This window comes from Pygocentrus nattereri, chromosome 5, assembly GCF_015220715.1.
Source record: "Pygocentrus nattereri isolate fPygNat1 chromosome 5, fPygNat1.pri, whole genome shotgun sequence".
Taxonomy (NCBI): Eukaryota; Metazoa; Chordata; class Actinopteri; order Characiformes; family Serrasalmidae; genus Pygocentrus; species Pygocentrus nattereri.
Genome location: NC_051215.1, coordinates 37,509,468 through 37,629,148, shown reverse-complemented (window position 1 = coordinate 37,629,148; position 119,681 = coordinate 37,509,468). Strand labels below are relative to the sequence as shown.

Genomic DNA, 119,681 nt, shown 5'->3' with positions numbered 1-119,681 from the left:
TGTAGGGCAGTCTGATTACATTACAACTGTCGCGGGGCTCTGCGCTGGAGGACTAGCCATGCTTTTAAGCTGAGATTTCATCATTAATCATCTACATAGTCTGTGTTTGGTCTGATACTAATTTTACATTGATTTTGTTGTGGTAATGCCAATCAGTAAAAGAACATGAATCTGCAGGCTTGAGAAAGATGGCAATGGGTAATTGCATTTCATTACTACTGTGACATGGGTCTAGCCACTGATGCAAGTGCCCACCCCCTTCCCTCCCTTTCTGTCTATCGCTGCAGCTTTTAGAGGAAATGCAGTTTAGCCGCTTATCACAGAGCGTACATATCAAGGGATTTGAGGAAATACTCACACATTGTTCAGCCATATCTCTGTTTGCTGTATCTGCAGCATATGGTCAATTACATTGGACAAAAATTTGTATGTTTCTAGTAAAAGAACAGCAAACCTGTTGACTTGAAACAGTTCTGCTTAAAACATAATGAAAGTCAATGGGGATGTGCTGAAACACCTTCCCATTGGCTACTGATTTAAAGGGAAATTCTGGCAATTTTGAAAAACTTAAGAATAATTCAGTCCTTTAGAGGTAAACAGTTATTCAGAGTGGTTTGATGTGAAATGGTTCATCGCTGAGGAACTTGCAAATTCTGATTTGTTTACAGTGTTGATGGGAGCCAGAGATTGTGATGTCTACAACTAAGACAGTTATTTTGTTTACTAACCAAAACCACCAATGTTCTACGTTTGTTCTGAGTTTTTGTATATGAGGTACTGATAATAGTAAAAAGAGTCTTCTTGGTGACTATTTTGCCTTACAACACCCTCTGTACCCCTCAGCACGAATGGATTCAAATGCATTTTAAGCTTACGATGAGGGGGCTTCAGGGGTGGACGGCTGGTTCTTATCACCACCACTGTGAACAATTCTGACTTGGCAAGCTCTAAAAGTGAGCATTTCACGACTCACTATTTTTACCTCTGTTATTATCGTTTTTTGAAAACCAGTTGGAGTTCTCCTTTAAGTCTGTTTGAGTTCACATGTTTTCTGGATAGTTTAGGTCCTAAAATCTGATTGACTGTGTTCTAAGCCATTGGTAAGTACTCCGACACCTACGATCACTTCAGCACTGACTTCAGTTTTAGCACCAGGTCAGTAATGACTATCGTGCTGTGAATGGACTATAATGCTGCTCATATGGACCGCTGAGTGTATTTTTTTTACCTGACAATTGATATTCTTATTTAAGTGAAAAGACAGCAGGTTAAGCAGGCTAAGCCTCTCATCCAGTAATAAGTGTTAGGCTTGGAAGGGAGGTAAGTTATTGAAAGAGTCACAGTAAAACTTCAATAGAGAAAATAATGTAATTATGTCTTTATTATGAGTTTTTGGTTCGTGTTGTTTTCAGTAATATTAAATCCAATTTTTCCAATTAAATAAATAAATAAACATGGCGCCATTAGCACAAACCTCGCAAACTAGCTAGCTTGATGCTAATACAACACGTTGGCGTTAGGAGACGTTAGCGGAAATTAGCATTATCGCTGCAGTAGTCATTTGGCAGCTAACTTAAGCAAACACTGCTTAGAAACTGAATATTTCTGCATGAAATACTGCTATAACTACTATGATATTTTCAGAGTTATATGAAAAAAACATACAATGATGTGCAGCTGAAAGTTCTTGTCCTTTCACAGTCTGCAGTTGCTTAGCGAGAACAGCATATGCAAAATGAACTGCATTTCATGGTGGAATAATTATTTATTGTGACTATTATTAATTGACATCACATTTTGTATTGTTGTTTTATAAAGGCAATAAACCACTTGAGGGCATGTGTAACAGTGATTTGCCATGGTATTTTAGGCTGCTGCGTGCCATTGCTAATAACATCAGTTATCAGTAATGCATGGCCTCTCATGGTTTATATCTGTTAAAGATAAGAAAACTGTATGTGAGAATCGATCGTATGATGCATATATGGCAGATAGAGATTAGTTTAGGTTAAAGGTTTTAAATTTTCTTTGGTTTTTTTTTTTTGTTTTTTTTTTTATTAAATGTCTTGAAGGACCAGGCTTACCCATTTTGACCCCTGTATTGACTACACTGTGCTCACAGCAGTAATAAGATGAAAACTGAAGTGGTTGAAGATCTTGTTTGAGGAAGTATTACCCTATGACTGCAAGAAATCTATCTTCCTATCAGCTGACAGGCTCTCTCGCTTTAGCAATGAATCACTGCTCTGGAGGCCTAACATCTGCCGCATCTCCTGCACCTCTGGCGTGTTCAGTCGCACGGTGTCCATTAGTGGATGAAATGATAATTCAGCTTAATTGTCTGTGAAAAGTTCTTCATAATTTGCTCTTCATATGGGTTATACAGTTAGCCTGCAAATTGGCTGTGTTCGTGGGATCAGCTACTCCCGTCTTCATTCCAGAATATATATGAAAATATTATAGTTAAAAAATTTTAGAAAACTACAGAAATTTCATTGAATTTTTCCCTTATTTCAGTCTTTACTGTCGACCAGTGTGCCATTATTTATAGTAGAAGATCTCCCACTTTGCATGTGGCATCAGTTAATTCAGTGTGACAAGATACAGTATCTGCCAGAAAAAAAAATCAAAAAATGTTTTTAAATATATCTGAATGTATAATTTCTTAACAGCTGAACTCAAACACAGAATGTTACACAGAATGTTAACACTGTAGACAAGATGAAATGCTTTGGTATACTGATCCTGACATTTTAAAATTTGGAATACATCCTAGTACAGCCCATGAATTCCTGTAGTTTTTCATTTTTATTTATTTTCTCCAAGTCTCAATTATCTCAAGATGGTTATCCCATTATCTTGGGAAAACAACATTTGTTGTGATAATGACATAAACGAATTCTCCTGAGATATGAGGGCATCACATTTAAACATGGAAGCTTTGACTGCGGTCAACCCATATGACAGTTGTTGTTCTTCTATTTTCTGTGGTCTTGTCATGACTATTATAGAAAGTAATAGCAAGGTTTGTAATGATGATGTTGTGATAGTGCTATAAATACAAGATCCCAAGACAATGAACAAGATTGGAATCATGGGAAAATTGTTATGGATTCACATTCACATAAGGGAATGCATAACTATTTGGGCATTCTGTAACATTGAGCCGTTGGCAAAGAATAACTTGAATGCATATCTATTCATAAATGTTGTCATTGTTTCATATTTGTTGTGGTCCTTTCAGGGAGCTCTGAGGGCTTTGGAATCTGCTGCTTGTCTAGGTTGTGATAAACAAAATAATTGAATTGCCAAAAGAATTTTAAGCTGAAAAGTGACAAATTGTAAGTGAATATTGCAAAGTTCACTGTGTTTGTGAGTGTATGTGTGTGCTCACCTTTGTATGCCATTGGATATTTATCACGTGACCACCATCTGATGTAAATCCACAAAATGAATGATAACCAGAGGAAACTTCAACTTTAAAAGCAAGCTGTTTTCACTTCTCTATTGCCAGTCATCACTTCCTGATGTCCAGCTGAATGTAGCAAGCACAGTTTGGCCTAATGTGTTGGACGTCACATTCTCATATTTCACTGTTGTCAGCCCTGTGAAGCTTTTTTCCTCATGCTGATGGAAACTTGTATATCAGGACATACTTCTTGAAAGCGACTTGATTTGACATGGTAGGTAGTGTGAAGGTTAAACATATGGTTGCATTCTGACCTTTGTGTTTATCAGGCTCATGATTGTGGAATCTGCTTCTCACTGCTGTTCTTGTTGTGGTTTGGTGAAATGTTCACATTCTTTTGTATGCTGCAGCTTACTCTAATTGTTTTTCACATTGAAAGCTGATTCACTGAATGCCTCTTATTCAATGTCTTTCTGGGCAGAAGGAGAAGGAATATTCTACGTAGCTGTGATTTCTCTCCAAGTGCCTACATGGAGACACTAGGAAGCACTTTCAGTGTGTGTTGAATGAACATGACGATGAACCAGTTCCAGTTATGAGCAACTCAAAATTTCTGTGGCTGGAGAGACAAAAAAGGCTTTTAGGTAAAAACCATTTTTTCCCCGTATCGTAGGACCTTAGCTCAATGTCTGTCTGTTGATTGTCTAAATTAGCAACAGTCTGTTATGTCATTATGATCCATTCTAAATGAGTTATGTATATGTATGATACATGAGTGTGATGACATTGTCAGTTTGCAGTGAGGTGCATTAGTCTGAATTCATGCTTTAAAAGGACAATGTAGGTCCCATATTCTCCATCAGGTAATAGCTTGTATACTGCACTGCTTTTGGTTTGTCTTACATGTCAGTAGAGTCCAGAGACTTTGACCTCTGACTGCTTGATCTATGGCACACACTGAACAGTTTTACTATATGTGACAGCTCCTGCTACAGGATTCCAATTCAGGTCAGATGAAATAGAGTAGGACTAATGGTTGGATGAATGATGTCACTGCTATTAGTTTTTTTTTTTTTGGTTTATTTTTTATTATTATTGTTTTTTTTTGTTTGTTATTTTTCACCATTTCTAACGCAATTATCGTTTATCGTTCTTTCTCAAAACCTTTCACACAGTTAGCACAGCAACACCGGACCAAACCCTGAATAGTTTGGTTTCCAGTTTTTAGCATACATGTCTCGGTCAGTTTCAGACTTTAGCAGAATTGCGGTGATTCTACAGCTCATGCAGATGCTTGAATACATCATTACAAAACTGTTACATTAAAATCTAAAGCATGAAAATAAAGTGAACATTAATTGGCCAAGTCACAAATGTCATACAGCACAACAGTAAACACCTAATAAATGTCGTAGCTACAGAGACAAACTGCTAATTAAATGTACAGTCTTTTGTATGAAATTTGACTCTAGTTGTTTTTTTAAGCGAAAAATAACAAACAGACACATTTTATTGCAGTTTTTCTGAATTTGACAAAGAAATATATTGTGTGCATAAATTATGGCAAATTCACATTTTACCCTTTTTTCAATATGTTGAACTCAGCAAATAAAGAGAAATTGTGCAATTAAAATGCCATATTTATTTTTTCCTATTAGAATATTATTTTCACAGAATAAATAAAAAAGCTAGATTTTTAATTTACCATTACTTCATTTGTATGTTTCTATACAGTAGAGATATATCATTCTGTTTTATAATGTTTTTCTCTAGTAATGTTTTTTTTATTTTTTGTTACTGTAAATTAATTACAATATGAAACAAAACTACAGAGCAAATAATTATTTACCTGTTGAGAGATTTACACAGAATAGTGAACCTTAATAACCGTTTTTAGTTTTTCTGTGGTGATTGGGCTGTGATTGGCAAAGTATTCCTTCTGGAAGAACAGTAGTGTTGGAGTTTGTTTTGAGTTTATTATGTGTTGTATGCAGTATTTTGGTCTCTGTAGAGCATATTTAGCATAAAGGGAACTGGTGTTTCAAACTGCATTAATCTGCAGAGAGATTTGTGTGTTCTGAAAAGGTGAAATTGGCACTGAAAAATGCTTCTTAGTGATTTTTAAAAAGCTGTAATATTTTTAACATGAAGTTAAGTTAAGTGACCCTTATTAATCCCACAATTGGGAAATTTCACCTCCACATTTAACCCATCCGTGAAGTGAAACACCACATACACACACTAGTGGTCACAGGGCCAGTTCTCTAACCTTCAGCCCATGACTACTCCAGATTTAGAAGATTTATATTCCGAAATGCAGTAAATCCATTTGGAGTAATTTTGGATATAAAGAGATTTTGAAAAACATGAAAGCTCATGTATAATGGAAAACACATTCTTACATCTCAAATGAAGGTGGGTATTAATCATAAAACAGCAGTGATATTTCTTATATATGCAAAAAACCCACTCTTAACAATATATATCATGAACGAATGAAAACCTCTTGAAAGTGGTCTATGATGCATTTCGCAGCGAAACTCTTCATTTGCGGAAAGCATGTGTGGTAAAATGGATTTGATCCCCAAAACTTAGTAATGCTCAAAAAAAATTATGGTCATTAACAGACCTGCGAATCTTTACACACTTTGTGTAGCGGGCAATCAGTGGGCATCAAAGTGAGCTAATACGCTTTGTCACTCTAAACTATGCAAAAAGCTTGTTCAGTTGAGTATTTGCAGTACTCAAATCTAACATCGAGGCAACAGCGTCTAGCCTTCCAGAAACAAAAGAAGAAAAGTGCGACTAATCATAGTACTGCATTCGGTACCTGCAGTTATCCAGAGACTGCAAATCGATAGCAACACACAGTGTTATTTATTTATTTATCTATTTATTTACTTATTTATATATTTACTTATTTATTATGCCTCTCGTTCCCCCTCCTCACTTGTCTGGTTAGTTCCACAAGGGAGGACGATGCTTTTACATCCTTTTCAAAGGTTAACAGACTGGAGTGGACATGGAAAGTTAACATTGTGCGTTGAGTTAATGCAGACCTGCCAACCTTGGGAAAATATGTAACATTAGTAACGTTAGTGAAAAGTTACATTATTTGCAAGCTAGCTTACTTGTTCGCCAGGCAGTGAATTTCGCAGATTAACATTTTATTGTCATATTGTTATAAAGTTAAATTGTTCTTGTGTTAAACATTGTTAAATGTGACTTTTCATGGTACTGTATTTATAATTGTTATTGCAGCCAAACCCATTATTGTAATAAGCAGATCATGCCAGGACGAAATAAGGCAGGTGCACATGCTGCAGAAATGTTCTAAGCAAAGTGTTTTTTATTTATTTTATTTTTTTTATTAGCGTTATACTATTTTGCTACACAAGATATATTTTTAGGTTGGCAGGTCTGCATTAGAGGTGGGCAACATATTTTGTTGTGATAAATTTTATTATCACTGTACACGATATTGTTGTTATTATCCATACTTAAAGAGAGCATAATTAATCCATTAAGTGGTTTCTGGTAGTTTTTAACTATGCCGCTACTAGTGCAGTGTGTCTGTGTTTCATCATACATATCATCTTTCTAATCGTGATATGATATTTTTACCTAATAATCATGCAGTTTTAGCAAGTGACATTTTCAGTTGGAAGTGCTGAGTTACTCAGATAGGTTACAAGCAGAATGAAAAAGGAGTAAGAGAAAGAGGGAAGTTGAATGGATATTCACATGGATTCACGCCCACATCCAGCTCAGCAGACGCATACACCAGCAAACATAGACCACAGAGCCAATTTAGAGGAAGGAAGGAGAGAGGAAAATGGCAGAGACCCTTCTGTTTCTGCTTCACTGAATTATTGACAGTAATCATCCAGGCCTTTAATGGCTGGGCCAGGGTGGAATTCATTTGGGTGGTAGGGGGGGGATAAATAATGCATCATGGGTAAGGGAGGATCTCTGTGTGTGTGTGTGTGCGTGTGTGTGCGCGTGTGCATGAGGTCCCTCTCCTCCAGTTGCCTCTGCATAATGAAAGTGGGCGGGGCTTGGAAAATGAGTGGCTCAGAGCAGTGGGCTAGTGGGACATGAGTGAGAGAGGGAGGGAGAGACACTAAGGAGGGGAGGGAGAGACACTAAGGAGGGGAGGGAGAGACACTAAGGAGGCAGGGAGTGGGGGGGGATGCTGCCCAAAGCTGAAAGATAAGGTGCAACAGGGCGAGGCAGTGGACGAGGCAGTGGTTTAGTGGAGATCCAAACATGTGGATGGACAGGAGCGCTGTCCAGCGATGAGCACTATGCTGAGCCCCAAGATTAGACAGACGAGGAGAGGTAAGCACTGCATAGCCTCTCTCTCTCTGTCTCTCTCACTCTGCCTTTTTCCATCCACTCCCATCCTCAGCAGCAGCTTCTGCACTCCGTCACTGCACTCCTCTTGCGCTGCTTCTGCTGAAAGTACTGCTTTTTATCTCTTAAAACAGAACACATATGCTGGATACAGTGGTCCTGCATGGCTCAGGCTGGATGGTAATGCTGTGTTGCTTAGTAACGTCTTTTTCAACTTAGTATGGGTATCGGGTATTCATATAAATGATGTCCGGGTATGTGTCACATCTTTCTTTTGCCTCATTGAGGAAGTAGAGATGAGCTGTCCCGATGAGCTGCTGTGCATGTAAAACCTTAATGAGCCTGGTTAGAACAAACTACTTATGACGATGAGCAAAAGCAAGAAATAACCCTTATAAACCGTATAAGTAGTCTTTTTATTAGTAGTCCTCCTGACCCAAACTTAAAGATTGACCATGCTTGCGTATGTATGTGTGTGTGTGTGTGTGTGTGTGTGTGTGTATATATGTATATATATATATATATATATATATATATATATATATATATATATATATATATATATACACACACACATACATACATACATACATACATACATGCATACAAGCATGTTTTGGATGAATTGTGCTTGCAACATCCCTGCACGTACAATAAATCATAACAACTCATAGTCAAAGTTACACTAAGACAGTTAAAAAAAAGCCTGCGAAAAAGTGCACGGACATGAATATGATAAACAGTTGAAGCTTATTAACAATAATAGGATTGGAAATATCAACATAAACCACTGTACAGGGTTTACTGTATAGTAGGTTTAGTCTACATAGAGTGCATGGAGTGTTTCGTTCCTGAATGCAGGTTACAGGCGTGGTTGCTTGTCTGCTTCAGCATTAATGCTTTCTGGCTGTAAAAGGCTATTTGTGGATTGATCCGCTGCCTGCTGTGGGACTTAACACAGGCGAATGGAGCTGAAGCACACTGCTTTGCTGCCTCCCTTTGCCTCCATCACCCTGCACATGGAGCATGTCACCTTTGATGAGTGTTCTGGCTTCACCTGACATGTCAGAGGCTCCACCAAACACATTTTTAGCATGCTGAGCGGAGTGCCCAGGACATGTCTCATTTGTTCTACAGTGATGTATTTCAATTGGAGCTCCCCCACTCGGTAATACAGATCAGCTGTTAGACACTGCTTTTCTTTTTTTCTTACTGACAAAATGTGGGTTTGTGCTGTACTGAAGAGAAGTAATGCATAGGAGTTGTTGTTTTAAGTGTATACATGATTTCCAGTTGAATATCTTTCATCACATTTTTTAGCAATTATTTTGTAGATACATTATAGTCATATGCACATCTGAATCAATGCATCACTTTTTTTCCTGTGGCCATGTTTACAGGAGCTTGTTTGCTAATAATTGAATACATGTTGTGATTAGAATCAGAATCTTTATTATAGTTTGTTTCGCCAAAAGAAGTCTTGTCATGAGTGCACACATGTATGGCATTAACATACAGACTTGCCAATATACAGACTGTTAACAAGTATTTAACTAAGGGAAAATACAACAAATAAAGAATAAAAAGAGCAATATGTACATATGAGATGTGTGAATATCTGTACATGTGCAGATATGTATGCAGGTGTGAGTAAATGTGTACTGTAAAATATACTATAACAACTATTATATGCAGTATATTACATAATGATATGAACATTTGTGGGGGAAAAAAAGCATTATGTATGTTTGTGCAAATAGCAGTGAAGTCATGTTGGAGCTGTCACGCACTGCTAATGCAGTGTGACCCCCCAACCCTGTCTGCCAGCTATGCTCATGACAACAGGATTTGTGGCTCAGTAAGCTAAAGTAATGGGATTACACTTTTTTTTAAGAAATTGACTGAAAAGGCTGAATCTGATCCAATCCTCTTACAAATCTATCATGTAATAGCTCACAATCACATTGTGTGATGTGATGTTAGCTGTGTAGTTTTTCCTGTGGACTGTTTGTGCAATTTGAGCATGATGGCCTACTTTTAGATGCTCATTTTAAGTGAAGTGCTTTAATTATAAATGGCTCATTTTAAAACTTGCTAATTTTTAAAGATAAAATATCAGGTCATTATTGGAAAAGTGCCATCTCTAGCGGGGTCATATTAAGTACAGGTTTGTTTGTCTTTACAACAGCTGTAATACTCTGAGGTCATTCATAGAAGCTTAGATCATTTTATTGATTTCTGTAGAACAACCATGGATCAGTGCCATTACAAATAGAGACAATTCCATGTGTTGATGCACTCGATTGTGGATCTATCTGTGAACACTCACCTGTATTTCTCCCTGTGGCTATTCCTCGGCAGATCATGACATGAACTATCCGCTGCTTTCAGAAGGCAGATAGACATTTATGTACATGCCTGAGATGAGATTTATTACCTGTCATGAAAGCGGGACCACCTTGAGTGTCTTCAGTCTTCAAGTGCTTTGCTGGAAAAAGTGCATGAGTCACGTGCATTTCCCAGCATGGCCATTCCCTTGTCTGGAATCGGAAGGCATTTGATTTGCTTCTGCATTAGACTCGCCCACAGTAAGACCAGTGTGGACCCAGAATGAATATGAAGCTAAGAGCTAATGTGGAATGGCAGGATGCCTTGGCTCCTGGGAAGAAAGAACAACAGCAGAGCTTTGCCCAGAGCCATGCAGTATTCATTATCATGCTGTTCCTCATGCCATCCTCAAGGTGTCCTCATGAAATGATGATGAGCCTTTTTCCAAATTTTTTTCTCCCTCCCTCTTCTGTAATTGCACTCCCTCTGGTGGGCTATTTTAGTTTTACTGCAGGCAGAAATTAATGTTAAAATAAAATATTCATATTGCCGTATTAACGACAGTGACACATGGAACTGAAAGAATGAATGTCCTAAAATGAGCATCAATGAAATATGCAGAGGCCTAGCCAGACATCTCTTATTTTTAGCTCATCGGCCAATGAGCAGACAAGCAGATAAATAGAAGAATATGTGATCCAGCTTCTCCATTGCAACCTGTGAATCCTTCAGCTGACTGACTAGGTGGCTGGCAGGCAGGTTTGGGCCTTAATATGTACTGCTAATGAGGAGAGATAGCACTGGGACTGTCCCTGAAGCTTGGTGTTTTAAGGAGTGAGTGATTTTAGGAGTGCCACCCCACCCCCTCCTCGTTTCCCTTGGGCAGAGAGGAGAACACTAACACTGATGAGGCTTCCATTACCCACAGTGATTAAATGAGATTCTGGCAGTGTCTGCAGTCCTCCTTCAGACAAATGGACACAGGGAAAGGAATGGCCATTATGACCGGAGACCACAAAAAGCAATTGTGACTTTATGAATAAGAGACACAAGAAAAGAGGTACAGAGTCAGAGTGTGGCAGAGTTGGCTGGTGAGAAACGCCTGGAGAAAAGGAAACCTGATAGTGCTCTCAAATGCTGATGTCCTCAGCCTACTGCCCCCAGCTGAAAAAGATGGAATAGATGGGAAAGGGAAGATTGATTTTTTTTTTTTTTTTTTACTCTCCCTCCCTCAAGCCTGCTGCTGCCTCTTACATATGAAATATGGCCCTCAAATGATTGTATTATATCCACATTATGCTAGCCTTTGTGGCTACATACAGCTTTTACTGCAAGTTTACTTATTCATAGAGCAGCCTGTGAATTGTTTGTGATATAAATCTTTTGCTTTGCTGGAAGACCTGGTCAAATACATGTGATGTGTCTTATTTTTGCTAGCAGTGAGAGAAGTGCATACTAATTGGTCTGTTTTACTCTGCAGAAATAGGCACCATTATACAAGCCCATTTCCAAAAAAAATGTGGCGATGTGCAAATCATTTAAACTCTTATTTAACTGAAAATAGTATGTAGACAACATATGTTGAAAAATATATGCCCATTTTGAATTTGATGCCAGCCACGTGTTTCAAAACGTTGGGATAGGGACAACAAAAGACTGATAAAGTTGTGTAATGCTAACACCTGGTGGTGATCTTCGGGCCCTGCATCGGCAGTGCGTTAAACACAGACACGATTATGTTGTGGATATCACTGTATGGGCTCAGGAACTCTTACGAACACCAGTGTCTGTGAACACTGCATCCACAAATGCATGTTAAAACTCTACCATGCAAAAAAGAAACCATCTATAAACTGGAACCAAAAATGCTGCTGCCTTCTCTGGGCCAGGGCTCAAATAAGATGAACTGAGGTAAAGTGGACAATTATCCTGTGGTCCTTCATTTTCTAAGCCGCTTCTCCCTCAGGGTCGTGGGTCCTGTGGTCCAATGAATCAAAATTTAAATTTCTTTTTGGAAATCAGGGATGCTGCATCCTCCAGGCTAAAGACCTCCCAGCTTGTTATCAGTGCACAGTTCAAAAGCCAGCATCCTTGTTGGTATGGGTGTGCATTCGTGTACATGGCGTGGGTGACTTGCACATCTGTGAAGGCACCATTAATACTATTACTAATAATGATATATGGTTTTGGCTAAATGTACTGCCATCCAGATGATGTTTTTTCAAGGGAGGCCTTGCTTATTTCAACAAGACAATGCCAAAAGACATTCTGTACATATTATAACATCATGGCTCTGTAGTAAGAGTTAGGGTGCTAAACTGGCCTGCCTGCAGCCATTTGGCTCATTATGAAACCAAAAATATGACAAAGAAGACCTGAACTGTTGAGCAGTTGAAACCCTATGTCAGGTAAGAATATGAAAACATTTCACTTCCAGAACTGCAGCAGTCGGTCTCCTTAGATTCCAGACACTTACAGAGTGTTGTTCAAGGAAGAGGTGATGCAACACAGGGGTAAGCATGTCCCCGTCCTAACTTTATTGGACGTGTTGCTGGAATCAAATGCAAAATGGACAAATATTTTTCAAAAAATATAGTTTCTCAGTTTGTGTCTGAATTTTTTTGAAAATTTTCTGACTGACTAATCTTTTTGTGTGTATGCACATATGTGTGTTATATGCAGCCAGGTCCAAGAGCATGGTGATGGGGGAGTTGACAAGGGGCTCGAGCCGGCCATCCTCCCCGGGCCTCCAGGAGAGGGCAGTGAAGGCCGGCTGGCTGAAGAAACAGCGCAGTATCATGAAGAACTGGCAGCTGCGCTGGTTTGTGCTGCGCACTGACCAACTTTACTTCTACAAAGATGAAGAGGAAACCAAACCACAGGTAACCGCTAAGGGCTGCAGTTTCAAAGCCTGGCTGTAGCCAGTTTGAGATATTACTGATGTAAACAAAGACCGGATCATTTGAAACATCTCAAGCAATTACATACTGCCTTTCGAATTTTGTTCCAGCAATGCATCTTTACACATGAGAGAAGATAGACAGATGGGAAATAACATTGTGTAATGTTTAATCAAGATTACATGACACATTATGTCTATATTCTTGGAGTGTTCACACAAAGACATAAATTAACAAGAACACAGAATGTCGCTGATGTGAAACACCAGAATGTAATACAACATCAATAATATTTTGTTTTCTTTTTTTTTCTTTCTTTAGTTTTTGCCAGTGGACATAACCCGGCTGTCTTATGTATGCTGGGGTATAATAATGTGAAAAAGTGAAACTCTTCCTAAGTTAAATTTGTTCTTGTAATGTCTGACATTTATTGTGTTTTTAGTGTTTTTTTTATTTTTAATAATGGAGAGAAAATGAGATTCAAAAGGATAACATAGATACAAATAACAAATACTGTCCCACCTTCATCTCCCTCCCTCCCACTCATCTACACTCTGCTGTGTGCATTGAGACAAAACATAAAAGCTATAAACCAAAGATATATGTATATATATGATGTTCAACCTTTATTGATGTTCAACATAGAAATATTTTTATCCAGTAATTAAAATGTTTTTATTGTTCTCTACTGTACTGTTGAAGAAAAAACAACTCTGTCAGATCTTTCTGACTGTGGCTTTCATATGATTAGATGAGCAGAGATGGAAATCTTAGTCATACAAAGAGCATCATGTTCAGAGAGAAAAAAAAAGTGCACCAGCAACGCTGCTATGTCTGATCCACTATGTCTTTTGAAAAGCTGCATGTACATGATGTGCTGTTAAGTGTGTAAGGGCCTTGTCTCCCTCTGCCTCTGTGCTGGCATGGCAGCCACACGCTCTTGGCCTGACAAGCTAATTTGGTAACAACCTGACCTTTGAAGAACAGAGCAAATGGGGGTGAACAAAGTATGCAGAGAAACAGACAGACTGCAGTCTGTAACTGCAGATCTACAAAGTACACCTAAAAGGTAGGTGGAGCTGATAAAATGAGTGTAGATACAAGGACGTACTCAGTGAAGTGGCTGGTCGTACATACAATACATAGTGGTTTACATGTTATATTAAGCTGATGTATTTTATTGTCTCCTCCTTCCCTTCCATCATTTTGCAAAATGTACGTTACATGATGTATGTCATGTAAGTTGCATGAATGCATCCTTGAGCATATTTAGAAGTAGCTTGTCCTCTGCAAAGTGTAAAATGTCACACAAGGGGGAAAATTTCTTACTGTTGGCAACTAAGCTGCCAAAAGTGCAGTATACCTCTAGGAGAAATTTAAGATTTGAGATTAAATGAAGTTCTGTAAATCTCAAAACATACTACTCTCCCCACTCCTCCGCCACCCAATATAATCAAATATTTTAACTAATTTTCTAAATACACAAATATCCATATAAACATATGCTAATTTATTTTGTTACATTATTTCAACATGTCAGCCTTAATCTTAATAGGGTATCCATTGTATGAAAATGTAATGATGAATGGACTAATTAAAATGTTCTAAAATGTTCTAAAATGACTTAAAACTCTCTATTTGCATAAATTAAAAGAATGTTTTTGCCCTTTCCAACTCATTCTGAACACTTAATCCAAAAGTCTATTGAAAAGCTGCATGTACATGATGTGCTGTTAAGTGTGTTAAAGGCCTCGTCTCCTTCTGCCTCTGCGCTGGCGTGGCAGCCACACACTCTTGGCCTGACAAGCTAATTTGGTAACAGCTTGCCCTCCTGTTCGACAGCATCATAAGTCAATGTGTTTAGCTGATGCAGAGCAACTGACCTTTGACCTGCAGAAGAGTAATGCTGCAGGCCAGGGGATGAGACGGCACATCTCCATCCCCACAAACTGACCTGATGCACCACCTCATCAATCTTGAAGTCTCTAAAATGTGTGTAATACTCATGTGAGCCAACTCTCTCTAACCTCTAACCAAATCCAATCTCTGCTACAGAACTTTGTCCAGCGGTTAAATGGATAAATTAGTATTTTAGCCTTCTCAATGCATACCTGCTGAAATTTCATTTAGCTGCAGCTGTATAGCAAATTGGTTTAGTAAGCATATTCTATAGAGCAGCTCTATGGCGGTTGGGGCGGCTATGCAATGGCTTCAATTCTAAGGATGAGTTCAGAGCCGGGGGTGCATAATTTATAATGTGAAAGTGGTTTAGTCTAATTGTGCATGACTCAGCAATGCTGATTACAGCGTAAAATAAAGCATTGCATATAACAGGGCGAGCTGCACTCACACTGCCTTTTATCAGCCGATTATGCCTGACGGGTAGCTCATTTAGTAATTACCACAAAAAATCAATTTTCCATTTACAATGTCTTGATGGAGAACTAATCTTTAATAATCCCTAGAGAATAACTATTAATTCCACAAATAATTAAATAGATAAAACTCCATTTCAAAGGGGGAGGTATGCGCCCCAATGTAGATTCAAACATTTTGTCCTTGAACTGGTACACATGCCCTGTATTTTGTCTTTTTTTCCCCAAGGGCTGTATCCCATTACATGGCTGCCAAGTGAATGAGCTGACCGCCAATCCAGACGAGCCTGGACGGCACCTTTTTGAGATAGTTCCAGGTGAGTGAGAACGAAGCACTTTAGCAACCGCCTGTATCATTTGAAATGCTCACTGATCGCACTCCAGGTCAGCTTTTGTACAAGCAAGGAGGATTTGAGGGGAAACCAGCTCACAGGGCAGTGTGCTGAAAAGAGCCTGTATATTGTAGCAGATGATAGACTATTTCCTCATTGCTGCTGCTATTCACTAGAGGGCACATGGTATCCTCTGGCAAGAGCCAAAAAGCTGTCTGAAGGACGTTTGTGGCTGTGGCAACTTCTAAAGCTTCTCCCTAGTAACACGGACAGTTATTATCCACATAAAAAGTCCAACTAGCAGGCCTGATATGTTCCATCATGATATATAATTCATTAAAGTATGAGGTTTAATGCCCACATTTAGTTTGTTTGGGTGGCTTAACATGGTGAATTATCCACTGTTTTTGTACTAGCCAAACGCTGCAAAGTAAACATCATCCCACGTGGTCTAGCTACAGGTGCACAACAGTACTTTCCCATGGATTCACATTTGCTGAAACACACTGTTTAAGTCCTCTGGGAACCCCCACAAAGTTTGACTCATCTGTTTCACAGGACGGGCACTGAATGAGGCTTTTGAAACCACAAACTGATCATTTATGGTAGTTGGCCATTTTTCTATTGCAGGTTGCTGTAATCAGTCAGTCATTTACAAATAAATAATAAATAGATAAAATAATTAATATATTTCTGTAATTCAGAAATGTCTCAAATCCTCTCAAATGCTCTAAATGAGGGTGTCACGTGGTCTGGTAGTAAATGGCCGCCTGAAACTTCATTCCGCTCCCAAACTTTTTAAAACACTTCTTTTGTGTCTCCGAAAATAGATTTTGTGCGTTTGACGAGGTATCACGGTCTGTCTCTGAAACATGTCAGATTCTCAAAATGACAAAGACTTTCCAATTTTGCATCATCTCGCCCTCAAAGAGGCAAGAAAAAAGATCAGCAGGCGACTAGCGAACTAGCTGCTAAAGCCAACATGGACGCTAATGCAGTTTTGTCTGATTCAGACTTGATCCTCGCAGAGATTAAGTCTGCTGGATCACAGCTGGATAACGTGGATGGGCGACTGAACACAATCGCTTCCTCGCTATGGAAAGTGCCATCATCAGCCTCACTCTGCGGGTTCAACAAACCGAAAGAAGGCTCAATGCAGCCGAAAACAGTATTTCCGTGGGTGAGGACGCTAACAACAAACTAGCTGCGACACTCAAGTCCCTGGCGATGACCGTGGACCAGCTTCAAGCAAAGGCCAGTGACTTACACAGCAGGTAAAAGTGGCCTGAATCTGATTTTCTCACCAAATCCGATTTTTTTTGTTTGGCTGTTCACACTGTCTTTTAAATGCGATCTGTATGCGACGTCAGTCTGAACAGATCTGGCTCCTAAACCGACCCGCATGCGCAAAAGAACAATGCTTCATGAGGCGGAGGTAAACAGTCATGATGACCAGCGAACGCCTTTTGCTCCTGGAGCTTTCGGTTTCGTCTTTGCCAGCATCACAGGATTGATTATGAAGTTCCAGTGGTTGACAGCTGTGCTCATCACCCAGAATGTGTTCGAGTTCACTGTAGAAAGGGAGCGTTATTCATTCACGGCCACTTCTTTGGTTCGTGTCCTCCGATTCTTTAAACGCTGCAGCTTCAGGCTCCTCTGGCTGTGCTCAGCCGTTTCATTCTAAACCTCTTCAAACACGGAGCGGCTGCGATGAGTCTCCTCAGTTTTTTGTGCAGAAACATAAGCCTAAATGTTTGAGTCTCAGCAGCATGAAATAATGATGAATGTCGAGTTGGATTGATGTAAAAGTCGCATGAATTCCAATCTGGCTGTTCAGACTGAGTCGCATTGCCGCAGATCGGATACAAATCAGATTTCAGTTCCACATATGAAAGTGTCTTAAATCAGTATAAAAACTATCAGATTCAATGCATTTTTTGCTGTTCACACAGCCACACAGATGACAAATCTGTGTCACATATGAGGAAAAAGATCGGATTTGGGCCACTTTTACCTGCTGTGTAAACGTAGACTTAGAAAACAGAGGCTGACGGAAGAATCTAAAAATTATTGGCCTACCTGAAAGATCCGAGGGGTCCACGCCACTACCTCAGTTTCTTCAAGAAATGCTTCCTTCATGGGTCGATCTCCCTCGGGATTTTCATCTCCTTTATATAGAGCATGCCCACTGCTCTCTCGCCCCTGCACCAGCCTCAGGGACTCCAGCAAAGAGCCTCCTTGTCCGTTTTCTGCGGTACCCAGAGATTGAGGCCGTTCTGAGAGCTCTGGTGAAGAAACACGAGATATCTTTTCAAGGCTCACGACTTCGCTTTTACACTGACTTGTCATCAAAGGTTTTTCGGAAACGTTGCACCTTTGACGCTGTACTGAAACGCATGGTACAGCGCAACATGTTTCGCGGATTTGCGTACCCTGTCAGGCTGAGCTGCATTCATGAAGGTCAGATCCAGCTATTTGAGGATCCAAAATCTGCTCATGGATCTGAGTGAGTTTGCCGTGATTTTATTTGTTGTGACGACTTAATTTTTTAAGCCTTATTATTTGTATTTTCGGAGAAATCTAAAACCAACAATATCCTTACCCCCAAGACATTTTGTTGAAGTATTTTTGTGTAGTACTGGGTGGCTGACAAATGGACATAAGTGGATTGTATAATTTTGACAGTGGACTAATACCAAACTCTCTTGCTGGTTCATAATGTGTCTGGAGCTTTGCTTGTGTTGTCTTCAGGAGGCCTTGATGGCTTAATTTTGTCGAATGTTTGATTTTGGTGACCAGATTTCATTAAACTGCTCCGTCATTTGGGGACAGGGCTGGGAGGGGAGGATAAGGGGATGTTATTGTTATGGTGTTTTTTGTTTAACTTTGTTGTACTATATAAATTGCTTATCTTCTTGCCACGCAGTATATACCTTTTACGCATCATAATACAAGTCTGAAGTTCAGATTGCACTTATCATGAATGGTGCTTTGAGGTTGGTTACATGGAATGTTAAGGGAATTGGCAGTGTTATAATAAGGAAAAAAATCCTTAAAGAAAGATACTAATATTGATTGGAATGCTTCAAGAAACTCACCTTACTGATATAGAACATGTTAAACTTAAGCATGATTGGGTAGGTCAAGTTTATTTTTTTTCCTTCACCTCCAATAAACGTAGCTATTACTATAATCAAAAATATTCTGTTCACTCTTGACACTGAAATGCGAGATCCTGAAGGCCATTTTATTTTAATTGTTGGCTTCATTTTGGGACAATCTATCACTGTAATGAACGTCTACGCCCCTAATGAAGACTGCCCTCGCTTTATGTCTCACATTATATTATTGTTCAATCAGTATTGTAAAGGATTCAGTCTCTTGGCAGGAGACTTTAATTGTGTTCTTGACGATACACTAGAAAGATCTTCATCTGCTCCATCATCGAATCAGAAATCTTCTAAGATTCTTAAAGAAGTCTGCAGTTATTCTGGCTTAGTTGACATGTGGAGAGAGCGGCACCCCTCGACCCAAGACTATACATTTTAATCCAACCCACATCAAACTTACTCAAGGTTAGATTATATTTTTATGGCTGTTAGTTATATACATACAGTAATGGATTATAAAATCGGCCAAAGACTAAAAACTGGAAATTTAACCTGTCAATGTTGAGCAATGATGCTTTCTGTGAATCAATTTGGGGTTCAATAAAATATTACTGGTCAGAATTTTCCAGTGTCCCCATGCACAATTTGGGTGCTGCTAAGGCAACCATCCATGTCCAAATAATTTGCCAGAGCTCCTTTATTAAAAATAATCACAGGAAGAGAGATGATGTACTCTGGAGAATGAGATTCTTCATTTAGAACAGCAGCATAAACAAACACCTAATCAAATCAATTGGAACAAGTTGGTTAAGGCAAGAGCTCAGTTTAACCTCCATTACACAGATTATATAAAGAAGCTTATTTTCTTAACTAAACAAAAATGATGTGAGTATGGAAACAGGCCGAGTAGATTGTTGGCTTGTCAGCCTTGTCAGACTGAGAAATCCATAAAAACAATCAGAATGAACAACTGTAACGTTACATATGACCCACATTTAATCAATAAAACTTTTAGAGATTTTTATGAAAATCTCTACTCATCACAGCCCGAGAGCAGCATAAATATTGAAGACTATTTGGATCATATTTCTTTACAAGCAGTTACGGACGCCGAAAAAATGGATCTTGGTGCGCCATTCACTGAGGAGGAGGTCTGGGAAGCACTTCAGTCTTTGCCTTCGGTCAAGGCCCCAGGACTGGATGGATATTCTGTGGAGTTTTATAGGAAATTCTGGCCTGAGATATCATTGATTCTTATGCCCGTACTCCACCACATTTACAAACACAATGTTATGCCAGATTCGTGGAGAACTGCCTCCATCTGCTTGCTTCTTAAAGATAAAAACCCACTGGAATGTTCTTCTTATAGACCAATAAATCTACTGAATGTACTAAAGTACTTGTTCGAAGACTTGAGGGTTTATTACCATGGCTGATACATGCAGATCAAACAGGATTTGTGAGATCAAGATATGGATTGGACAATGTGCATTGAGCTCTCAATATCATAGACCATCTTAGCAGAAACACGGATCCTGCATTGATTGTTTACTGAGGCACTGAAAAAGCATTTGACAGGGTCCACTGGAATTTCTTATTCATGCTATTGGAGATAGCCAACATGGGATCAGTTTTTATTAATATGATTAAATCACTTTACTCACACCCAGCTGCCATAGTTGAAACTAACAATTTTCACTCTGAAATGTTACCAGTAGACAGGGGCTGTCGCCAGGGGTGCCCACTCTCTCCTCTTCTTTTTTCTTAGTAATTGAACTCTTAGCCCAGTCAGAGGTAGTACACTCTCTTCTGGCATCATGATTGGTGGAGAAGATCATTGTATTTCTCTTTATGCAGATGATGTCCTCTTATATTTATCTAACCCAGGTGTTTCTGTTAAGGCCATCCTAGATTTGATATCAGACTATAGTTTAGTGTCTGGCTATAAAATTAATCTTAGTAAATCATTGTCCTTTCCCATGAATATCTTGCAGGGTGCTGATATACGACTGTTATCTCCTTTTCGAATCACTGATATGGGATTCCGATATCTTGGCATATTTATTACACCCAAATTGGACGATTTATTCACTGCCAATTACCCACCACTTTGGGGCAAAATTGAACAAGGTCTGTGTGTCTGGACTTCCCTCCCGAATTCGTTTTTGGCCGAATCAATGTCATGAAATGAACATACTACCTCGACTTAATCACTGTTTTCAAACTCTTCCTTGCTGCATATCTTCCAGCATTTTTAAGAATATAAATGCTAGCATAATAGAGCATATATGGAATAGAAAGAAACCTCATATTAAATTCTTTAAACTTACCAAACCCAAAGAACAGGGATGTGCCTCTCTACCTAATTTCCAACTTTATTACTGGTTAGCACAAATTAAACAAATGGCATCTTGGTTTCTAGCCAGGCACAATTCTAGATGGGTTGAAATCAAATCTTCATTTTGCCAGCCGCTTGAGTTAAAGTCTCTCCCGTTTATTAGCTCCGTAGAAAAATGCCACACTGTAAAAGATAAGTACACTGTTTATAATACATTCCTGGCTTGGAAGGACGTTAGACAATACTTGAAAATCCCAAGCTACGTTTCCCTGTACTCTCCAATTATCCTCAACCCAGACTTTCCATCTCAACTAAGAAATATAGGTTTACATAGATGGTTTATGTCTGGAATAATAGATCTGTCCTGTATACATAATCAAGGTTTAATGACATTTGAGCAGATAAGAACTCAGTTTAAGGTCACAAACTCAAATTTCTAAGAGTATCTGCAGTTGCGCCGCTTTGTAGATTCCCTATGTAAGGATAATAAATTCCGCAGGGAGCTGACTGATGTGGAGAAGTTTCTTACCAAACCTAATGGCTTCTTGTGCAAAATCTCTTGTATATACTCTACTCTGTCTAATACCAGTATGTCATGCTATGATTTGTTAAGGTATGTTTGGGAGAGGGACCTTTCTATTACATTTGATGATGATACATGGAACAATATCCATAAGAAAATATTTCCTAGATGCACCTCATAAGATGTTCAAAAGTGTATCTCCTCTATGTCCTAAGAGCAATACTAATCAGGGTACACTTATGCATGTTTTGAGAATGTATAAAAATTCAAACATTTTTTTTTTAGAGATGTTCATCAAGTTGTTATGAAAATATTGGATAAAAGCTTCCATATGTCACCATGTTTGTATCTTTTTGAATTACAGCCCCGATATGGTAATAAATGACAATCAAGCCTATTTGTTGGGAGCATTATCATATCTAGCAAAAAATGCATCTTACTGTTGTGGATATCTCCAGATGTTCCCTCACTCAACATGTGGCTGACACAGGTGTCGAACCTTCTTCCACTGGAGAAACTTACTTTTGAAGTTCACAAAAAACTCCGAAAATTCTGTGAAGTCTTGTCATCAGTCTGGAAAATGCTGGATGATATATAATTGTAATTGTTGTTTCCTTCTTGTATCATATTTGTATTGTTGTATTGCTTTATATTCTATTTTATTTTGCCCTATTGCACTTTCCATTTATTTAAATTCATAGAGTATGTTAACCCTCCTCCGATACTGCTGTGGTGAGAGATTTTCTCAATTTGTTCTGTTACAAACTAATTTCTGTAAAACTCAATAAACATCTAATGTAAAAAAAATGCTCTAAACGCACAAATGTATGCACAAGCTATTTACATAGTACACACTTAAAAAAGATGGTGTCAGAGGTTATTTCATAAAGAAAATGGTTGTATAAAAAAACATGAACACTCCGAGAACCCTTTGCATGATTAAAGGGTTATTTGTATGATAAAAAGGGTCCTTCAGATTAATGAGGAGAGTGGGTTTTTATATGGTTCTACTTAGAATCTTTTTGAAAAGAGTTCTATACAGCACCAAAGAGGGTTCTTCTATTGTTATGATTTCAAGAACACTTTTTGGTGCTATATAGAACCGTTTTCAAAAAGGTTCAAAAAGGCAAAGAACCCTTTAAGTGTTCATGGTTCTGTGTAGAGCCATTTTCCTTACTTAAGGACCCTTAAAGAAGCGAGTAGTGTAATACAGACAATGAAACCAGTACACCAAGCTTTTTAGATATTTTAAAATATGTTGACATTTGAGCAAATTTTATTTTCAGTGTAAAAGCTTATAAACAAGAAGCACATATCTCTATCACCTTTTTTAACATCTTTTTTAGGAGTGACGATACTTGTGGAGGGGGTGGTTTGCTGATAAAGCTGACAAATGTTTTCAAAATGTTGGTGGTCGAGGTTAAATGTTACTCTTCATTCACGGAAGAAGAAAAGCAATGCAGGCAGTTTTGTCTGTGGCAGCCATTCTGTCTGTGATAACCTTTTACACACATAGCTATCTAACTGTAGACACTTTACTGTATATTACTACACTGTATACTGTCATTATTGTGTCATTTTGTCAGGTCTGAACTGGTCATAGTGCATTTATGTAGCTCTGCTGTGCATGCAGATCTACAGCCTCTTGCCACGGTATGTCAAAACATGCAGTGTTTTGCCTGTTTATTGGAATACTTCATTTCTGTGCCTAGCAACATGTGGACTGATGTAAAGCTCTCCCCCTTTTTGTCGTAACCTGCTGATGAGTGAATTCCTTCATTTACACCATGTAAATATCACAAGCTGGTGCTATATCCATCAGCCCGCAGACCTAAAATGCTGCTGCTACTGCTCGCTTGTGGTCACTTTTAGTGATGAGGTTCTGAGCAATAGCCGTAGAGGAGATTTTAACTTCACCTCTCTTCATTGATTATATATAAGCAGGGCTTGATTAGAGGTAAGTGAAAGGGAATGCTGCTTCTCTGGTCAATACAAATGACACTAATCATCCCCTTTGTAAAACTGCCATTCCACTTTCCATCCCCCTGGGTTTGTATTATGTTTTCACCTTGCATGCCTAACACTGATACTTTCATCCCATTTATATTTAAGATTTACATGCTAAGTTGCCGTTGATGTACATGAAGTACCAAATTCCACAAAAATTAATTTAAGATTGCCATAAGCTCTGTATATTCATATTTGGCTGCAGATGGTAGTCCAAAAGGGGGTGTAATGTCATTGTATAAAAGGCCCGATTACTGCTGTCTAGGCAGTCTTATCACAGTATAATGTGAAAAAAAATTCACAGTATAATCTGGAAAAAAAGAAATAAATTTAAAAAAGAGGAATTCTGCTTACAGCTCATAACCACCACTCCATCACCCCCTTGATTTGGTTTGAATTCAACCACTAGACCTATGGCTTCGTACAAAGAAATATAACAGCAAAGGTATGACCGTGTAGAAGCATAATGTCTCACAAATTAAAGCAGCACTAAATAACATTTGGGGACTTGAAGACCTCTCTGGTGAAAATGTGTAGTTACATGCAATTTACGAAAGAGCATTTTGTTTTTATCGGTTGCGCTTCGAACACCCATGCATGGATGAGTCTGATTTTTGCGAGTGCTTTGAAAGAGTATTGAACGAGAACTTGGTAAGGAGAAAACTTGGTGAACGATGTGTCTTCTGGGGATGTAAATGAAGGATCTACTGTTGGCATCATGTCTTTATCAGTATAATGTTGATTTGCATTTGAGACCTAAACATCGAGCTGAAGCTTCTTTTTGACTGTATGTGTAGCATTAATATGCAAAGATATATGATGTGTTCCAAAAAGATCCTTGAGATCTGACCGGCCCCCTATTTTAAATGATTATTTCAGACTTTACAGGGCACCTCACAGCATCGCACCTCACAGCATCTTGTGTGCTGCTTTAACAATCAAATGATAATAATATTGATTGATATGTTATGAAATATTCATACCTTCTATAACAAATATTGGTCCCTTTACTTACCTAAACAGTTAATTTATCTTTATTCTGATAAGTCCTTCATAACAACACGTATAAATGTAAATGTTTATAAACATTTTATAATACATAATACATAGGATTTTGACTTTCCTATTGAAAACAGCAGGCTTGATGATATCAGACAGTAGTTGTAATCAGCCTTCATACATGTAGGCTTATGTATTCTATCAGTGTTCATAACTATAGGCTTATGAAGGGATATGAATTGCTTACATAGGCATCATGTAGTCTTATGAACAGTGCCCTTAACTAAAGTGTTACCAAATAATTAAACCCAGCTACCAATACCAGCCGGACTGTTTTTTCTCAGTGCATGCTGTAATAGTGAAAGCTTTTGTAACTGCCTGTGCATCCAAACACAAAGCAAAGGCTGGTCTGTAAGAGGCAATTATGTTGAGTGTGAAAATCTCTCATAATAGCATGAATTTGCTGAGTCTTACACTTTATCATTATTTAGGGAAGTTTTGTCTTGTTGGAAAATTGCACTCAGGTAGCCAAGTGCTGTGTCATAGCATACAGTGACTAGCGTCTTTAGGTGGACACACTTGGGATCCTGTGCTTCTTGGTGGTCTTTTATCCCGGATTATCTAAGGCCAGATGAGCTCTTGTCTGTGTTCTCCTCCCATAAAGGGCTTTGATGCAGCAAAAGGCAAAGCAAATAGAAAGTCCAGGCAAATATGTCTCCTGAGAACCAAATGCTGGTTTTGGTTGTTGAGAATGAGTATTACTCTCTTTTTCTTTTACAGGTTTTTTTACTAAAATTTTATTACAGCCCAAGAGGAAAATTGTCTTACATGGCTTACTACATGGCTTTTTGCAGTTTTACTTGCAGTTGTATTCCTTGCAATATATGTAATATGTACTATGCAGAAGTCAGGGACCACCCTTTATTTACTTCATTTCCAGGCAAAACAGTGAAGTATTATAGAAGTTGTAGTTTTTAGAGTTAAGAACAAAAGCGGGAAAACATATTTAACTCAAAGTTATACAAAAGCATTAACAACTACATATTAGATTTTTCAGAATTTAGTGTGTCCACACTTTGCCTTTATTAAAGCCTCAGTTCTTTTCTGGTGACTTGCTTTTGGATTTTCAAAGAAAGCTGTAGGGATATTTTTCCACACGTCCAAAGTTCAGTCTTAGAATTTAGTTGCATGTTCTGCTTCTCACCATCCTAAAAATCCCAATTACAAATGACTCATCAGGTCTGTAAAACCTTACGGCAAGTCTCAGCTGTTAAGATTTCATGTTCTAATGCAAATTCTTTTCTTCTTTGTCTATTTCCTTTTCTCCGTAATGGCATCTTGACGGTTATACATCTATTCAGAGAGTTGAGTTTCTCATAGTGGAAGGATGGATAGAAATGCCCTGAGGATTTTTCCAGGTCTGAAGCAAAAGTAGAACTTGATTTTCTCCTCTCTCTCAAAGATGAAAGCTTTAAGTACTGTTTATCCGGTGGTGATAGTTTTGGTGGTCTACCAGGTCCTGCAGGTCTCTATATCTTTTAATCACTTTTTGAACTTCAGTTTTGAAAACTGCTTATTTTACTTTTTTTTTTTTTCCACTTCAACTTTTCCCTTCCTTATGCAAGTGAATTGTTATATCTAACATCCTCAGAAATATCTCCTGAAAGCTCCATAACGTGGTACCTAATGGCAAGGTTTATTCGTGGAAAGAATTTTGCACACTACTGCATACCAAAGAGAACCTGAATGAGCAGTTATATACCACTTCAGATTTAGAAAAAGAGTCCAAGTTATTTCAGCTTAATATTTACATTTACTGCATTTAGCAGATGCTCTTATCCAGAGCGACTTACAAGAAGTGCTTTGTCTATCTAGAGAAAGTATCTTTGCTAGTTACCAATAGCTTAGAGAAAAAGACAGTCCTGAGCTCAAGATACTGCTAGAAACAAAAAGTCACTGTAGATACAGAGAGAAAAAGGAACATAACTCTGTGCCAATCAATGCAATGCAGTACAATACAATAAAATACTATACAATAAACTACAATACACAGTGCCATACAATAAAATATAATAAATATTATATAACATCTGTCTGCCAGATCTATATTGTACTGTCCATGGACAATCATTTTTATGTTTCCCTGTACTTATAAAAGTACAGAATGTATGTTGATTCAAAGCATACTTGTATCAGATGTCAGTGGGCAGTAACATTATGTGTGTTTTAAGTCCACTGTTTTTTTTTTTTGTCCTACTTTTAAGTACAAGGAACCTTACTTGATCATTAATTATTGGTAAAATGAGTAATTAATGGTAAACGACTGTATACTACAAATGAGGCAGATCTACATTAGGTTGAAAATGTTGGACTATTCCTTTAATACAGAACCACTTGCAGTTTTATTATTATTATTGTTTATTTTTTTGGACATCCTAAATAATACTGTAAAACCACAGTGATATAATGAAAAGCTGGAAAACAGCCCTGTTTAGCCCTTTTGTGTACTATTACTTTGTGTTTAAATGTCCATCTCTTTTCACTTGGCATGCACTAGATGTCAGACACTTGAACAATGGCTCTATTTATGCCTGTTCTTGACACAAAGGCAGGAGCGGTGACTGGAGTGGGGCTGCACAGTGGAGGTCTGCACTGAGCATGTGCTTGTGGCTGACAAGTCATTTGAAGAAGGTTCATGTCTGCTCTGTAACGAGTGCTTTACTGTACATTGTGGCCACAGATGCCCCCCCCCCCCCCCCAGTACTGTGCAATAAAAGCATCTGTGTAACACACAATTGCCGTGTGGTCTCCAAAAATGTCTTCAAAGAGGGGTCGAGCGTAATTAATAAGCACTGGAGTTTAATAGGGGGAAAAAGATCCGGGCGACATGCAGAGATACGTGCGTCAGGCTGGTGGAAATGTTAACCCACCCCCATGTAAAGTCACGTTTTCTTCTGCACCATACAAACACACACAGATTGATTAGCTGGGTCTGTTTGTGTTTGGGGGATGTTCGCAGTGTTTAGCAAAGATGAGCTCGGTGGTGGCGTGTCTCATGAGGGTGAGTGAGGGCAAGCCAAATCTCCACTCCCAGTCTGGAGGGGCTGTGTGTGTGTCTGCTGGAGCAGGGGGCAGGGAAAAAGAAAAGGAAGAAGAAAAAAAGAAAAAAAACAACTTTTTTGAATGAATGAATGGATGAAGCAAGTGAAAGACTTGTTTTTTGGGTTTTCTGGCTGTAATGCTACATTTTTGGGGGTTCTTTGGCTCTCTTTCTTTCTTCTTGTTTCTTTCTGTCTTTCTCTGTATATATCTCTCTCCCTTTTTCTCTCTCTCTCTCTCTGTCTCTCTCTCTCTCTCTCTCTCTCTCTCTCTCTCTCTCTCTCTCTCTCTCTCTCTCTCTCTCTCTCTCCCTGTCCCTCTCTCTCTCTTTCTCTCTCCCCCCTCTCTCTCACTATTGAGTGTGTGCCCCTGGCACATACCTGTGTAAAGGATTCACCTTCCGGGCGGGCCATGGGTGGAACTGGCATGGCATTTGTGTAGCCGCCGTGTTCCGACATGGGGCTCAGCTGCTGCAGGCTGCAGGAGCAACACGCTGCTCAGCCCAAGGGTAAGCACACTGCTTTCTTTCCTCCTAGATCTATCCGCTGTCCTGCTCCTTTATCCAGGAAAGAAGAGACTGGTACAGTAGCCAGATCTTCCATTGCGAGAAAACAGCACTTTACTGGGATTTGCAAGACTTTATGGTTAGTTGGAGTTGTTCATTGTATTGGAAGTCCTTCAGTTCTGGAAAGAGCTGCTGGTGGTAAAGGCTGTAACATCTGGAGCGGCAAATGTATGAAAAGAATCCAGGAAGCTGTGGCTTCAATGTGTGAGCCATTTTACATGTATTTTTGGAACACGTTGCAAGAAGCACAAGCGCTGTTGGGGAGACAGTCTTGCATGAATGTGCCCCTGTAATTTGACATGAAGTGTGCTGAAAGGTGTTTCTGTATTTCTGCTGCTCTCTGATCTGGCACTGCCACTTTAACCCTTTTCTTCCCATTCACTTACATGCAGCCAGACAGAACAAAAGCAATGCATTCAATTTACTTTGATTAATTTATTTTGACTTTAAAGGGCAAACGTAACAAGGCTAATGTTGCTAACAAGTAGCGGAAGCTTATGATTCCCAGTCATGCCTAAATTACCACACACACATCAAACTGCAGTTAAGTTGACTTGCATATGTGTTTTTGATACTGTATGGCATACTATTATATTTGAACATAGACAAAACTCAAGCAAACTTTAGATTGCAAACATGTTTTAGCTGATCAATTGCATTTGGAGAAATATGTAAACTTAACCATTTTAATGTATGCATATGACAACACCACAATTATTGCCAAAAATAATTAAACAGAAGAAAAATGTGTTGACATATATTTTGACATATAAAAGAAGTACATGTTGCATCAAGTAATTCATAACATTTTTCAGTGCAGTTATAGCTCCACCTATGAAAATCCCACTGATATTCAGAATATCTATTATTTTGTGATTTGACTCCTTTTGAACCAGAGCTTTAAAACCCCTTAACCCTTAGAGGACCATAATTACATACATTATATTTTAGTTTCTTAGTGGTTCCTAAATAATGTATAATAGATACTAGTCAGTAAGGGGAATTCCACTGATTTTCAAAATATCTGCACAATTCAGTCACTGAAATGTAAACAAAGTCATTTAGACAGATTTGATGTGAGATGGTTCATTGCAGAGAAGCTTACCTTTTTTTCCAGAAATTGGTGTCTACAATGCAAATACAGCCATTTTATTTACTATATATAGCTACCAGTAAACTTCAACTTGTCTTCTGAGTTTTTATATGTAATATTAATAAAGATAAAATAGGGTTAAGTCTGAAAAAAGAAGTTTTCTTTGGGGACTATTTTGCCTTAAAACACCCTGCATGTACCTCTCTACCATTAATTGGTTTTAAAACTTATTATTTTAAAACCATTAATTGGTTTTAAAACTTATTATTATTTAAGTCAGAATCTCATCACAGAACTATCATGTAACGATATCACAGACATTAGACAGAATATTTGTAACTGTTACATGAAATAGCTTTCTGTGATGCAGCTTTTAGGGCACTGAACTCTCCAGATGTGTGGTTCCTATCATCACTGCTGTGAACACTCCTGACTCTGTACATTTCTATAGAATAGAGCTTTTCACGTCAAACCACTTTAATTGACTTTGTTTACATCTTAGCCATTTTATTATGCAGAACGTTTAAGATCTTGGTTAGTTAAGTTAGTTAGTTAACATGGTTGGTTAGTGTAGTGGGTAACCCCTTTGCCTTCTACGCTGTAGACTGGGGTTCAATCCCTGACCAGGGCAAGCACCCTACACTATACCAATAAGAGTCCTTGGGCAAGACTCCTAACACCACCTTGGCCTACCTGTGTAAAATGATCAAATTGTAAGTCGCTCTGGATAAGAGCGTCAGCAAAATGCCATAAAGAATAGGTTAAAAGAATAGGCTGAACATGCTAATATGGCTAACAGAGAATGGAATCTAGTAGTCACCAATTATCATTGTGCTAATTGATGGCTATTCATGTTTATTTACTGTTAGCAACATTAGGTATTTTGTTTGACTTTAGAGTGTAAGTCATGCAGACAGAGCCCTTGCATACATTACTGTCGTCTGAAACGTGCTGCATGTAGACATGCTTACTACAGTCCTAAGCTACTTAATGTCAGTAAGTTCACTGCACATTAAGTACGTAACATCAGTAATGTGTAATGTAAAGACAGGGCCCGAAGCCACTGAGAGTTGGAACCATATTGGAAATAAAGTAAGTAATTGCAGTGTAGGCTATAGAGTTACGACTCTTTCCTGCGGCCTCCCTCTAAATATTATCAGAGCTGTGATAGTGTGACTCGAAGAGCTGCTGAGTTTGCTTTTTTTTTTTTTTTTTTGTCTGGGTATTGGATGATCATATTGAAAGAAGGGAAGCCTATAAAATTAACGATAAGCAAAACAGACACATCACTAATATTGTAAACATAAGAAAGCAAAGGTCAGTGCTGTTTTTTTTCCCCACTTAATAAAGTAGGAACAAAATATAATCAGTCACACACCTTTGGTGTCTAAAGGTTCTTCTTTAATCTTCCACAAGAACTGCAAGGCTGGTGTTCAACACTGTTTCGAAAAAAGTTGGGACGCTATACAAAATGTAAATAAAATTAGAATGCGATGATATGCAAATCATATAAACCCTATATTTAGTGAAAAATAGTACAAAGACCACATATCATATACACAGACACACACGTCATCTAAACTGCTTATCCTCCTGGGTCACTGGGGTGCTGGAACCTATCCCAGCTGTGGGCGGACAGATAGACATGTATACATATTGAATATTGAAACTGAAAAAGTGTATTGGTTTTTGAAAAGTATATGCCAGCAGTATGTTCCAAAAACGATGAGAGAGGGCCACTATCTTGCTTCACCTCTTCTTTAACAACACTCTGAAAGCGTTTGGGAACTGAGGAGACTTGCTGTAGTTTTGAAAGTAAAATGTTTTTCCATTCTTGCTTGATATGGGATTTCAGCTACTCAGCAGTTCAGGGACTCCTTTGTCAGGGACTTCCCTAACTCTTTTAATGTAGAGCCATGCTGTTATAATACATGCAGAATGTGGTTTTACATTGTCGTGCTGAAATAAGTGAGGCCTTCCCTGAAAAAGATGTCATCTGGATGGCAGCCAAAACCAGTGTATGCCATTCAGCCTTTACAGATGTGCAAGTCACCCATACCATGTACACTAATGCACCTCTATACCATCATGCGTGCTTGCTTTTGAACAGTGCTGATAACAAACCGGGTGGTCTTAACCCAAAGGACACAGTGTCTATGATTTTCAAAAAATGTAACTTTTGATTCATCAAACCACACCACACCTCATTCCAACTTCACCTCAGTTCACCTCATCCTAAACGAGCTCGGGCCCAGAGAAGGCAGTGACGTTTCTGGATCTAGTTTACGTATGTGTTCAGAAGTGTTCCTCAGCCCATGTAGTGATCTCTGTATTTAATGCAGTGCCACTGGAGGGCCCGAAGATCACGGCCAGCCAAAACAATTTTTTGGGCTTGTCCCTTACACATAGATATTTCTCTGGATCTTTTACTGGTATTATGTACTGTAGATGATGGAATCTCCAATTCTTTTGCTATGTTGAGAAATAGCTTTTTTTTTATTGTCTTTCACAGAGTGAACCTCTCCCCATTTTACCTCTAAGATACTCTGCCTCTTTGTGATTCTCTTCTTATACCCAATCTTGTTACTGACCTGTTAACAGGCCAGTTAACCAGTTTTTTTTTTTAGCATTCCTCAAATTTACCAGACTTTTGTTTTGAAACTTTCAACTTTTAAAATGTTTTGTTCGTAATGTTTTCAATTAAATATAGAGTTTAAATCATTTACATGTAGTTGCATTCAGTTTTTATTTACATTCTGCATAACTTTTTTGGAAAGAGTGTTGTAGTTAACATGTAACTTATGGCCGCTAGTTAGCATTATGCATGCCTAAATCACCACACACTTGCCTCAGGCTGCTTCACTCATGTTTCACTCAAATTGTTGTGCTAATATTATCATTTGTAATGAAAATCATTGTACTAAATTAGAAAGGAATGCAAAATAGAAACATTTTCACCAGTCTTGGACTTTTGAACCTCACTGCATATAATACACATGAGTAACATTTATGACTCCACACCTTGTAGATTAAAATAAATCTGTATGTGTGATTGTGAAGTAGAGAGCTGGGGGCTGTGCAACACAGGGAACTTCGATGGTAGTCAAATGCAGGAGAGGCAGGGGAGGCCAGCTGATGTAATGCAAGTGGAAGTGGTAAGAACCTGGAAAGAGTGGAAGTAAGAGAAAGAGAGATTTTTGACCACACAGCAGCTTCTATCTGTCTACTTCTGGAGTTGTAAGGATAAAACATCCAACAGTCAGGCCCTGAAGCAAAAGCTCTCCCAGATGAAAAAGATAGAGAAGGTGAGCGGCTGTTCCTTTATATCAGTGAGGAATTAGGGAGTTAAGAAATAGTTTAGAAAAATGAAGGAAATCATGAAGTTGGTGAGAAAGACTTGCCTAAACTTCTCCCTTCTACCTAATTTCCCTCCCGGATCACCTTCTGTTCTCTGTGACAAAATGTTTGCACTGCACCACTTCTTCCTCTCAAACCCTTTTCTCCTCAACTCCTACACAAAACAGAGCTCCAGTCCAAGTTCTTTTGCCCGCTACAGTTTCATATTTTCTTCTCAAACCACTATTAATGAGGTCAAGACATGGACTACACTGATATACTTGGCTTTCTCAGCCCGTTCACTGAAAAAAGTCATACATTGAATTTACTTGATTAAAATCTGCACACTTTCTCCAAATGAATAAAATATGCTTAATCAACACAATTTCATCTTTCACTTTACTTACCTTTGGCATGAATTGTGTTGATGTAATATATTGCAAGCACAGAAGTGGCTCTTTAACAGGTCAGTAGCTCAAGTAGACTGCTTTGTAATTAGAACACCAGACCCCCCTTGTGCAGGTTACATTTACACACTGTCCCTATGCATAGCTTTGAGCTTTTGATTAATTTCATCGTGTTTTGTTCTCTCAAACGGTGCAGGACTTGAGGAAATTAAAATCACTCCCTTTCAAATCACTGGTTTGATCTTGATTCACATTTCTCATGTGGAAGTCTCAGGAGTGTGAGGAGGCAAAGACAGAGTTCCACCTCTTCAAAGCCTGTGTGTCTGTGGTGAGCTGCATCTAAGATAATGCTTTTCATCTTTAAGCCTCAGGCCCAGAGTGCTGGATGTCCTCCCAGTCCACTCTCACCACTGGCCAAGCCACACCCTCCCCCTTAGGTCTCTTTCTGCCTCGCTCTGTGTGAGGGGGGGTGGGGGGTATCTAGGAACTGGTTATTGAATCTTTTTACACCATGTAGTCTTTTACTGTAAGAATATGATATTATTATGGTGTAATGAATTAGTGTACTACAAATGTTATTTTGCAGCAGCATTTTCTTGGTCAGTACAAGCATTGCTATATGTCTACACAGCCATTGAATAAAAAAATGTAGCTATTGCCACTTGCCAGGTGACCGCATTAGAATTGTTTTACATCACAGAAATTTTAAATAGGCTTTTAAAAGTGTGAAAAGTGAATCAGATGTGTGTGAAGAACTTTTTTCCGCATAATATAAACCTTCAGGATCAATTAAAAGTTTTGCCTAGAACAATACGTCTAAGACAGTATGCATTTATGAACGTCAGGCTGATTATACAGTTATTAATAAGACTCATCATCCAGTAGCAACTATAAATTGCTTGGTAACTAATATGAAACAGATATGTAAGTTATGAGAGCGAGGAGCTGAAATGTAGATCAACATACAGGCTATTAGTTTGTAAGGGGTTAACAGTAGGAGCGGGCAAGATGATGGCATGGTATTTTGGGGCAATGATCATCACACTGATACTGCAATGCAAAACTGGCAATTTGCATTATGGAGATATGACAGTGCGTTGTGGACATTCTGTTAAGTATGGTATTTCATGCAACTGCACTACCTGGATAGCATTTTTAAAATGTGACATTACTGTTTACTTTTGTTCCAGTTTACACAGAATTATCCAATTTATCCAGTATTAAACCAAATATCAGATTACCCATCATGTGTAATAAAGATATTTTGTTATATTTTTGCATTATTGTCCATCTTTTTGGACTGGCAACTTGTCATTGGGCTAAAAGGCAGGGTGGATCCTGCCTTTTACCCAATGATCGCTCGTATAGGCTCCAGAACCCAGAAAGATAAGTGGTTTAGAGAGGGTCTGTCTGTCTGTCTGTCTCTCTGTCTGTCTGTCTGTGTGTGTGTGTGCATGTGTGTGCATTTTTAAAAATAATAATAATAACAATGTCCATTAAACTGACAAGTGGCAGTGGCAAAATTTTGGCAAATCAAGTGATACATTTCTTACCACTACAAACATCTCATCTCAGCATTTTCAGGCTGTGTAACATTTTAATGTTTCTAAGAGCAAACTGAATATCTGATCCAGAGAACAAACTCCCATGTACAGATCTGTTTTGTACCCAACAATGCATCATATAATAAATAATGAGCAGAGTCATTGACATTGTTTATTGCTCACCACCCCTGGAATGTTAAAAATGCATATTACAGCTTTGGCCTCCCTCTTATAAACAGTCCACAGCCATGACCTTCCATCACAAGGGAAAAATGCTGGCTGTCATAGTAAAAGCATTGTCCACTGAGGACGCACATGCATGCTTGCTGGGAAATTGGTGGCATTAGCTGTTTTGGCCCAAGGCTGAGCTGTTCTTATGGGAAGGCATGGCTCTCTGAAACAGGGGGAACTCCACACTGGCGCAGATATGGAGCCTATCTGTTCTCTGGTGGAAGTGGAGTGATAAAGCTCAGGGTTGGCTGATCAGTGCCGCTTCAGAGACATGAGGCCAGCGGGTTGTGTGGGCAGCGAAAATGTTGACCCAGATGGGCAGCGTTCATGACCATGCACCAGCACCCACTGTGTATTTCTCAAATGTTAATTGCATTAAGGCACTGCCTTGCTGTCTGTGCTGTAGATGTGCTTTGTTAAATTGAATGTATGGCTCAGGTTCATACATTGTAAACAAGATTAATAATACAAAGGTTTGTGTAAACAGCAGTGACCAAAAGTCACTGACCATCCTTCATTTATTTAGTTTCAAGGGAAAACCACCATTAAGTACAAGGAATTCATTTTTAAGGATATTTCTGATGGTATTAGATATACGGTAATACACTTGCATAAGGAATGGGAAAGTCAAAGAACAAAAAGTGAAAAACAGGAGTTTCCGAAACTGAAGTTTGAAAATGATTAAAAGATATGGAGAAAATAGGACTCCTAACAACCGTGCAAGACCTTGTAGACCCCTAAAAGTGTCCCCAGCACATAAACAGCATTTAAAGCTTTCATCTTTGAGAAAGAGCAGAAAATCAAGCTCCACTCTTGTTTCAGATCTGAAAAAAATGTGCATCTTTCCATCGTGAGACCACAACTCAACACTATGGATCTGAAAGAATGTGTATCAAGAAGCCGTTACTGAATAAAGGAGGCAGGTTTGCAAAAGCTGCTGATGGATTGGACGTATGGAAGAATCTCCCTGCAGATTTCGTTAAAAATTTTAAATCAAGTCTCCTGATAGGGATGGAAGCTGTGATAGAGGCAAAGGGTGGACACGCTAAATACTGAAACATTTGGCTTCTGCGTAGTTTTCTGTTTTTAAATACACATTTCTGCTTTTTTTTTTTTTTTTTTTTTTCATTTTTACTACATTTCACTGAATAACATGCACTTAACCTTTTTGTCTGGAAAATAAAATAAGGGTGGTCTGTAACTGTTGTACAGTACTGTATGTGAAGAAGACACTTCCATTCTTTCATTTTTCATATTTGGTCACACTTTTCGCTTTTGCTCGTCAGACATCAACCTCTGAATACTTCACACAACACAAAAATGCAAGCTAACAAAATAGTACTTTCAAAAATACTTCATAAAATATATGGATTACAAATGTATTTCATGATATATGTTAGCTTTTATGCAGAGAACAAGGGGACGGATAGTTTTTATTTTATTGCCTTTTTTCTGTTGTAATACTTTTTTTTCCTTTTGCCATTTTACTTTCACTTTTTTTTGTATGCACCACTATTACCACTTTTTTACTGCTTTATTTAAATATATTGTGATGCACTTTGAGCTGCATTTTAATGTCTGATAGGTGCTACATGAATGACATTATTGTCTGGAGCAGGAGTAGGAGTAAGACTGTGTCCTACAGAGGTCATGCACACAGGTTTTGTGGAGCCATCCCTCAGGCTCCTGATTACTGGCATTACAAAAAAGAAGAGGGCTGTATGTTGTAGGGCTAAAAAGCTCTGTTACTGCACCTTCCACTCTGTCTACCCCCCTTTAGTCAGCCCCTCAGACAGGGAAGGGCAGGGCAGAGCCAGGCTGCAGCGTCCTCAGGGAGCTGTATGCGCCGAATGTGTGTCATCTCACACAGCCAGATTGCTAGCTGACAATAGCCAGACTATTCAGGGGTTTTTCTTTAATAGATACTAAAGGCACATAAAGCAAGCAGCCATCCACAAAACATGGCCTGAACATACAGTGAATGGAAAGGAGGTGTGAGTTGGGGGTCTCTCGAAACAAATAGGTAAATTCTACTAAATTCAAGAATGTCACAGACTGTATGCACAGATATGGTACTATGTATTCCATCTGACAAATATATTGTCAGTGTCTGAAGCTGACAGTCTCAAACTTTGGTGGTGTTAAAATGTCTTAGGCTACAAAGGACTTCCCCTTTTTCTTGTTACTAAAACTGATATTTCAATTTTAGATGCAAATTCTGCTTCTGTCTGATGTGAATGTCTGAAAATAGGGATGATGTAATTCCTGCAACTTATGGTCCTTTTACTTTGATTCCATCTAGTGTTCAGTAACCACATTACAACCATATTGTTAGGTATCATCCAGGTCGTTTTAGCATATTCTGCAGACCTTAGGTGTAGCTGTGGCAACATTTGTGGAACTTGTGGAATAGGGCAGAGTGTGTTCCTACTGTTGATTGACAGAACCCTGACTCAGTTTCTTGGATAAATGGTCTGTTTTTCATGAGCTCATTATTCATGACAATGTCTCACTTACTGTGCGCTACCAACATACAGTAACAACAATATAGAATTTTATATTTTCTATTTTTATTACAAGTAAAAAAATCATTTGAGTAATTTTAAAGTTTGTCAAATTTTAATTACAATCTGCATTATCTCACAGATAAACAAAATAAAACAACCAGCACCAAGTTAGTCAGCTTTTTGAACTACATTACAGGACATGTAAGTCTATACCCTCAAAAATAAAATGATAAACTGATTCTTTAAAAAAAAAATCCATTAAAAGTTATTCTAGGACATCACTCCAAAGAAACCTTTTTGGCCCTTTTATTTTTACGAGTGTATGAAACAGCTACGTGTTTGTTGTTGTTGTTGTTGTTGTTTTAAAGTAAGAATTGACCTAAGAATATTCTTACGTGTTTAATAATATTAATAGAATATAGAGTTCTTCAGTTTCAGTCCTGAAGGGCTGGCGTCCAGCACAGTTTGGTGATTTCCCTGCTCAAACACACCTGATTCAACTCATCCATTAATTGCCAGGTTTAGTGGGTGTGTTTGAGCGGGGAAATCACCAAGCTGGACACCGGCCCTCCAGGACCAGAAATGAAGAACCCTGGTGAAAGAAAACAATGTTTGAACCAGCCTTAATGAAGCTTAGAGTTATATGTTGGTGAAAATTAGTTGTACACAGTTTTCCCCTCATCCCAACTATAGTTTATCAGCTAGGACAAATTTGGTGCCTGACGTTTACTGCTTTAGTTTTCCACTTGAGCTCTGAGGTTAATGTAGCTAACAGTTAAAGGGAGTCACTAGTTAGCATTGAGCTAATGCATGCCTAACACACAAGCTCACTACTTACTTGCCTCAAATCAACTTGTTACGTAATCTCAAAAAGATTTGCTTATGTGGTTTCTGACACTGTGGCATATTGTTCTATTTAAACATGAATAAGGTGTGTTGTATGAAATTTTGTATGAACTTCAAGACCACTACTACTTCTGTTGTAAGCTGTGCTACAACAGTTACATACAATACTCTGTAGAAGTTTTAGACACCTGCGAAAATGATCTTTTAAAAAGTTATTTATCTGGTCAGGAAGCATCATTGCTCACAAACACTTTGTAATAAATATTAACAATATTCATGCAAAAGGTAGTCATGTCAGTGTGTGTCAGTAGTCATGTCAGTTAACCAAACCTCTTCTTGTGGTAGCCCAGTGTTTTCTGTATGTATGCCTAATTTGGATAATCAGTGCTCTCATACAGTAAATTAAATCAGGTGTGCTGGTGATGGAATGCAAACACTGCATGTGATGGCTGGAGCATTGAGGAGAAATCTGGTACCAAACATCTGTTCTTCTAACTAGCTCACAAGATATCAACTACTTTTGAAAACAGGAAATTCCTGTTACTTTTTACTATATTAATATTTGTTTGTATTTATTCTGGTGATATATTGTGTTTCTACAGAAAAGCACCATAACAGTTTTGGTTGAGATAAACAGTTTCCTTATACTTTTTCACAGTACTCTTTGTCCATTTTCGTAGATAACTATGTTATTCAGTATGTCATAAAGCTTGTATAGAGTTTGTTTAAACAGCACTATAATGGCAACACAACAGCAGTCTGATTTCTAGGTGGATTTATTTCAGTTATTAACTTATTTTCTTTCTATTTGAAGTGTCATGAATGTTGTCTTGTTAAAGTCATTATTTTGATTAATAAGTGACAAATACTTTAGGATTTAGAAATGTTTAAGTAAGTTTGAGTAAGTCTCCACCTCTGTTGCCTGTTTCAGTCATCTGTAAGTCTCTCTCTCTCTCTCTCTCTCTCTCTCTCTCTCTCTCTCTCTCTCTCTCTCTCTCTCTCTCTCTCTCTCTCCCCCCTCTCTGTAGGTGGTACGGGAGAGAAGGACAGATCAGCTCTGAGCCATGAGGCCTTCCTGCTTATGGCAAACTCCCAGAATGACATGGAGGACTGGGTCAAAGCTATCAGGCGTGTCATCTGGGCTCCTTTTGGCGGAGGTAGCACTTTCAGTGGAACTACACACACCACACCTTCACACACACGCAGTCAGAAAGCTCACCCTGCCAATTTCTCCTACCATCCTGCATTGTTGTAGACACCCATCTTTTTTCTGTTTTTGTCCTCCATGTTAATCAGTGGAGCATGTGCCTAGTTTGCTGTTCTTACCCTGGTGAGTGATGGCTGTATCTGGAACTGTCTGCTTGACATGAGATCAGTTGCTGCTTTGCTGATAGAAATGCCTTCACTGATGAGCAAGCACACCAAAATAATGGCCTGTATCACAATGTACAGAGCCAAAACGTCTGTAGTGTTAAGCGTGCTATTATTAACAGTGAGGCTATTTTTGATGAGCCTGTAGATAAATCTGATACAACAATATCGCTAATTAACTACGCTTATCAATGTCTTCCACTATTTAAGCGAATGATTCACCAGAAACTATAATTGAAACAAAATGTAGTCGAGCATCCAAGCCATGCCATGTTTAGTGTCTGTTGTTGGCAGTGGAGCTGCACAGACATAGACGTCTATATGTTCTTAGCTCTATTAGCCTCATAGCTCCAGTGTGAAACTGAAGAAGAAACCTTAGGACAGCAGACGTGTCTTGGTTGATCAACTAAACCTGGAATTTATCAGAGATGCATATTACATGCTAAACAAAGCCGCGTAGAGAGAAGTGCTTATGCTAAAAACAACACCGCTTCTCTCTGCTGTAGAGAGGAGCTATCAACTGTGCCATTATAAGAGCATCCCAATACCATTTAGGATCATTGTTTACAATAGTACAAAACCAATTTATTTGCGGATATATCTATATAATTATTATATTAGGATGACTCTACTCTACAACATCATAGAATTCAACTCAAATTGAAAATTTGTATTAGAAACTAAGAAATCTTAAAATACCCTCTAGTGTGCTTACTAGTGTTTCAACACTGTAGAAGTTGTTACTATAAACTAACAGCTTATAACAATTATTAAAATAACAAGTGATACCAGACTTTTGAAGACGTGTATGTGCTCTATAGAACACTATAATTTAAACATTGACAAACAAGCCTGACTATTTGACATGTATCATCTCTGCTTTGCTGTAAGATAAGCCTTTAAAGCGGAAAGTTTTTGTCAGTCTCTACTCCACACACTCATTTTCTTTTCGAGCTTACACAGTTCACAAGGCTCTCCTTATTGTCACAAATAGCACTGTCACTTATTTAGGGATTGTGTGGCTGACAGACATCCTGACCACAGCTTGTCCCTCTACTGTTTACAGCCCTTTACACTAGCTGGACCAATCGCAGGCAAGATGATACCCGCCTGTCTGAGTGCCTGTGGCTCATTCTCACTCACTCTTCCAGCTTGCATTACAACTCGTATGGAAGAAGGCAGAACAAATACTCCTTTGTGGATTAATTGGACATCCGTAACACATCCATCTGCACACATATGCAGACTGCTGTAGGTTTCTATGTGACCTGGAAGTCTGCCAGCTTGAGACACCCTAAATGGATCTGTAATGTATCTCATGCCTCAAGTTGGGGCTCTGCTGCTGTGTAGCTCCTGTCTGTTCACGCAGTCTGGGCTGTGTGTGCTTCCCCAAAGCAGAGCTATGCACCACAGTCACCACAATGGCAGAGGTAGGATGGCAGAGTCAAAGTTAGCAATGTGCTTAAGATTACTAAGGATATTTTTGGACGCAGGTGCATGATGTGAAGTGTTGTTGCACTCTTAACCCCTTAAGTACTAGACTTATTATTCAGATTTATATCAATCTTAAGGCTTGTTATTTAGTGCTAAACTATAAACTGTTCAGCAACCATGATGAAATATGTATGTAAGTTATCTAGTTCTGTAATACAGAATTGAAATATAGGCCGGCACGCAGGCTCTTAGGAATTTAAAGGGCTAAAGGTATTACCACATTTGTGTGCATTTGCTAGGGATTCACAATGTGTCGTATTTTTATTGTAATTGCAGTGTGAGTTTCAGCAATAAACACATCGTAAAGGGGCTGTGATAACGGAACAGCTGAAATTATAGTCTTAAAGTTGGAAATGGGCCAACAGCACCAGTCAAATTGCATTTATATGTTGTAGCTTTAGACTGATGTATGACCAAAGAAAGGCAAAGAGCTGTAATGTGATCATATGTGAACTGCTGGGCCATAAAACTGAGTACTCCTAGGCAAAGTGCTGAAAAACAATGGAGACTGAGAAAGTAAGTGGAAAAACTACTTTTTGCACACTTATTGCACATCCAGTCAGAGACACATTGAAGTTGTCAGAGTTGCATATTGTCACTGTTAATCTTTAATGTCTAATTTTGATGTTTTTAATCCTATACATTTTTTGATAAATCCAGTTGCTCTTTAGGTCCAATTTTCCTGACAATTGAATCAATAAAAATGGTTTAAAAATACTTGGAATAAAATCTTGTTACATTAACTTAATTGAAAAGTTACATTGAACTTTACCTTCTTCCATAAAAATGGCCATTTTTGAGATGCAAGGTTATGTTCCAACAACGACAATGTGTTAATTGCAGTTTATCACAGCTCTCTTCGCATCTGTTATCATCACAATATCTAACTTTAGCACAATTTTTTTCCATCCATCCATCCATCCATCCATCCATCCATCCATCCATCCATCCATCCATCCATCCATCCATCCATTTTCTAAGCCGCTTCTCCGTCAGGGTCGCGGGGGGTGCTGGAGCCTATCCCATTTTTTTCCATGTAATATAATTCTAGTACTTCTGTTTTTTGAATATGTGATTCCTAGGGATCTTTGGCCAGCATCTGGAGGACACGGTGCAGTATGAGAGGAAGTTTGGACCGCGGCTGGCCCCTCTGCTGGTGGAGCAGTGTGTGGACTTCATACGGGAACAGGGTCTGAAAGAGGAGGGCCTCTTCCGAATGCCAGGACAGGCAAACTTAGTCAAAGAGCTCCAAGATGCTTTTGACTGTGGTGATAAACCTCTGTTTGACAGGTAGGATTAGGTCTTTTACGTATTGTCGAAAACTGATCTGTATCTGAAGGACGTAAAGCCGTAACCCTTTAAACTGCAAAGGTCCATCAACTATGTGGGCCCACATTTCCCTCACTGATCATAACTACAACTACATTATCAGTTCATAGTACGTACTGAATAATTCCCTGTAGTCACTGTATAAGTATTAATATCAATACCTGAAGTATACCTGAATAAGGGTTAAAATCCACATAGAAAGCTGTTCATTCTGAAGCGTGATGGCATCAGAAACATGTTTAACTTTTAATGTAAGTTAATGTAACAAGATTTTATTACAAGTAATTCCTAAAAATCAAAATATAACAAATGTTCTTATCAGTACTTTCTTTACTTGCCATTTAACATCTTAACTTTAATGCTGTGTAGTAAAGCTGAGATTCTTGTGTATTTTATGTAACAAAGATGGAGTTATTAATAGTAGGTAACTGAATTAGTTGTGTGTTAAATTTGAGTGAATTATTTGTTAGAGCTATATAAAGGTTAATGGAAATAATAGGCATACAGCACAGAGTGTTTTCTGAATGTGACCTAAAAAAAGACAGAACACGAAGAAAAGATCTCTCTGTGCGAACCTATTAAAAAGTACACTGTAAAAAAATGAGGTTAGCTCAACTCAGAATGATGTAGTAACTGATTTCATGGCTTTTGGTAAGGAAGCAAGAGTTCACACAGCTCAGACTAAGTTGAGTCAAAAGTTCTCTTTTATGGTTCTGTATCTGTTAAGTAAATAAAATGAATTTTTTATACTCAATCTCCCCACTTACCAATACTCTTTCCATCACACAATGCTACTAGACATCATTTCCTCATGGGGATGCACTTATGGATGTCTGTGGTATTGCTGGGGCTCAAACTTACAACCTCCTGTTGGAGTGACAGCTTAGTCCACTGGACCACATGAAGCAACTCAGATTTTGTGACTACAAATGATTAATACACTGGAGAAAGTATATGTTCTTTTAATCTCAAAGGATGGCATAGTCTCATGTGGTGAAACTATCTAATAATTTGTCCCAGCATCAGGAGATTGTGAGTTTGAATCTCAGCAATAACATAGCTATCTATATCGAAAAGGAAAATATGCCAAATGGGACTGTAATGGAAGGAGTGCCAGCTAGTGGGGAAACACTACTACTAGTATGCAGAAATGTTTGCAGAAACAAATCGTATTTAAGTTTGATCCCTGCAGTAGATCTGCTAACTTATTTTCACATAGAAAATAAAAAATATGGATTTAACTAGGGGTATTTAAGCTTTTACATACCACTGTAGTTGCTCACTAAACAGTTTGGTTTCTCAAAGAACCTGCTAGAGTACAAGCTGACTTTGAGGAACCCCAGAAAAGTCTAGAGTTCTTAAAAATACCCCTTTTAGACCTAAAAGTTCTTCTTGGAACCCCCAAAGGTTCTTGAAGGCACACTCACAAAAAGGGTTCCCCAAGAAACCTACATCTGAACTGCGGTGCTTAATGGAACCCATTGAGGTTAGAGGTTCCCACAAGTGCTTGTAGACTATAAAGGACTCTTATGTTAACTGTTATGTTAACTTATGTTTTTTACTTCTATGAATACCATATTAGATAATCAAGGCATCTTTAGTTTTTACAATGTACATTTCACAGCCGCAAGTATGTGTGCTTTGTAAAGACCTTCAATATGTAGATACTGACAACAACTGTAGGCAAACTTAGGATGCAGACTGTACATTTGCTGTGGGGGTAGTGTGAGGGGTAGGGCAAAAATATTCTAAAACAATAACTCACAGATCAGATTTTGGCGTACACTGAACGGTGTCAAGTCAAGTCATGTCATTCCATCTATGTGCAAGTACACAGTGGAGTGAAATTAAGTTCCTCCAGGAACAACACGGTGCAACAAGGAACAAAAAGTACAAACGTGCAAACATAATGTGCAAACAAAAAAAATTTAAGCTAGAAACAATATAATGAATACGATAAATTAAACAGACATTAGACACAGTAAACAGACAGGACAGTGCAGCACCGACACAACACACATTTCTGGACATGAGGTAGTGAGGATAAGGTGCAGAGATATTTAACATACTGTGTGAAATCTCTTGCAGCAACACTGATGTTCACACCGTGGCATCTCTACTTAAGCTCTATCTCAGGGAGCTGCCTGAGCCAGTCATCCCCTTCAACAAATATGAGGACTTCCTCACCTGCGCCCAGCTGCTGCTCAAAGACGAGGAAGTGGTGAGAAACCATCATGAGTGGTGTTTTCTAACTGCTTTGATCTACCTTCCATTGTTAATTTGTTGACGTGTATATGAGGCTGGACAAAATACAGCATAACGTGCATTAAATCCTAATTTACAGTCTAAACTCAATTCCTGTATCTTTATCTTTCTTAAATTGCTTTTAAAGTCCCTTATATTTGTCTTGTAGGGACTCACTGAGCTTGCAAAGCAAGTTAAAACTCTTCCTCAAGCCAACTACAACCTGCTGAAGTACATTTGCAAGTAAGGCAACATGTGGTAACTTTATGGTTACAATACAATTTCTGTCCATCTCCATCTGTAAATGTATCTAAACATTATAAAAACTTTATAGCTTTATAGTATTTTGCACATTTTGTTTTAGATTCTTGGATGAAGTGCAGTCACACTCAAATGAAAATAAGATGAGCGTTCAGAATCTGGCCACAGTATTTGGACCAAATATCCTTAGACCTAAAATGGAGGACCCTGTTACAATGATGGAGGGTAAGGCTTGTCAATCACCTTTACTCTGAAATATATAGACAGAATTATTCAAAAGTAATACTAAATAAGTAAGCATTACTAATAGACAAATCTGTTGCTATTGTGGAATCAACAGAACCTAAAATACCAGTAACAAAAAAGCTTATTTTATTGCAAGAAATAAAGAGATCGAAAAAGTAAAAAAAATGCATCATAGCTATGAGGGTAATACAAAGCTAATGTCTTGTCAGGAACCTCTCAGGTGCAACACCTCATGACAGTGTTGATCAGCGAGCATGATCGGCTGTATGGCAGCACAGAGTCTGAAGTGTCCTCCGAGCAGAGAGAAGCTCCTCAGCGCTGCATGGTGGGCTGGATCTCAGAAGAAGAGATCCAGCGCTGTCCATCTTCCAGCCAAACCTCAGGCCTTCCTGACCACGTGGGTGACAGCACCACATCTCTGGACATCAACACAGGCACAGCCACTGCCACCAAGCCGGCAACTCAGGGAAAAGCCGTGGTGGCGGTCAGCCCCAGCAAGCAGGCCAAATCCCTCCCTTCGTGGAAGTACTCTTTTAAAGGCAGCGGAGCACGGGGCCAGACACCAAAAATCGGGGGCTCCTCTGTAGACGTGTCCAGCCTGCCCAGTACTGGTAACTGGCTGATGAATGGATTGTCCTCTCTGAGAAGCCATAGACGTACGTCTTCAGGAGAGCGCATGGGAAAAGACTCAGCACTGTCCCATCGTCTGTCCACCTATGACAATGTGACCTCATCCAGTCTGAGCGTGCCCAGCGTGGCCAGCACACCCTGGTCTACTTCCTCATGTGAGATATCAGTAGCAGACTCAGTGGGCAGTGACCCCTCTGGACTGAACTTTGGGAAGGGAGCATGGTCAGAGACGGGCTCAGTCAGGGGGAGGGTCGAAGAGAAAGTGTCGGAGGTCACGCAAAGTAGCGAAGCACTGGAGCTGTGTGTGAGCAGTGCAGGATGCAGTGAGAATGGGAATGTGGAGGATAATGCAGATGTGTCAGAAGACCCTGATGACAACACGCAAGCACTTAACAGCCTGGTGTTAGAACTGAAGGATGAGCTGAAGAAACAGAAGATTGGTTATGAATCCCGGATACGAAAGTAAGTGGGAATTTTTCAGCAAGTGAACAGTGCATAGGTGTGTCTAATTTCATAGGTGAGGTCAAGCTTGGATGACACGGCATAAAATTAGTTACTTTTTTACCAGGATGTGAACTTCAAACTGCCAAATCTGACCAAATTTATTGGTAGGTTGTGGTAATGGAATGTTGCTGATATACTTGTAAGGGCCACAAGGGGCAGCAGCCACCATGGTATGATTTGTAATCTCATGTAATGTGGTCATGCCAGCATCTTGAGGTCAGTCAAGAGTTACAGTCTCTCTGAGGTATTTGACCCATCCAGCTTGTAGCTGGTATAGGATTGCCAGTTTCTCAGTTCAACTCATAGAAGCTAGTCATCTTTGGTAGATCAGGGTGTGCAGTAAAACTAAAGCCTCCTTGAAGATTGAGTGGCACCTGATTCCATTTGTCTGATCAGTTGGCCTCAGTCTTCAAACCTCTGATCATATGTGCTGCTGCTCTTTTGGAATGAAAACCTACAACATTTTATTTAACTGTTTAATGATATTGGTTAATTTGATTAATGTGGGAACATTGAAAGTAATAAAATATACAGTACTGTGCAAAAGTCTTTGGCCAGTCAAGAAGAATATTTGAAACAGTTTATCTTAGTTGTTAATGTCTATTTTTGAATGTAATCTTTATTTATAACACGTTATTTTTCTATAGATACAGCAAACATCTATTTCATAAGAAGTATCAAAATTTCAAAAATGTTTTCAAAAACGTTATTGATGGTTTGTGAGCTGGTTTGAAGAATGCAGATGTGGTTCCTCTTCTCCTTGATGCACCCCAACCATTGCAAGCATATGTTAAATTCACCCACCAGCACACCTAATAGCTTAATGAAGTACACTGGTTCAGCTGATCAGCAGTAATGAAGTATTGATTAGCTGAATCAGGCATTGGATGGTGATATTGGAGAGAGGTTTGGAAACGATTACTCTAACGCACTGACAAACATAAAATCTAGTTTATTGTATTAAGGTTTATTTGTATTTAGTCTAATACTGGTACTTTTTATGAGCAAATAAACACTTATTACATATTTAATTAGTTTTAAGTTTCATTTTCTCAGGCAGCCTAAGATCTCAGTACAGAGCTGTAATATGATCAAATCACGACCTCCAGATGTTCTTGTTTGTGTCACTTCACCTTCATATCTATTTTTATCATCCTTACCTTGTAATGGAAGTTAGGGCAGAATGTATAGCAATCCTACATCTTGTGGACGTGTTCCAGTTATGTCAAACCATCTCTTACTTTTCCTTAACCGACGTGATGTTTTCAAGCAGTGTCAAGAACAGTTTTTAAAGCCAGTTAAGGTCTCTCCAGAAGCCTTTTGCAGACACTGACCACAGAAAATTGCTATTTAGAATATCATAAGACCATGTTACATTACACCATACAGGATACCATAGTGCTTGCTGTCTCTGACAGTATTATATCTTAATATATGCTGGTATTAATGTTTATCTTGCTCTGTTTTACTAAGCTTACATAGATGCTCATCAGAAATGTTGTTTAGTCTGACTCTCATGCCAGCATGTGAGAAAACATTCATGAAAGTCTTTTCCTGTCAATTTCCAGTGCGCTGGCAGAATGTCCCACTAGAGGGCCTACAGAAAGAGCATAAGCTAAGGGCCTGCTATGTTTCATTGTACACACACAGCTCTTCTGAGTTTGACAATCCCAGCCTGTAATGACAAGAACTGTGTTCGTTCTAGGCAAAAACTTTAAAACAATCTTATTGGGTATTAATGTTCATCTTATCATGTTTTTCTAGGTTGGAAGAGACAAGTGTATCGTTGCGTGAGCAGCTAGACAGGCTAGAGGAGGAGGTAGACCAGGAGAGGAAGAAGTACAAAATGTTGGAGATTAAACTGCGCAACTCTGAGCGGGCACGTGAGGACGCAGAAAACAGGAACCGGCTCCTGCAGAGCGAGATGGAGGAGTTCTTCTCCACTTTAGGAGATCTAACACTGGGGACAAGGACAAGCAAAATGTGACACTTAACACAGAAAAGCTGTGTACTTACTGTGGATGGATTTTTAAATCTCTTTACTCATGTATCATGGGTACTATGAGGTAATTTTGTGCTGTTTTGTTACAGCAACTTGAGCTGTTATTCTGTGTAGCAAATCTATTTTCCACCCTTAATCTTCTTCTCTGAAGTTTTAAGATATGTTTAAATTATTATTACCATCACCAGATTCTCAATGGCCTCACTTCCAGTATGCACAGATGATACCAAAGCATGACTTCCCTGATTGTTTGCAGTTGATGTGATTATGGTTGCGTACTTGCGATGCTTTTCATAAGGCTGGTTATTTCCATGACAGTGCCTTTTGCGTTGATGCATGGTATTGAGAAAATACTGCTTAACCACAAATGAGGCATTACTGTTTTCTCATAATGTCAACTATCAGCTCCACAGTTCATAGCTTCTTCACAAGTCTATGTTGTTTAGAGTCTGCGACTTTAAACAGGCTGCAGCCGTCCAGTCTGACACACTCCCACTTTTAAAGAAATGGATGATGGTGAACAGTTACAGGCTTAGTTAATGACTATTACATGCATATACTACACAAACCTCCTTTAGCAAACCCATTTCTATTTAAATGAAAATGCAGTGTGGTAAAAAGGCAATGACAGTTTAAGGACAAGATTAATGGTACTAATTATTTGTATAATTATGAATTTTTTAGGCCGTTGAGGTTGCAGGTTATAGGATTATTTATTGCAATTATTTTACTGTATAACTTATTTCTCAGGTGGTGTTTCTAAAAAAAAAAAAAAAAAAAACACACTGAAAAAACTTGCTGTCTTTCTGGTAGATGGTGGAAATGAATATGAATGATATATACTTGACCGTGAATTGTAGTAGACAGTCTAAGACTATGTGATGAATCCGTGTATGCTTTAAAATATTCTTGTGGTTATTTCCCCCTCATGAAAGTGCCAAAGTAGAGGTCTTATAAAATGGGTACTGCTTTCATATCATGGATCACTTGAAATGAAGTATAACTGCAAAAGGTAAAGTAATAAAGTTCTCCTCATACAGTGTCACAGCATTTCTCAACTTAATTTCATCTCAATCAGAATTCAATAATAAGTACTTTGGTGACAATGTGCTGCATGTATTGATGTCATGATGTGGTGTTACACTGACATTCAACAGTTTTTGCACATCTAATAATTTTAGCTCATGTAATAAACAAGAACAGCTTATACGAAGTATAAACTAGGTCATATTTCATGTGGGATATGGAAACAAATAGAAGTTAAACTTCAATAGAAATGGAGTGATAATGTACTTTAATACTGTTTGCAATTATTCTGAGATGTGATCTTGATTCTAGATTAATTTATTCACTCAATTCACATTCAATAATTATGGGATAATATCTGTTGACATCTATTAATAATCTATTGTTGATTATCTACACTGATCAGACATAACATTATGACCACCTCCTTGTTTCTAAGCTCATTGTCCATTTTATCAGCTCCACTTACTGTATAGGTGCACTTTGTAGTTCTACAATTGCAGACTAGTCCATCTGTTTCTCTGCATACTTTGTTAGCCCCCTTTTACCCTGTTCTTCAGTGGTAAGGACCCTCATAGAGCAGGTACTACTTGGGCGGTGGATCATTCTCAGCACTGCAGTAACACTGATATGGTGGTGATGTGTTATTGTGTGTTGCCCTGGTCTGAGTGGATCAGACACAGCAGTGCTGCTGGAGTTTTTAAAAACCTCAATGTCACTGTTGGACTGAGAATAGTCCACCAACCAAAAATATTCAGGCAACAGCGTCCTGTGGGCAGCCTCCTGTGACCACTGATGAAAGACTAGAGGATGACCAACACAAACTGTGCAGCAGCAATGAGCTATCGTCTCTGACGTTACATCTAAAAGGTGGACTGACAAAATAGGTATGTCTAAAGGAGTGGACAGTGTTTAAAAACTCCCGCAGCACTGCTGTGGCTAACCCACTTGTACCAGCACAACACACACTAACACACCACCACAATATCAGTGTTACTGCAGTGCTGAGAATGATCCACCACCCAAATAGTACTTGCTCTGTGAGGGTCCATGGGGGTCCTGACCACTGAAGAACAGGTAAAAGGGGGCTAACAAAGTATGCAGAGAAACAGATGGACTACAGTCTGCAATTGTACATCTACAAAGTGCACCTATACAGTAAGTAGAGCTGATAAAATGGACAAGGAGCTGGTTATAATGTTTTGCTGGATCAGTGTATGTTCATCATTCTGGACATATTTAAAAGTTTTAGTTTTTCTTGCTAATTATTTGAGACTTGTGACATTGTATAGGACTGGCATAATAGATTTATACATTTATCTACAATTGAATTCATTTTGTATTGAAAATATTGACTTTAAACTTGAATGCCAGTGTACTTTTTTTTTTTTTTCTTCAAAAATGAAAAGAATATCAAATGGAGCTATAAATGGAAATACAAACACATGATGGCACTTACATCATGTGGAACTGAAACAAACAACATCAGGTTGCAAAAGTGAAATTACAACAAACACAAACCAAATTTGACCTTTTTTTATTTTCAGTGGTTACAACACTGTTGAATTGCAGCACTGTGATGGCATGGTGCTCTGTGCTGACATTTACATACAACTGCATCAGTGGAGTGTTATAAAGCCAGCATCTTCACATGATCTTCGCTATTCGTGTAGCACTTTTTCTAAGAATATTTTCAGGTCCAGTACCACTGCTGATGTTACATGATCAGCTAAAGAAGCTACATGTAAGATTCGTATGTTTTACTATGTTAAATGATGACTTCAGGAGCTTTAGTCATCAAATGAACCTGATTAGTCAGTGTCAGTCACAGGTGCTCCTATTCAGTCTGACTCTCGTGACATGTCAGAATCTAAGATAATGTGGTTGTGTTTCCATTTTGAACATTACAAGCATATAAATAAATAGGAAAGTGATATGAAATGGACTGAGCCATCAGTTTGCTTGAGGTTTAGACTGGATTATCAGGAAAGTAAGCAAAAGGCCTGGTGTATGTTTTGTCTTACACACCACTTTAACAAATCTCAGACTGAAATGACAAGAATTGCATTAATTCCAGGCAAAAGCTTTAAAACAATATTGCATACAAACAAAAAGTAACCACCAGGCCAATTAAAACGGAAGTACGTACACACAAAACAAACATACATACACACATTCTTACAGTTCATTCATGTCAGCATATACACATGAAACTAAAACAAAGGCATCATTGTAACAACGATGCTTTTTCAAATAAATAACAAACCAACAACTATCACTGCGATACTGCTCCTAAACTGTGGACTGTAATGTGCATCAAACAAGGAGTTAAGCGTGAGGTAGTTTGAATTCTATTGACGTTGTTCTGTTCTCTTCACTGTGTAATGTAAAACAAGGGTAACAGCTTTTTAGCATACTCAAATTGAATCTAGTTGCAATCACATCAGCTAAGAATTCCCAAAGGGTCAATTAGAATCATAATTACTGTCAATGTTAAGAGCACTTCAAATCAGGAACAAGAAAACTAAAATCTGCTCGAGGGATTTGCTCACATTTCTCACTATTTTGCCAAAAACAGGCCAAACCTTCAGTGACATTCATAACCAATCATCCTTACTTCAACATACAATTTACAATCTCACACTTTAAAACACTGCTCTGAGAAAAAAAGAAAAAAAAAACAAAAAAAACACACCATCTTTGGGATGGGGGGAGGGGGTGGGGGGGGGATTCTAGCCCAAACATTCACCAGTTAATGTACTGTAAATCAGACCTACAGACCTAATACCTCACACGTATTTACAGTACCTGCCATTACAAACTTTCTTACCTGATAAAAATATAAATAAAAACACCTTTAAAAGATATGGAAATAAATTCTTATCAATTCTGTTTCATTTCACAAAAATAAACAATTAGCTGTTGTGAATCAGTGTAGAAACAATTAGCACTTCTCATACAAAACACGCAAATGCATTTGTTCTTGTTTCGAAAAGAGGCCACTCGCCATTCAGGACTTGATTACTCAAAGTTGCACTGAACTACTTTTCATACCATACAAAGTGTGCGGAGTCAGACACATAAATGGACTATGACGAAATTTACTAGTGTTGTACAAGTATGTAACTGTTCTAAAAGACTTTGATTCAAAATAAAGCTGAAATGCATTAGGAACCTAGTGGATGTGACACTAGAATGTACAATATGTGACAAGAGATTTTTGTCACAAATCACCTAAAAATATTTAACAGCAGTAAAAACCAAATGAAACATGCTGCCTAATAAAATAACCAGTGTATATGTATGTGTGTATATATATATATATATATATATATATATATATATATATATATATATATATATATATATATATATATATATATATATATATATAACATCTGTGATGTTATGCGTGATTATTTGCTGTAACAAAACTGTACACATCAGAAATAAAAGTGTTTTGGGCAAGAATCATGGAAAACACCAACCAGAAGAAGCCATCTGGGACAGGGTTTTGCAGGAAAAACAATTAAATAGTCATACTACATTGATATCAATTTATACACTATTTTATATTTTTACATCTGAAGCTTGTTTCTAGGTATATTCACTCAAAAACAAACAACTGGGAAAAAAAAACACATTGAAACAAAAAAATTGAAAAAAATATATTCACAATTTAGTCTTTACAAGTCATCCTTCTACAACAATACGGCAAAATGCTTTATCTGAGCTTATAAAAGAAGAACAAAGTGAGCATACCAAAAATACTCACATTTAGTAGCCAGGGGTTGGTGGAGCTTCTCATCAAAAAAAGCAATAAAAAAAATCTTATTTACGATGTTTTGAGGGGAAGCAAAGAATATCACACCTGGTATTAAAAAAGCTATCTGACTGGCCTAAATCTGATACCATGCCACACACAAAGAGGCTCCAGGGGAGGGCGATAGTCATCTGCAGCAGCTCAGTGGTCCAGCGGAGGCCTCTAGGCTGCTGTCTGTGTCCGAGGCCATGGTGGGCTCTGTAGACATTGAGGACACATCGTTGATGGAGGAAGAGGATGAGGGCTGGGGGGATCCATTCACTATTGCTGCACCTGTGCTATGAGAAACACATGGATCAGTCATAATCACACAAAAGGTACTGCCTCTTTACCATTCACACTGTATGATAACTATAATAATGGGTGCTAATTACTAGGGATGTGCATAACAAGATTTATCTTGATATTTGCATTTGAACGAGTTCATGAACTAAAGACAACTATTACCTACAGGGAAGGAATAAATGTATATATGAAAAAATATTTTCTCACTGCAGTTAAATATTCCTCCAGTTCCTGGTACACACGCTTGTGTTTGACAAAATATAGAGAAATTATATTAATTGAATTTCTGAATGTACAGCAAAAAGCTTTACTGAGTCAACATGCAATATTGTTATAAAGCATTAATAACAGACAAACATGGTAACAGTATTTAGTTATTAAAACATAAAACCAGCATTACGCTGAATTGTTCTGTATTTTCTCCCTGAATTTCTTTGTTAACGGGACATCACCAACATAACTCTACTTTGTTAATGGATACAATTAATGGTAACCTGGAGTTGTTAACAGACTATTCAAGTATTAGCACGTCTGTGTATACATATTTTGGTTTATGTAAAACACACACACACACACACACACACACACACACACCATTTAATTACCTGTTTTTTTTCTATGTGAAAAACTTTTGCACAGGCCACATTTTATTTTTTTCAATATCAAATAAAAATAAATAAATAGTAACTGCATTAAAGTGTGTTCTCTGCAGATGATGTGTCAATTTATTTTTCAAACAACAGCACCTACATTTTTGCATATGACTGTGTGGTCAAATGCATTCTACCACTGTAACAGTACTTACCTTTATCAACTTTACAGACCTTATTTGTAGGAGAAATCAGTTCAACTAACCTAGAGGAGGTGGCTGGCCTCGAATCACACCATTCTTCATCCTTTCCTCCCAGTCCAGCACTTCCTTATAAATCAGTTCTGATGAATAAAGAAAGAGATAGAGCATGAGAGGGAGAGCAAGACAGAGAGAGAGCGCAAGAGAGAGAGAGGTGTCATGGAAGTAGGCAAGGTGCCAGTTGCCATTGCGTACGTTCCCCATGCGAGTCGAAAGAAATATCTATCTTTCTAAATTAAGTAACAAGCATAAGCCATTAAAACATGCCTGAGGGGGTCATTAACACTTTTCAGGTGACCTCATCAGACAAGCTTCTGACTACGTGTGCAGAAGCAAATGATATTCATACTGAACTTTTGGCTCTTTGAACTGCATCAGATTTCACACATGAACACTGATGGTAAAAAGGAATGGAGACCACTACCACCTTTCCACTCCTCCACTGTATGTTCCCTCTCATCCAGCTGCTTGTCTGTGATCACTGGAGGAGGCTGAAAAGAGATGACATGGGAAAGGTACTTAAGACTTTTTTGGCAACAGTTCTCAAACATGCACTTTATTCTCCTAATATGGCCTGTTGATACAGCAGTGAGATGTCACTGGTAATAAAAACCCTCATTATAACTAATAATACAGTTACAGTGAGTTGACAATTATGTACTTTGAAACACATTATCTTATTGACCTCTAGTGATCTCAAACCAAAACATGACATGAGTTGTGGCAGAAATTCATACTGTATGGTAAGAGATAAGGACATCTATATACAGTACTGTGCAAAAGTCAGCAACCATCATTTAATTTCCAGTCAAATGGTCAAGTACGAATTATTTATTTTTCAGGAGGTATTTTGGAGGACAATTGATTTCCAGGTCTTACATAGTCGACAGGAGGCCCATTTCACAGTTTCCAAACTGTGAAATGGGCCCCGTATCGACTATGTAAGACCTGGCAGACCAGCAAAAGCACCACCATCACATAAACAGTACTTAAAGCTTTCATCTTTGAGAGACAGCCAATCTAGTTCCACTCTTGCTTCAACTCTGAAAAAAAAAATCCAGAGAGAAGCCAACTCAACACTGTGTCTGAAATGATCTGTAGCCTTCACAGTTGTTACTGAGAAAAAAAAAGTCAGAAGTCCAGTTTTGGAGTAATCTATAACTGAGATTACTTGGATCATGAGAAGAAAATACAACATCCACAGGACTTTTGAAATTAAAATACACATCCTCCACAAAATACAACTTCCAAGACTGGACTTTCGAGATTAAAAGAACCACCGCAACATACATTCCATAGATTTCTTTGAAAAACTGAAAGCAATACTGTATTTTCTGATTTATCTGTCCGATTCTGAAAATGAATAATTTGTACCTGGTTGCCATGTTGACTGGTAACTAAATAAATTAATGGTAGCCTCTGACTTTTGCACAGTAGTATGGAATCACTGCACTGCACAGGATAATGAATGCTCAATAGCTGGGAATTTCACACAACAGCCTGGGATCACATTTAGCTTCATGGTAACACTCCACTAGAGAGCAATAGCTTAATAGTATTACGTGTGTGTTTGCGTACACTCACCGCCTCTACCTCAGCTGGGTCAAACCAAACATTAATGTAAGGGTGCTGTAGAGCTTCATCTACAGAGATGCGTTTGGAAGCATCTATTACCAGCATTTTGGAAAGCAGGTCTCGAGCCTGGCTCGCTAAAACACAGTAACATACAGTCAGTCAGCTGATTGGCTAATATACATTTTGGATGGACCTGGAATAACTGAAATATTTATTTTTGAATTATATTCTGAAATGTATGTCTAGTATGCTCAGAGATACACTGTGTACTTTAGGATGATCTGAAATATATAGATGCAAAAATTAATCTTAATCATTTTTACACAATTTTCCTTTTTCCCTAAAAGCAGCTGATCAGCCAAGACATGCTGCTTTTGCACATGAATTGTGAATCTAATATAGCCATCAAGCAGCATAAGTCTAAGTCACCTTAAACAGGTTATATTAGCCTTGTAGCTCCACTGCAAAAGTAAAAATGTAAACTTCAGACACCAAACATGTTAGCTGTTTGACTGGGAAAATTGTGTAAATTTGATTTTTCTGTGAACTATTCCTTTATTAACAATATAGATAATGTACGTTTAATATATTCACAATGGGTGTTAAGAACACTTTATATTTGGGCAGTAATGACTGGTTTCAGCCACTTCGTACCTTTCAGTTTGCTGTGTTCAGAATCAGCAGGGAAGAGAACATCAGGGAAGAGCTTTTCAAAGCTGTATCCAGCATAGCGGGGCCGGTTCTCCACATAAGTCCTTACAGACTGGTTGAGTTTCATCAGGAACTCTTGGGATGGTGTTCCCAGCTGTTCGATGACTTTATTCCACTGATCAATATCTTGGGATTGCATGGTTAAGAAAAGCACTGCATTGCTCACAAGCAAGAAACGGAATGTAGAAAGAGGGATTAAAAAGCATGGATCAAAGACATTTACAGGCATCTACACAGAGAAATCATGTAAAGGACTGTGCAGGGCGTGGTGAGTGTGACTGACAATAATAATAATAATAAAAAAACTCTACCTGCTCTGCTTTTACATGAATCCAAGCTTAGTAATGCAGTTGACCGACTCGGAATTCACATCTGATGCGTCACTGACACAAAAGCACAGCATACGCAAGCAACCAATGTGTCCGATCCACACTGCTTCCCACTCATTTCTGTCCTGTACTTGATGCATATTCTGACTGACGTAAGACCTGCATCTAGCAGAGAGAATGTGGATTGAACGCTGATAAAAAAAAACAGGAAACACATCTGTTCCGTCAGACGGATCACTAAAATTGCTTCGGAAATGCTTTTGAGGGAGGTAAACTGGCCTAGAGTCACTGTGGTTTGTGATAAAACAATATTTGATGCTATAGAGTTTCTGTGCCAATCATATCAGGCCCTGGTTTGTAATAGCATCCAGATCCACATTTCTCTAAAATGCTATATCTCTAGGTCATTGCACCTACATTGCACCTACAGTGTAAAACAGGGAATGGAACAAGACGAATGAGGAAGAACAGACAGGCAAGGATACGATCAGTACCTGGAAACAACACACTACCTCTGACCATTTCGGCCATGATACAGCCAACAGACCAGACATCAACTGAAAAAATGAAATGAAAATGAAATTAGCATGCAACACACACAAAGAAAAACACACAGACCTAAAACAAATGGAGAGGGAATTAGAGGGAAAAGAATGAGGGTGAAAAGAGAGAGCATGCAAGTGTTGCTGACGCCTCAACGTAGGCAGCCTTTTGTTTTCTGAATGACAAGGAATGGAAACAGTGGCTGAACAAAAGAACACATATAAACCTTACGTAACCCACTTGCACATCCTGCCTGAATGAAAAGAATAAAATAATTTTGACATAAATAAATAAATAAACAAACATTGACTCATAGCTAGTTGGATGGCTTGGCGGTGTTCGAAAAACCACTTTTATATCACTTACTTGCACTTACTTTGGCACACTTAGAAAAGTGGCATAATGAGTAAGCTCATGTTTATGTAGTTTCAATGCATTTAAACCCATGGCTAACTTTCCTTGATAAAACTCCTCTGTGACCTTGCTAGTTAAACATGTGAGAGGAAAAAAGCCAGCAAAAACCGAGCTCATCCACACCTCATCAACACTCTCTACAGAAGGGACTAGTTGGTCTACTTCAGCCCCATGGAAAATGACAGATGGGACAGAGCAGCACACGTAACAAAGTAGAGTAATGGTGTCAGTGTTGTCAGCATATCTACTCCACCATGTATACACCCTTATAAAAGGAAACAGAATAAATTAACTCTAGAATGTCTGCAGGTATTCTTGCTGAAATAGCAAGGAATATACAGCACTCTCCCCTGCATGTCAGGAGAACACTATGATCATATCATTATACAAGAAAAGCAGGTCAAAAGAGGTGTATGGGTAACACGGTTCCTGCATCTTCTTCTAAAAATACTCCAGCATAATGTGATAAACCACCATGAGCTGCACAAGGATACAGTCCCTTCCAGGGAAAAGGATTTTGTGACGAACCATTTCTGCCAAAATACAGCCCACAGACCAAATGTCCACTAATTGTTTGTAGCAGGAGGAAAGAGAGAAGAAGGTTAAGCAGCAAATCAGCAAGAAGCAGCGTTTATTAGTTGTTATGTAGATCACTCATCATTCTTACATGACATTTTGATTTAATGGAACCGCTGAGCCATGCAGCTTAAGCAAAATCTGCACTGAAACTGTACATCATACCAAAGCCATAAAGCTATTAGGTCATTGAAAGCGAAGGAATGGACTATCAAAGCACGAAATGAGACGTGCAAGATGAAGATGATGTTTGCAGTTGAGCATGTGTGAGAAGTGCCAACTAGGCATTCTGTAGCTTGTCAGCAGCACTGACCATTGGCTTGATATCCCATTCCCAGAATGACTTCAGGGGCTCTGTAGTAGCGTGTCACCACATATGGTGTCATCAGTAAACCGGTCGCTGCCGTCCTGGCCAAGCCAAAGTCCAGGATCTTTAGGGTACAGTCCGACTTGACTACAATGTTACTGGGTTTCAGATCCTGCAGGGGTAAAGTAGGACACGTTGTATTTCAGGAACACAATACAAAGGCACTGCATGAACAAGCAAAGTAAATGCATAGGTTACACATTGGATAGCAATTCTGTGTTCCCATTTCAGTCCTCAGGGACCCCCAGACGTTCTACATTTCTCCTTCCTTTTTCCATCCCTATACACCTTGAGGTAGGTTAGAGCAAAAATATGTACCATCTGGGGAAGGGGGTCTTGAGGATCAGTATGGGGAAAAACTGGATTAGAAGAAGGGAGTTATTAAAAGGGCCCATGGCCTACATGTTTCTTGCATTGTAATTTTTTCCCCTGAGGTTTTAATGTTTGTGTGGTTTTATACAGTCAAAATTTCATTCATTTTGACCTATTTTTATCCTCTAAAACTAAACTGGCTGTTTTGTAACTGTGCCTTTAAGATTGGTACATGTAAATGATGCAAAACTAGCTGTTTTTTCAATTTTTTCCCCCATATATGGACTGAGTGGACGGGGGAGGAAATTCAGGTATATTCTGAAACATTAGCAATGTTTACATATTATTACTTCTATTTTCAGAAAAAAAGGAAAACTCATTTTTCCATTGTATGGTTTTAAATGATTTTTATCTCAACTGAAGGAAGCAAGAAAACATCACTGTGTTTTTGATGCCCAAAATATGCTGACTTCTTTCTCTCACTTTGAGAAAGAACTGGGCCACAATAAATGCTCAAATATCATTACGTTAGCATCCTAAAACTCAGCACAAATTGCCTCCGATGATCTAATCTCCAAGGCAAGTTATAAATAAACACTTTATTCATATTAGTACTGTATTCAGTACAAAAGATGTGCTGGTAGGTCAGTTCAGTATTTTTATTTTATATGAAACATTACAAATATTTTATGGTGCGACTGGTCTGTTGTGCTTAAGGGGGATGTTTTGGTTTTGTGTGGTTTGCGCTGAAATAGGTACGGCTGGCAGTATCCATCTATATAATATACTACACATTCCTTTGATCTGATCTCCTTTAACTAATTAATAATGGTTCTCTATGAATCCATCTGAGGGTTTATTTTCTATTCTTAAAATCTAATTAACCATAGCCAGGTTTGAAAGTCCTTGTTGTAAATCAATCTATTCAGTCTTTAACCTGTATGAAGGCATTAATACAGACAAGAGGATGACCTTGCCAGAACACACAGATGTCCCTCACACAATTCCTTTACCTATTAGTGAAATATACTCCACTGTGCTAAAAAAAAAAAAAAAATCGATACTGCCTCCTGATGGTGTGTGATAGATGAGAGAACTGTTTACTCTGGACTGATGACTTCCCTCCTTGATCCTCTCAGCACGTTCCTGCCTCACCAGCGCAATGCAGTCAGCAGCAGCAGCAGCAGCAGCAGCAGCACACAGGACGAGCTGGAGCTTTTTGTACTCAGCTCTGGGGATGGAGCCCCTCCCCCTCCCTCACCTTAACTGATTATTAAGCTTTTTGCCCTCAGTGCAACACCAGCACTGTATGACAGAGTTTTCTGTAAGGCAAGCGAGCACAGACCCTGTGGATGATCCCTGCAGCATGGAGGTGTTTAATTCCACACAGCATCTGGTACAGCAGATAGGACAACCGCTCATGGTCCAGCTCCATCTGAATGACTTGGCAGAGGTTGGCATCCATCAGCTCCATTACTAGGTAACTGTCGTCGGGTTGGTGGGGAGGGAGAGGGAGTGGCAAAAGAGGGCGTAAAAGGGGGGGAGGGGGGCGCAAAAGAGTAGAGAGAGGGGCGGGGGAGTGTGTGCATGTGTGGGAGAGAGAGGGAGGGAGAGAGGGGGAGGGAGGGAGAGAGAGAGAGAGAGAGAGAGAGAGAGAGAGAGAGAGAGAGAGAGAGAGAGAGAGAGAGAGAGAGAGAGAGAGAGAGAGATGGGGGCAATTGAGCAACACTCCTTCAGCATGCTAATTAAGAATAAGCTGTTGACCGATGTATTTTCCACTATACTCACACATCTTGGAATTCCTCTAACGTTTTTTGTGGTGTGAAAACATTTAAGAGGCCAATAATCTGAAATCGCAAAGAGAAAATAATCTCACTTTAACATCAAACATGTAACAAGTGAATAACTGCATCACTATCTGTCTAATATTTCGGAAGGACTTACATTTTTATGGTTGACGCACTTCATCAGCACCAGCTCTCTGTATGCTCGTTTGGCATGTGTCTGATTCTGAAAAGGCCGGCTAAGTTTCTTAATAGCCACATTTCTTTCCAGGTGGTGGTCATATGCTGAACTACAAGGGAAAAAGGGACAAATAGGTCAAATATGAATCCGTGTTGGACTGCAATTTAACTGCTGATGTTAGATTTCTAAGCCTAAGCACATACCAGACTATTCCCTGTGCTCCTGAGCCCACCGGTCTTAGATTCTGATAGCGCTTCAAAACAGTGAACGTTGAATCCCCCACATCTATACTGTAGAACTCTTTCTCCCTTTTGTTTTTATTCATGGTGAAGTCCAGGCAAATTGATGTCTTAGCATTCATCCAGTGCAGATATCTATGGACCTAGACCACAAACAATGAAATGGGGGGGGAAACATTATGAATCTACCATAGCATATTAGAAAAAGAAGTGTTAATCTTCAAATATTATAGATACATCTCTAAACTGAGTGACATCCACACAAACAGCAGCCTGTTGAGGAAAGCAATATCTTTGGGAAGACCCAGCACGAAAGAAAGCAACATTTCCATTTTCATGTCCAAAGAGCACTTCAGCAGAAAGACACCTGCACAATGTTCCACTTCCTTGCTGTGTAGTAAACAAATGCTACAGCATCTTGAAAACAGCTAAAACAAGACTGAGTTCTACTGATGTTTTAAAAAAGGCCAATGATCAACATATGAACAATCACCATGTTAGACCAATGACAATATACTACAAGACATTCTATTAGCATTTGGAACTGAAAATCAGGCTGTGGTTGATGATCTGTGCTCTCTACCGCTGGAAGCCTTTGCTTCTATGGAAAACCATTTAAATCAGAGTTAAGGCAGAAATGAATGCAAATCTTAGTATTTGCAAGCTGACCAAAACAATGCTAAAAGCCATCCTAAAATGCCATTATTAGGAATGAATGACACTAATGACAGAACCTAAATCAAAGGCTTCAGTGCTTGAACACCCTGGTTACATTTACCGTTCAAAACATACAGAGCACACACAGATCAGAACGTCTCAGCTATGACAGTACTGAGGACACCCTTTTAAAACACCAATCTAGGAACCAATACAAAATGTAAGCAGCATTCACCACTGTCAGTGCCTCATTTCAGAAGGTTGCCAACAAAAACATTAGATACAGATTTGCTCCTGATCCAGCAGGTGCAAAACAGCCTGGCGCCGCTTCAGTGCTATAGCTGAGCAGTCCAACAAATCAATATTAGCTGCTGTTTTTGTTGGGCATGTATGCGTAGTAGTGTGCTGGAGCCCAACCTTGCCTAGAGTATCCCGTTTAATCTCTGCTGTCAATACTTGGATGGGGAGGTAACCTATTTCGTGCTCATGTGCTGCACAGACTAAACTATACCACCTCTAAACTACCCAGTACTGAAATACCGAATTATTAGAGCCCGTGGCATCGCTACTACTGGGATATAGAGCCTGAGCACACCGTAAGCTAGCGAGGAGCAGCTCGCTAGAGGGGATGGAAGGCACCATGAGCGGCTTGTCAATTAGCCTAGCTAGCGTGCAAACAAGGTACTGTATCTAAAGCCGCACCGAGAGCCGACCTTTTGTGAATGCAGCGTTTTGTCTCCAAACAACACGTATCTCCGTTATCCAGAAACTGAAAGGCTGTTAGCTACACGATTCAGTCATCGGAGAAATCAGCTGTGTTGTAGTCTACGCTTGCTTGCACCCTCCCCCACAGCTAAACAATACCACATCTGAACGACTTAAAGCGCGTCTTACCTACTGTGATCTGAATTTCCACCTCTGTGTCCAGAACCTTTAGAAACGTGCGGGTGAACCGTTCAGAGGCTAATAACGTGTATTTTGTTGATCGGCTGAAAACACCATGACCTCACCGCATACACACGCTCACACACACTCACACACACACATATACACACACACACTCAGCGCTTCCTTCCACTGACAGGCCTCGCACGCGCCGCAGGCGACATGACGCTCTACGTCACATAAGCCGCACGTTTCCGCGGCATCACACGCGTCATACGCTGAGTCAGAGCCAATCACACAGAGACTATCTATCTATCTATCTATCTATCTATCTATCTATCTATCTATCTATCTATCTGTCTGTCTGTCTGTCTGTCTGTCTGTCTGTCTGTCTATCTGTCTGTCTGTCTGTCTGTTGTATCTATCTATCTATCTATCTATCTATCTATCTATCTATCTATCTATCTGTTTGTCTGTTTGTTGTATCTATCTATCTATCTGTCTGTCTGTCTATCTGTCTGTCTGTCTGTTGTATCTATCTATCTATCTATCTATCTATCTATCTATCTATCTATCTATCTATCTATCTATCTATCTATCTGTTTGTCTGTTTGTTGTATCTATCTATCTATCTGTCTGTCTGTTGTATCTATCTATCTATCTATCTATCTATCTATCTATCTATCTATCTATCTATCTGTCTGTCTGTCTGTTTGTTGTATCTATCTATCTATCTGTCTGTCTGTTGTATCTATCTATCTATCTATCTATCTATCTATCTATCTATCTATCTATCTATCTATCTATCTATCTGTCTGTCTGTCTGTCTGTCTGTCTGTTGTATCTATCTATCTATCTATCTATCTATCTATCTATCTATCTATCTATCTATCTATCTATCTATCTGTCTGTCTGTCTATCTGTCTGTCTGTCTGTTGTATCTATCTATCTATCTATCTATCTATCTATCTATCTATCTATCTATCTATCTATCTATCTGTTTGTCTGTTTGTTGTATCTATCTATCTATCTGTCTGTCTGTTGTATCTATCTATCTATCTATCTATCTATCTATCTATCTATCTATCTATCTATCTATCTATCTATCTATCTGTCTGTCTGTCTGTCTGTTTGTTGTATCTATCTATCTATCTGTCTGTCTGTTGTATCTATCTATCTATCTATCTATCTATCTATATATCTATCTATCTATCTATCTATCTATCTATCTATCTATCTATCTATCTATCTATCTATCTATCTATCTGTCTGTCTGTCTGTCTGTCTGTTGTATCTATCTATCTATCTATCTATCTATCTATCTATCTATCTATCTATCTATCTATCTATCTATCTATCTATCTATCCACTAAAGATTTCCAAGGCTATAAGTACACTCTTTTGTAAGAAAGGTGAGTTTATCAAGTGCTTTTGACAGACAAGTAACAAATAAGCAAAAAAAACTAAAACATTCATTCTAACTAGATATGCAGGCACATTGAGCTAATGTTAGCTAGCTAGCTAGGTAGCTGACTAATATCCCCCTCTAAAGTACTTTTTTCATTTGTCATCAAAATGCCTTCTTCAGCAAAGAAATGCGCAGTTGCCGTTACTTGAAAATCTGTCTTTGTTGAATAATGCATTTCTTCTAATGTTGAATTTTATTTAGTTAGCAAAGCCACCCTGAAGCAATTAATGCTATTTAACTTGATATCAGTTAGTCAATGCCTGCTTTGTAACTTGTTGTAAAATTATGTAAAGTCAAGTAAATAAATAGACAAGTCAGATCTATGTAAAGTAAATAGATTTAGTTTAAAGTAAATAGATCTAGTAATGTGAAGTAAATAGATTTAGTTTTTAATGTAACTATTAATAGCAGTATCTTATGTACATTAATGCCCTGGCAAGCACACATAGCTAGATTAAAAAGACATGCAAATAATAACAAAGAAAACATAGCAGCACAATAAAAGTTATTGGCTACTTGGCTATTTGGCTATTTATTACTTTTGAAAACACTTAAAGTAATATTAGTTGATTTGAATAATTAAAATGCGCATATTAACTAAATGTATTACTGTTTGCTACTAATAATAACATTGACTACTAGTTTAAAAGGACCATTTTCACTATTATATATTTATTTTATTAATTAATCTATTAATCTGTAAACTTTCTAGTATATACAGGAGCCCAGAACAATATTCTTTTAGTTCTGCCTCTATCCCAAGTAAAAGAGTCTCTCTCTCTCTCTCTCTCTCTCTCTCTCTCTCTCTCTCTCTCTCTCTCTCGCTTTCACTGTGAAATATATAGCAAAATAATGTAAGAGATCTTCCAAATCACACATTTCTCATATGCCCAGTAAATCTACAGTATGTCACTGAAGCAGAGGAAGACTAATGGCAGTTATCAGTGGATCAGAAATCCCTGCACGCCTCCTGGTGACTTCCTCCTTTCACCTGGAACCATCAAACCACTCGCTGTAATCCAATTGAGTTCTTAACTCTCCAAGCTAAATATAGAGGCAATTTGAGGAAAAAGAAATGTCTCAAGCAGCACAGTCTTTGCCCATACTGCAGGATATAGACACTAGATTATTTTTGAGCTATAGTATTCTACAGGAGCAATGAAAGGTGACCAGTTATTGTGCTTTTTAACAGAAGCTGCAAGCAGTGATCCAGAGGATTAACGTGGCTGTGTGCATCTCTCCAGACATCAGCGGGAGCACATTAACACATCGAATGCAAGAAGGTAAAAAAGAATATTGGAATAGCTAAAACCTGATCTATATTAGCCTCAGTGTACATTTTCTGACTGGCAATTCAGAACAAAAACAAATGGTTTTGGAAGCAATATGAAACTGTTTATCATGTTTCTCACCAGAATGGGCTTTAGCATTTTAGTTAAGTAAACACTGATCTAGCTCCTACTGGTGTCTGCTGAGTTCTAATTAGTTTGAGTTGTTTGAGTTGAGTTCTAACAGTTTTAGTTGTGTTCTAACAGTTTCTAAGGGATTATTTTGTTTATTGGACTTCAGATTTAATTCTTGTTGGAATGCAGTAAAGATGCAGTCATCTCTGTTCTACATGCTGGCTTTGATCAGAATCAGACCTTGATTTAATGTATAAACTCGAGAACTGAACTAACCGATCTTTTCAAAGTTCTGCTCCAGAAAACATCTTTGTCTTAAAGGGGTTTTCCTCTCATGATGTAAATGACTTGTCTGAGCATGACCGTCATGGGTTTTTGCTGTCGTTTATTAGGTTTAGAAGGGTTTTGACAGTAAGAGGCAGATGTGTTGAAGACTATGGCTTAACTGTATAAAATATTTCGTGAAAATCTCATTGAAATAAAAATAACATTGCCTAGTTTATATTAGTCATATTAAAGCTAAACAGAGACCATGGATGTCTACTACTACATGTCTTCCTTTAAAGGTATTATTTCAAGGATGGGTTGTCCTCCTCATTTGGTACCAGTAGATTATCTGTTAGGGGTACACTGACTCACCAGCATTCTTCCAAAAGTGGAGAAAGTATATCAATTCAGAAAGAAACTCAAATCCGTCTTTCACTCATGGTTTGGTGTTGATCTTGTACTATGGGTCTACAGTTAATTATGTATTACAGAGGTTTTTCCTTATGCCCTAAATCCATTAACCCCATACTTGTGCTCTTGCATGTAGTACAGTTAAGCCACAAATAGTTATATATATATATATATATATATATATATATATTAATTTAGTGCCTCTTTTACACATACCAGATGTGTTACATATTTTTGGCATCTTAAATTTGAGTTAGCTCACAGAATCAATCAGCCTTGTGACGTTGCTTATTGTTTGAATGAATATAACAATAGATGATCTGCTAATGGAATCAAATGAAAATCAAAATGAACAAAAAGGCCTTGCTAGTTCTTGTAAAAATAAACAGTGTAATAAAGAAGAGAGTCAAGATAAATAAGCCCAATTTTCTAAACAAATCCTTAAGTCATCTGCAACTTTGTGCTTTATTGTATGTACTATTTGAATAGTTCCTTTTGCAACTGTGTTTGAATGTTAAAAGCAATCAACTGTACTTTTACAATTTAGCTTAGACAAACAGAACGACACCCACACACTATACAGAGACACTTATAATTTTCTACAGAGATGCCTCACTACTAATTTACAATTACAGTAAGATTGAGCTGTTTGTAGTTTTTACAAACCAACAGTTAGTCCTTCTCTGAAATTGACTGTTAAGGGGAGTTTCAATCTAATCTGAAATCTAATCAAATCAATCAAATGAAATAAAATTAAGCATTAGTCAAAATATTGTGCATGTGGATGTCTTTTTTAGATTTTATTTCATTTTGTTCAATTAGTCTGTTAGTTCACTCTTTGTCTTAGAATTTCATTTGTCTAGAAAGTTGTATGGTTATATAGATACTTCTGACAGATTAGTCCTTAGGGCAGATAAACCTAGTGCTCAGGCTGACCTGGCAGTTGTCCATGTCTTCTGATTTTCCCTGTCAGAATACACTGTTACCTAGTGTTTTGATTTAACATGTATCTATACTCAGTATTTTCCAAATTCAACAGAAACACAGTAATATTTCAGTGAACACAAATAACAACATTTTTGAATTTTAGTGTAAAATTTCAACTAAACTAAATGGTCTAATATGATTTGGTTTAATTTCATTTTTATGTCTTGTTGTCAGATTTAGTAGGCCTGCAGTTGTCTTGCTTTTCCTAAGAGGTGCATGCCACAGCCTTTGCATGTCTACTTTGAAAATACCACGTGAAAGGTATTTAGTGGTGTAACCAATGTGATTACGTTGAGCCATGACCTTTTAGACTCTGCTAGTATATGCACCAGAATTCCTGTAAACCAAATCCTTCAATAAAGCATTACTCATGTTGCCAGTTTGATAATTTGATGACTGTCCTCAAAAATAGTCCAAATGTAATAAAATATAATAAATTAAGTGTTTTGTATGTTTTTTTTAATGCTCAGTCCAGATTTAATGCTTGCAGTACATTCTGAAACAGCTGGGACAGGAGCATGTTTACTTTTGTGTTACATCACTTCCTTTTACCAACACTTAATACCGAGTTTTCAAAGCAGAATTTTATGCCGCCTCATTATAGAAGACTTCAGCTGTGAAACCAGACAGGGCTTTAGCTGTTGTATTTTGTGCTTTGTAATGCACCACACAATTTCAATGGGAGATCAGTCTAATCAGGCCAGTCTAGCACCTGCACTCTCTGATATTGCAACAGCCATGCTGTCGTAATCTGTGCAGAATGTGGTTTGGCGTTTGTTGTTAAAATAAACATGGATGTCCCTGAAAAAGATGTTGTCTAGAAGGCAGTAAATTGCTGTTGTTGGAAGAAAACCTTGTATCTCCAAAATGGTAACTTTATAGTAGAAGGTTAAAGCCTACTTTACTTTCAGTGTTAAGTCAGTGTAACCAGATTTTTTCCCAAGTCATTTTGGGTCATTTCTTTTAGTCCTTTCATCATGAAATTTACAGTGTAAAGGGCAACATATACTTTCATTTTATGTCAAAAACTGAAAAATGTCAAAAATGGAGATACAAGGTTTTCTTCTGACAACAGCGATATGTTGCTCCAAAATGTGCATGTATCTTTCAGCATTAAAAGTGTCTTTGCAGATGTGCAGGTTACCCATGCCATGGGCAATAGAATACCGCCATACGCCCATAACTGAATAATTAAATAATTCAACCAGATTGTCTTGTGGTCCATGAAGTAACTGAATAATAAGTTACTTACAGTACATGTATATAATAAGCCTGGGATTTTAAAGGGTTACAAATGTAAGATGACAACAGTCTGAATGATCCTTTCATTTTTTAGGCCATTTGTTGTTCGACATGTTGGTTATTATTTCCAAATTGACTTTTTGTCAATTGTCAGGCCACAATACAGATTTTATTTGTGCATCAGTCCATTTCAGATGATCTCAAGCCCACTCAGTTGTGGCTTTTTGACCTTGTCCTTTGCACACAGAGATTTCTCCAGATTCACTGAATATTTGATGATATTATGTGCTGTAGATGGAGAAATACATAAATTCCTTGCAATCACTCTTTGACGTATGTTGTCCTTAAACTGTTGATTTATTAGTGAGCCTTGACCCATCCTTGCTTATAAAGGAATAGGCCTATATTGGATGCTCCTTTTATACCCAAGCATGATTTCATCACTGGTTTAAGATGTTTTCCTACTCTTAAATTTCCTACTCTTAAATTTCCTGTTGCAACATTTTTATAATGTGTTCCAAGCATCAATTTCAGATTGAGGCAAAACATTAAATATGTTATCTTTATACTGTTTTCATTTAAAATCTGGTAAAAAGATGATTTACAAATCACTGCTTTCTGTCATTTGCATTTCACATACTTTTCCAACTTTTTGAAAATTGAGCTTTTGAGTATTTGAAATACTCTCTGCACATATGTATTGCTGGTCTGGTGATTATCACTGTATTTCATTCACATCTGTGATGCTCAGCCTCCTTTATTCTCTCACCACCTTCCATATCCCCACCTGTCTGTGTTCGGTGTGCTAGTTTCTGTATGCCTTCTCCCTCAGGAATCTCTCCAGTGAGTCTGCAGGATGAGCAGCACGTATGTGACCCTAGCTGAGGTTCTGGAGGCTAGGGGAGGGCCTCTAGAGGAGGATGAGGTCTGGTCCCTGCTGCTGGGCTCTGCTGAAACACTGCTGGATCTCTCCTATAAAGGTAAAGCTGATAGCCTAGCACTGAGCTAAGCAATAGATTCTTTATCCTTTTATGATAACAAACCTGGCCCATGTTGTAGTGTATTTAGTATTTCATGAATGTCCATATTTTCTAGGTCACAACAACATCTGCAACATTATCAGTCCTGCGTCACTGCTCCTGTCCGCAACTGGCACGCTAGCGTTTAAGAACTGTGCGATGACAGATGAGGCATGTGCCTTCACTGCACCAGAGATGCTGCAAGGCCGTGCCATCACCACTAAACTGGCCATGGAGAAGGTTAGTATCAATGTTATTACAGCAGCGGAATCCCTGTAATGTAAGACCCTATAATAGTAATACTGTGGTAGTATTACCACTGTAGGGTCTTATGATAATAGTAGAATACTGCATCAAAGTAGTTATTCTCTCAATCTAAACACTTCTTGCTCTTTGTGAACAGTGATTCATTCTGCTTAACGCTAGGCTTAAAGCAAATAAAATTGTTGTTTTATGCACTGTGTTTTATTTTTGTTTCAATGTATCTTGTGGATATTTTGAGTACAGAGGATTAACAGGCCTAATTTTGGTTTGCCACATGGCCTCGCCTGGGTTGTAGTAGGATCAGAAAGACCAGAGGGGGAAAAATAATGAATTAATTTAATTTATCAGGTACATTAGAATGGAATTAATAGAAGCAGTTACACAGATGTGCCTTAAAAAGAAGCTATGAAGCATCTAGTCTGCCATCTAGTGGTAGTAAAGAGCAACATGCTATTTTCTATCATTCCAGATGAAACAGATCACCATTTGTTGAAATGCTGTTTTGGTAAATATTAATTGTGTAATGTAAATCTTGGAAAGAGATTTAGAGGAAAAACCACCAGTAAACCCACATAGCCTCTAAGCATGCTTTTCATATGAAATATATATATATATATATATATATATATATATATATATATATATATATATATTTATTTTTTTCAAATGACATACTTAAAATGTGCTCTCATACAGTAAATATTGTCTGTTCATTTGAGCCAAATAATTCTTGTATATTTGTGTGAATGTGGAGTGGCTGTCCTGAAAACATGGCAAAGCTGTCCTGAAAACTTTGCTTTAAACAATAAGATGAATCTTAATAATATTAATAAAATCTAGATAAAAATAAGTAAATTAATTACCTGTATGACTACTGCTCAAGGTTTAGATATGTTATTTTACATTTTGAGCTTCTCTGGGGTAGCAGCTAAAGTTAGATGACCAATAGCAGTCTGGACAGACTATTACATTCCAGTTCTATATCTGCAGAAAACATTTCTATTTTTTTTCACATTACCAATTATTTAAACAGTGAGCACGAAGTGTACAAACTTTCTGAAAACATCTACAGCATTGTAAAAATATTCCCATGACTTAAGTAAAATAATAAATACCTAAATACATATATGCAAGTAACAGACTGACCAAGAATGCTGTGGTTGATTGGACAACTAGTTGGCTTAGACAGGATAGCTCTAGCATGAATGTATGAAGTATTGACCATTTTTAATAACAGTCGTTCCCAGTTTAAATGGTTATATCAACATAAGCCTTTTAATAAAATCTATTATTATGATTATTGGAATTATTTGGAATGCAGGTGTATGTAACATCATAATCACAAGAAATTACATCACAATACCTTTTTGTACAGTTTTTTCCCAGTTGTTGATTTCTTCCATTATTTCTTATTAAACATTGAATTAAATAAATACAGCACTTTTTAGATAATCTCGAAGCTAAACTAAAATAAGAAAAGCAAAATAATACATTGTGTTTTGTTAAAATGTCATGTATCATGCTATTACATTTTTACCGTACTGCCCACCGCTAAGTATAGTAAAATATGTTTTGAATGCATTTAATATGCTGCCTACTATTTCAGATGATTGTATACTCTCTTGGCATGACTCTCTATTGGTCAGTGGACTATCACCTTCCTCAAAACCAGGTAAGGCTCTTAACTGCAAAAGCATGCATGTCAATGAAGCATTTGGACTACTGTTACCACCAAACTGTAAATGTCCTGTTCTGATGCAGCCAGTTCAGCTGAGTGACTCTCTGAACTGCCTTCTGTTGAGCATGTGTGAGGACATGGCTCATCGGCGAGTGAACCTCAACACCATCCTGGAGGCGTGTGAATCGCACCATAAAGCCTCACTCCTGCCCCCACCTGATAAAGTTATTAAGCAGCTGGTAGAAGACGTCTTCCATGAATCTGTATGCCCAAAACAAATTCTTCAATATAAAGAATAAAGCAGCTTTGACCAGTTTTCATTGATTAATGTGGTAATTGAATGGCTTTTTGTTCGTATTCAGGGTGACCGGTCCACTCTTTCAGAGAATACAGTGCAGCTTAGTGGCAGAAGCCAGATGATCAGAGAAAGGCTCCATGGTAAGAGTGCTTGTTTATATAAAAACCCATGACAGTGGGTTAGTAACAGCATCCTATGTATGTATTCAAATAGTTTTCATTGCTTTCCATTTATTGATTGGAGATACTGAGGATTTGTAATTGTATTTTGTTGTTTTTGCTTTTGAAATAACACCCTGTCAAATTGCATGTTTTGTTGCACCTGTATTGTAATTGTATCTGATAAGATAACCAATCAAATGACAAGTGACCAATGTAAAGTGTAAAGTAAAATGTCAGTGTAAAGTAAAGGTGCTGGTGAATGAAAGAATGCTTGAATAGTAATTGTAAAGAATGGTATGTGCCCATCCACTGTTGCTTAATTAATTAATTAATTAATTATCCAACAAATACTGACGTCAGCTTCTTTACAGCTCAATAAGCTGAAATGATGCTTTGCTGGCTGTGGTAATGGTAATCCATGCACACATTCCTAAGATTTGGGTTTGTTTAAAACTCACTTGGTAAATTAGAGGCTTTGACCAACCTGTGCATAAGAGACCATCACAGTGTATGGCTGTAGAATAGTATGGCACTCATAATAGGATTAAAGGTTTAACCCAAACTGAACACAGGATTACAACCCTCTGAAAACTTATAATCAGCCTATGAGCGAAGATGCTTACAAGTAAACCCTAGTGTAGTGCTCTTAAGTTTGAACGCAGTCTGGCAAGCTTGCATGGTGTCACCCTGTGTGCTATGTCACGGTCTGGCAGCCTGTGTAGGAGCTCTCTAAGTAATATGTTGTACTCCGGACTTCACAGGGAAGCAGGGAGCATACCCCAGCTACACTGAGGGGAGCGGAGCTGCAGCAGATAGGCGCAGACTATCACTGGATTCAGAGTCTATGCAGGGTAAGCTTTGTTTTTTAGTAATGGAATAAATTAAAGTGAATGTTTCATGTTGCATTTTAAAACTGTCAACTGGCAGTTTATCTGTTTATGCATCAAAAAACACTGTTGATATTTTACCAATCAATATTTATCAGGCATCTGCCGTTATTGGTTTAAAAAAATATTTTTATCTAGTTGTCCCATTTATAGTTTTCATTTAATGAATTGTTTGTTTAAACTTGTATTCCTTTTCTTTCTGTTCTATTGTTTTGCTTTCTTTCTGTTCTATTGTTTTTGTTTGGCATAGCTTGCGATGTATTTTTGAGATAATATATTGATGTTTGTTTTCCAGGAGACTTACGTCATCAGAAAACCTGGTTCTTCAAAAATAAACCGTCACAGATGCCTATGTACCAGAGCCCTCAGAGCAGGTAACCGGCTCTGACGTGATTTAGCTGTGCAGTAGCTGATGTCACTCTGAGACCCCAGACGAGTGTCGTTTTCTGATAGGAAGAACTTTTGCTTTGTCATGCCAGAATTCTACAGGGAGCCCATCACAGCAGCCGAAATAGCAGCTGGCTTTCCCAGAGCCCATACCTTCACGTCCCCCACAAGGGCAAACAAAGACTTCCAAGCTCCAGTGTTACCATCAGTGAGTCTACTGTCAGTCTCACCCACAGGAAGGCTAAGGTACTGTGCTTTTGCTGTTTCATATTGTGTTTTCTGGTTGAAAATCATGGTATTTGATGCTGTTGTGACAGTTTTTTTTGTTTTCATAGACAGAATCATCTCTTTGTGTTTACTGTAATCACTTTGTTTATGGATTTCAGAGTCTAGGACCTGAGTTTGCAAGAATGGTTGATGAGCCTCAAATCATTTTAGAGCTGCCTGGATCTATAGTGGTAAGTTTTACACTGTTTAGTATAAGTCAAAGGACATTATTAGATTCAGGTAGAGTTAATGTGCCTCTGTCTTACCTCTTTTTTTTGCCACCTTCTCTCTGTTTGTTGATTGATGCAGTCAAAGAAAGGGAAGTCCTGTTTATCACAAAGAGAAGTTAGTGTTGTGATGCCAAACGAGCAGTGTGTGACGGTGAGGTGCGACATCAAGTCCAGAGGCAGAGATATCTTCGATATGGTTGTGGCTCATGCTAACCTTGTGGAGCACTTTTACTTTGGCCTCGCTTTCATTGATGGTAATGTAAATTTCTTTAAAAAGAGGAAGTCCACCAATTTTTCAACATTTTTAACATGAGTCATTTAGAGTGGTTTCTTGTGAAATGCTTGAACAAAGGGAAGCTTACCAAGTTAGAACTGTTCACAGTGATGGTGACAGGAACAAGGCATCTGAAGCATTTAAAGCTATATCTTTAAATATTATTGCATTAAATAGTTGGAGATGTTTTGCTGGATATTTGACATTTTTTGATGTAAAATAAATGGCTTTATTTGCATTGTAGACATTGCAACCCTTGGTTCATATCACAGCCATTCAACTTGGTAAATTTCTCTGGAATTTCACATCAAATCACTCTGAATGACTTTGTTTACATGTCAAAGATTGAGAAATGCAGAAATTTTGAAACAAGTAGGAACAGGTTGAGGTTGAGATTTGCTAACTTTTGTGGTTTTGCTTTTAAATGTTAGATTAGAATAATTTTTGCCTAATAGTCTTACATGGTTTCTCCTCTCCAGATGATGAATTTTTCTTTTTGGACCATGAGACAAAAGTCTCTAAAGTTGCTCCAGACTCTTGGAAGAAACTAGCAGCCTCTACGTTCAGCCTTTTTCTCCGCGTCAAATTTTTTGCTGATGACGTCTCCTTCATATTGTAAGGCTTACACGGCTCTCCCTCTTATGATACCATTCAAGAGGACAGTTAATGCTAAAGGTTATAGAGAGGCCAATGATATCCTGTTGTGTGTTTTTGAAAGGCACAGACTAACTCGTCACCAGTACTATCTCCAGCTGAGGAGAGATATTCTGGAGGATCGAGTGTACTGTAATGAGGATACTGCTGTATTTCTTGCTGCTTTGGCCTTGCAGGCTGAGTTTGGAGACTACATGCCTGAGGTAAATCATCCACTGTAATATTTAAGATGAATTGTACATTCAGTGGATTGGAAGGTTATCCATTACTTTTCTTCTATTATTGTACAAAGTGTCTTCTAGTGATTTTATGGATTTAATCCAGGTGTATGGAAAGAACTATTTTCAAACAGAGCAGTACATACCAAAAAGAGCGATGGAAAAAATCGCCTTGCCCTGTTTGAGGGAAGAGTTGCCAAGATTACATGCCAATAATGCCCAGATGCTTCCGGAAGAGGCTGAGATGGAGTTTTTAAAGGTAATTAATTTGGTTTACAACCATTTTCACAAAGTGAAAAGAGATTTTTTTTAGAATCAGAGTCAAGTGGTAGTGATAGTTAAAATGTAAATTGTAAAAGTACAAAATATCAACTATGTGAACAACTTTGGGTTAAAATGCATTAAAATGATATTCTGTTCCATTCTCACACACATACATAGATTGCACAGCAGCTACCAGAATATGGGGTGTTGTTTCACCGAGTGGCTCGTGAAAAGAAGCCTATTATTGGAGAGCTGACTCTGGGAATTTGTGCCAAAGGCATTATGGTTTATGAAGTCAAAAACAACTCTCGGATATTAATCCGCAGATTTCAGTGGTCTGAAACTGATAGTATCTCAACAAGTGTAAGTAAAACACATTAGAAATTATTTCTAAATTACGCAGAAAAAGTACTGGATTAAATTAAGTTGATTTAAGTGCATACAGTATTTCCATGTGAATAAATTCTATTACATTACAACAGAATGTTTTTTTAACTTTGCTTACATTAAGCAATAATTGTGTTGATGTATTTATAGCATATATATTAATATATTGATGTATCAATATGTGATATATTGTTGACAATTAAGCCTTAAAAGACTAAATGAGTGCTCTACTTTCTTTCTTGAAGCGGCGAAAGTTCACTGTAGAATGTGGCCCCAGTGGGAAAAAGCACTCTTTTCTAACTGAAAGCTCCAAAATTGCCCAGTATCTCCTGAACCTCTGCTCTGCCCAGCACAAGTTCCACAGTGAGATGACCTCACGACAGCTGACAAGTTTAGCCTCAGGTACAACAAACTTTCACTGTTATTTTTGCTACATCCCTGTTAACTACATTCATTATGAAAAGTTACATATAGAAGAGATTATTATACCTGAATCTATTCCAATGTCCTAGATTGAGTTTTTTTTGTTTTGTTTTGTCCAAGATGACAATATAGCAAAACATTCTTCAATATATCGTGCTCGACACAATCAGATGAAGAGGCTGTCATGTTCAGAGGTGGTGCTTAATAATGTTGGTCTGAGCACACTGCCCATGGACTCCATAAGCAAGTCGTGTGATGATCTGTCAGCTAAGATTCAGTTGCAAAGAGAAATGAATGACATTCCTGAACCACGAGCACTGAGTGAGCTGAAGAAACCCACTGAAAGCTGCAGGTTGTAGGAGCACATGACATGATCACATGACATGCAAATACTTTTCACTGATAAAATCAATGCAATGCATTATTTCTACATGAATAATATATATTAGTTCAACAAATTTATTGCCAAAAGTGAGTGAATGAAAGACACTATCTTTATAATCTTCTTCCGCACTCATCATTAACTTGACAACGTGCTTTTACTTTGTGTTCTCTCAGCCCTCCGGAACCCTTTAGTTCTCCCGTTTATCGAATCATGTCCAATGTGTCTCTGCATAAGCAGGACTCAGAGTCTTACTCCATCTCATCTGTGAAAGGTAAAGAGCTTATAGTTTTGATACTTACAGATTTCTGATGAACTGATTCTGATAAAAAAAATTGTATGGTTCTTTTTCTTTTTTAAACAGTTGACACTCCTGTTAGAACGCCACCAGAAAGAGAAATCATCTGTGTGACACTGAAGAAGGATCCTAAGCTCGGCTATGGTAAGCCAAGAATGGGATTTTACACAATGGTAGCATGTTATAAATAGTTTTTAATTGAATGGTTTGTGTTACACCACCTTAATGTTCCAGGCCTCATTATCTGTTTCCAACCTGTAAAAATAGCTTATCTGCTCATTAATGCCCCGTATCAAATGCAGGTGCCCTGTGCTAATCTCTAATGTTTGTCTCTCTGCCTATATGTCCAAAATGTATCATGTTTCTTCTGTAAGACACTTTTTCAGCAATCAAACTAGATTAGGATATAATTATAGAGCATATCATTATAGATAATCTTACACCTTTGGTTGTTTTGAGGTACAGGAGTTTGTATAGGGTTGTGTAAGTTTATAGCTCACAAGAAGGTCTTAAAGGATTTCACAGTTTAAACTTGCCCATATTCTCAGACTACAGTGAGGGTATACATATGAATGTACCTGTCTATATGTTAATTACTGTCCTGGGGATTTATCAGACATAATGTCTATAAAACATCTCATTTTGGTCATTTATTTACTGGCGCCACATTTTCTGTGGGACACTTATGTTGTAGTTTGTAACGTATCCTGCTCTTCTTATGACAGGTTTTATAATAGTTGGAGAAGACAACACAGGAAAGTTAGATCTGGGAATCTTTATTGCGTCCATTGTACCTGATGGACCAGCTGATAAAGATGGCAGAATCAGGCCAGGTAGTAGAAAATACCTTTTACCTTTTCCACTCCCAGAGGGTACACTCTCTCTTTTTCCTGTCCACTCAATGTTTATTTTTCATTTAGGTGGCCGTTTAATCTCTCTTAATAAGACCAGTTTGGAGGGAGTTACATTCAGTGCAGCTGCTGCCATCTTACAGAACAGCCCAGATGAAGTGGAGCTTATAGTGTCTCAACCAAAACGTATGTTTGTATAATCTCTGAAATACTGTACACGTCATAATTATGCATTGTAGTATCCTATTTTTAAATGGTTTTTCATTTTTTACTCACTACAGTTTAGGAGCTGGAATCACTGTACAAAAGTTTAAGATCACCGGGTGTTATTCACAAACCATTCTTAAGAAAAGTTACCATGTAAATTTACCTCCTGTAAATTACCATTTTGGAGATACAAGGTTTTTTTGCAGTGGTGATATGTTTGATATATATTTTTATGCATCTACAGTATTTTCATTGTTTAATACAAAAATGTTTTTCTTTCTTTCATTTGAACAGAAGAACTTGGAGACAGTAAAACCTCTTTGACTACTGGTAACCTGAGCATGATGTTGGAGAGAGGCTTCGACTCTCAGACAACTCTGAATGCAGAGTACCGGCCAGTAATGGAGGAACTGGAGGAGGCCCTGTCAAACATCCTGACCCCCAAAACAGGCAGAAGACTACACATCCCTGTTGTTCGAATTCTAGATTCACAGGCATGAATTCAGCAAGTCTTTCAGTTAATCTGCTCAGTAGTGTTCATTAGTTTAATCTTCCTGTCTGTGTGTGAAACAGAGTGACATATTTATTTCTGCTTTTTTCTACAGGATACATTCTCTAGATCCTCCTCCATCTCCAGTCTCAGGCCAGGTGAACTGCTCTGCATGGAACTCAAGAAAGTCAATGGCAGTCTAGGCATCAGTGTTGCTGTAAGTTTATGTTTGTAAATTGTCACTGTGTAAAAACAAATATTTTTAGGTTTTTTTTTGTTTGTTTTTTCATTTTATTTTAAATGTCTACTGCCCCTTACATTAAGTAAATATTTAATGATGAATGGACTACATTTAGCAAAATAACAAAGTTGTTCACATTTACACTAAAGTAAGAATGTAGTAAAATAAAGATAATTTATGATTTATCATGATTACTTAGTTTATTATCTGATAAATGTAGACATACAAAGTTTGGTTATATTGGCACAATTTCATGTCACCATGTTGTCTACAAAAAGTTCTAACCTATCCACACCACTAATAAGCTCTCGAAACCACGTTCGTTTGCAGGGAGGGATCAACACCAGTGTACGCTATGGGGGGATCTATATCAAAAGCCTGGTTCCGGGAGGAGCTGCCGATCAGGATGGTCGAATACAGATTGGTACATATGCTAAAACCTTGTATACCATGTTTGAAATGTATTACTTTATCATTCGTCGTCATTTAACACACTTCCTCAGTTGAATTTGTATAGAAATAATAATATCTACAGGCTTTGGCCTGTAAGGACCCCAGTTAATTGTCCCTGGCTTATAGTAACACTAGAAAATTAAGTTCAGTTTATCCATATTACCTAGCAACAAGATAAATTGACATTAAGTTGTACTTTCTTGTATTCCAATGTGTCTGACAAAATGTAACATATTTAGAGTCAGTAAAGAGTGCATTCTGACATGATTAAGACTAGTTGGGACTTAACTTGGTATTTGAATGTCAAATCCTGAAATTTGCTTGGGATTTTCAACTCAGTGAAAGGTTCCCACTTCTGTTTGATATTGATGTGAATGTGTATGGCGGGGGTGTGTGACAGGTGACAGGCTGCTGGAAGTAGATGGCTATAACCTGCGAGGCGTCACCCATGGGCAGGCTGTAGAGAGCCTGAAGAAAACTGGAGAGGTATTCGACTGTCTTTTCTTTTTTAGGTCCCAGGGAACACAACATTAAATATTAAAATATGTGAAACTAAAGCTAACTGTCGTATTTAACATCCAGCAAATTTTGAATAAAAAAAGTTATAATAAGCCACTGCTTAAAAACCACTGATCAAACCTGATCAGACAGATCCGGGTGTGATTCTAAAACTGTAGGGAACGTTTAAAGCTGTGCGGGGTGGAACATGCTATATCAACCTTGTGACTGGTGAGGGTTCCTCTTATGAGAATTTTAGTCAAATACATTCTCCATTTATTGGGCCCAAGAAAGGCATCTCAGGCATACTCTGTATATGCATATTATTTTCTCACAAGAGCGATTTAAACCTGTTTAAATATAAAACAAGGATTTAGGTTCCCACATACTTAATCTCAAAAAAGAGAAAATATGGAAAAAAGAATATTGTTAATTTACTGAACATATTAGCATAAATTTTTTATGCCTTTTTTTCTGATAAGAAATCAAAAACAGAATCAGATCTGTTGAAGAATCAGAAAGAGAATTAGAAAAAAACACTTTATTCACCAATACATGATTGTAAGCTACACAGCATTACATTGTTACATGGAACAAGCATGTTGAGGTAACAACGCATCACTGGTAAAAATAAAAAAATAAATGTGTATCTCAATTTTTTAATATTTTCCTGCATGATTTGAGCATAGTAGCTATCCTTTACATTGTGTCAGAATTTCATGATGAATGGACCAATAGAAATAATCTAAAATTATATTGAAAAAAGTCTCATTACATTATCGTACATTAAAAGTAAAGAAAGTTTTTGGCCTCTCCTGTACAGTTCTCGTTTTGAAGATATTTGAGGTTTTTTGGACAGCAAAAACATGCTGACTTTGTTTGAATAAATAGAAACTGCATAACTAAAGTTAATACAACATTACTGCTATTATTTTGATTTGGCAAGAATGGTCAGAATCCAGAAGCGAAGACCACAGAATGTTTAATACCACAGCAGCTAGTGCTTCACATGTGTTGCAAAAGGAGCCCTGTACACTGTGATCTGCTGCTGTCAGTAAAAGCATATTATTTTTAATTGTAGCATCTGGTGTCATCTTAAGAAGTGTCAGCCTCAGTTCTTGGCTCAACAGAAGGGAAAACCAAAGGTCAAAGTCTCTCTGTAGGGACTCTGATTCTGTCTGCGTGGCAATGAACTCCTTTACGAAAGCATAAACGGTACCAGCAGGTACCGTGTCCGTAGGCCCCAGATGTCTCCTATAATAGAAAGAGACGAGCTGGGATGGAAGGTAACAAAGGGGGAGATACATATGTTTACATTGTTATTTTTGTCCATGCTAATAAGCTTTTCCGAAGCCAAATGGGACTGAGGCTGAAGTGTGCGTAGTCACACTGACACAGAATGCCACTTTAAGCTGGTTTGTCCCAACTGCTAATCTGTGGTTAGGTAACTTTACCTGCATTTACTAGAACATTTCCATTGGACCCTGACAAGAACCAGTGTAGCAGTGGAGTCATGAATCAGAAAATACAAATTCCTGTACTCTACTTGTACCGTACATGCTCTAACATGGTCCTTCTTAGAAAAGCACTCATCTTGTTATTTGAATCTCATACAAATTCTGACACATGCTTATGCTGTCTGGGTTAGTCCAAAATACATCCTTCTGAAAAAATGATCAAGTAATTAACATTAACAGATGTCTACATCATAGGTTTTAGGCAAAGGTTTGGGCATTTGGTTGATTTTGAAGTGTAAATAACACAACCTCTACATAGAACACACTTCTCCACTCTTTAGTGTACAATTACTGTTTATTTGCTGAACTGAACATATTGGGACAACATAAAATGTGGCCTATGCAAAAGTTATAACACATTTTAAATGTTGTGTTTTTTTTTTTCAGCAAACAAATTGAACACTAATAATGCTGAAAAATATCATATTTAAGTTAATTTTATGTAGAGAATGTGCTAAGTTATTTTTACTTGGAAAATCAACAAAACATATAATTTGACTGGAATATTCAAGCTTGTCCATATGACTGTATATGGGCAACAGTGCAAATATAACTGTAAAATAAGACTGTAATAAATTACAGGAGTCAAGTCTGGTTTGGCTGGCATGTCCAAGAACAATCAAAAATGAAGTAGAAATGTTCATCCAGTCTAATGGCAGATGATAATGGTGAGGCTGCCTTTTTTCAGGTGGTGACTCTGCTCATAGAGAGAGAGCCCCCTGTGGTGTTGGAAACCTCAAGCTCCTCATCCACTATGGAAAGACAGAAAGCTCCCTCACCCTTCAGTGCACAGTGCACCCCCCTCAGGAGAGATGTTGCCATGGAAACGTCCTTGTCTGTCAGGACTAAGGACTACAGCTTTGTGTCACACGGTAAGACACACACGCAGAGCGGAGAGAATCAGTACAGTGAGACGTTTCAAATGAATCTGACAGCATCGTTGTGGTAGCTGCCTTGGCTGTCCTACAGATGTAGCTTCGAATAAGTGTCAGGTGGAATAGTATATTCTCATCATGTACAACATGGACAAATTTAGAACTTCTTCTCATCTAAATAGGCATTAACGCCTTAATGTTTATATTCCTTTATGTCATCACTTTTATATACTTAATATTTTATTAATCAGAATGAAAGTCGTTGGCATAAAACAACATTTCATTTAAACTTCTTTCTCAAGAAAATGGTAGACTATTAAAATGAGATGCAATTAGTCTTCAAACGAGATGTGCTAATCCTGATGTCATATGATCCAGTATCACCTGTCCTGGTTACATTCTGTGTGCAGTCAATGTGGACATATACTCTTGATTTTTGGGGATTGCAGAGAACACACTGGAAGTGGCTCTAAAGAAGAATCTCAGTGGTTTGGGCTTTAGCTTCCTCATCTGTGACCTGAGAGATGAAGGAGGCAGTGTGGTGCGCATTAGGAGACTGTTCCCTGGGCAGCCTGCTGAACAGTGTGGCCTGCTTCGAAAGGGAGATGTCATCCTCGCAGTTAATGGAAAGCCCCTCAGAGGCCTCTCCTATCAGGTAACATGTTTTTGCAATAATTCACATGTACTTTGAAATCTGCACCTGCTCTGTATTAGGATTAGTATAATTTCTCTTTTGAAGATTAATTTCATCATGTGTTGGTTGGCAGATTAACATAATTTGAAAGACCTCTTTCAGGCACAGTAAGGCTAGTCTTGTATTGCTATGTTACTGTTAAGCCTTTAATCCACAGAAAATAGCTCTTTTTGCCTAATACTGCAGAGTACCACATGTTAGATTATTATTATAATTATTATATTGTAATTATATTATATTAGTATAACATCTCATATATAATATAATAAACATGTATCTATTTGTTTCAATAGCTACGTCACTATGCAATGGGTAAACTTAATGGAGACCAACAATTACTATTATTACTGCTAATTATTATTGTTAATAACAATATTTTAATTGTTGTTTATTATCATTATTTATGGAGTGGCTCAAAGTGCTTTACATTGCAATGGTGAGTTTTAAAAAAAGGCAAAAACTGACAAGATAGTAATGAAATCAAATAAAAAACAAGTTAAATAATAAAGAAGATCAAGAGAAAAGACAGAGAAAAATCGAATTAAATTATTTACTGTATTTGCATATTTTACTGTCACACTTACCAAAAAGAAGATCAGCTTTCTGGCACTTAGTGCTAAATGTATTTGTGTCACCAACAGAAAGTACTGCAGCTTCTGCAGGGAGCTCCGTCTGAGGTAAGGCTGTCAATCTGCAGACCTTCACCAGGCCAGCTTCCAGACATACGCACTAACTCACTGGTGAGGATACATCAATGAATTTTATCCCATTTGGAAATTGTAGCCATTAAAATCTTCCTTATAGATCTAATACAAAACATTTTTCTGTCTTTGGCAGAGTGCTTCCCCACTGCACACTAAAGAGCAGAGGTCACGGTCTTTGGACCTGCGGGTGGGATCTATTTCTCCGGATTTCAATGACTTGCTCCAGCAGAAGGCTATGGCACTAAGCCAGAGGACAGACTGGGCTTTAGACAAACCCCAAGCTGTCCACATGACCCTGCAAGGCCAGGACAGTGAACAGGATAAGACGCCGTCAACTCCATCATCTCCACCCTCACCTCCATCTCCAGATCCAGAGGAGAGTTTGGCTGTTCAGGAGAAAGTTCTCATCACCACTTGCCCTCTTCTATCTCCAGCCCTGATTGCCATGACAACCACCGACCCTGCACCAGATACGCCCAAGGACTCTACCACTCTTCAAGTCTCACAGCCAGAGCTGAAAGAGGAGGTTCCCTCCAAAACAAGCCAGAGCTCTGCCCATATTAGGTACCAGCCCAAACTTTCTAGATCAGTGGTCACCAGCCTTGCTTCTAGAGATCTCCTGCCCTAGAGAGTTTGGCTCCAACTCCAATTCATTGTACCTAATTCTGTTAATTATTGTCTTCAGAAGTCCTTGGTTTGCTGAAGGAGATGTTTAGATCTGTATATTTGTACTGTAGGTCAGTGGTAGATTTCTGATAGGAGGGTTGATGACCACTGTTCTAGATGTAGATTAGTCTTTCTCAGTTAAGTTCTAAGGAAATTGCCAGAAAGTCACTTTTCTTCTACCTCACTCCAACAGACCTGAACCAATCTGGTGTATCATATATGACTGACACAAGGTGATCTTGATAGTCACTATACATGGCCTGGCACTAAACATACTAAGTAGAGTTGTCACAATACCAGAATTTTGATTTTGATATCAATACCAAGTGTCATATCACAATACACAATACCAAATCTTTATTATGGAAAAAAAGCAAAACATTTGTGGTAAAGGTATTGAACTTGAAATATTCACATCATTACAGCTGAATTAACATCTCAATTGATTTTTTAATAATCATCAAGTCTTTTTTTCAAACATTATTAGATATTTCAGACTTCTTTATCCACATCTTACCTACAAATGTTAAATAAATCTAACAAGCAGCTTATAGCAATAAACAAGGCCTCATATAATATGTTCTAAGGGAAAGTTGGAAGGTGAGAAAAGGACATTCAATATAGCTCATCACACTATGTTTAAAACAAATGTATTATAAAATAATGTGCTTTGCTTCTAGTAGCATGAAGTCACATATGCTACTGAAAAGAACTCTTCAGCTGTCTGTTTTAGATATGCTAATGGATGTGACTCTACCCATCCCAATCAAATTAGAATGCAATTTTGTTTGCCTATAGGCCTAATACAGTGTTGTGTTAGCCTTTTGGAACCTGAAGGTATTGAGCTGTTTAATCCATTGTAGTTTTAAAGTAGCACCCAAATTTTGACACATTGTGCAAAATAATACTGTGTGCTCTGGGGAGTAACTTAATGATTGCTGATTACAGTGACCTCACTGAGGACCTTGATGGGAGTAGGGCAAGCTTCATGGCTAATGGGCTGGCTATCTTAGCTGATGAGGAATACCTGACCATCACCACCACTTCAGGCAGTCCACCCAGCTGCAGCACTGCCTCTACCAGAGTTCTGACCCCTCCTATACCTCTCACATTACCTCCACCCTTTCTTCCACCTTTTCTACCACCTCACAGCCCACCTCAAGCCACAGAACAATTACCTGCTACCCCAGCCCAGCCTACTCCAGACCCACCAACAAGCACCAACAATGGCTGGGATGATGATGAGGAAGAAGATGATGAAGACCCCAGAAAGGTACTAGCGATGTAGTCTGCATATGCACTGTAAGAAGTGTGAGTTGGTATACATACAGGTGTGGGTTTTATGTATTCAGTGTAGATGTTTTTTATGTTTGAAAACAGGATGTGTTAAAGGAGTTTGAGCTCACAGTGACACTCAGTAAATCATGGAGTGGCAGTTTTGGGTTCACCATCACCAGGAGTAAACTAGATGGCTGCTATTACATTCAGGATATCCTGGATAATCCAGCCAAAGCAGATGGGCGGCTCAGACCAGGGGACAGACTTATCATGGTAATTAATTACATATCATAGCTAAACACAGCCTATTTTCCAGTCATGGATTAAATCTCTACAAAAAATTCTACTGAGGAAAAAGCTAGGACACCCTATGCCCTAATAGGTGGTACCTCAGCTAGATGTTGCCTGTAAATGTCTACCATTCTCTGACATTGACAAAGATTTTTTTTCCCCACTCCTCCCTGCAGAATGCTTTCAGCTGTGTGATGTTTGATAGGTTTCTTGCATGCATAGCCTATTTTAAATCATCCCCCAGCATCTCAATAGGATAAGGATCTGGACTTTGACTTAGTCATTCCAAAATTCTCCATTTCTTTCTTTTGAACCATTCCTTGGTAGATATACTGGAATGCTTTGGGTCATTGTCATGTTGCATGCCCCACCTCCACTTCAGGTTCAGATTTTGGACAGATGATGTCAAATCTTCCTCAAGCACTCTCTGATGCAATGCAGAATACCTAGTGATTTCTATGATGGAGGGTTTACCACTGCTGCAGCAAGGCAGCCCCAAACCATGACATTTCCACTTCCAAGCTTCACAGTTGGTATATGGTTCTTGTGCTCAACTGTGGTGTGTCCTGGCCATGTCGTCAGTAGTTTTAAATGTTTGTCATTTGAAAATTATTTTCCAGATAGTAGATTGGCTGATTTGTAATTGTTTTGAAATCTTTTTAAATCTCTTCCCAGACTTATATGCATCTACAGACTTCTTTCTGGAGGCCTCATTCTAATCTTAGGCATGTTAAGAAGTAATAAATGTGGTGGTGTCCTAACTTTTTCTGCACAAAAAAACAAAGACATTTCTTCAGTTTTGTTTAGTTATGTTACCTCCATCTCACAATGTGGTTAAAATTAAGGTCAAAAGTCCAAAAGGCAAAGGTTTTCATGGGTTGTCCAAATTTTTTCACATGACTGTATATGAAACAGGTTTGTCTGACATGATCCATCACATTTTAGGTGAATGGTCATAATGTAACCAATGTGACAGATGAAGTGGCCATGAGAATTCTAAGGTACTCTTCTAAAAGACTCCACATGGTGCTGGGCAGAGCTGTGCAGAACCTGTTGCCCCCTCCACCACCAGACACCCTTCAAGACATCATTATATACAAGCCCCCCCCTGGTCAAATGGGTAAGACATTATACTTCTACATAAATATAAATGGATATGTGTTAATATTCAGATGTTAATTACTTAATGCAAAATTGATTGTAGTGATGGACCAGATTTACACTATGCTTAGCATCGCCTACCTAAAGTTTTGTCTGAAAAGGCCCGTGTAAGACTACAGAACCATGCAGAGCTCTCTTCATTCTCCAATTTAAATGTGTTTTTTTATTATAGGTATAAAGCTGACAGGGGGAATTGGCAGCAAGTGGCAGGGCATTTATGTTCAGGAAGTGGTGCCAAACTCTCCCGCCAGTGAGGAGGGCAGCATTCAGCCCAATGACAGAATTGTCTACATCAGTGGCATGTGCACCCTTGGCATGACTCTGGAGGATGCAGTGAAAGCCTGTGAGAATGCCTCACGCAAAGTCAAACTCAAAGCCATGAGGTGAGGATCCATACACTATAATAAAGTTAGGCCAGCGTGAATATTTTAAGTCAACTTTCTGCATATTTTTATACTTATACTTTTGTACTTACTTTAGTCAAAGGTCAAAAACTTGTAACTTTTAAGTTGACTATAACAGTAAATTTAATTCTGCCTCCTTTAAAGCAGAAGAATTTTTAATGTTTAAACCAGATTTACTGCTTTTCTGAGTAAGCTCAACTTAAACTGGATTTTGTAGTCTTAAGTTGTATGTAAAAGGTTAAAATTTCAAGCTAACATGATTCTTATTTTTTTTTGTAGTGTAATTCTAATAGTATCAAAGTTTTTACTGAGTATTGGAAGGTATTGCAGCACGTTTCATAAACCAAAGATGAACCCACTGTTTGTCCTCAAAAGCTTCACTTGTTTACAGATGATATATAATAAATACCAGCAATAATTAAGAAAGTCAAATAGTCTTTATTGATTCTTTTTTTTCTTGTTTGTTTGCTGCAGAGACGATCAACCTGTGACACCCAAGGGCAAATGGAATGGTAGGAATTTTCACTGAACCATTTTAACTGTTGGTTTGTATGTGCTCTTCTGGAATCTCTTAAATGAACTCCATCAAGGACCCTCGTTTTATTAATGCATTCTCTGTGTCCACACCAAAAGTGTATTAGATGCTGTTATGAGTCAGACTGTTCAGTATATAATATATAACCTTCCCCTGGGCTGGCAGGCTGAATGTGTTTGTGTATGTGTGTGTGCTCTCTGTTGCTGTGGGCGCGTGAGGCTGCAGCAGGCAGAGTCATGGCCGACACATCTCACTCTAGTCTGAAGTGACAGAAGTGAGACAGTGAGCTGCTCCGGTGGCTGCCACCGCAGCACAGGCTTCACTGAATGCTTCGGTGACCACAGCGACATTTTGAGTGCAGTGTCAGCTCAGATTAGAGGGGAGCACTTCCTCCTCCTCAGACCTGACTATGTTTGATTCTGTTCATTTAAGTTGGGTTAAACTTACAAGGTTTTCATTTTGCTTAAATATATCTCATATAGCAACAAATGATGCAATGACTTTTTGATTAATCCTGATAACTCTTTTTAAAAAATGCATATGCTTGGGCCGTATAAACCCCTTAATTTCTAGGCTTCTAGTCAGATATTAGTGTTGTTTTTTATTTATCACTAAATATTTGTATTAGCTATGAAACTAATGTTGTTGTAGTCTAAAATAAACATATCTCTGAAGTCAGTACTTTTATCGGAAAAGCCAAAAATGTTCTTAACTTTCAATGTAAGTTAATGCAAAGATGATGTAGAAAAAAGCCAAATGGAGGTTCATTCTCATCTGCTTCATCTCTAGGTTTGTTTGAGTGGAAGAAAGAGAAGAAGTTTCTCCCTCGCTTTGAGGAGTCCAGCTCATGTGAAGTGGAAGCAGTATCTGACGATGGTAAGGTTTCCTGTGTCTCTGTATCCAGAGTGCAGTAGCATTAGCTCTATGCTGACAGACAAAGCTTGTCCGGCTCAAAGGGCATGTGGTGCAGGATTAATTATTAGCGAGGGCCTTGGCCTCCTCTGGACGATCACGCAACATTTTTGTCGTGCCTGATGGACCCGTCCTAGCTGATCTAGTGGGCACCCAGGTTGCTCGGCAACAGCTAGCCGGGGGGTCCAGCAGTGCCTGAAAAGGCCAGTGCTTCTCACCTTTCGGAGCATTGCATCAGTCAGGACATCTCCCCTTGGGGTGGCTGCAGAGGAGGGAGACTGCCGTGAGTTTGGAAACTGTCACATTGCCTGTTTTTATTATTATTATTATTATTATTTTTATTAGCAGATTTGATATTTATTTTTCTGTTCTGTAAAAATGTGAAAAGGTGTGAAATTGGATTATCACCATATGCTGTATGTACTGTGTACTGTATATCTACAGTGATATCAGCAAAAACTACTCTTATGTAATTTGCTCATTTTTTGTAAAAATTATAGATATAAAAGCTTAACCTCTTAAATAATATTCAGCTATTTATTCAAAGATTTATTATTAGTAGAAAGTATTACAAAACTAATACAGAATTAACTGTAAATAAAAAGATTCAATAGTTTAACTTAAGAAGTAAGTAATGTAAAGTTGTCTTAATTTTTTATTTTGTAGGACCTCAAGCTAACAGAATGTAAAACAGATTATTATTCTGTTAACTTACTATTAGATGCCTCCTTATTTTAAGGCAATCAGGTTACTCACTCTTTTAAAGTTAAAACATCAACTAATTTTTTACAGTGTAGTTATGACTTTGCATGTATTAGTCCATCTCAAAGTCTCTCACTCATTGTCCCTTGTTCTCACCTTTCTTTTTTCTGTTTCTGCAGTTAAAGCTCTGAGCGAAAACGCAGTGAGATTAAGGCATAGGTCGTCTGTAACCTTGGAACAGGAGGTAACTTTTCCGTGTGCTCTGTATCTTAATGATGACACTGAAACCTGAGTCCAGCTCTGTAGTCCCTCTTTCCATTCACTGTTAGCTGCCTTTGTCACATCCCCCTGCCCTTGATTCGTGTATTAATATTTTACTGTACAAACAGGACTTGTTCTATCATTTTGTGGAATCACTAGTGTGGACTCTAACAGCAGCTCAAAGGGTTTTCTCTGATTAAAGGGGCTTTGCTGACCTTTAGGGCTCCTCATAAAACTGCAGTCACATTTTTATCAGGTTATATTTCTCTGTCTTTCTTTTAGAGTTGCATTGTTCAGGTAGAGTTTACTAAACCTGAGAGAGGTGGCCTGGGCTTTTCTCTGGCAGGCGGTACCAACGGGAGCAATCTGCGAGTCAGGGACATCTGCTGTGGGAGTGTAGCCGACCAGGATGGACGGCTGCGTATAGGAGATATCCTCTTGGAGGTGACTCTCAGTGAAGAGGCATTCCATTTTTATTGCCATTTACATACTACAAATTTAACTAATGTTTTTTTAAACAGAAATGTTTGACTACAATCATTTATAGTTTTAGATGATGGTGGACTTGAGTGAGCACACCTGTAAAATAATAATCAGTTAGGTCATGTATGCTCCATGACAGAGCTTAATGATACAGAGAAAAGCATAATTACAATATTTTAGATTTTTGCAATAATTATTGCAATACATTGAAAACAAATGAGTCAAAGATTTGCCCAAATACATACCTTTCAAATTGAGCTAATTATTACTAATTATTACTTTTTATTACTGTAGAGGGAGAGTTAAAAAGGGGGAATTGAACATGTTCTTTCTCGAAATTAAAGTCTATTAAGCCCTAATAATTGAAATGCTTCATTCTAGAGAAATATAAAGAGTCAAGATTATTCACAGCAGTGGTGATGGGAACAAGGTGTGCAATGAGGAAAAATAGTACCACAACTATCTATTTCAGATTTGCCCTTATTTTTCTAATACTAACATTATCAACTCAGAAGCCACATGGCTGTTTTAAATAGTAAATAAAATGGCTATATTGGACATGATAACCACATGTTCCACCCAGTGACCTTGGTTACATTTCAGTAATTGAATAATGCAGAAATTTTGAAAAGGTTCTCTTCATTTCACTTCTTGTTAAATGATTAAATTCCCAGGCTTATTGCATACGGAGGCTTATTATTCAGTAACTACAGGAACTTCAGTGTAATCTGGATGAGCTATTCTTAAGTTACAGAAGTATGTAATAAAACTTTGGGCCTGCTGGTCTGCCCTGGCCATTTAAGGGGTTAAATATTCTGGTAAGAGCTGCATGATGTGAACAAAATACCATACTGCAGTAAACCTTCCAACTGAAAACAGACAATATTTGACCTGAATTACTTTTGATCAAAATGCAAAGAACATATGTGTTTGGCTACTCATTGAACAATAATGTCATGATTGGATAGTATTGCATACTTCTAAAATATCAGTACTATTAAGGCTGATGACATATCAGTTACTGAACAATATGCAGCTCTAGTTATGGCATCCAAAGAATGTCTCATCATTCCTATTTTTGTTTAGGTGCTGAAGACCAAAATAATCAAAACCCAAACCCTATAAAGCATGTCAACTTATCAATAACTGTGTACAGGTGAATGGAGTGATTGTCTCGGGATTGAGCCACAGTAAAGTGGTGGATATTCTACGGAAAGCAGAGGGCACTGTTCAGCTCACAGTGTGCAGAGACATTGTGCCTGTCACTACCTGCTCCGGCTCTAGCTCCTCCACTGAGGCCCTTCAGGAACACAGTGCATCCAGCACCACAAGTCAGTCATCTCCCTATGTCTGGCTACATGTCTCATTTAGTCAAATCCAATAGCACTATGTTGTCATTGTCAGAGTAAGACCTTGTATCTACATTTTTGTCTTTTTTTTTTTTTTACAGAATTTCAAAATCCCAGCTGGCCTTTATAATGTTTTAAAACTTCTTCCAGTTTGGAAATAAAATTTTCTTTATGAATGAAACAATAGAGATGCTTCAGTATAATTTAAAAATCCTGTTGTTTTAACTTACGTTGTAATTTAAGAATGTTTTTACCTTCCACTATGAAATTACCATTTTTGGAATTTTATCATGACAATGAAGATATACAGTTAAAATAATGTACACATAATATGCCAGTATGTACCGTCTATGCTGTAAGTAAGTACTGTAAGTGCTTACACTGTCAGAAACTGCCTCAACAGCTCACTGAGCATGTTTGATTAAGGTTAAGTGTGTGGTGTTATTTTGTGTGGTAGGAGTAACCTCAGACCCACAGGTGCAGGAGGATCATTTGTCTTTCCAGCCATCAGAGTGTCATAGGATAAGGATGGAAACTGAGCAGGTACACCAAAACAGCCCCACTTTTACAGCCTGCTCCCCAGAAAACAGTGTGGAGCTTTGTTTACTTATTCCAGCATGTATCTTTCAGAACAGTCTGTTTATAACCAAAATTGGTGCATTTGTTTTCATACACATTTGAATAAAATAATGTAAATACATATTACTGCAATGCATTTAGTTTGTTCTTCACTGTCCATTCCTCCTGTATATTATCATGTGTATGTCTCTGAGGTGGTGCGCTTTTCTTCTATAAAATTAATTAGCATGCCGCCTCATATTTCTGTTACCGGAAGAGACCGACACTCAGGTGACAACATAGGTGCCTCAGAGTGGCCGTAATGGCCACTGCACTTACCCAATAACCCTTTCTTTGCCTTTCCCCTCCCCTCTCTGCAGGATAGCCGAAACACTACACCTACCTTTCAGAGGTGTTGCCCATCTCTGGGTGTTACAGACATGCTTCAGGGCAGGTAAGTGTCATTTCTATCTCTGTCCAGTGAGGTCTTTGCTCTTATTTTCACTGCCATAAAACTTTAAAGCTAGTGATTCCTCACACAGAAGCCTTTTAGGGTTCATAATTTTATATATTAGTACAAAGAGTTTTTTTGCAGCGCCTTGAACTTGACCTGTAAGCCTCTGTCACACTGACTGTGACTCAGCAAACCCATCTATAAAACAGTGGTCAATTGGGTTACTCAGCCTAAACGCTATGACTTGTGTTGCAATAAATGGCTCATCAAGCCAAAGCTGAAGACACTGAACTGCGCAGTTGTTGTTCTTAATGGTATGTAACAGAAGGGGGCACCAAAGAGTTATGAATGAAATCAATGAAGGACCAACTTGCCAACATTACTGACAGTCGTTTGGCTGGTAGCCTTGTGTAGCCTAGTGTATCTTGTAGCACACAGCAGTTGCAATTAGCAGCTTTTTTACATTTTAGGTGGAAAAATCGCAGGAAAATCAGCCTTGCATGATAACAGCCCCCCCCGGAACATAGCAATGTGGTCAAGGTCTCTGCTCATACCTGCCCCGTACCCCCTTCAGGACAGACCCCCAGAAGCAGCATTTAGAAAATTCTACCACGAATGTGGAGCAAAGCCACTCAGACGGCTGGAGCAGTGACGATGATGATGATGAGGACGATGATGACCCCGCTCGAACCTCCTCTCTAGAAACAATACCTCACACAGGTAAAAGAAGCTGAACACTTGACAGTAATAATAATTTATATGCGTGGAATCCAGGTTTTTGAAATAGGCCTTGAATTGGATATATGGATGAATTAGTATAAAACCTTTATGTTACGCAACTTTCAAAAGGTTTTTCAGATTCACAATTTTTCCTGAGATTTTGTTCTTATCCTTATGAAAGTATTACACTTTCATAGTCTACAGTGCTGTTATTTTTTTAAGCTAGGTTCCAGAGTACTGTCACTGTAGCCTTGTAGATTAAATGTGAACATTTAGTGTTAAAATTGTCACAAAAAAATTGTTTTAAACATGTATAGACTAAATAAGAGCTGCACTTGTCCTTTGGTTTCTTTTAGATCGCCCTATCGTGTCAGAAGAGGAGCTGTCCAGTCTTGCACTTATAAGCCCACCTAAGAACAGCCAGTACTCAGGGGCCAGGCTCAAAGCCCTGATTCAGATCCTCCAGAGTCAACTGGATCAGCAGGAGCTGGTGAAAGAGTTTACGGTATGCTCTTTGGCTTTTGTGTTCAGCAAACAAATACCTACTCTTAGTTTTCAAAGTACTCTATGGGTTCACAAAGCTCATGAATATATATCAAAACAGTCCCGATACTTTTCTTTCATTTCACTACTAAATGAAACGTTCTAAAGAAGAGAAAATATATCTCTTTTTGCTGCAGGCCTTGGAACATTTGAAGCCCTCAGACAACTGCCTGGTTGGAAAAGCACCAGAGAACCGGGAGAAGAACAGATACAGAGATATCCTGCCCTGTAAGCCGTCCTCCAAAGCACATAATCTGAACTAGACGATGTCACAGCTAAAAACGTTCCTTTACTCACAACACAAATTCATTCAGTAGTTCCCTTATTGAAGGCTTTTATCACCATATTGCCAGACTTTAGCCTTTATACCCATAACAGAAACATTTAAACCTTTATGCTGTTTAAACTTGAGTGAGAAAACATAAGGGGCTGAAGGGCAGGTTTTTAGCGCTGACAGTGGGTGGAAGGAGAGGAAAAGCGATGTTTATTTTTGCCAAATGATAGAAACCTCTGCTTGACATGACACTGTAATTAAATGAAATGCAGCCACTCCAAGGTGGTTTGCTGCCGGGTGTCTCACCATTAAAGGGTGTCAGTTTACATGACCAGCATGTAGGTGTGTGCTTGTGTTTTTGGACTCAATTCAATCCCTTTTTGTGGTTTTGCTGCCTTCTTTACCTATCCTGTGTGACTTTCGCATTCTGTTATGTTTGCTGGTAGCTGAGGAGGAGTTTGCCTTGAGGTTGCTTCAGCGTGTATATGTGTATGTCTATGTGTGTTTCCTACATTGTCCACTCCCTTATTGTATTTTTTTGCAGCATTGTCGCTCTATTTTGGCCCATTTCTTTTAGTAAACCATCTTTAATTCCCCAGGGTTACGAGGGTCCCTCTGTTGGACTTTTCAGTGCCCTTGTCACAGGATTCAAGACAGGAGAGAGGTCACTCTTGTGTTGTTTTGGCTTTATGTTTGCATTGCCTTGCTGAAATATCACTCTTCTCCACAGATTAAGTTTCTTGGCCATTCTCCTCTGAAATCTCCCATTATCTCACTCCATTCATGTTTCCTTCGATGATATGTACTACCTAGAATATAGCTAGCCCTGTACAGTTTTAATTGTCAAAATCTTTGTGGTCAAAGTTTAGGTGTCTCTCTGTGCTTTTTTGGCTTTTTTTCAAGGAGTAAACAATGGAAATTATTGCTGTGCGTTTGCATGTCGTTCACTGTGTAACTCGTAACGGTGGCTTTCAAGTCATTCTGCAACTCTTTTCAAGCGGCTGCTGGCTTTTCTCTTACGTTCCTTATCATTAGCCTGAGAGAAATCATGCATGGCAAATGTCTCCGGGGATGGTAAGTTGTAGTTGCATGAACGTTCCAGTAATGTATTATTGAACCAGTTTGTCTGACAGGGATGTTTAAAGCCTTTGCTAGGGCTGCGTAGCTTTTTCCATTCGAGTGTTGTTGAATAATTTTTGTCTCTAACAACTATAGGAAGCTCCTTCACCTTACTGTGTGACTTATTGTGTGAAATCTTCCCAACTAATCGTTATGTCTTTTAAAATGGTACCAAGTGCGGTTTGTACAATTACCATTCTACCATTAATATGTGCAACTTGATTTTTTTCTTAGTTTTAATCATTTTCTTGTGTAATAACTATTAAAAGGATTCCTTGGAAATCTTCCTCTCAAACTCTTATTGTCAGGTACTTTAGAAGACAAAAAAATAGTTCTTCTATTGCATCCATGTTGGTTATTTATTTTTATGGGATGTTTTAAGTGTTTTATTTCTCCAGTTTTCACTGTTATTTCAAAAAGTTTTGCCATTAAAACATCTTCTAGATCGATAAAAAAAAAAATCCAGAACAAGAAGTGTCTGGCAGCTCTTCTTTCATTGTTATGGTAATCAGCCTCCTCACTTGTGGTCATGTGAAGGGTCAGGCTGTAAGTGTGTGATTTCTGAACCCGAGGGCTAGTGCTGTTTGTGGGGAGAGCTGTGCAGAGCCCCTGAAGAGCAGACACAGGGGTGTATGTGTGTGCTGAAAGGCAGGCAGCCAGGCACAATGCAACGCTTCATGTGGCGGCGGGAGGCAGACTGGCCCTGGCCTGGCGTGGAGTGTTTGTTTATTATCGTGCCTGCTCACTGGGCTTCTGTTCCCTGAATAAAAGGGTCCAGCATCGCAAAGTGTGAGGCCCCTGGGACTTAACTGCTGTTTTTGCTGGAAGCAGTTCAAGGGCTTCGGCCTTCTACAGGAAGCCTGATGCCACCCATTGTGAGGACGGCTCCGCACGCATTTACCTACTCTCCACTTCCCCCTGTGTACCCCTTTCTTTGTTTTTCTCTTTCACCCTTTTACTTGAACCCCACTTCTTTCCTTCCCACATGGCTGTTGAACATGTTTTTACAGGCAGGCCCCTTGTAGAGTGTTACATGTAGGCCCAGAACAGTCAGCAAGCTAACAGGGAAATATAGTGAGAACTACATTACCAACCCCCCGACAAACCCCAGAGACACCTCAACAACCCCTACACCCCCCCCTACCTTCCCACCAAACATGGCTGCATCAACCAACATGGCTACCATGGGAATAGTCTAGGGGAACATTCCTCTCCACACACTCATATCACACCTCTCCTCCTGTGCTCACCCGTGGCCTGTTTTTCCTGCTCGAATGACCCAGCAGCCAGCTTGTTTTATTTATTTGGCTTTATTTATTGCACCATGGGACACTCTGTTCCTTCCTTTCTTCACATTTTGTATTTATAGACAGTAGATTAATATGATTGTTAGCTTTCAAAGCCAACAGCACTCATTTTGTTGATGAACTGCATTGGCCACATATCAAACTTTGACCTGGCTTTCTGATTAAAATGCAAACAATGCACATGCTTTCACACTAGAGTATGAGAGTCCGGGGAATGTACATTGAGAATGAAAATGAGAATATAACTTTAGCCTCATGAAGCACCTTCGTGCTTGCATTTGGAGATGGAGTAGTCTGTTGAAGGAAAGCTGCAACAGTTTTTGTTGTCCCCTGATACTCATGAATACATTAAAATATTTGCACTTGGCAATTCAGATGAATATAACTTTGTGTTTCATCAGTAACTTTAGCAATCTATTATTAAACCAATTCAATATTAACAACATGCATTCTAACTTATTGCACAAAATGGCCCTGAGCTCACATTCAGAGAAAGTTTTATTTGGGGCTTAACCTGTAGCAATATGTGTTACATATCGTCACTATCCAATGAAAACCAAGTATCTCCAAAGTAGAAACTTTACAGGAGAGAGCAAAAATTTTCAATGTACATTAAAAGAAAAAGTTTTTATTCTAAGCAATTTTGGACCATTTCTATTGGTCCAGTTATCATTAAATTTTAACACAATGTAAAGAACAGCTGCTGACCTCAAATGAGATACATGTTTTTCATTGGACAGCGATGATATCCAGTTGCACTGCAGTTTAAAGTAACGCAAATGGCAGCATTAAAACAGATATGAAGCTAAAACCTCAATTAATTTGGTCTCTCTTATCTCCATGCACACAGATGATGAGACACGTGTTCCAGTGGGAGAGACACAGGATTACATCAATGCCAGCTACATCCGGATGAAAGTGGGCACAGAGGAGTTTTTCTACATTTCATCACAGGGCCCTCTGCCTAGCACTCAGGACTGTTTCTGGCAGATGGTGTGGGAGAACAAGTCCAACGTCATCGCCATGATGACCCAGGAAGTCGAGCATGGTAGGGTCAAATGCCACAAGTACTGGCCCGAGAAGCTGAATGTTCCCATGGAAACTGGCCGCTACCAGTTGATCCTGGACAACTACCAGATCCAGGACTACTTCCACATCAAGATCATCAAGATGGTAGAGAAAGAGGTGAGATGTTAGGAAAAGAAAGCTAGTGTTCAGTGCTTGTCCAATAAGTTAACATTAAGTGGTCATGTTAAGAGGTCAGGGTAAATTACACTGAGCAAAAATAGAAACACAACACTTTTGTTTTTGCTCCCATTTTTCATGAGCTGAACTCAAAGATCTAAGACTTTTTCTATGTACACAAAAGGCCTTTTTCTCTCAAATATTGTTAACAAATTTGTCTAGTTAGTGAACACTTCTCCTTTGCCAATAATCTATCCACCTCACAGGTGTGGCATATCAAGATGCTGATTAGACAGCATGATTATTGCACAGGTGTGCCTTAGGCTGGCCACAATAAAAGGCCACTCTAAAATGAGCAGTTTTATCATACAGCACAATGCCACAGATGTCGCAAGTCTTGAGGGAGCGTGCAATTGGCATGCTGACTGCAGGAATGTCCACCACATTGGAGAGGTTTTCTTTTCATGGATGAATCCCAGTTTTCACTGTACAAGGCAGATGGCAGACTACATGTATGGTGTCGTATGGGTGAGCGGTTTGCTGATGTCAACATTGTGAATCGAGTGGCCCACTGTGGCGGTGGGGTTATGGTATGGGCAGGCTAATGTTATAGACAATGAACACGGGTGCATTTTATTGATGGCATTTTGAACGCACAAAGATACCATGATGAGATCCTGAGGCTCATTGTTGTGCCATTCATCCACGACCATCACCTCATGTTGCAGCATGATAATGCATGGCCCCATGATGCAAGGATCTGTACCCAATTCCTGGAAGCTGAAAACATCCCAGTTCATGCATGGCTAGCATACTCACCAGACATGTCACCCATTGAGCATGTTTGGGATGCTCTGGATCGGCATATACAACAATGTGTTCTAGTTCCTGCAAATATCCAGCAACTTCGCCCAGCCATTGAAGAGGAGTGGACCAACATTCCACAGGCCACAATCAACATCCTGATCAACTGTATGCGAAGGAGATGTGTTGCACTGCGTGAGGCAAATGGTGGTCACACCAGATACTGACTAGTTTTCTGACCAGACAATATTTGAGAGAAAAAGGCCTTTTGTGTACATAGAAAAAGTCTTAGACCTTTGAGTTCAGGTCATGAAAAATGGGAGCAAAAACAAGTGTTGCATTTATATTTTTGTTCAGTGTGTAATACTTTATGATTGTTTTTTTTTTTTTCATGTAACACTACTAGAGATGAAACAGTATGACAATTTAATATCATGATTATAGTGACCAAAATTATCATGATTATCATATTATTCTTGACCTCTCTACATTGGTGTAGCATAGTGATGAATATTGCTGCTCTTCACACAGCAAACTAGTGTTTGATTCCCTGCCTAGACTAGCACACCATGATATCAGTAAGAATCCTTGGGCAAGACTCCTAATACTACATTCACCTAGCTCTGTAACACGATTAAAGTCTCTCTGGATTAGAATGTCTGCTATAAAATGCTTCAAGATTTGTTTACATTCACACTTTTGACTTTGAGAAAATAGACAAAATTGTCAGTTCAGTGCTCAAAAAGGTACCAAATTTGGTAAGAACCCCAGTGTTTTTCAACAAAATCTGTAGTTGCAGCATGCATAGCATGTTTATTGCCATGAAATTTATTATAATATTGTAATGATATTACAGTAATTTTAACACATTTCTTTGTACTTTGTAGAAGAACAGGACTATTGCCTCCAAATATATTTATAGTGTAAGAATGGGAAAGCGCTTTGGCACTGGTTTTTGTTATAACTGCGTCCTGTGCTAAATTCTAGACTGGAGCCACTCACTTTGTGACACATCTGAAATTTACCACTTGGCCAGACCATGGCACTCCACGTTCGTCCAAGCAGCTGGTGCACTTTATCCGCTACATGCGGGCGGTTCACTCCAAAGGGCCCATCACAGTGCACTGCAGTGCTGGCATTGGCCGGGCCGGCGTCCTCATCTGCATTGATGTCATTCTCAGCCTCATTGAGAAAGACCTCACTGTGAGTATAACAAAATAAAAGTACATTCTTTCACTTTTTGAGTGTTATAATAAAAAAAAAAAAAATACCACTGTCAGGGTGTGACCGAAAGCAAAGGAGCACAACAAGGAGTCAATTTGAACATTTATTACCCCTTATGGGGACACAAGGTTCTGGCCAGGCAAAACCTCCTTTTTTTCCCAAATCAGGGCAACATGGCCACTTTTAACAACATGGGTGAAACCATAAACAATCCACAAGGTACCTTCTCCACCTTAATAACGCTGTTTCCCATTTCACAGCACATTCCCAACACACAAAATAATATTTCAATATTAGGTATAAAAACAGTAATGTTACACATTATTCACATAGCTCTCTGAGTACTTCTGGTTTACCCCCTAGAAAGGTTCCAGATAGTCTAGTCCACATTTTCCAGAATTCCAAGCATGTCTATAAGACAAGCTCCCTAAGCCCGCACCCCCTCTTAAGCACCACCCACTGACCCATGCTGCAGACATGGTTCCTGGGGAACAAACAAAGAAGGCGGCAAAACACATCCGGTGAGCTCAATAAAGTGTTAAAACGGTTCCAACCCATGGTCTGACTCTTCTTGCTAGTGTGCTATACTCCTAGCATAGAAAAGTATACATTTTAACAATGTTAAATTTGCAACCATTAGCACAAGATATGAGCAGTGTTAGAAATGTTACAAAGAATCAGAGAGCTATATACATAGTATAAATAACAGTGTATTTCGATACTTATGTGGAACACATTAAGCTACATTTTAAAAACTGCATTAAACTACATGAAATCCCCAGCACACTCCAATACCCAACACACACAACCCATGTTGATGTTACATGTGGGGACCTTAGTGGGCCATCACAACCACAACTAGAGATGAAACACTATGAAAATGTAATATTATGATTGATGTAATAAAATGAGACCATTCTCAGTATTATCACAGTATTCTTAAAATCTGCTGAAAGTGTTCAAAAACTACTGATACACAAACTGAGAGCATTCAAACAATTTATTCTGTCTTTAATGTTAATTCACTACAGACTCAGCTCAACATTACTTCTTACTTCAGCTACCAAAATATCTTACCTGGAGTTTAATGTGCAGAGCTACTTCTAAATATGTGCTACGATACGTGCTAGGACGCTTCAGCAAGGATGCACAGTTCATCAGAACACCTTTGCTAAAGTAATGACTGGATGCCATGAAGATGAATCTTAAGATTTGAAGTGTTGCCCTCTTTCGTGATTTTCTTTCTGCATGTTCTGCAGACAGGGTGACCACTTTATCAAGTTTCCCTTTGCACTCTAATAAAAATCAAAACATGATCATACTTCAGACTATGAAGTAGACTGAAGTCTCTGGAGTGCTGTCACTGACAAAAGGCAAACCCATGTTGCATGCTTGCATCAGGGAGTTGTTAGAGTTTCTACGTTTAGTTGATGCTGGAAAATTTAATATTAAACATGTATTTTAAATGTGTGGTAATTGACCATGGTTTTAATGATAATTCAGATAGAATTTGACCAGGATGTACCTTGAAACTGGTAACCATTTCATCACTAACAACTAATACTGTGGTGGGACATTTAACATTTAAAACATATTAGATTGATGTTTTTATGCAGCTGTCCCAGCTCTTCTCAGTCATCATCATACAACCCCAATTCCAATGGAGTTGGGACATTGTGTAAAACATAAATAAAACAGAATATGATGATTTGCAAATCCTTTTCAACCTATATTCAATTAAATACGCTACAAAGACAAGATATTTAATGTTCACATGGATAAACTTCATTGTTTTTCGCAAATATTCACTCATTTTGAATTTGATGCCTACAACACGTTCCAAAGAAGTTGGGACAGGGGCATGTTTACCACTGTGTTACATCACCTTTCCTTTTAACAACACTCAATAAGCGTTTGGGAACTGAGGACACTAATTGTTGAAGCTTTGTAGGTGGAATTCTTTCCCATTCTTGCTTGATGTACAACTTCAGTTGCTCAACAGTCCGGGGTCTCCATTGTCATATTTTGCACTTCATAATGCGCCACACATTTTCAATGGGAGACAGGTCTGGACTGCAGGCGGGCCAGTCTAGTACCCACAGTCTTTTAATACAAAGCCACGCTGTCGTAACACGTGCAGAATGTGGCTTGGCATTGTCTTGCTGAAATAAGCAGGGATGTCCCTGAAAAAGACGTTGCTTGGATGGCAGCATATGTTGCTCCAAAACCTGTATGTACCTTTCAGCATTAATGATGCCTTCACAGATGTGCAAGTTACCCATGCCATGGGCACTAAGACACCCCCATACCATCAGAGATGCTGACTTTTGAACTTTGCACTGATAACAATCCGGACAGTCCTTTTCCTCTTTGGCCTGGAGGACACGATGTCCATGATTTCCAAAAACATTTTGAAATGTGGACTCGTCAGACCACAGGACACTTTTCCACTTTGTGTCAGTCCATCTCAGATGAGCTCAGGCCCAGAGAAGCTGACGGCATTTCTATGTGTTGTTGATATATGGCTTTCGCTTTGCATGGCAGAGTTTTAACTTGCACTTGTAGATGGAGCAACGAACTGTGTTCACTGACAGTGGTTTTCTGAAGTGTTCCTGAGCCCATGTGGTAATATCCGTTACAGAATGATGTCGGTTTTTAATGCAGTGCTGCCTGAGGGATCGAAGGTCACGGGCATTCGATGTTGGTTTTCTGCCTTGCCGCTTACTTGGAGAGATTTCTCCAGATTCTCTGAATCTTTTGATGATATTATGGACTGTAGATGATGAAATCCCTAAATTCCTTGCAGTTGCATGTTGAGAAACGTTGTTCTTAAACTGTTGGACTATTTGCTCATGCAGTTGTTCACAAAGTGGTGAACCTCGCCCCATCCTTGCTTGTGAACGACTGAGCCTTTCAGGGATGCTCCCTTTATTGCTATCTTTGGTACATATTTCTATCACTTTACAAGGGCCAGTAACAGGGGGTCATTTAATGGAGCAGTGCCCCACTAGCTAATCATAATGCCATACTAAACCCACTACATTTTGTGCATGCTTCTATAGTGACAGGAGGCAAAAATCAAAGTGATAATAAACTTGGTGTGTGCTGCCTCTGCTTGTTCCACATGCCTGATATAAAAGGTTACAGTGATGGAAAGACAGCAAATGATGAAAGTGAAAGATGATGAAAAAAAGCATATAAAACTGTGGCCATCACATGTTTCACTATAATGCACAAGCTTGAACATTTGTCTAAGCAGTTTTCTTAGAAACAGATAGAAATGAGTGAAGAACAAAAAATAGGCATGACAACCTGTAGAAATGCAGGTTTTGTGAAAAGACTGCAATTTAGTAGTTTATTTATAATTGTAAATGCAAAGCCTGTGCTGTTTAAATGATGTAAGATGCATTGGCTTAAAAAAACAAAACATTTTGTTTGTCTCACATCTTTTTTTTTTGTTGAAAAAAAAGCAATTACATGTGATGAAGATGCATGACCTGTTCCCACAAGCTCATAACAAACACACACCTGCATCTACTCTTTCAGATTAATGTGAGTGAGATTGTGAGGGAGATGCGGCTGCAGCGCTATGGGATGATTCAGACCAAGGTCAGTAAGCCGGCACTCGCATGAAGAGAACGTTCTCTCTGTCAAACAGGCTGCTGTAAGGTGAAGTGTATAAAATCACACTGTGAATCATTACTTTTCCAAACCCCTCCTAATTAGAATGCCTGCAGGTCAGTCTAGAGTTGGGAGACCTGTCAGACTCGAGCCAACCCCTGATAACTGTGCTGATTTAAACAGCCTTTCATTATCTGTCTAAATGGAATGTCCTGCAGTTTCAAGAAGAGGGACGTAGTTGATACTTTAAAATATGACTTATGTCATGAAATATGACTCATGACCTAGGACACTGATATAAAAATTGCACTGGCTGGGTGTCATTAATAAAGTTGAGTATATGAATTTGCTATTTTTCTCTGGTTTCAGGAACAGTACCTCTTCTGTTACAAAGTGTGGCTGGAAGTATTGCAGAGCATCTTGCTTCTTCAAGGCAACCAGTGGCAATCAGAAACCCCCTCGTGAACGAGCTCTGGCTTCTTTCCACCTTAAGTTATTCCACAGTTTCCTCAGCACGACGGCTGTACTCGTCTGTTTGGAGTGGTGTTGAAATGCTGCCGCGCGAGTTATCTGATGTTAATCATGTGGACTGAGTCTGAGTTGCAGTGCTGTTCTGATCATTTGCTGCACTCCTGTAGTATTAATTATGGCACAGGAAGTACACTAGACATTTTCATCAACTGTGTTATGTCCTCGTATGATTGGATTTATATTTTAATGTACCATGTATGACTTAGAGCACTGATTTCATAGCCTTCAGGGGCTCTTACTCATTTTGCCTTGAAAATGTAGCGAGTTAGTGAAATATTATACTTAAGTCATTTATTCATACTTGTTTTTTTAATGCTTGTAATGTTTCAAGCATTTTGCACAACTTCAAGCTTTAAGAATTCCAATGCGGTATAATATTGTATCTGTGGAAATTGTCTATGAATATGTAAGCAAAGCCTAAAATGTTTTAATTTACTGTTATAATTGTTGTTATTGTTACTGTTTAAGTAATCTAGGCGGTGCACATTAACAAGAAGCAATGATACATTAACAACAAAAGCACAGAAGCAAAAGCAACAAGTAACCAATTAAAATGTAGAATCAAAAGCAACAAAACATATAGAAATGGTAATGACAGCATTATGAGGTTCAGTATAAGAAGTTGTTCTTAATTTGAAAGGCTGTTAATCATTCTTAAGGACCAGCTTTAAGACAGACACTCTGAGCTAAAAATCTTGACTAAAGTGCCTTTTTAGTTTGTCCTGGTGGGCAGCTTTAACGGTCTTCTCCTTAACTGAAGTAAGCTACCTTGGCTGCAAGCTGCCTTCATGGCAGAAACAGTTAACCCAAAGAAACATGGGTGAATATATGAGATTACCAACCAGAGCCTTCTTTAGATGCTATTCAGCAGACATTATTCCACTGATAACCCTTAAATGAATTAATACCATAGAATAAAAAAATACGCCTGGGTCCAAAAGGCTATTAGAGAAATCCTTTACAGCAGTGAGGATACTGCCAGTAATCCAAAATCACTGAATAGGAGCTGTAGAAGTATAAAGCACAGCTTTTATTTTTATTTATTCTTTTATGTTTTAGAATCACACCTCTGGGGTGATTTTATTGCACTGTAAGAAATATTACCATGCATTCTGGTCAACTGGTCAACTCAAATCTTTGTTTTAAAAAGATAAGAAGCTGAAACGGAACAGAAGTAATTTACATGCTGCTATAGAAAAACACATCAACGCTGATATTTACCCACTAATTGTATTGCAGATTTTTTTTTATCATTTCTGATGTGTATAGATGTGCTGCTGTTATTTGCATACACTATTATACAAACTGTACATTTGAAATTCTCCTCAGTGAATGTTATTTCGTTTAGAGAGAGTTTCATAATCTCAATAATGCAAAACTCTGATGGTAATAATTTTTGCAAATTAAAAAACACCAGTTCCTCATACGGTGATGTGGTTCTTTCAGGTCAAACATTTCATTTGTTTGTCTTTAAGTTGAACATCTGCTGACTAAAAGACTAACCCTTAAAACAGATTAAAGCAAGCTGCTTACTCTAAAGAGGATGTGCAGCAATGTCAGATACATGTGCTGTCCTTGTGCAGGTCTGTCCAATTATGGTTCTTGCTGTAGTCGCACTGTCGGTGATGCGCTTTAGGGGTGAAACGTAAACAGGGTTTGGCAGCCAAAGCCACAGCACATGGAGTGGTGTGCTCCCACTCAGCTTTTACTGCAGAATAATTACAGCCTCTCCCAGGGACCTTTGTGACAGCATGGAAAGCCCTAGAAAGCCCTGCTTAAGAGCGGGAAAATCTTAAAAGCCAGAACTCTGGCGAAACCAAAACCAGCAACTTTCACTAATGCACTCTTCTAGGTCTTGTTATTCTTTCACTGGTGGCATGAGGGTGGGGGGTGGGGGGTTGCTACAACACAAGTTCTTAAAAAGATAGAAAATGTGGTTGTATGAAAAGTTTGAACGCCCCTAGTCAATTTTTTCATATAACAGTCTGAAAATAAGCACATCCTCCAAATATGTGCTTTATTGGTTTTATTTGCTGACTAACATACTGAAAAAAAACTTTTGCACAGGCCACATTTTATAATATGTTAAATCCAGCATATGAACAGTACTTTTGCATTAAAACATGCACAAGTGTATTCTATGGACATGTTGTGTTAACTTATTTTCATGTAGAAAAACAAAAAAATGTGACCAGAGGCGCCCAATCTTTTGCAAATAACTATAGACAGTGATTTTGCCTAGAAGGTAGAACTGGTTTTCGCCATATAGGCCACCTTTATGTAATAATGTAGTTTATCTCACATCAACATGTATTTAGACACATTCAGCTGGAACCCCATGGAGTCATCTGGAATGTATTAATGCTTCTGTTTCCAGTAAAACAAAGTTCACATGTTCTCAATTAGGTTGTACCAATAACACCACTGTGGAATTAAAACAATGCACATTGTTTGCAACTGAAGTGCAGTTTTTGTTTTTTTTTTAGTTCAGCTTATTTATTGCTTTACTGTGCTGTGAGTACTGTTAGTATTAATAGTTAATGTTTCATGACATATTTAAGCACAACCATACAGTGACACAAAACATATGTGAAAATATCAACAAAATCCACACAGGCCAATGGAAGAAGGCCCAAGAAAATGCCCTCAGTGTGCCCTAATGTTACCCACTGACAAGAACCCAATCTGCTGCCACTACTGAGCAGTAGAATACAAGGACAGAGGACAGTGCACAACCTCATGTCTGTGTGAAGTATGGAGGAGTGGGTGTGTTGCGGTAAAGTCATTTGGAACTGTGCATATTGAAACAGCCAGTGATTTACAAGCCCGTGGAAAGTGTAGAAATGATCTCACAGCCTCCTTGTAAATCCACCAACTGCTGGGTTCACTGCACAGGGCAGACATTACTTTTTTGTTAGAAATGTAAAAGTAGAATCAGCATAACGAGCTTCAACCAAACCTGTCCCCACCCCGGTCTAGCTTCAGTGAAATCAGACATGCCTCCAGCACAAGTACATGGAGCGCTAGTTAATTTTATTACTAAATCCTTTAAGCCAAAGGGGTTGTTCACCATGTTATTCTCTTCAGTTCATTAATAAAAAAAGCCAGAACAATGTGTTAACTGTTTACTGTTAAAAGCCCAAAGGATTCAAGTTCCTCAGTCACAAGCCAAATGAAGTTTTCCTTTGGACTGTAACAGGCATGCAGAAAGCTATGTTAAGTCATATTGGCCCACCATCTGATCTTTGAGAGCAACCAGAGACCTCCATGCAGACAGAGGTGTCAGATATAAGCAGCTGGAGCTTCACTTATACAGCGTTGAGCTCTAAAGCGAGAGGAGATGAGGAGAGAGGCTGATGGAGGAAGCAGAAGAATGTGTTAGCAGGTTTCTCTCTGCGGGTGTAGGTTCACAGCTCTGGGGCAGGTGCTGACTGAGAGGCTGGTGGGTAAATGATGGCATTCCACCTGCCCTGTGTGCATGATGGGACCTGCTGTTTGAGAATGGCTCATTGGGATCATGTCAATACATATCACTTTTCAAGACGTTTCATAATAGTGACCAACAGAGGGAAAATCTTTAAGAGTGTGCCACAAAAGGTCATCTGTACATGCAATTTGGACTAAATCTAGAAAACAATGACATGTTGCATGATGGCTGCTTCTTTGCGAAAGAGGTTGTTAGACGAACTTGAAGTAGTTGCACAACTACCAGTAGAGCAGGCAGCAATCACCCTTTTTTAATTGGACCCCTTATATCTCTGCATACAAAATTTATACCCATGACTCAGAAGTATGTTCAATAACTTGCGATTTTCCATCTCTCTCAAAGATATTTGATCAACCATCATAAGTTTGCTTTACTTTTACTCTAGAGCTCCAAGGCTTACATAGCAAACTAATGGAAATCTGTGTGACCATAATTTTTCTGACAGACTTCTATTACTTGTTAGCTACATCAGCCTCAATTCCCCAGCACAAAACAAAAGCAAAAGTTATGCAATAAACATGTCTGGGCAATTTGGGGTAAGATTGCTTAAGAAAAGAAAACATACTTCAACTACCATTAGCCTAAAATAGTTCAAAGAACACTGGAACTCATTCACCAACCATTCTTAAGAAGATATTTCATCTTAAAACCCACTTATGCAGTTTTCATGAAGATTCTGACAGTCACCAATGTTTTCTTATTTAGGATTTGTTCTTAGGTAAGAACTTAGGACCTTTTTCAAGAACAAATTTAAGAAAAAGAAAAAAAAACTTAAATTTGTAGAGAGATGCAGCAGGCTATTTTTTTTTAAAAAAAGGCCCTATACAAAGGAACTGGAGGCCAAGAAGGGATTCAACTGTGACTTGGAGATAAGGGGGTTTGCCTTCCCTCCAAAAAAAAGTACTTAGCCAATCTAAAAAAAAAAAAAGGAAACAAAAGCCAACTACTCTAAACTTCCCTAGCCAGTAACCAAAAGTTCAAGTGGCAGTGCGCCCCCTCTGACCACAGAGCTAGAAAGAGCAGACATCTATGTGGTGCAAATGTATAGGCACACTCCTCTCACCTGTTTGAAACCCTGGTTTGTAAAACAAAGTTAAAAGTGTGCAGGTAAAATACCAAAACTAAAATACTTCCTCTAACATAAAAGACTAAGTTAAAAGAAGCACTGGTAAAATACCTCAAACAAAGCACACTCCCAACACAAGAGATGAAAAACAAACTAAAACAGCACACATGATCACTCCTCTCTCTCTTCAGCCATCTCAAAGGCCTCTTTTAAAACACAGGCTCCTCCCTCAACTGTTCCAGCCAGGACTCTGATTGGTTCCAGAGCAGGTACCTCCTTGAAGGAAGAGACCATGAGAGAGCAAGACACAAACACCCCTACCCCCCCCCAAAAAAAACATGCTTGCATGTAACAAATTATGTTAGTTGATTTTTTGAAATTCATTTGTTTGTTCATTTGTTTGGTTACAGAATTTTATTAAGTCATTCATTCATTTATTTAAAGCAGCATTATGAGAGAATTGGTATTTTTTGCAACTGGGGTAATTAAAGTGTAATTCACTTTAACACCACTGTGTTAAATACAAATCACACTTTGAGCCCTGTCATGGACAAAACATCAAGCAAGTGCAACAACACAAGACAAATAAGCCAGTTAATATGTTATTACTTGATAGCCCAGCAGGAACTGTTTAGTATTCTTTCATCTCTTTGAGCTCCTGCCAACGAGTAAAAGCCAGTCTGAGACTCACTCACTCAACTTTCTTTTTCTCTTGCTCACTTCCACTGACAATGTCTTCCTCGTTCTTTCCTCAGCCTCTGCCATGATGTCCATGCTGCTTCTTCTTATAGCTAGCTGAAGACCCATAGTTGTTGGTGTGTGATGTAGTGCAGTAAAGCATTTCACAGTTTTTGTGAGTGGTCTTCTGTACACTCCCCCAAAGTATAATGCTTTAGCAGTTGTTTCACGCCTGGAGTGGCAATGATGACATTTCTCTATTATAAGTCAGTGTACCATCAAAATGATTTTGAAGCTGTTATTTTAAGGTAAAAATTGTTATATAGTGTTGCTTTTATTATTTTTTTCACCTACTAGTTGCTCTGCTAATCATAGTACTAGATTCCCACATTCCAAACACAAGGTAATACTGAATGGTTAACAAGTAATTCAGGAAAAAAATCTTGGGTTTGGATAAAAAAAAAAATCTAACTGAGTTTAAGACACTCTAACAGATCAGCTCCAACCCTGTGGAGGGTTCAAGCAATTATTTGCTCATCAAAAGGCCTCTGTACTGAGTTAGCAACAAGGCTGTGAGTGAGGGCTCTCAGCATTTACCTCTGAAAGGTGCTCTAGTGAAAGGGAGCAAGCGGAAGATCTGTCCATCTGAGCCAGTGTGGTGCAGCTGGCCGTAGTACTTGTACGCTTGTTTTTGACGTTGGCCATTGTATAAGTACACCCCCTTGGCGTCTCTCTGGTGACAGAGTGGTGACACACAGAAGAGCCATTCATTTCTAGCCTGAAAAGAGCTTCACTTGCTCTTTGCCAAATTACAGCAATGAGAAGACACTAAAGCAAAGTCAAGAAAAGCCAATTATGATGAGCCAGTCTTGTAGGCTTGGTTGTAATTGTCTGGTGTTTGTAAGAGACCTGGAGGTGGCTTTTATTCTCTTTCTTGCGCTATATTGTTGACTTTGAATTTCAGCCAAAAGCACCTTGTTTAGAGGACTGTGTTCTGGAAGGCTAGTTGTTTGTGTTGTAGAGGTCATTCTGTATTTGAGGTGCAATTGCTTTCTGTCCAGAGAAAGAGAAGAGTGCATTTATGACTGGTGCATGAAAAATATTTTTTAGGATTATGATTATTATATAATATGTTACAATTATTTAAAGAGCAGGGATTACACCAATAAGATATCCAATATTTTTCTTGTTCATATCTGCTGATGTGGATACACAGACCTTTCGAAAATGTTGAAATTGGGACCTGAATTAGTATTAATTCATTTTTTTTATTAATTTCAAAAAACATACATAAATTTTTATATAAGCAACTTATACATATCTGCTACAAATGAACACTTGAACCTTGTTTCTTGCGCCTGTACATTTCCACCAAGTATGATGGGAAGAGCAATATTACAATTTACCTCATGGGTGGGATTAATTGTAACAGACAGAAAGTTGGTTGTAACACTTACTAGTAAAGTCTGATGAATGAATGCAAAGAAAGTTAATTCAATGTAATTCTATGTTCTATATAGCAAATATATTTTACAGCCATACTGCATTATATATTGTATATCTTTAAGACAAAGAGACAGATTAATTAATAGATACACATACATCAAATTATATGTCATTACTGTCCAAAGAAAAACATGTATCTCAAAAATAGGAATGTTACAGGAGAAGGCAAATATATTCTTAACTTTTCATGTAAAAAGGGGTTTTATTTTAAGTGGAGCATTTCTGTTGGTCTGATTATGACAAAATCCTCACACTATTTAAAGGGCAGCTGCTGGGCTCAAACAATGTGAAGTAAAATGTGAAAGTAAAAATTGACAAAATATGGAGATTTTTATAAAATAAAAATAAAAAACATCAGTAAAAATATGGAACATTGTTTCTGAATAATTACAGCTTTGCCAACTATTATTGTAAATTTTATTAACATACTTATTTACCTGATTTAATTGATAATACTATCATCTGAAAGATACTAATGAAGTAGAAAAAATCCCTGTTTTCAGATGTTTTTGCTTTTTCATTTAAAAATTTGTATTAACATATGAAACAAAAAGTAACGTCCAGTGCTGATTTTTGCTTTTTAAGCAAATATCTGCTAATTCTGATATGGCTTATTATATCATCGTCATCCCTACCAAACACTTTAGCATCTCTCTTTTTTATGTGGTGGCACTCCATCCATTATCCATATGTCTTAGGCTAACAGACTCAAACAGATTGCAATACGTAATGCTGCAGTCTTGCTCACAGGCTTTGCACAATGAAAGATAACACATACGAGCCCTTGGACCCCCACTGGGTAATTCAATCCCCATATATATTACGATATGCCAAATGTCCAATAAGTCCAAGCAGACATCACCAATTCGATGAGTTGAGAGGTAAACTGATGCATACATCTGGGAGTCAAGCCTTATCTGCGTCCTATTAAAGAGTTCAGTGCGCCTCCAAGGGCATGTAAAGTCAATGGAATAACCAAAAATGATTCTGAAAAGCACTTACTGAAGGACCTCTCGGGTGATCAACTCTTTTATGTCATTCAGCAGAGAATTTGTTCTAAAGACAAAAGCGGGTGTCTGTAGGATGAGAGCAGGAGCATTTAGAGTTGGAATTATATTTCAAAATTAAGCATGCCAGCAGAGATGAGGCCAAGCTTGTGAAAAATGAATGGTGTTGCAGCTGTGGGAATCGGCCTTGGTTCTGTACAGTCTACCATGTGCTCTCCTGCAAGCTAATCTGTCTGTTGACTAGCAGACTTTACACACCACAGATATGTACTGACCCACAAAATCACACATTTATAATACATGTTCTGTATATTCCCACATGTCCAAACTGCCAAGAATGCAGCCTCTCTAACAGACCCTGCTGTGGTGCTAGGCTGAATAAAAACACCTCTAAGCCTTCATCCCTTCAAATCCAGTCATTATAATGAAATAAAAGCAAATAGGAGCTTTTTCAGTCACAAAAACAAATCATAAACCTGAGTGGAGAAAATGATTCATCCATTTTCAGGCCTGCTGGGCAGACCTCAAGTCTCAGCCCATCTTCAGAACTCGAATTTTCCACGGCATTAGAGCAATTATCATGAGTTCTTCCAGGGAGGGGGAGACATTGAGTGAGTGCCCGTCATTAACATGACTGTGGGTTGGCGCTGTGTTCGCGAAAGCGTGTCTTGTTAAAATGAACACCTTCATTCAAAGAAGGATAACGTTCTGTTGCTCTGCTGAACTGCACAGTTAGCCATTTAGAAACATCACATCGCTCATGCTCACATATAGCCCAGACCTGTGAGCCTTCAAATCCCTGTGTAGTGATGATTAAGCTGTGCATTCCCTGCTGTGCCTCAGATGAACACTGGGGTTGCGTGCCTTAGGATTATTAATCAGACTTGTAACTCATTGTTTAATGCAGCCGTGTTTAAACTATTTTACCTTGAAATCAGACTCAGTGCAGTACTTTCTTTCTACACCGTGCTGTATATTTTGAGGCAGTCGATCATTTTTGCAGTGAAAGAAGAATAAAAATTAGAAGTGATACAATGATAAGTGATAAATAACACTGTTTCCCTGCTATGCACACTAAAAAAGCTTTGAATGCATTGAATTGATTCAAATGTGAAAAATTTCCATATGAGTAAAAATGTTACAAAAGAAAAAAAAACCACAATGTTGTCTTTCACTTATATTTGCCAATAATTGTGTAATGCCTTTCATTAATGTGGAAAAGATGAGCACATTTGAATCAAGTCTATTCAATGCATTGCTTTTTTTTCACAGCAGAATGAAGCAAAGGCCAAAGCCAGCTTGAATCCTTTGCTGACAGATACAAGTAGTTAGCAATGAAAACCAGGCATGTGGTGACATTTGACAACACTTTGCTTTTAGGGCTCAGGAAACATGTCAGATGGCAAAGTCCCCAACTCCATGTCTTAAAACACCAGACAGGAGATTCATCCAAAGATGCACAAGAAGTAATAGCCTGGGTTTGACTTTTATGGAGAAAACTTGATGACATGATGTTAATTAGCATTTAATTGCTATGTGTTGAAAATAGGCGAGCTAATCAGGATTAGGCCTTCTATTTGTTAACTTTCTAGCCCAATCAAAGGCATAATTAGCACCTGTTTTCAATTATATTACTGTGGTGTCAAGATGGAGATACAAATAGATAAATCATGTCTTGCATCAGAGAAAATGGGCCTAAATTAGAAAACTATTATAGTGAGGTAGCAGACACGCAGTCTGTCCACGAAGATCGTTTATCTTCATCAAAGAGGGCTATCCTTGAGAAACTCAGCAGAGGCATGTAATTGAAAAATGCAGAGAAATGTGATTGTTGCGAGCGATAATAATTCATTACCCTGAGCACGGGGAGCCCGGGGAGCCATTTGTTTTCATTAATGTAAATTCAAATTACATCTGTGATTAAAATGTGACTTTGACAAGCAGCAGGGCCTCAATCGGGCAGACAGGGCTGATTAGACCTCTAATCCGGGTCACTCGTTTCCAGCATATGAGCAGCGTGAGAGAAGCTCGTTTCCTTACCTCCTTCATTTTGTGCTTGATTTGCTTCTGAGACTTTCAAATTGATAGCCACAGCACAGCGAGCACATCACTCTGGCTAGTAAAGAGACAATTTGGCTAATGAGTCACAAAGACTGTGACAAATCACTGTTTTACTGAATTCAGGGAATCTCTGTTCAGAATGTCAGTGACATTTGAAAGCTCAAAAGTAGGTCACTGTCATAAAGATAACATCAAATGACGCTGAGCTCTCCCTCCTTCCCTTGTCTGTTAAGAGATCAGCAGCAGAGGAACAATATGAAGTACTCTGATGGCCTAGTCTGGTGCGTGAGGGCTACCTCATCCTGGCACGGTGCAAAGTGAGTAACTTTATCAGATGTGAACTGCCATAGGTCATTTGATCAGCAGGCTGATGTGACAAATTCTCTCCTTCTGTTTTCATCAGAGACTAGAGGACAAAAGCTTCGTCTAATGGGACTTGCCTCAGCATGTGAGAGGGGATGCAGTTACACAGTCCTCAGACAGATGTAGTGAAGAAGGAGTGGGCGTTGGCCCTGATGAAAAATACATTCACTCTTAGACATCCAACCTCCAGTTAGTCTGGGATTCTGATACATCAATAAAGACAGCAATCGTGCATCTTATTTAGGTGTGAATTTACAGACTAAGTGTTTCTAATCCGATTCTAATGGTCAGTAGAATATTAAAGCTGAAGTTTAGAAGGTAATGCGATATTGACTGTGTCACTTCATTTAGTATGTCAAAGGATGTCGCTATGACAAATTCACAGACGCAGCTTTAGATGCAGTAACAAATATTCCGTCATAATGGAGTAAGAAAGTGACTCAGAGCTATAGATTCTAGAAATTTAGCTAAAGGCTGCTAAATGGTTCTTTGCTTGGATGTATGGTTCTAGAGAAAAACCTTTAATTGAAATGCAATATTAACATCATGTAGAGGTTCTTTAATATTTTAAAAGTTCTTCATTCTCACATATCCTATTTTCAAAATGTGGTTCTTCAAAGAACCATCTATTGAAAGGCCCCTTAGGGAGCCAAAAGTGGTTCTTCTCTGGCCCCAAAGAACCCTATTTGGCAGTGCAATTGGAATACCTCATCCAAAAATGCGCAGTTTACAATAAATGTGAACATTAGCAGTACATGTCTGGGGGTCTCCTCTTGGTTTCATTTGCTCTTGCCAATAAAAGTGGACCCTTAAAAAAACCCTGCAATCAAGCAGTGGTAGAACAAGTAAAACATCACACAACATGTAACAATTAATGTAGTAATTGTGCTGGTTAGTTCACAGGGTGTTAGGAACAGTTCTATAGAGCTGGCGTGCTATGCTACAGTGCCTCTTATCACCTGCCATAATATATAGGTTCCTGAAGCCGTAATGAAAGGCTCTTTGTTTGGGTCAAGACATTGCTGCCAATGACATCATCAGCTAAAAGGATGTAAACAGAGAGATTGCAATCATCACTGAGGTTAAAAACGGACCTAGTCTAGGTGTTGATTTATTAAGACTGTACAGGAAACAGGTAAGACACCAGAGAAACACATTTACTGTAAAGCTGCCTTAAATATTAAAGTGTCATTCACTTGTAATGCAGGCACTGAGGACAAAGTACCAAAATATTGCATCTACCAGCAGGTGGCACAAGAGGCTTCACTGGTATTCAAAGATTTTTGAAGATCCTGTTGACAATAGAATAGAATAGAATAGAATAGAATAGAATAGAATAGATGACCATATGTAACAATAGTGTTTTGTTTATGTAAGACTGAAGCACACTCCATAAGGCTAGTATAAAATCAAGTCAAGTCACAGATAACAAACTATTAAATGTAAAGGTGCCAAAAGAGTTCTTTGGCAGACCCACCTTTGGTGCCCTAAAGACTCTTTTAATGGATGTGGCATTTAAGTATGAAGAACCTTTTTAAAGTTCCATGAAGTCCATTTTTTAACATTTGTATGGATTTAATGTACCAAAGCATTATTCTTACATTTTACAACCTCTCTGTGTCCCTAATCCTTAATTGTTATGGTATCCATAAGATGTTTAACACGCATTCAAAACGCATTCAGAGCTGAAACACTCCTTACAAATTAAGTGTGAATGTGTGGAGCTAAACTTCTGTAGACTGAGCAGGCAGATATATGTAAACGAGTCACTTTCTGTGACAACGCAAAAACAATGAACTTACAATGGGCTGTTTTTACAGTTTAGTTCACAAATGGTCATTACTGTAAAAATACTAATATATACAAAAAATAAATTTTCTACATCATTTGAACAGAGCAGCTGCCCAATACGTGTAAAACTTTCCTAATGAACGGACTAATAGAAATGCTCCAGTGGTCCAAAATGCTTGGATTAAAAACTTTTTACATTGACTTTCACTACAAAGTAAAAAAACATTCTTTCCTTCTCTAAAATAACCATTTTAGAGATACTTGTGTTTTTTTTATGAATAGCAACAATATGGGCCGTATGTCCTGGGAATTGAATAGTGCATTCGGAAACTTACAACAGTGTATACACACTACAGCACACCTTTAAAGAAGTGAGGAAGAATCATTTGCCATTAAATGGGTTGTTTAAAGAACCCATGTAATGTAAAAGTTCTACACCAGTGAAAGGGTTTTTGTTTTTATGTAAAAATATAAAAATGGTTCTTAACACTATTTACAAATATAGTTATTTAAAGAACAATCCACTGAAATGTTTCTTTAGGGAGCTGAAACTGATTGTTTAATGGCTCCAAAGAACACTTTTGTCACCTTTTCTGTACTAGTAGTTGAAGTAAATTATTAAACTACCTATCCCAAATAACCAGTTACTCAGTACTTCAGAAGGTTTTTGAACATTACATTTTCAGACATTAGATGAGAAAGGCAGGTAAAAGTGAGAAGGAAAAAAGTGATATAAAACAAGCATGTTTCACAGCATTGAATTTCCTGAACCACGTTCAAAATAGTGCAGAGAGCAAGATTATGACCGCTTTGTCTGTATTGTTAATGATACCTATAGACAAGTTCTATGTGTGTGTTTGTGTGTGTGAGTGTGTGTGTGTGTGTGTGTGTGTGTGTCTGTATCTGTGTGTGTGTGTGTGCGTGTGTGTATCTAATAGCAGGTAACAGACATTTGCAAACACGCTGCTCAAGTGTTTTAGTCTGCAGCAACATTACACCACTGTTAGAGAGACACGCGGACAAAGACAATGGGACAGGAGAGCCCTCGTATCTTCACACAGAACAAACACACACACACACACACACAGGCCTTTCTCACACAGGAGCAAAATCAGCTCAAATTACTGCACTTCCACACAATTCATCACAGGACAAATCAAAAGGAGGAGCTGTCGCCCCCAGTCTGCAGCTCCAGTTTCATCCAAATATTAGTCAATAATCATCAGTATCATCAGCCTCCGTGATCTCAGAGGGCACCAGAGTTGTTTGGAAAGAGAGCCAAGGGAAAGAACATCAAACAGTGAGGGAGCAGGTAGGAAGGCCACAGTGTTTGTACATTTCACCAGCTATTTAACTGTGTAACAACTTAATTGATTCATAACATCTTGCTTAAATTTCACACTTTTTTGTCCTAGTCCAAAAACAGCAGAAATTAGAGCATTAGGAAAGAAGGGGGGGGGTGATGAAGGAAGCCCAGGTGATGTATTTTCACATATGGAATCCCTATGAATCTCTAATGACCAGGCTGTTATATTTTTCAAGCTTCTTAAAGCAACACTCACTTGATATATGTCACGGTCTTTAACTGTAAAGCACTATTCATGGAGGGTAAGAGAGTGGAGGGGTTTCCAGCATCAACTTTACCAATGTATTTTCATATGCATTTACAAAGCCCATTTCCAAAATGGTTGGGACACTGTACAGAATGTAACTAAAAATAGAATGCAATGATATGCAAATCATGGGAACCATATTTTTTAAAGAAAAATACTACAAAGGCAACATACTGAATGTTGAAAATTTTATTGTTTTTTTTTTTTTTTAATATATGACCATTTTGAATTTGATGCTGGAACTCGTTCTAAGAAAGTTGGAACAGGGGCATGTTTACCTCTATGTTTCATCACCTTTTCTTTTAACAACACTCTGTAGGTGTTTGGGAACTGAGGAGACCAGTTGCTGCTTCTGAAATTCAATGCTGCCATGCTGTTGTAATACATGCAGTATGTGGTTTGATATCATCTTCTTGAGGCCTTCCCTGAAAAAGGGAATGGATGGCTGCATATGTTGCCAAAACCTCTATACATCACTCAGCATTAATGGTGCTGATTAAGGGTGCACAGATGTTTAAGTCACCCATGCCATGTGCACAAATGCACCCCTATACCATCATGAACACTGGCTTTTGAACTGTGCACTGATAACAAGCTGAGTGGTCTTTAGCCTGGAGGACATAGTGTTCATGATTTTCAAAAAGAATTTCAAATGTTGATTTGTCGGACCACAGGACACTTTTCCACTTCCTCTCAGTCCATTTTAAATGAGCATGGGCCCAGAGAAGGCGTCAGCATTTCTGGATCCTGTTTATATCTGGTTTCTTCTTTGCATTTTAGAGTTTTAACTTGCATTTGTCGATGCAGTGATGAACTTTTTTCACAGATAGCAGTTTTCAGAAGTGTTTCTGAGCCCATACAGTGATTTTCACTGCAGAATCATGTCTGTTTTTAAAGCAATACCACCTGAGGGCTCAAAGATCATGGCCAGCAAATACTGGTTTTTGGCCATGCCCCTTACATTCAGAGATTTCTCAAGATTCTCTGAATCTTTTAGCGTTAGTATGTATCGTAGATGATGAAAAGCAAAAGTTCTTTGCTATTTTATGTTGAGAAATGTTATTCTTGAATTGTTGCACTATTTGCCCACTCAGTCTTTCACAGAGTGATGAACCTCTCCTCATCTTTACTTCTGAAAAACTCAGCCACTCTGTGATGCTTTTTTACACCCATGTCAAGACGTGTTGTCAGTCAACCATCAGGTGTTTTTCTTAGCATTACAGAACTTTAGCTGCCTTTTGTTTCCCACCATCCCAACTTTTTTGGAATGAGTTGTTGGTATCAAATTCAGAATGGGCTTTTTTTTTCCAAAAAACAATAAAGATTCTCTGTTTTGACATTGGATGCGTTATCTTTGTACTATTTTCAAATAAATATAGGGTTTAAATCATTTGCACATCATTGCATTTTGTTTTATTTACATTTTGTACAGTGTCACAACTTTTTTGGAAATGGGGTTGTATTTTTCCAGTTGTACCATTGCACAATAGTTAATTAATAAACAGTTTAAAGCTTCACAGTGTAAGATGTTTTTGTTAGAATTGAATCAGGTGGAAAAAGGAGCTTAAATCAACACACTGATGAAGATATGATGACAATAGTAGATAATTCACTTACATCCTTTTTGAATACTCTTTCAATGCACTTGTGGTCACCATATCCTTCTCCTTGTAGCGGTCTTAAGCACATTAGAAAATGTTTGACACATTATGTGCAATTACACATTTCCACCAGAGATGCCTCCAAAACCCCAAATCCTACATGGTGTAGTTTTAATGAGCATTAATTTTAGAAAATCCTTGACAAGAGTTTTACTGGCAATGGTGTTTGCGTATTTATAGCATTATTTACTTGTAATGTAATTTACTAGTAATGCTTTACATAGTAATTGGATTAATATATCAATAATATCAGAAGTCCCAAAAAGCCTACCTGTAAAATGAACTGAGCCATCTGAAACAGTGGGGTTGACATGAAATACTGCTATAGGAAAATAGAATGTCTGCATTCTCTGAGAGCACAGACTTTAACTCCCATGTGAATGAAAGCACCCCTGCTTTTTTACTGCTGCCTCATAAGGTCACTGGCTTTGTGGTTCCACTGTGGGTTCAAAGCCATGATTAATGTTGTGCAACAATGAACTCTTGCTAGCCTTTGTTTTGAAGTGTGAAGATCACAAATTGTTAGCCAGTGTTGAAATATTAAGTTTCCCATCTCCACCCATATAACATCCCAAAAGCAGCAGTGGAAGTGAGGGCATAGGTTTCAGAAGCAAGGCACAGCCATCTGCTGTGCTCTTTATAAAACGATGGCAATATTTTCACTTATTGGGTATAAAAATTTGCTAGCTTGGCAAGAGTAAAGTGTAAGTGAGAGCACTAAGGT

At 38.4% G+C, this 119,681-nt stretch overlaps 3 protein-coding genes across 11 annotated transcripts; 2 read left to right on the top strand and 1 right to left on the bottom strand.

The window, feature by feature from the left end:
- The first annotated feature begins 3,550 nt into the window (after window positions 1-3,550).
- arhgap22 (Rho GTPase activating protein 22) lies at window positions 3,551-49,431 on the top strand. 3 transcript variants are annotated; one of them, XM_017723945.2, is made up of 11 exons: window positions 3,551-3,683; window positions 3,891-4,053; window positions 12,776-12,975; window positions 15,598-15,685; window positions 39,334-39,462; window positions 42,253-42,460; window positions 44,588-44,720; window positions 44,913-44,986; window positions 45,108-45,229; window positions 45,460-46,342; window positions 48,149-49,431. In XM_017723945.2, exons 2-11 carry the CDS (start codon window positions 4,005-4,007, stop codon window positions 48,369-48,371), a joined length of 2,109 nt encoding a protein of 702 aa, XP_017579434.1. In that variant the 5' UTR covers window positions 3,551-3,683; window positions 3,891-4,004; the 3' UTR covers window positions 48,372-49,431. The 3 variants fall into 3 exon arrangements, with proteins under 3 accessions (XP_017579434.1, XP_017579443.1, XP_037394527.1); XM_017723954.2 differs by lacking the exons at window positions 3,551-3,683; window positions 3,891-4,053 and adding an exon at window positions 7,593-7,750; XM_037538630.1 differs by lacking the exons at window positions 3,551-3,683; window positions 3,891-4,053; window positions 12,776-12,975; window positions 15,598-15,685 and adding an exon at window positions 28,143-28,284.
- A 3,366-nt stretch (window positions 49,432-52,797) lies between these two features.
- On the bottom strand, window positions 52,798-63,159 carry mapk8a (mitogen-activated protein kinase 8a). Of its 5 annotated transcripts, none has more exons than XM_017723986.2 (13): window positions 62,953-63,159; window positions 61,366-61,544; window positions 61,142-61,271; window positions 60,986-61,044; window positions 60,543-60,681; window positions 58,832-58,997; window positions 57,471-57,542; window positions 56,600-56,782; window positions 55,955-56,079; window positions 54,798-54,861; window positions 54,376-54,453; window positions 53,728-53,763; window positions 52,798-53,508 (listed from the first exon to the last, which is right to left on the bottom strand). In XM_017723986.2, exons 2-13 carry the CDS (start codon window positions 61,521-61,523, stop codon window positions 53,363-53,365), a joined length of 1,356 nt encoding a protein of 451 aa, XP_017579475.1. In that variant the 5' UTR covers window positions 61,524-61,544; window positions 62,953-63,159; the 3' UTR covers window positions 52,798-53,362. The 5 variants fall into 5 exon arrangements, with proteins under 5 accessions (XP_017579475.1, XP_017579483.1, XP_017579502.1 ...); XM_017723994.2 differs by lacking the exon at window positions 57,471-57,542 and adding an exon at window positions 58,437-58,508 and having other exon boundaries at window positions 52,799-53,508; XM_017724013.2 differs by lacking the exons at window positions 53,728-53,763; window positions 57,471-57,542 and adding an exon at window positions 58,437-58,508 and having other exon boundaries at window positions 52,799-53,508.
- Window positions 63,160-65,523: 2,364 nt separating this feature from the next.
- Window positions 65,524-105,576, top strand: ptpn20 (protein tyrosine phosphatase non-receptor type 20). 3 transcript variants are annotated; one of them, XM_017724044.2, is made up of 46 exons: window positions 69,578-69,701; window positions 69,817-69,980; window positions 71,611-71,676; window positions 71,766-71,945; window positions 72,045-72,120; window positions 72,903-72,992; window positions 73,324-73,402; window positions 73,508-73,661; window positions 73,802-73,873; window positions 73,992-74,166; window positions 74,666-74,801; window positions 74,905-75,043; window positions 75,165-75,317; window positions 75,500-75,685; window positions 75,955-76,111; window positions 76,253-76,484; window positions 76,691-76,788; window positions 76,879-76,956; window positions 77,538-77,645; window positions 77,733-77,849; window positions 78,165-78,364; window positions 78,476-78,577; window positions 78,932-79,025; window positions 79,455-79,540; window positions 81,758-81,941; window positions 82,394-82,599; window positions 83,280-83,378; window positions 83,476-83,906; window positions 84,957-85,281; window positions 85,389-85,559; window positions 86,523-86,697; window positions 86,911-87,121; window positions 87,617-87,654; window positions 88,467-88,553; window positions 89,471-89,535; window positions 89,835-89,996; window positions 91,192-91,366; window positions 91,842-91,927; window positions 92,323-92,396; window positions 92,971-93,116; window positions 93,473-93,621; window positions 93,797-93,887; window positions 97,210-97,544; window positions 99,336-99,551; window positions 103,119-103,181; window positions 103,563-105,576. In XM_017724044.2, the coding sequence occupies exons 1-46, from the start codon at window positions 69,578-69,580 to the stop codon at window positions 103,656-103,658; spliced, it is 6,651 nt and encodes a 2,216-aa protein (XP_017579533.1). In that variant the 3' UTR covers window positions 103,659-105,576. The 3 variants fall into 3 exon arrangements, with proteins under 3 accessions (XP_017579550.1, XP_017579558.1, XP_017579533.1); XM_017724061.2 differs by lacking the exons at window positions 77,538-77,645; window positions 77,733-77,849 and adding an exon at window positions 65,524-65,694 and having other exon boundaries at window positions 69,554-69,701; XM_017724069.2 differs by lacking the exons at window positions 93,473-93,621; window positions 93,797-93,887; window positions 97,210-97,544; ... (1 more) ...; window positions 103,119-103,181; window positions 103,563-105,576 and adding an exon at window positions 65,524-65,694 and having other exon boundaries at window positions 69,554-69,701; window positions 92,867-92,983.
- Window positions 105,577-119,681: the final 14,105 nt, after the last annotated feature.

Excerpts from the sequence above, each read along its gene's own strand:
- ptpn20 (XM_017724044.2), top strand. The coding sequence starts at position 69,578 with ATGAGCAGCACGTATGTGACCCTAGCTGAGGTTCTGGAGGCTAGGGGA. Across the intron at positions 73,874-73,991 it reads AGCTGCCTGGATCTATAGTG|TCAAAGAAAGGGAAGTCCTG; the intron begins GTAAGTTTTACA and ends TGATTGATGCAG. Across the intron at positions 103,182-103,562 it reads ATGGGATGATTCAGACCAAG|GAACAGTACCTCTTCTGTTA; the intron begins GTCAGTAAGCCG and ends CTCTGGTTTCAG.
- arhgap22 (XM_017723945.2), top strand. The coding sequence starts at position 4,005 with ATGAGCAACTCAAAATTTCTGTGGCTGGAGAGACAAAAAAGGCTTTTA. Across the intron at positions 44,721-44,912 it reads TGCTCAAAGACGAGGAAGTG|GGACTCACTGAGCTTGCAAA; the intron begins GTGAGAAACCAT and ends TTTGTCTTGTAG. Across the intron at positions 45,230-45,459 it reads CCCTGTTACAATGATGGAGG|GAACCTCTCAGGTGCAACAC; the intron begins GTAAGGCTTGTC and ends ATGTCTTGTCAG.
- mapk8a (XM_017723986.2), bottom strand. The coding sequence starts at position 61,523 with ATGAATGCTAAGACATCAATTTGCCTGGACTTCACCATGAATAAAAAC. Across the intron at positions 54,862-55,954 it reads ACCCAGCTGAGGTAGAGGCG|CCTCCTCCAGTGATCACAGA; the intron begins GTGAGTGTACGC and ends ATCTCTTTTCAG. Across the intron at positions 54,454-54,797 it reads TACAGTGGAGGAGTGGAAAG|AACTGATTTATAAGGAAGTG; the intron begins GTGGTAGTGGTC and ends TTTATTCATCAG.